General features: G+C 47.8%; 8 protein-coding genes and 1 long non-coding RNA gene across 21 annotated transcripts in view; 2 read left to right on the top strand and 7 right to left on the bottom strand.

Moving 5' to 3' along the window:
• The first annotated feature begins 3,139 nt into the window (after positions 1–3,139).
• On the top strand, positions 3,140–7,069 carry MANEAL (mannosidase endo-alpha like). The gene is made up of 4 exons (XM_031594670.2): positions 3,140–4,110; positions 4,407–4,516; positions 4,959–5,035; positions 5,482–7,069. The coding sequence occupies exons 1-4, from the start codon at positions 3,684–3,686 to the stop codon at positions 6,116–6,118; spliced, it is 1,251 nt and encodes a 416-aa protein (XP_031450530.1). The 5' UTR covers positions 3,140–3,683; the 3' UTR covers positions 6,119–7,069.
• A 444-nt stretch (positions 7,070–7,513) lies between these two features.
• YRDC (yrdC N6-threonylcarbamoyltransferase domain containing) lies at positions 7,514–10,199 on the bottom strand. 2 transcript variants are annotated; one of them, XM_031594672.2, is made up of 6 exons: positions 10,053–10,199; positions 9,690–9,885; positions 9,451–9,565; positions 9,082–9,201; positions 8,224–8,366; positions 7,514–7,854 (listed from the first exon to the last, which is right to left on the bottom strand). In XM_031594672.2, exons 1-6 carry the CDS (start codon positions 10,180–10,182, stop codon positions 7,791–7,793), a joined length of 768 nt encoding a protein of 255 aa, XP_031450532.1. In that variant the 5' UTR covers positions 10,183–10,199; the 3' UTR covers positions 7,514–7,790. The 2 variants fall into 2 exon arrangements, with proteins under 2 accessions (XP_031450532.1, XP_031450531.2); XM_031594671.2 differs by having other exon boundaries at positions 9,690–10,159.
• A 5,420-nt stretch (positions 10,200–15,619) lies between these two features.
• Positions 15,620–29,248, bottom strand: MTF1 (metal regulatory transcription factor 1). 2 transcript variants are annotated; one of them, XM_090124314.1, is made up of 11 exons: positions 29,157–29,248; positions 28,305–28,766; positions 23,820–24,058; positions 23,389–23,520; positions 22,739–22,812; positions 21,586–21,719; positions 21,262–21,339; positions 19,321–19,423; positions 18,175–18,731; positions 17,740–17,806; positions 15,620–17,364 (listed from the first exon to the last, which is right to left on the bottom strand). In XM_090124314.1, exons 2-11 carry the CDS (start codon positions 28,713–28,715, stop codon positions 16,970–16,972), a joined length of 2,190 nt encoding a protein of 729 aa, XP_089980440.1. In that variant the 5' UTR covers positions 28,716–28,766; positions 29,157–29,248; the 3' UTR covers positions 15,620–16,969. The 2 variants fall into 2 exon arrangements, with proteins under 2 accessions (XP_089980440.1, XP_031450762.2); XM_031594902.2 differs by having other exon boundaries at positions 29,090–29,209.
• Positions 29,249–30,282: 1,034 nt separating this feature from the next.
• INPP5B (inositol polyphosphate-5-phosphatase B) lies at positions 30,283–45,621 on the bottom strand. Of its 3 annotated transcripts, XM_031594904.2 has the most exons (22): positions 45,429–45,621; positions 45,234–45,313; positions 45,023–45,120; positions 44,634–44,663; positions 43,922–44,032; positions 40,085–40,178; positions 38,765–38,935; positions 38,194–38,295; positions 37,673–37,787; positions 36,935–37,051; positions 35,969–36,156; positions 35,342–35,453; positions 35,076–35,185; positions 34,754–34,889; positions 34,088–34,198; positions 33,354–33,516; positions 32,964–33,199; positions 32,409–32,522; positions 31,930–32,014; positions 31,407–31,534; positions 31,062–31,173; positions 30,283–30,729 (listed from the first exon to the last, which is right to left on the bottom strand). In XM_031594904.2, the coding sequence occupies exons 1-22, from the start codon at positions 45,483–45,485 to the stop codon at positions 30,605–30,607; spliced, it is 2,595 nt and encodes an 864-aa protein (XP_031450764.2). In that variant the 5' UTR covers positions 45,486–45,621; the 3' UTR covers positions 30,283–30,604. The 3 variants fall into 3 exon arrangements, with proteins under 3 accessions (XP_031450764.2, XP_031450765.2, XP_089980439.1); XM_031594905.2 differs by lacking the exons at positions 43,922–44,032; positions 44,634–44,663; positions 45,023–45,120; positions 45,234–45,313; positions 45,429–45,621 and adding an exon at positions 43,386–43,477; XM_090124313.1 differs by lacking the exons at positions 43,922–44,032; positions 44,634–44,663; positions 45,023–45,120; positions 45,234–45,313; positions 45,429–45,621 and adding an exon at positions 40,294–40,620.
• A 176-nt stretch (positions 45,622–45,797) lies between these two features.
• On the bottom strand, positions 45,798–51,562 carry LOC116230034 (uncharacterized). 5 transcript variants are annotated; one of them, XM_090124315.1, is made up of 10 exons: positions 51,172–51,562; positions 50,273–50,334; positions 50,080–50,139; positions 49,007–49,725; positions 48,832–48,930; positions 48,518–48,671; positions 48,296–48,372; positions 47,723–47,818; positions 47,356–47,612; positions 45,798–47,268 (listed from the first exon to the last, which is right to left on the bottom strand). In XM_090124315.1, the coding sequence occupies exons 1-10, from the start codon at positions 51,453–51,455 to the stop codon at positions 47,127–47,129; spliced, it is 1,950 nt and encodes a 649-aa protein (XP_089980441.1). In that variant the 5' UTR covers positions 51,456–51,562; the 3' UTR covers positions 45,798–47,126. The 5 variants fall into 5 exon arrangements, 4 of the variants coding, with proteins under 4 accessions (XP_089980441.1, XP_089980443.1, XP_089980444.1 ...); XM_090124317.1 differs by having other exon boundaries at positions 45,798–47,227; XM_090124316.1 differs by having other exon boundaries at positions 47,132–47,227; positions 47,310–47,612.
• A 97-nt stretch (positions 51,563–51,659) lies between these two features.
• On the bottom strand, positions 51,660–58,925 carry SF3A3 (splicing factor 3a subunit 3). The gene is made up of 17 exons (XM_031594907.2): positions 58,768–58,925; positions 58,628–58,675; positions 58,447–58,499; positions 57,909–58,014; positions 57,421–57,493; positions 56,935–57,026; positions 56,556–56,638; positions 56,067–56,205; positions 55,694–55,762; positions 55,264–55,331; positions 54,810–54,917; positions 54,455–54,524; positions 53,995–54,159; positions 53,757–53,867; positions 53,271–53,361; positions 52,622–52,677; positions 51,660–52,293 (listed from the first exon to the last, which is right to left on the bottom strand). Exons 1-17 carry the CDS (start codon positions 58,861–58,863, stop codon positions 52,216–52,218), a joined length of 1,506 nt encoding a protein of 501 aa, XP_031450767.1. The 5' UTR covers positions 58,864–58,925; the 3' UTR covers positions 51,660–52,215.
• Positions 58,926–62,044: 3,119 nt separating this feature from the next.
• On the bottom strand, positions 62,045–87,937 carry FHL3 (four and a half LIM domains 3). 5 transcript variants are annotated; one of them, XM_031594909.2, is made up of 6 exons: positions 87,794–87,937; positions 65,027–65,211; positions 64,779–64,953; positions 64,017–64,186; positions 63,549–63,735; positions 62,045–63,407 (listed from the first exon to the last, which is right to left on the bottom strand). In XM_031594909.2, exons 2-6 carry the CDS (start codon positions 65,180–65,182, stop codon positions 63,256–63,258), a joined length of 840 nt encoding a protein of 279 aa, XP_031450769.1. In that variant the 5' UTR covers positions 65,183–65,211; positions 87,794–87,937; the 3' UTR covers positions 62,045–63,255. The 5 variants fall into 5 exon arrangements, with proteins under 5 accessions (XP_031450769.1, XP_031450770.1, XP_089979911.1 ...); XM_031594910.2 differs by having other exon boundaries at positions 65,027–65,208; positions 87,794–87,934; XM_090123785.1 differs by lacking the exon at positions 87,794–87,937 and adding an exon at positions 80,276–80,295.
• A 251-nt stretch (positions 87,938–88,188) lies between these two features.
• Positions 88,189–93,474, top strand: UTP11 (UTP11 small subunit processome component). The gene is made up of 8 exons (XM_031594911.2): positions 88,189–88,472; positions 88,568–88,629; positions 89,685–89,787; positions 90,032–90,145; positions 90,600–90,693; positions 91,005–91,135; positions 92,494–92,604; positions 93,196–93,474. Exons 1-8 carry the CDS (start codon positions 88,320–88,322, stop codon positions 93,277–93,279), a joined length of 852 nt encoding a protein of 283 aa, XP_031450771.1. The 5' UTR covers positions 88,189–88,319; the 3' UTR covers positions 93,280–93,474.
• A 9,116-nt stretch (positions 93,475–102,590) lies between these two features.
• Positions 102,591–103,820, bottom strand: part of LOC149915135 (uncharacterized) — a 1,475-nt gene continuing 245 nt past the window's right edge. Inside the window, exons 2-3 of the long non-coding RNA XR_016459715.1 lie at positions 103,690–103,795; positions 102,591–102,739 (exon numbers count right to left, since the gene is read on the bottom strand). This is a non-coding gene — a long non-coding RNA (uncharacterized LOC149915135). The remainder of the gene's footprint in view (positions 102,740–103,689; positions 103,796–103,820) is intronic.

The raw sequence follows: 103,820 nt of genomic DNA, 5'->3' as shown, positions 1-103,820 counted from the left end.
TGCTCAGGGATGTACCAACACCACCAAATAAGCATCAAAACCAATGCCTTCATGCTCCCCAGGGAGCCTCAGCTCAGTGCAGAGCCATCCTGTGATGGGAATCCCCAGATCTGGGGCTCAGTATGAAGGCAGATCTGTCCTGCGTAACCTCATGCTGAGACACTGCAGCCCTCTGCACTGCCCCAGCTGCATGCATGCTCTGTGCAGCACCTCCACCTCACGCACAGCCCTGCAGAGGCAGCACCTCCCGTCCGTGGGCTCTGAGCTCTGCTGCATCTCCTGCAATTACATCGCATCATCTGATTTCATGGGAAACCGCTGAGCCATTCTCAGCCAGCAGCAGCTTCTGCTCACATCCACTCCCCTCCATCCTCCCCCTCCCCAAATCTGCCTGGGTTCGCTCCGTGCTGCTGACAGTGCCCAAATGCTGTCACAAGGGCTGGCTGCCTTAGCTGGTGCTGAGTACATCATCATGACAGCCACAATGGCCTGCGGACACCCAGAAGCCAGTAATTGATAGTGCCTGCATCTCCTGTGAAGGAGAGGGGTCACCAACCATCCCACCCTCCTGACACACAGCTCATCCTCCTGCTGCCAGCAGCACAAATAAAGCTGTCACTTGCAGGGACGCTGAGCACCAGCAGCCTGGGATGAGCCACAAACAGACTGACATCAATACGTTTCCCTTCGGCCCTCACAGAGGTCAGGAGAGAGAGACAAGGCTTTGGGTACCCCGGAGCAGACAGCAAAGCAAGGATTTCTCTAAAGTTTGCTCTGCCTCATGGCTTTTCTACAGCTCCTTAAAGACTTCCAGTTTTTTGGTCTTGGAGGAGCAAAGGCACCCAGCACACAGCCAACACACATCCTGCACCCAGGGGATGTGGCTCAGCTCTGTTGGTCTCCACAGCTCTGCTGCTCCATGCCAGCTCGGGTGCAGAGGTCAGAGCGCAGCTGCACCCGGGTTATTGATGGCATGAGATTAGCTTGTCTGAGCAGGGAAATACATCACTGAAAAAATAGGAAACATTTGGAAAGTGGATGGCGGGTGCGAGAGTGATGAATGAGCGCTGGAGGAGGCTGGCAAGGATCAATGAATAGCTGAGGAGTGAGGAATGAGATGGAGGGGGGGATAGGCTCCCTATGCAAATACAGAAAGCAGCAGAATTAGTAGGGGAGAGGGTCCTGAGCAAGCAGAACAATGAGAAGTGATCGCTTTCTCTTTTCCCTCTGCTGCAGGGATCTGATTTGGGAAGACAAGGCAGGGGAAGGGCTCAGAGGAGGGACCCCTCACGCACACGCTCAGCAGATGGCAGCCCCTCACATCCCTCTGCTCCCTGACTCCTCCAGCAGCAGCTCGGCAGACAGCAATTTCTCTGAAGCCATCATTTTGGGGTCAGCTCTGTGAGTATTACAGTCCATTAGCAGCAACAGAGACAGCTGCTCGCGAGCAATAAAGATACATAACCACAGCATTCAGACACCGGGAAAAATCATCGCAGCGTGGGCTCAGCGTGCACCAAGCAGAGCTGCTGCCTCGTGCTCCACTCAGCGCCCACTGCTCAATGCTCTGAAGCACAGAGCACGCTGCTGGGCTGCTCCAGCACTCCCTTGGTGGCCGAGCACTATCTAGTGGTCAGACAGAGCTCCAGGGAGCAGAAGGCTGCAGGCACGCTGCACAGATCCATCTACAGATGGATGGCATCGGATGAAACCAGCTGGAGAGCTGGCCAGGACAAGTATCATCACAGTACAGTAGTAACAGGTGCCGTGGTGAAATCATTTTGGGGAATTTGGGAACCAAAACCCACTGGGAGCACAGAGCTTCTGACTGTGCCATGCCAGAGCTGAGCCACACGGGGAGTGGTGGTGGGACCTTAGCACCCCCCAACTGGCACATCACACCCTCCTGCTCATTGCTTCCAAGTATTTGGACTCTAAATGGTTCCGCCCCACCTTCAGCCCCTTCATCTGCTGCTTCAGAAATTCAATGTCAGCATTTCAAAAGACATCGAATTCGCAGATGGAGAAGAATGATGGCAGATTCTCTGGTCTGCAGATTTCTATCCAGTGTCCTTGGCACCAGACACAGAAAGAAAAGGCTCTTCCTGCCTCCCTGGAGCAGCCCTCTCTGCAGCCTGACCTCTGTGATAGCCTGAAGGTGGCGATTTGGAAGAAAATGATGGCAGATACTTTGTGGGATGATGGGCTGGACAGAGCAGGTTTATACAGTCCATCCAGAAGCAGCCACACAGCCCTGCAGCTCCCAGTGTTCCAGTACACCTGGAAAAGCACAAAATCCCACGTTCTCTATGTCAGCAAATGAAAATAACAACTCTGAAAAAGCAAAAGGCTGAGAACACATTACAGCTGATGTCCTGAGCCGCACACCCTGCGCCCATGTGCGAAGTTGACATGAGAAAGGGTCCTCATCTCAAGCAGATGGCAGCACATGAGGGGCAAAGGGCAGACAGGGGCTCACAGTGTGCCTGCAGAGCCCAGGCACGTGGCAGCTGGCAAACAAACACAGAGCATCAACCCCGAGCTGAACCAGGCCTCCCAAATCACAACACAAAGGGTCCTAGAGGGATTTGAGAACTAAATGGGGGGAAACGGGTCAGGCTTTTATTCGCCTTAGAGTCTCTAAGTCATTAAAGTACACTCAGCCCATGGCTTCCAATCTCTCCCTGCAACCAGGAGGTCCCTTAAGAAAACACAGCTGCGTTTCTGTTCTAACTGAGCCAAAGCAGAGGCCAGAGAGGTGTGAGCCAGGCATCTCTCTGCCCTGCTGAGTGGTGCTCAGCATCCTGCACACCCAGCTCTGCGGTGAGTCCTCACCTCCACCTGACCCAGCCAAAACCCACATCCAGTTCTGAAGGACAAACTCCTGCTGCTCACCCACAGAGCACAGCCCAACACAGGGATGGATGGAGGTAGGAACTGCTGCCAGAAGCTTTCAGTGCCGTGGGGCGGCACGAGCTTCAGCTGAGCGAAATAATGGAAGGCCCATCCCTGCTGGGGAGCCTCAGAAGCCCATTTGTGGTTTACGGGCAATTTGTTCCCTCGACAGGTTTATCTCATTACTGGGTTTCCATTTAGCAGGAGTTTTATCGCCTGTAACATTTGTGCATAACAGATTCACCCGATTAAAATGTTATTTCCTTTAGCAGCCCGGATAGTCACATCTCAGCGTTTGCTGGGGCGCGTTCACCTTTCCTTAAGTTTAATCCTTCACCAGCCATTCGTTTCAACTGTTTCACTCGGGGAACGAGCACAGACAGAAGCCGCGTCCTCCCGCAGTGCGCTGCAGCCGCTTCCCCATCCGGGGCCGCGATCAGGGAGCTGCATCACCACCGCTCCCAGCACCGCGGCAGTTCCTGGTTTGCCCACATCTCCGATGCAGGAGCTCCCGGCTCCTCGCAGGGCAGCGCGGGGTTCCGACGGCGCGGCGCTGCTGGGAGCGGCCGAACCGGGGCTGGGGGCGAGCGGGGCGGAGGCGCTGCATTGCCAGCCGCCGCCAGCAGGGGGCACCAGAGAGAACGCAGCCATCGAACGGGGCCGGGAGGCGAGAATTAGAGCAGCGCCCGGCCGGAGCGAGGCGTCCCCCGCCAGGCCGAGCATCCTCCGCGGAGCCGGGCCTGAGCAGCCTCCTCCGAGCCGGGGATCCGGTACCGGGAGCTCAGGCGATGCGGAGACGGCGGCGGCCCGGAGGGCTGGCCCTGCTGCTGGCCGCTCTCTTCGTTTTCGGTACGGTGCTGGCGCTGCGCACGCTCCGCGCTGCCGATGCTCTCCCCGCCGGAGCGCCGGGGCTGGCAGAGCCGCCCGCTCCTCCCGGAGCCCGCGAGCCGGCAGCGGGGATCGGCCCGTCTTACGACCTGCACGCTTTTTATTACGCCTGGTACGGCAGCCCGCGCTTCGAGGGCCGCTACCTGCACTGGGATCACGCCCTGGTGCCGCATTGGGACCCCAAAGTGTCGGCCAGTTACCCCCGGGGCCGCCACCGCCCGCCCGATGACATCGGCTCCAGCTTCTACCCTGCGCTCGGCCCTTACAGCTCCCGGGACCCCGCCGTGGTGGACGAGCACATGGGCCAGCTCCGCGCCGCCGCCATCGGTAAGCAGCGGGACGCACCGCAGCCCGGATCCGTTCCCGCAGCGCCCCGGGATGCAGAGTTCGGCCCCCCGCCCCGCACCGGGCGGGCTCAGCATCCCGTACGGCTGTTGCCACTGCCCTCTGCCATCCCATAGCCAACAACACAAAGCAGTGCTTAGAGGCTCTTCCAACCAAACCTCGCACGGAGCACCTCGAGCATTACAATGCCATGAAATAGTTACCTCGCTGCCGTTGCATGGGAGGAGGAAAAGTTTAGAAACCAAACGTCTGAGCAATCCGTGGTTGTGTTCCCACAGGAGTGCTGGTTCTGTCGTGGTACCCACCCGGCCTAGCAGATGATAATGGGGAACCATCAGACAGCCTCGTGCCATTCATACTGGATGCTGCACAACGGTATGCCATAAAGGTAACGCTTTTGTCTGTTGTCAGAGGCCAATGAACTCCGTGTTCAGCTCCAACATGAAGCTGACACTATGTCTGGGCAAAGGTTCCACTCCTCTGCTTCAGTTAGTAGTAAAGTAAATGAGTGCTTCCATGTAAGAGCTCTCCTTATTTCATGGGAACAGTTTTTCAGCAGCTAAATACTAAGGGTTGTTGTTTTGGTTTTGTCCCTTAATAATTAGGATTCACAATTTACTTCCCACTAACTTTAGTGAAAAGCAGTGAAAGCTCTGACATCTCTGAGCAGGCTGCCCACACGTGTCACACAGGGGTCCCCCCAGCCCATTCACCTGCAGGGGACAGAAGGTCCTTTGCAACAGCTCTGGGACCATCTGGGAGGTCAGGGTGAAAAGGGAGCAATGGGACTGTGCTGAAAATAACCCCTTCTACCACCTCCTCTTTTGAAGGTCGCCTTCCACATCCAGCCGTACAAAGGGCGCGATGACCACACAGTGCATGAGAATATCAAATACATCATGGACAAGTAAGTCTCTCACGTAGGCAGAAATCCAGCTGTGGAGTGCTGCTTTAAGCAAAAACAGTGTGCTTTGAATTAAATGCATTAGAACAGTATCCAAAAAGCAGTGCGCAGTGAGAATTGCCTACAGCTAGCCAACAAAGCAGTGCTGAGCAGCAGGAGCTGTAATCAAATCCCACTTTCTCCAGTGCCTCTAGAGCCCAAAGCTGCTTTCTTCTGTTCAGGTTTCTAAGCCTGTCACCTCTACTCTTTCCTTTAAAAGGGAAGTAAGGTAACAAACACCACAGTTACAAAGCACTCCCAGAAAGGAGGAGATGAGGGTTCCAGAGAAAGGTTCTGAGCAGAGGCCCCTGTGGCAAACCAAGCCTCACATCACACTTGCCTTCTAACAGCAATACCTACTGAGGGCTTATCACTCCAGCCTCTGAAAAAGCTTTCTGCTCTCTCTGTAGATACGGATCTCATGCTGCTTTTTATAAGTACAAGACCAGCACTGGCAGGAGCCTCCCGCTGTTTTATATCTATGATTCCTACTTGACACCAGCTGAATCCTGGGCCAACCTTCTCACACCATCAGGCTCCCATTCTCTCCGTAACACCGCCTATGACGCTGTGTTCATAGCACTGCTGGTGGAGGAAGGGCACAAGAAGGATATCCTGTCTGCAGGATACGATGGCATGTACACATATTTTGCATCCAATGGTTTCTCTTTTGGCTCATCCCACCAGAACTGGAAAGCCATCAAAACTTTCTGCGATTCCAACAACCTGATGTTCATCCCCAGTGTTGGGCCAGGCTACATTGACACCAGCATTCGCCCCTGGAACAACCACAACACTCGGAACAGAGTCAATGGGAAGTACTATGAAACAGCTCTGCAGGCTGCTCTCATGGTCAGGCCAGAGATTGTCTCCATCACATCCTTCAACGAATGGCACGAAGGCACCCAGATTGAGAAAGCTGTTCCCAAGAAGACTCTGACACGCCTTTACCTGGACTACCTTCCTCATCAGCCCAACATGTACCTGGAGCTGACCCGCAGGTGGGCAGAACATTTCAGCAAAGAGAAAGAGCAGTGGTTGATGTGACTTCAGCATCTGCCTTACTCAAAGCCATCCCACCGACAGAGCTGCAGCACAGACAGGCAGGTCACTGAACCTGCAGCAGCCTGCAAGCACCCCAAGGACTGCAAGAGTCCCAGCTCTCAACCCACAGGAGGAAAAATGACAAGGAGTAGGAAATCTCTAAGCAGCAGCAAAGTCTAACTTCCTGCAGATGTAGCAGAGATGACCTTTTTAGCGCACTTCTGCAATGCATGGGGGTGCTGGCTTCAGGGCCAAAGATCCATTTTTTCTTATGGTGTGTATGTTCTGTGATGTTTGACATAGTTAGCTGGGTTCCAGTATGCATTTTACCTTAAGCCCTTGGTCTGCTGCCACCACAGATCCCTCACTCCACTAGCAACTTCAAAAGCATTTCCTTACCAGCTGGCTGCAAAAAAGAAATAAAAGGTCCTCTAAATTGTTTACTGTAGGTGAAACTAAACCATACAGTTTGGTTCATCCAAGCTCTTCTACACCAAAAAGTTCTGTGCTAGGTGTTGTTAATATGGCTTACTGTATCCAAATAACTCAAGATAATTACAGCCCAAATACTAGTGGCTATTTACCCGTACTGCTCTACATGCTGCCCAAGGAAATGCAACCATATCTCTACTAAAAGTTATTCAGTGGTTGTTTACTGCTCCAAGTTTTGAAAATTTAGACATGAAGTTGCTTTATTCCCTTTAGAATCAAGGGGAAAAACAAAAACAAAACAAAATAAAACAAAACAAACCACTTGCAATAAAAACACTGCTGAAAACACTATTCATTGTTTGAAAGTTCAGCTCACAGTAGCTTTCCTTCTTATAACATGATGGAAAGCACAGCAATGACAGCACAGCAGCAAGGACCTAGGCTACAGCAAGTGAGGATTTGCTCAAATGCAACAGATGTAGGCAGAGAAATAAAAGAAAGAAGCTTCTTACCTTCAGAAGGCCTCAGGAATGCAGGGATCTCCAGCAAGACACCCCCTACCTTCCCTGCCAACCCTTAAATGAGGGCCAGGAAGGGGTGCAACCTGGCTCTACTCATTCTGGTCACTCAGTGCATTGCTTGCAGCTGAGCTCCCCTGGGTTGGACCTGCCTTCCCACCAGGTGCTCCATCACTGCTTCAAGCTGTGACTCAGCATTTCCACTAGACCTCTATTTGTGGTTTAAAATATGCTGGGACCCTTCTAAACGAGCCATAAATTAGCTTATACTTGTATCAATAAAATGAGAAGCAGCAGTTCAGGATGTGAAACAGGGTTCTATTCACAATGACTCCATACACAGTCTAATTAAGTACCTGAGCTTTGTAAGTGATGCAATAAACAGACACAGGGAACGAGTTTTATGGGCAGGGAGGATCAGTGACATCATGCCATCCTGAAAACAGTCTAATACTCAAATTATTTTATTTTAGATCACATTACTAAAACAGGTATTTGGAAATTGTACAGCAGCATAAAGAGTTTAGCATAAATAGTTTCTCAGGATTCGGTAGAGGTAACACTAATTAACAGACACCCATCAACTGTTACTCTCATTACCTTTGTTTACTGACCTGACACAACTCATCAACCTCATTAAACAAGGTCATTAATACCGTCTGCTGAATGCACAGGCACATAGTGTCCAGCTTTACCAGCTCTGTAGAGCCTCAGAGTCCGAAGTCTTAAGATGATTCTGGGATCAAGCCATACTTCTGCCTCAGGATATCAACTGTAGATGTCAGTGCACTGGGGGGGGGGGGAATGAAACACAACTGTCAGAAAAAAAGTTTTTCCAACGATTAAATTGCATTTTTTTTTTTTTTTTTGTGAAAGAGCAACCAGCTAAAAAACACAGTCATTTTGAATTAAGGAGAGCATGAAGTGCAGAAACAAGGATGTTTTGTGTAGAAGCTTCTAGAAAGGAGTCTCCTGGGCTCAGCATTTGGAATGCTCCTTCAGGAGTTCTGAGTATGCTGGTAATTGAGTTAAATGACTTTAATCTGAAGGTTTAACCAGTAGCAGGAAACAAATAAAATAGGACCCACCATAACTTGAAAGCTTCATTTCATTTAAATAAAAAGCATTGCCCATGTATATATAGCAAAGAGTGCTTACCAGCCAGGACGAATGATGGTGAATTTCCCCGACACAGATAAGTCAACCACAGTTGACCCCAAACGACATTCAGGGCTCTGGACGTCCCCTATTGGGCCTCCATCAACAACTAAGGACAACTGAGGCCAAAGGTCTTGGAATTCCTGGAGAAATAAGAGATCTGGCTAACAATCCTGAAGGTGGTTTGTGACCACGTTCCAACCAATCCTGTTGAACAGTCTGTTGTCAGGAAGACGGCCTCTTTACTGTCACTCTCTTTTCTCTGTCACAAACACATCCCAGTTTGACATCTGAGAACAGATTTACCTTACATCTATAGAAAAACTACAACGCTTCTCAGCTCCAAAACTGTATGGTAGCAGCACTGTTTATTTAAGAACACATACACAAAAATTAGCAATGCTTTTGGTACAAAAAAGTGTACTTTTGGTACCATGCTCAACTATATCCCCACCAGGGTCTACAGCTTAGCAAGAAGACATCTCCATGAGCTCGTTCTCAAGCTGCAAGGAGCTGTACAGATAGCAGTATTCTCATTCCACATCCAACCCTCCTATAGCAATTTCTTCTCTTTCAGCTTTGGCACTCACTTCAAAAGGAAGTATAAGCATGTAAATATTACTTTTAAGCCCCACCTTTCACACTTTTTAAGGTGAGGATCACAGACCTTACAACCACACTTACCCCACAATACAGATCTGCAGGCTGTTTTAACAACAGACTGACATTTAAATAAACAAGGAAATAAACAAGCAGAGAAATCCTTGTTTTACTACTAACGCCGGCTTCCAATTATGAATGCCTCGGGCTCTGACAACCTGCCACAAAAATCTCACTTAGTAGCAAAAGCAGCCTTACCGAAACCGTCAGCGTGCTCGCCTGACTGCTGACGTTAGCACTTGTTAAAGCCAATGGTCCAGGGCAAGCTCGTGCCAGCTCCCTAATAAAAGGGTGGTTTGGAATGCGAACACCAACCAACTACAAGGAAGAAGAGAGCATGTTTTACATGCAGTAACCACAGACCTTTTAAATCTTGCTTTGCCTAAAGCCCTTGACCGAAAGCTGACATTTCAGAGAATTAATACACCAACACTTGCCACACAAGCAATAACAAGAAAAATAATCACTGTTAACTACGAATCGGAATTAAAGCTACTACAGCAGAAACATCACAACAGCATATCAACCATAATAAACACTAAGATGCATGCCGTGGCAAAGACCTACCGATGTAAAAGGGTTCAAGTCTTTATTTAGTTCTTCTGATCGCTTTAAGACCAGAGTCACAGGTCCCGGGAGCAAGTCCTGCAGCAGTTCATCTGGCACATTCACGTGGCAGTACCTACAGAGCAAGAGAGGGGCAGCCAGCTGCATAAGCCCTACCCCACGGGTCCCACAAGCTGGTGGGAGCACACAGAGCCCACATGCTAGGCTGCATGCGGCCACAGCCCCCCGAGGAAGCTCACCTGTAGATGTTCTCCACGTCCCCGAGGCAGATGGCCAGCGGCTTCGTCCCGTTCCGCCCCTTCAGGCTGTAGATGCTCCGCACGGCGCGGGAGTCCTGGGCCAGGCAGGCCACGCCGTACACCGTGTCCGTGGGCACGGCCACCAGCCCGCCCTCCTGCAGGGCACCGACGGCGGCTGCCACCGCCTCCCTCCAGCCTGCGGACACCGCCGGCTCAGTCCGGAGCCTCAACCGAACCCGCGCGGGGCTCTCATCGGCGGCCTCCGCGCTTCGAGCCTCCCACCCCGGGGATCTCCCGCCTCCCATCTCCCCCAGGCCCGGCCTCCCGCCGCTCATCAGCCCCCACCGCGTCCTTTCCCCACACCTCGCGGCTCCGGCCGGGCTGCGCTGCCGGGGAGAGGCAGCAAGCAGGAGCTGCGTGCGTGGCCAGGGCCCGGCGGACCCTCCGCGGCCCGAACCAACCCCGCCAGCGCCGCTCGCTGCACTCTCAGCATGTGAGAGCCACTTCCGCTTCCGGCCGCCGGAAGGAGGTGTCGCGCTGCACTTCCGGCCGCCAGAGGGAGGCGCCGCGCTGCACTTCCGGCCGCCAGAGGGAGGCGCCGCGCTGCACTTCCGGCCGCCATTGTAATAAGCTGGGGGAGGGGCAGGCGTTTCTATTGCGCTCATTCCATTCTAGGAGGAAGGTGAGAGCTCCAGGGGAATGGAGCGAATAAAAAGCCCTGTGGTGTTATATTAAAAAGCAAAAGTTGAAAAATAAACTGATTTCGAACTTAGAAAGTGCTGACGTGTGGTAGAAGGAACGATGCTGATGCTTATCTCCCAAATAGTTTGTCAGGACCCTGAGTAAAGACTATTGTAACACAGTGTTTAAATAAGCATTTAATTAGGATTCCATTAGTATTAATATTGCTTTCAATTCCAAAAAAAGTTAATTTCCACTTCTTTGTCGATATTTCAAAGTACAATATTAACTTCATACAAAATGAGCAATTAAGCAAACACCATTATTTCACATTTTACATTCTTCAAAAAATACAAATTCATATTTACTCTTTTTTGGGGGGTTTTGGAGATGCTCTTCCTTTGGAAGTACTGTACCTGTAACTAACATCTTCACATTGCTCAATGTAAGCACATTTGTTCCCGTGTTTCATAGTTAAATAAATTCCTTTAATACCATAAACACATTCTTGAAAAAACTGGGGTTTTCTTTTATTTTATCATCTCCAAGATCATTGCCCAGCTCCCCACACGTGTCAAACAAAACAAAAGCAATCACTAGACAGCCTATGTTCTCCTGGACGTCCCGGGTTGGCTGTTATGCAGATATCAATGCCGAAGCTGACGTGGGTAACTGACCAGGCCTGAGGTTCACACATCCCTGCCTGCCCTATTGATGCTAGTTGGTGTGAAACACAACCACTGCCACTCTCCACAACAAGGGTCAGACACAGCTCCGGTTCTAGAAGCAAGTGGAAGGACACAAAGCGACACAGCAAGAAATACCAGCTACTGTAACTACGGTACTGCAGAAACATACCTTTGATTTTGCTGAAAAAGATCGTATGAAAAAAATTTCTTGTAAGAAAAAGTAGAAATGGCATTTATTTGAGAAAGTGTACACTGCATAATGAACCAAATTTTGGCCAGCTTGCACACCACTAAAAGCATGGTGTGGGATTTTTAAACTAGTTCCAAGAACACACACACTTAGACTATGTACACTACTACATAAATATCCAGTTTAATTTGCATTTCTCAGTGCAGACACAGATTCCAACTCCTAGAACATGAGATATATATCAAGACAAGACGCAAAAAAGTTAAAAGTTCAGCCCTGTCCATGAGGATCAGCTACAGGTAACATTTATAAAAACTTGACATTGTTTCCAAAATACGCTAAGGAGAAAATAGTATACCAATTAAAAACTATGCAACCAGAAATTTGCAGGGTTTATTAAAGACATGCTTTTTTTTTTTTTTTTCTTCCTTTTTGCCTTACAGTCCAAATTGACTCTCACATTTCTGCCCACCTAGCTCAGATCGCTGATGCAAAGGACTCGTCACACCGATCTCATTTTTACAAAGACAGGTTTCAACATCCTCCTTTTTACAGGGAGGAAACTGAGGCCTGGAGAGCTGAGCGACGTGCCTGAGGTCGCACAGCCAGCCAGCAACACGAGGAGCATGGCACCAAGCTGCAGCACAGCCCTGGCTTCCCCTTGCTCCAGTTACCACCTGTGCTTCCAACCCCGACCCATCAGGAACAGCTTTTCATCTCTAATCAACTTCAAGGTCAATTACTGCCCAACTAATTTCCCCCCAGCAGTTCCACAACCAGCACGCCAATCATTAGTTCATTCTCAGTGTCTTAATTATAGTCGTCGTGGGAAGAGTACTGTAAACAGTTTAACAATGTTGCTGCAGTTGCAAACACGATATCTCAGATGACAGAGAAGTGCCACCTTCCGCAGTAAGGCAGATAACATGACATCAAAATGATCTGGCAAAGACAAATTTTAAAGGTGCAACATGCCTGTTTTGGAACAGCTTGTCACTTCTGTTCACACTCCTGGGACAGGAGGAGGGAGGAGAAAGGACAAAGCCAGGATCGTGGCTGGAAGAAAGTACTGATTTCCAACAGAAGTGACAAGCAGCTCACCAGAAAGCGTGAGAGAAAAGGCCTGCTAAAGCACAGTGCTCTCAGTGAAATATTTGCATAGATCGGACATTTGCTAACGATGCATAATTTCTCTTGGATATAGACAGGGTAGGGCTATATGTCACTGAGCTAGTAGTTATTATATATATTCAATTAGACAGACACAGACAGACTGACCACATGGGACAATGATCTTTAGCTACAAGTATTGCACCGAGTTAAGTGCTCATCTTTGCACACCCCTGTTAACTTTTACTCAGAGCGAAAATAAACTTTGTGAAAGTATATACAAAAGAAATTGCAGCAATTGGGTTAAAGATAAAATAACCTAAAGTGCATTTTAGATACCAGTATGAGGTTCTGCGAACTAGTCTTTCTGGACACAGTCAGCATTACAGAAGTGCCCAATTCGTACTTTGTTCTATGTAATTCAGTACCAGCATTTCAAGAGTGCTGATTTTCCATTCCTCTACCAACTAGAAGCATGAAAAGCAACTTCCACAGCCTTCAACTGCATGCCAAGTCTGCTTGCTTGGGTCACTGCTTGGCCGATGTTGGTAACCAGACCCATTCTACATATTTCAGCTTCTGCACTCATACAGAAAACGTAAGTAACCAATAAATCCCCACAAGCCACAAAACAGCAAATCCTTTAACACAGGTGGACCTAGAGCAGTTGTGCTCTCTGACTGATGATAATTCAAGGAATTCATGAAATACAGGTTTTACAGAGGGAGGACACACTGCTCTCAGAGGCTCCAGCACACTAGCAGGAAATCCTACATCTTGTCAGATCTACAGTGACAGAAGCTCCACACTTTTTAATAAAAACATTATGAAAATGCTAAAAGCTGGGGCAACAAGTGCTGCCCCTCAGGGGTCAGTACTGGGGTCGATGCTCTTAAACATCTTCATCAGTGCCACTGACAGTGGGGTGGTGTGCACTCTCAGCAGTTTGCAGATGACACCAAACTGCTGAAAAGGGCTTGGGGGTAAAGGATATGAGCCAACACTGTGCCCTCACGGCCCAGAGAGCCAGCTGTATCCTGGACTGCATTCAAAGCAACATGGGGGCAGGATCACACCTCCCTTGCCCTGCTGGCTCTGCTCTGCATTGGTGAGACCTCACCCTGAGTGCTGTGCCCAGACATGGAGCCCCCAGTACAGGAGAGACACAGACCTGTTGGAGCACATCCAGAGAAGGGCCACAAAAAAATGATCTGAAGGATGGAACACCGCCCTGCAATGACAGGCTGAGAGCTGTGGCCGTGCCTGGAGGAGAGAAGGCTCCAGGGAGACCTGATATCAGCCTTCCAATATTTAAAGGGGGGGCTATAAAAAAAGTGTTTTGTTTTTACAATAAGGGTGCTGAGGCACTGGCACAGATTGCCCAGAGAGGAGGGGGATGTCCCACCCCTGGAGACATTCAAGGTCAGGCTGGACCGGGCTCTGAGCACCTGATGGAGCTGTAGATGTCCATTCATTGCAAGGGGATTGGACTAGATGGCCTTTAAGAGGCTCTTCCAACTCAAACGATCCTATGATAAGCTCCCTGGCACCAAGGAATCACCGGGCTTTGCTGTGATTGACTGCCCTCTCATGCCAGCTGCTCACACACCTCCTCCCTTCCAAGCATGTTCACAACCACCCAGCAGCACAACGTTTGATCACACAGCACTGGGGATGATGCAAATGTGAAACATATCAGATACACAGCGTGTAGAAAACAGACCAACAGCGAAAGAACAAAAGCAAGTATTGTACAACACAACAGCTGGGATGCACAGCTCACAGCCCGTGCACTCAGAATCACACTCTTCTTCCCTTATTACAAGCTTTAATTAATTTCATCTAAATCAACACCTGTCTGACACGCATATAAAGAGGAAAACTGCAAACCCAACACACCTAAAAGTCAGTATAAACCTGGAACGCATTGCTTTTCTAAAACACCAATATGAAACAGTAGCTGTGAAGAGAAAGCAGCAGAGGGGTTAACCTCTTATCTCCACTCAGAAAGGATGTATGCAGCATCTTGCTGCTGCTAATCACCACACCTCCAAACTAACTTCTAATTTCAAAGCCTTTGGCAGATGTTTTTTCACTCATTTCTACCACAAGGGAGTTTCTGAAGATGCTACCTGGCCTAATCACAAGCATGTTTTATGTGAACTAAGTCACAAGTAGCCAGACTAGAAAGGAAAAAATGCTTCCCTGAAGGATGGAAAGGCTCAGAAAAGGTTGCTAAACCTCTCAGCTGTCACATTTCAGGGCACATCTTGTCCCCATCAGAGAAAACCCCACACCTCAAGGGGAATCTATGTGCTCCTGCATTAGCAAACTCTCACGTGCACACACACACACACAATTACATCCACCCACCCTCATGCACCAGTGCCACACTATGCCAAGGAAAGGGGCAAGGAGACTCACTCAAGGGGAAACAGTTCCACTCATGCAGACTTGAGGCTGTTTCTTCTGTGCTGAAAGCAGTTCTTGCTGCCACACAACCAGACTGCATCACAAAATGTTACTATGGGGAAAAGAAAAACAAAGGGGACCACACCACCACACTGTCCTCGAGGGATTGCCATTACAAGAACAAAACATCAGGTGCTTTGTTAATCCATGTTTCATGGATGCAAACCTTATTGCTGCAGGACCCACATCCCCATTGTAATAGACTGCATAGCCCTGCAGTGTGAGCCAGCACTCCCAGACAGGAAACATCAGTAGCGTGTTTCCAGTTCAGGTGATGCCTCCAAACTCATCACTGCAATCAGCAAGAATGTTCTGTCCTAGCAGAGTGACACAGCACTTTCCAGAGTCTCTCCTCGCTCACCTGGATGGACAACCCTTGTTTTACCCTTCTGCATTTAACAACTGGAAGCAAGTTGACACAGAGGTGAAAAGCCAGTTCCTTTCAGCCCATTTCCAGCTGTGCCATGGCAGTGCATTTGCAAGACAGTGAGATAGCTTAAGCCACCGTCTCAGCTAAAACTGACAGTGGTGTGGTAAGGCTGCACAGGGAACATCACAAGAGAGTTAAAAAGCCTTCAAAATCATCAGGTTATCTTGGGGAGATCTGGCTGCATTCATATCACTCCCCCCCACAGGTGCAGACAGCGGCTATGATCAGATAGGAGCAAAGAAGAGTGAAAGATCTCTATCCACTAGGAGTTTGCATTCCTAAATTTAGTGCACAGAGACAGTCCACTTAATTGGCTTATAGTCGTTATCTTTGTATCTCACTAATGACAACACTGTAAACTGAATAAAGACTATTTAATATTCTTTCCTTTAGCACAAAAGACTGACAGCCAAAGCCAGAAAGATGGATAAAATACTATAAAATTACATCTTTTAAAATAATGCAGCATAAATAAACCATTTAGAATGAGACTGCATTTATTGCAACATTACAGGCTTTTTGGTGGAAGGGGGGGTTTGTGTTTTATTTACCCTGAGTAGGTTAGAATATAGTTTGATATGAAAAACTACTATGTCGTGTAACATTTTTTTAGTCAAGAAATAGCCCCGTGCACAAAAAGCTGGCATTGCATTAGGTTGGAGGCAGATTCAGGCAGAAACTATATAGCTTAACAGAAAAGAGGAAGCATTTCTGGGCAGCTGAAGGAGAAACTCACTGAACCCAAACTGAACTTACATGAAATCGTTCTGAAAATTTTCCTAGAGTTCTTCTTGACAAAAGATGAGAGCAATCAGCAAAGGCACCATGCTCCTGATTAATCGATTGGAGGGCTCGTTTAAGAGGATGACTCGTTTCTGAAGAGAGCCAAATGAATCAGAAGAGCAGCAGGCACCAATCTGACAATACCTGGAACTCACTGCATCCTTCAAAGACAGGCAAACAGACTCTCGAGTCTGAGTGAGCGGGGGCTCCTATAGTGTTTCCATACATCTGCCACCACATTTTAAGTCCTAGTTAAATTAAATGATCTATAAGGAGCACAAGTACCTCATGCTCTCTTGCAATAAGCTCCCCAGACTCTTCTGTAGGCTTCAGTAATAGCCACAGTACAATGCAAACCCAGGCATCAACTCCCAGCTCAGTGACGTGACAATCGCGTTCCAATAAAATTGCAGATAAATCACCTTCTACTACAACAAAACCATTTTTTGCTACAGCAAATTCCTGTCCTGGGCTCCCCTTATAGTGCATGGTTAGTATCAGACATAAGAGACAAAAGAAAAATCATAGACCCAAGGAGTTGTAACAAAGACTCACTCGCTGCCAGTACCTTAAGCCCAAATGTAAGTGATGTGCAATTGGAGACAAACTAACCCCCCTTTTCTTTTAAAAATCTTTTTGCACACGAGTAACCTTAACTTCCGTGTTCACATATGACAAGCAAAAGTGACAGACAGTGCAGCCAAAACAGTTCATATATAACTTAGCTTTTTTTTTTTTTTGCCTTTTCTATTTTTAGATAGATTCTTAAAGATGGATGTACCTGGGACGTGACTAAGATGACATCTGTGAAGCAGAAATAAGCCACAAAACTTCCAAAGAGGAAGGAAAAAGAATCGATCCTTCAGTTTCTGCTTCTAAGAGGAAGGTTTTACCCTCCAGGTGCAAAAGAAAATCCAGAACATCTTCATTTAGAGAAGTTGCTATTCAGACCAATGTCTTCCTCACCCTGCAGTAGTGCTTCGATTGGAATTATATTAGATGGGGTCTCAGGACTTTGGAGGGACAGGAAGTCCGATACATCCATGGCACTTAATGTTTCAGTCTGTAAGTCTGAAGGGTTAACTATTTGACTGCTCTGCCCACGTGAGGGAGAAGGGGAAGAGGAAGAGGAAGGAAAGGTCTGAGGCTGCAGCTGGGGAGCTGGCTGCTCCGAAGCCTTCGGTTCAGGTGAGGAATTCTCCTTCTTAATGGTGACTTTGTCCTTGGCAGAGTCTCGGCAGGCACACTGACACTGGCAGGCTTCCTCCTGCTTTATAATAATGACAGGAACACTGAGACCAATCTGCTGAACAGGGTTTCCTGAAGGTGAAACAAAGTTAAAACACACGTAACTAAACAGCATAATCTCACCACGGGAGAAACAAATCATCGTTAGACACCTCAAAGGAGAGACTACTTATTACTTTTTCAAACATAATGAATACCCTCAGAAGAAAGTAAACAAGAAAAAAATACAGACAGGTACTCTCTGCTAACGGCCAACCTGAACAGGCTGAGCCCAGATTTTAGAAGTCTGGTCTAAATTTTTTTCACACAGAACACTATGTCACCTTTCTGACAGGCAGACTGCTTGTGGAAGCAATTAAAATCACCACACATCCTGGTTAAGCTAATACTATTATAGGCAAACAGAAAGAAAAAAAGGTTTTTTTTTTTTGAATCAAACATACTTACCTGTGTTGCCAGCTACTGGTAATGCAGTGGTAAAAAAGACCTTTTCTACTACTTTTGGAACTTGTGGCTTAAAGGAAAAAAAAAGAATAAGAAAGAGTGAGAGTCAATTCCCAACAAATTTCTGTTGTTCAAGCTCTAAATATCTGCATGCAAAAGAAGCAGATACTCCAAAGAGAATACATAGGAAAACATTAAATTAATTAATGTTTTATTTGGTCCTGGCTATTCCAAAACTAAGCATATTATTTCAGTAGTCCTGAAGATGATGAGTTGTCTCCCTCTGCACTACATGCCTGTCAACACAGCTTTTGACAACTGATTTAATGAATCGTTAAGAAGCTGTCATGCTTGCTCATACTATTTGCAGCCATTCATTCACTCTAAGAGGAACAGGGATGGTGCAAGCTGTTTCAAAACTACGCTGAGTATACTAACCATTTGTTCTTGGCTTTGTGGAGAACCAGTGGCACCATTTAATATCCATTGCAAGTTCTGCTCTCCCATGACGATGCTGGACTGCAGAATAGCGGTGCTCTGAGAAGGAGTAATTGTTATGGTTGGATTGCTAGTCAGAACAGAGTTCGCACCAACAGGCACAGTCTGAACTACAGCTGGCAGGGGCTCAGTGGCACTTGATGCTGTTGGGGCAGGTGCCCCAGCAACCACTGAAAGTCCTTGTACAATGGGCTGCGGTGGTGTCTGAGTGTGCTGCAGGAAGTCTTGGTGACTGGCTGCAAACTGTGTGCTGTGAGGAACAGGCACTTCTGGGGATTGTAAAACAGTTGCAGGATTTCCAAATGCAGCTTGCTGTGAGCTGGTTCCTATGGAGGAGGGAGCAGCAGGTGCTGCTGAGGCTTGTAGTGCTGAATGTGAAGGCTCAGAGATGCCAAGTTGCAGTACAAGTGGAAGTGACAGCGATGCTGAATCTCCTGCAGAAGGCGGAACAGCAGTGACTGAGTCTGCGTGACCATTAAAAGCTTCAATCAAGGCAGCTGTCAAAGGAAACAAAGAAAAAGTATACATACGTCAGTTCTCATCATACCTGAATAAACAACTCTCTCAATATAGTTAACAGCCAGCTAACAGGTTTTTGCTAAGTAAAGCACTGGCATTTTTCATGTCTTCAGACTAGTGTTCAAGAACATATAGTACTAAACAGTGAAATCTAAAAGCAGGTCCAAATTCAGGAAGCTAGTAACACTGAATGCTACACACAAACTGTTTGGCCCCATTAGCTCTCTCTAAAAAGCCTTTTCCATCAGCACGTTCGTGCAGCTACATCAAGAGAGAAAGTTCAAAGAAGATATTTATATGAGACATCCAAGAGCATCAGTGTTGGGACTGAACAAGGGCATGCTGTAAATACACAGCTCGTTCCCCTGCCACTGCACAAGTGTTTCGCCATCTGTGAATGTATTTCAACACCAAAGCACTGCAGTGTGGAAGCTGAAGTTGTCTGTTTGCTATTTAAACTTATGTAGGGCAGCAGACTTCAGTTTGAGTTGCTGAACCAAGCATATGCGTGCAGAGAGGGAAAGCTGTCAAAAAACTTCTTTAAAATATTGCAGATACAATTTGTACCTGTCTGCTTAGAGTCTTCCTGATTTGTGGTGTGATCTGTGCTCTGAAACATAGACTCAAAGATGCTTGCTGGTGAGATTGTGCTAAGATCTTGTCCATGTGTCTGGCAAATAAAAAGAAAAGAGGAAGACGTTATATCTTGAGTCTCCATAAATAGCACAAATCCCAGTCAGGCAACATATCAACATCAGAAACCTCTGCTCAATTAACCAGGCAACTTCAGGAAACAGAGCATATTTCGTGTCATACATTCATAAAACGTAAAATGACATTTAGTTTTTATTGTCCACAATCAAATTTACCACGATAACACGATGAGCAAATCCTTACAAAAATAAGCAAGTCCTTTTAAAGGAAAATATATTCTTCTGCATCACTACTTTGTTTAAACATTGCTTCTTGTAACACTTGGCTAGAAATACAAAAAGACACTAGTTTGGTATGTCTGCAAAACCTCTTCTGGAGCAGAAACAAAATAGCTTGCTTAGATAATTATCTGGACTATGCACTACTGACACTCACATTACCGAAGCAATAAAATATATTAAAAACCTACATGCTGCTTCCCTATTGAAGTACACAGTATGGACACGGTCTTATCACTATTTAATTTTCCTCCATGTAACATTTAACCTCCGTCACCAGTTACCAATAAGAAAAGAATATAATTACTGTAAAATCATACGGTGAGCTTTTAAAAAATGGTATGATTTAATCACTACGTATTTTAGAAGAAAGTCTCTCTCTTTCACTCGGTTATTCTGCTGCTAGACTTTGGAGTCATTTACATCAGCTCTGAGTTAAAAGAGCCAATAAAGTGCAATTACTTCCTGAACAGGCTCTTCAAGCACTTACAGCTTTATTCACTGATGTACTTGCAAAAAGATGTAATCTATTTAAAGGGCACCTGAAAGCTACTCTTTGATAACCTAATTAAGTGACTGTGCCACTTAATACAACAAATTATTCTATAGAAGTGATCCAACTAATACCTAAAACCCAAATTTAAACAGAAAAGGCTATGGAAAATATCCTAAAAGTCTAAATACATAATACTAGTTCTGCCCCAAATAAGGTTTCTCTCGGTAGCAGATTTAATGAAGACCTTACACAGCTGTACAAAACCAAAAGCTTGCCTGAATATTTGCTTCTCTGTATTCCTGTCTGGTCTCTTTGAGAGGTGAACTTGTCATGCTTAGTCTGGACACGTCCAAAACTCCCCACCCAGGCAAATGAAACATGCTGGACAACGTATCAACTGCTTACCTCCTTGATTTACTGCTCAGTCTGCTCTAATCCTACAGAGGAAAACTTATCATAGCTGCACCTCTGACTTACGCTAGGTATTAACGCAATACATCATTTGCATATACTCTTCACTTCAACCCTGTTCCTTCTAACCAATCCAATTTTGGTTTTATATTGAGAAGTTAATGCTAGAATGTTGTTGTTGGCTTTCTTTTTCTTGAGAAAAAAACAGTCCCCTAGCTATTAAAAGAAAGAACAGCACTGATCACGGGAAGGGAAATTGATATATGCTAATACAACTTCACCCAGAGTCCAAATTACATATATTGTTCCAACATCCCAAAATGGACACAATAATGTCAGATTGACAGACTGAGCAGAGTGTGTAGGAAACACACACACTTGTCAAGAGGCAGCCTCCTGCAAACTGCAACAAAGCACACCAACAAGGCAGTATTTAGTACACCTAAAGCAATTCTAATCAATTATTCTGTGGCAGAGTACATCTCTCCTAGTAGCAGAATGATAGCTTAAAGGAAAGCATGCTGCAGGCTGGACTAATTGAAACAGAAGCAACCACCAGTCATACGTATCTCATCTACTGTATTCCAGTCAACAGGTCAAGCACATTGTTAGGGGAAAAAACCACTCAACTCAAATTACAAGCGAAGCAATTCAGAGACAATAACTCACTAGATTAGAGTTCTCCCGCAGCTCTGAATCTGTTGATATGAGGCTTAAATCACTCAGACAAAGCGAGTGGCTTGTATCCTGTAAAGAAGAAAAGAAATTGAGTTAAATCTTTTTAAAAAGGGACAGGTTGCTTTCCAAAACATTAAGCAACAAAGAATTTTAAATGAGCACGAGCAAAGCAGCCTGTGGAAAACAAAAATTCCAGTCATTCATAGTCAGCCTTTGTTTTACTTCAAACATTTATTTACACAGTGCTGACTGAAACAAAGAGTTTACAGGAGACAGCATGACCATGTATAGAATTGCCTACAGACTACTACTAACCTCAGACACATTGTTATTGGGAAGTGCATTGTAGGTATGTCCTTTCTCATGGCCTTTCATGTGACTCTTGAGACTATACTGTGTACTAAAAGTCTTCTCGCAGCCATTGCTGGGACAGAAGAAGGGCTTCTCCCCTACAGGCAGCATGAAAACACACATGACAAACTTATATGAGACATATTTTTAAACAACGTAGGATAATAATAGTATTATATACATAGAAGCACGTTTTTCTCCAAAACACAACTTCAGTTAGTATAAAAGGCAAAAACTTAACATAGGTCAGGTATTTCAAAGTCTTTCTGCACTAGTGCACATACTGATAAGAGAAAGGGGTACCTTTCCCTCTATACAAATTGCTACTTACAGCCAAGCCAGCAGCAGTAGCAGCTAAGAAACAGTTCCTTAACCTGCCACCACAGTGCCCTATTCAAAAGGCTGGGTCCCATCCCACAAATGGTCTTAATGATACTCTGGAAAACAGTGAGTAATTATTACCTGGCACGTTGGAACTTGTATGAATAGATTTGAGAGTCACTATAATGCCACTTCATACACTCAACATTCTTGGAAAGAGCCTTGCAAACAAAAGCTCCCATTTTATCAAGTGAATTGATACATGAACACAGTATTTAACTCGTATGCATCATTACTGACACATTTGTGAAACATGCTGATGAAATTCAAGACCTGTGAGGCATACATGGAGGTGACTTTTCTCCATGGTTCTGTTTCTTTGTTCTCATCTGAAATACAAGCTGAATTTTTGACTGCCCACCTATGTTTGCACGTTACCAGTTTGCTCAACACAGGTTGAAAGATATATTCCTAGAGATATCTAGGAAACAAATGATTCACAGCAGATCCACTGAGTTTTATCTATTTAAATAGCTGTGTTTAGCAATCCTGAATGTATTGTGTAACTTAAAGAATAAAAGCAATTGTGCCAGGGCTGCTATGAAAGAATTTTTGTTTTTATGAATTACATGCAAGGGTAAAAAACACATGATTACCTTGCCTGATAGGTAAAACATCTAATTAAATGTCCTTGCTAGATTATTTTATATGCAAGTATAAACACATATTAGGATCCTAAGAGTTAGTACAAACTAAATAGACTCAATTAAAGCAAAACCAAATGCCCCGGACTCACCAGTATGTGTCCTAACATGTGTTTTGAGGTGATGGCTTGCAGCAAAAGCCTTTCCACAGCCGTCATGTTCACACCTGAATGAAAGATGAGGGAAGAATCAGCATCAAGATTCTTTCACAGGCGTGTTACCACTTCTTGTTATGCTCTGCAATAGTCACAGGACTCCAAAGGGCTGGCCTGATACTAATCTCTGCTAGTCATTTACATCTCCCAACTGCTGCTAAGCATGCTATGCAGGCAGGATTCTGACTGTGACTTTAAATTTCAAACACAAATTCCTCATTTGAGGGTTTGGTGAGCTGTTGTGGAATAAATACTGCATCTCAACAGAGAAGCAGCAATGCGTTTCACAAACATGTTTATCTTGGAATATGTTTCTGTCTAAAAAAGAATATTCTAACTTGATGATTCTGGTCATTTGAAGAGAGTTATTTCGTCCACTTTTACAGACATCTGAGAAAGTTCCAGAACAAACATGCTCAAATGCTAGCCTCCTTCATTTTATTTAAACAAGTTCTCATTAGCGGCAGCAATAGCTGTCTTTTGGTACAAAAATAAGTTTTCATTAATGACAGCAATAGTTCTCTTTTGGCACAGGCAATCCATTACAGAAGTTCCAGAGCAGTAAAAATTGCCATCTAGTAACTTACCGAAATGGCTTTTCTCCTGTATGTGTTCGAATGTGCTTCCTCAGGTCACTGTGTGTTGTGAAGTATTTACTGCAGCCTTCTGATTCACAGTTAAATGTTTTCCCTGTGTGAAGTCTCTGATGTGCTTTCAACCTAAAATGAGTTAAAAACAAATCCCTCGTATGGTTTGTCACACAAGCCAGCCTCTCCCCAAGGCAAGCCATCCACTTCAATGTACAAGACAGGATCAAATGCTTAATGTATGTAATTGATATCACTTCTGAAGTCCTCGTAGAATCTGAGAATTCCTCATGTCTGTGCACCATCTTCAAAACTACCATAAAATAAATAAGCTAAGTACATTATTACAACTTCTGTCATCCTGGACATCTATGCCATCTTGGTACCCATTTCCCACATTTCTCCAAGAGAAATATGCAGAGAATTCCTACCTGTACAGTGTATTGAATGCCTTTTCACAGCCCTGCACATCACATTCAAACGGCTTCTCCTTAGTGTGCACTCGAACATGGATTTTGAGGCTGTAAGAGGTAAGAAAGGCTTTGCCACAGCCTTCTTGATTGCAGACAAAAGTGTATTCCCCACGATGTGTCTTTTGGTGAGTGCGCAGGTTTCCAGCAGTGCTATAGGTTCGTGGACAGCCCTCAAAAGTGCACTGGTATCTCTTAACCTATGGGATATAAACGTTGCATAATTTAGTTTTAATCATTTCTGGAATCCAGAGACAGTATGATGGATTCTGATGTCAGAGGAAAGAAAAAATAACAAACAGTTTAATTATCAGACTATTTAATAGATCTGCTGTACCATGTGAAGAGTGGCATGCACTGGAAAGAAGGCTGACCTTACAGAATAGAAAATTGAAAATAATTGAAAAGGAAAAGGGGAAAAAAAAATAATTCCATACATATATAGCTAGAAATCAAAAGTTGGAAAGGATCCCCAAGATTACATCAAACCAACTCACTATTCCCATCCAGAGCACCTCCACTGCTTATAGCAGAGCTACTTACAGAGGAGGAAGACAAGGAAGGATGTACTTTCACAAGCTGACCCTCAAAAAAACCAGCCTGAGTGCTGAATTAACAGGCTGAAGGAATGTACAATTGTTTTAAATCTCCTATAGTGCTACTTAATTTTATCTCAAAAGCAGCCTTCGCCGTGCTGTGTTCTCCTGTGTTCACTCAAACAGCACATGCCTGAAGTATATTGAATTAAACAGGGTGCTTCATATCACAGGTGCCACAGATTTCACAGCCATCTAGATCACCAGGAAACAGTTCCATATGAATTAGATTTGACAGCCTTCCCATCTTCTGCAACAGGCAGGAAGAGACCACGTCAGGAAACTTCCAGCGTGCAAGTCATAACACTTAATTAAATCTCATTCTCTCTTGTGAAGGAAAAGGAGTAGGCCTTGATATGCTTGAGTAATCTCCCTCCAACATTAATTATCAGGCTGACGGCTTTCATTTGACTGTTTCAGCTGAGAATCCTTAACACCTAAAAGTAATTATACAGCTCAGGAGAGAACGTGATGCTTGACAGGCAAGAAGCAGAAGCATTTCAGAAGATGTTGATTTTGAAATCCTTAGAAAGGTGATGCAAAGTCACAACAGAGGAGCAAAAACCATCAGATTTAGTATTCTAACAAGTAGACAGAAAGATAATCTAGCAGGTCATGGTCAGCAATCTTCCTCTTTACCAAGGCACTCAACACCTACCTCACAGTACACAGCATTACTGCTTAGCAAACGCTTCAGACAAAAAGAAAATTTAAAACTAACTGACAAAAAAAAACACTGAGTTGTAGTTTGCTACCACAGTAGAGATAGATGAACCTATAGATAACCAGCATGTAACATCTATGGGTCTTAACAACTGCTCATCTCTTGTTGCTTTATGTATACATCCATCAGAAAACTTGAAACTCTTTAATTACCACAGCTTGGGGGCTGAAAACACAATAACATGGGATCCCCTGACCTGTGTTCATGTAAGCTAATGTAATACAGTGCCACAAGGATAATTAACGGGATCTGGAACATATATATTACACTAATAGTTACCAACAAATATATGAGCATAACAATACAGTTAAAAGATAATTGATAAATTTGGTTGTGTGTTGAGTCTACCAAAACAGAAGGAAAAGTACAGACTTGTAAAATACAGACACAAGGTCAGAAAGCACATTTTCTCAGAAGAAAATGTCCACCAGAGATCTTCAGATTCACTACAATTTATATCAGTTTGGAAGTCAATTCTTACCCTTTAGAAATTTAAGGCAGCTGGTAATCAGTTTTACATGCTGCATTATAGGGCGTTTTCCACTGTGCTTCCCGTAATAAAAGGGAGTTGACAGAGACATGAGCTACCTAGAAACTATTAGGTGAAGAGTCCTTTGTGGTTACAGTTAAGCAGAAAGTGAAAGGAAAAGAATATTTATTACACAGTAATGATTTGGTCCCAGCTGCCATATACCCATTTAAAGGAAGATGGCAATGACATGTTCAGTTGGAAGGCCTTGTAGAGCTCCTCCTTTTCTTCAAAGACTAAATTGTTATTTTGCAGATTTAGAAGGATGCTGGAGACAGAAGCAATACTGTTACAAATAAATAAAACTCCTCATACAACAGCAAAGCTCTTAATTCTCTTTTCAACTTAGGAAATTCAGCACATCACAAATATTATACACATGAAATGATGTAGATACCGACCATGAAAGACTGGCAGACAGAGCAGCAAGTACTCAGGGCCACTGTCATGTGCAAGGAACACAACAGAAACAGGGCAGCTACAGGAAAAGCCAGGGATGGTTGGGTACAACGTGTACAGGAACAAGCTGCTTTGAAGACAAAGGCTGTGGCTGTATCACATCAGATTTTTTGCAGAAGATAATATGCTCCTCACACACCAGAGGGAAGCTAGAAGTCTTCATTAAATATTTACCCCAGAAGTAAGAACTAATTGTCCAATCATCAACAACGACTCACAAAAGCTGAACCAAAGGCCACTTCAATTGCTCGGTTTGCCTTTACATTGTCTTCAGTTTAGGATTTTCCACTTAGGTTTACATTTTGTCTACCACCACTGATTAAAACTACAATGGAACTGAAATAGAAGACTGCAATTGCATTTATTCTCATGCAGACAATTACAGCGAGAGAAGTTTATGACAACACAAGGAAGTTAAAGGGACTTAAAGGAGAGTAAAACTTTCCTTCACAGATGTCTAAGGTTGACCTGAAAGTATGAGACTTTAAAACATTCATCTTCATTATTAGGACCTCCTCAGATGTTTTGGAAATGCCAAAGGATTGAACTGGTAGCACTGAGAGCTGACCCAAGCATTCAGAGATTTTAAAGTTACTTTTTCCTCCTCCAAAAACTTTCCAAGCATCTGAAATCCTTGAAAAAAAAGGAAATGAGCTGTTTGCTCTACACTCAATTCCACTGCATTCAAATTATAGGGCAATTCCTCCCCTCTCACCTTGAAAATTAAGCCAAGGGATGGGAAATAAATTCAGACAAAGAACTGAATCAGGCAGTTCCAGGTTTTACAAGCGTTTTTTTAAAAGGCAGCATAGAAAAATATATCAGTTTAACAGCATGTGTAAAGCCATCAACACCAATGTAACTAGTACACAACTGTTCTCACACACTGCAGACTGCAAGCTGATTGTTCTACTAAAAGAAAGGAAAATACTGGCATGACTGACATACCAAAATTAAACATTTTAGCAGCTAAGGGAGGATGCAGCTGCTACTAGCGTGAATAATATTTGAACAAACAGCATCCTTTGAACGGGTCCATTGCACAAACCTTGCTCCAGAAGTTTCACAACTGATTGCAAAGCTGACCTCCTACAGCCCCGTATCCTTGTTGCTGAGTGAGTGACAATCAAGGCTGCCTGCTAATTTAAATTATTCACAGCATTCAAACCGAGCTTCCTTCCTAAGCAAGGGCTCATTTCTACAGTTCTCACTCGCACTGAATATCAGTTACACGAGCAGCTGATACTACTGCCACTGATACTCGCTAAGGCACCAGTAAGAGTTTAACTCAGCAGGGCCAAGAAAGTAGGGCGAAGTTGTTAGAAATATGTCAGCATTTGAATCCACTTTGCCTTGCACCTAAGAAGTAACAAACCTACAAGCCATCACCACTTTGCATGCAGGTAGAATTCATCAGAGAAACAGAATTAGAAGCAGCCTCCATTTTAACACGTAAGCTAACTTAAGCTTTTAAGACAGCAGATGGTACTCTGAGGTTTCTCTTGCTTTCTTCTCAGTTTCCCTGGGAGTGACACAATAAAGCTAAAAAGGAATTTTAAGTTTGGCATCTTAAGCTTCATATTTTAGCTAATTCTGCGAGGGTAGATCTTAACCTGCAATTTAGATGCACTTTTCTCAGGAATGTGGTTCACCACAGAATAACAGAGCTCACGCTCTTTTTAGCTGAACTCAGAAAATAATTATCCAAACAATACAACAGCAGAACTAATACTACACCGCTGGTACTAACAGAAACCGGATTACTATAAATGTTTATCTGTTGCCATATTCTCCTCTAGCTTGCAGATGTCAAAAAGCACTTCCTGCTGCTTCACAAGAAAACAACAAGATATGAGATTAGAAACTGAAGACATTCACAGCTATACTGCTGACACACCAAAGGACCGTAGAACACAGCTATTCCTCCCTGCACAAAGCACTACTACTGCTAACAGTAACAGTGGGTTGATGGAATCACTCATAAGAACCAGCTATGTGGTGACCCTTAAGAACAGGAAAAGCTGCTGCCTGCCTCCTGGCACACACTTTTAGTCACCGTATTTTTCAAAGCATCTGAGGTCATCAGATGAATACTAAGCACGACAAGCACAAATTTAAAAATATATTTAACTACTTACTTCTTTAAGCTTGGTTTCTGGGCATTCAGACTGCAAAGTGAGTGTTGCGCCTTCAATGTTTCTTGGCATAGGAGTTGAACCAGGATTTATTGTTAGGTGAATCTGATCTGGAGAAATAATATGTTGCACATAACCCTGGGACATTCCTTCATGATCTGCTATTAAATGAAATCCTTCTTCATGACCCTCCGGTAAAAAAGGCAAGTGATCACCACATTGTCCTTCATCCTCATCATCTTCCAGCACGCTGTCTTGCTCTATGAGAACAGTTGTCCTGTCATAGACTGTCCCGGACGATGAAGAAACCAGTCCGTTTTTATCAGCAAACCTCATCATATTGTCATCTTGGGTTAATTCGTCATCGTCCACTTCATAGTAGATAACGTTGCCTTCGGGACTGTTTTCCCCCATGGCTCACCGCCGCTCACTGCGGTATCCTGAAGCGGGACCGTAACAACCCATCTGCAACAGAGGGACGGGAAGGCGGAGGCTCAGACAGGGCCGGCCCGTTCGAGCCTCATTTCAGGTGCGGGCACACCCCCGTTCTCCGCACACCTCCGTTCTCCACACAACTCCTCCCAGAGCTCAAAGACCCCCGCAACACTCCCAGGCGTCGGCACCGCGCCGCAGCCCGCACCCTACGGGCCGAAGCAGGCCTTTCCTCCCATCCCCTAGCTTAGCGATGCCTTAGTCCATCCAGCTCCGCTGCCACCCGCCGTCAGGGCCCACCCCAACCCCGCACACAAGCCCTAGGGGCCACCCCGTCTCGCTCCGACCGCGCTCACCGAGCTCCCGGTAGCGGCGGCACCTCCTTCCCCACCCCAGCGGCACCATGATTACCAGCGCACTCACTTCCGCTTCCGGCCGCGCGCGGCACGACGGGAAGGCCGCGCCCGCCGCGGGGGTTGATGGGAACGGGGTGCTACGCATGCGCAGTGGGCTGCTGCGCTGGGCCCGGCCCTAACGTGAGGGAAGCGGCGTGTGGGGCGGTGGGGGAGTGCGGACACGGAGCCCAGCTCCTCTTAAATAAATCCATAGCGTCAAACCAGTCGCACAGCAGGGAACAAATTGCAACTGCGTACCCGTCTGTGCAGTTTTCTCTCTAGACGAAGTCGGAAGTAGAGTTAAAATGAGGTTTTCCTCAGTGCTTCATTGTCCATACTGACCATCAGGATCCCCCAAGGCCACATCACAGAACCACAGAACGGCCGGGGTTGGAAGGGACCTCAAGGATGGTGAATCTCCAACCCCCTGCCACACGCAGGGCCACCAACCTCCACATTTCACACCAGCCCAGGCTGCCCAGGGCCCCATCCAACCTGGCCTTGAACACCTCCAGGGATGGACGGGGCATCCACAGCCTCTCTGGGCAGCTGTTCCAGCACCTCACCACTCTCATAGTAAAGTGGTGCTGACATCCAACCTCAATCTGCCCTTCCTCAACTTCAAACCATTTCCCCTTGTCCTGCTGTTATCTCCCCTTTCCAAGAGTTGATTCCCCTCCTGTTTGTAGGCTCCCTTTAGGTCCTGAAGGCTGCAATGAGGTCACCCCTCAGCCTTCTTTTCTCCAGGCTGAACAAGCCCAGCTCCCTCAGCCTGTCTTCGTGGTGGAGGTGCTCCAGTCCCCTGATCATCAGACACCAGATAACAAACTGCTCCACCACTGCACGCTGAGTACTGCTGCATCTTTATGAAGAGATAGGAATGTTGAGTAGCCCTGAAACACCACCCAGGCCAACCCCCATGAGGCAGAAGCCCGTGGCGTTGCTCAATGCTGGGCCATCAGCCGGGTTTAAAACTACCCATCTTCTTGTAGCCCAGGGTCTTGTCCTTGATTGCAGTGCTGCCTTGTGGTGCTGCACTCTCCCAGAGGGTTACAGAGTGCTGGGGAAGGCATGGAAATGCTCGTATCCTACAGTGGATAGGGCTGCTCCGTGCCTGTAACAGGTGTGACTTAATGCACACTTAAAACCAAGAGCCCAAAGCAGACAAGGCTGGAAAATGCACTGGGATGTTTTTATTTAAATAACGACTTAAAAATTCTGTGCTTTAATACAAGTTAAATACAAGAGTAAATATCAGCTTTTATATTTTTGCTTGTCTACGTACAGCTTATTTAGAAATTCAATATACTTTACAGCTTATTAACAGTGACACCTGATTCTAAATGCCTGAGCTGCATTTAATAGCAAAAGATTGTATAAAATACTGTGATTAAAAAAAAAACAAACTGATATACTGTACATTTTTTTCTTTACAGTAGTTTCATATCTAAAAATATGATTAGCTGCATCTGAAATTCACGATAAATTGTTCTCTTTCAGGAGGAATTGATGGATAAATTGCTGAGCTTTCCTCTTTTCTGTTATATCAGGCATAGGATGTCCAGGAGGAGGTCTAAGTAATAAGCCACCAAATATACTAGCTGCATTTTTAAAAGAGAGAGAGAAAGAAAAAAGAGAGCACCAGTCAACAGCAAGCTATTAAGGGTAATTCCACCAATCTCAATTAGTTGTAATGAGAGAGCCTGGTTTCAGCAGGAGTTAGATAAAGCTGATGACACACTGACCTCCCTGTGACACCGTAAAACTTTTTTCAGGCTACTGCAAGGATGCAAAATCCATTTTTCTGTGGATTTTAAGTAATGACATACTTCAAAACAGTAGAGACCATGACTGCAATTGCTTTGGATAAATATGTTCTGCCCTACTAACTGAAAAACCCCTCTGAACAGAATGGTTATTTTGCTTGCCTTACCTAGAATATTCACATCCAAATTGTTCTTCCCTGAATTTTTCAGTAGTTCTCGTAGAAATGCCATTAGATATTCAAACACGTTTTTATGGCACTCTGGCAGGTTAGAGATAATCTGAGTGGAGAAAAAAAAAAAAAACATATATTGAAGAAATGACAATAACTTGGAAGCTTTGTCTACTACCAACATCACACTGTCTGTATATGGGAACAGCTCTTAATAACCCAAGTTCTGGATCATTTCTTTTATGATAAGATTACATTTCTCATAGCAAAATGCTGTAATTTGTCTACAATAAACCAGTCTACCTCCTTCCAGAAATGGTCTCCCATTGAAGCTGGCATTACCTGGCTGCTCAGCAGGTAGTTGTTGGCACACTCTAAACAGCTGTTGTAGAACTTGTAGCAGATGACTGGCTCTGGCAGGCTTTCCAAGAAGAGCAGCAGTGCCTCTGCTACCGAGTGGTTGCTGCCAACTGGTCCAAAGGTGGTTAAGGAAGAAGTTAAGCACAGTGTGGTCTATTTTGGCAGTATGTGTGCTGAAACACTAATCTTCACTCCGAGGTCTCCGAGAACTACTGTTCACAGCTTTGAGTTAAATTGCTTGGCCCCACATAGCAAACTGTTTCCATTGGCAATTAGATACCGATGTAGTTAATCAACAATCATACATCAATATAACAAGGACTCAGCAGAGGCATTAGGACTGATTGCAAATAGCAGCAAAGAGAAGCACATCTCAGTTACCATGAGATGAGAGAGAGCAGTTTAAAAACCATGACGGAGCGCAGAAGACTGATGAAACCTTTCTCAGTTTTGATCTTTTGCTTGGGCACAGTGAGCCCAATCAGACATCAGTCTAAAAGGATACGGAGGGTATCATGCATTCCTTTGTCCAAACAGTCTCGGATTTGCTCAAATTCAGACCTAAGGCCTGGTTGCTGAAATAGGTCCTCCTGCAAAGGCCACCATTAATCAGTCTCAAGGAAAAACAGAAGTTATTTGGGTAAATAGAGCATTGCCATTATAAAATGTCAGGAAAAACATCCCTAGGTTGGTAGTTATCAGCACAAAGCTCACCATGAGCAGTTTTTAGGAAGGCTATGAGACCGCAGGAAAGAGCAATGCAAAAGGAGAGCTGCTGGTGTATGCCACACACAGACTGCATCACCTTCACAAAACTTTGCAACCCAGGGTAATAGGATCTCTTATCTCAAAAATATCCATTTTCACTCTTTACCATTAGCCAAACATCCACACTTAGCAATGGTTGCCTTTACTAGCATCTTCTCCAAAACTTAACCTAATGCAAACAAATTATTTTGCAGCTCCAGCACGAGCACTGCCAACCTGCTGGGAAGCATTGCGGTATAAGTGATCCACCATCATCCACAGCTCCTTGGGAATTTCCAGAGGCTTTTCAGCTTGAGTAGCATTATTGCTCATTTCCAGTGGCATCAGGGTCTGAGAGAGAGAGGTAAGGAGGAAAAAATAAACTAGGAACAAAGTGAGCTGGCCAGCTTCTTGCTCAACTCTGCAAATTGCTTCACAGAGTTTACAGCTCAGAACTAGGACTTGTTAAGCTGTGCAGCTGCACTCACCAGTTTTCACAGACTGCTGTGTCAGGCACAATCATAAGCACAGACAGAAAAGATGCTCTCAATCACACTTCACACACACCTTTTTTCAAAGCGCAGGCAGAGCAAATGGCACATTAATGACAGCAATGTACCCAAAATGGGTTGGTTCATCCACACAAAGCACTAAAACAAGGTGTGGAGAAGTATCAGCATTTTCAGACTATGGACCAGGGGAGTGAAAGAAGGCTCTGTGGCAATAAATAAGACAATCACCTAATTTTAATGGTGTCTGTGGGTTCAGAAGGGAAGCTTATCTTTAACTCACAAGATTCCGAATGGATTCTGCAGACATGTCTTGGATCGGTTCCCTCATGTGACACAGCGTGTGAATGGGAGACCCAAAGCAACTGGGCAAGTAGTTTCCTGTTACAGACAGAAAATAATCCTTCCCCCTGTCTAGATGCAAGACCAAGATGTCTTCAAGTTTTTCTTCTCCAGAGTTTAAGTGTGTAGCTGTTGATTTATTAACAAACAGTTCCAACTCAATTGTGATCTCAGAACCTGACGGAAGATAAGAAAACCATACTGAGTTTCAAAAAAGGCATTAAACCAATAATATGTAAACAAGCATAGCACTCTCAAAATAGCACAAAGAACAAAGCCAACATGTGACAATATTAGCTCATTAACATGAAATGAACAATGAAGAGCTCACCTGGCAGCAGAAAGCCCTTACTCGGATTAGCAATCAGCCACTCCTTGCAATAGGTAACCTCATCTGGTTTGCTGATAAATTCAAACTGGCAGGGCACTTGTCCATTGCGGATCGTAAACTTCTCTACCTGCAGCTGCATGTATTTGACGTCCTCAAAATGGAACTAAAAAACAAACATCAGCCAACATCATCAGCCAATCCCCCCTCGCCAAGCACCAGCAGCAATTCCTCACATTGCTGTCCCATAGTTTAATCATTAAGCAGCAAGATATCCAGATTAACCCTCTTGCTCCCACATCCCGCCTCTTCCAGGATTAAAAAGGATTACACTTATTTACACTCTGTGCAGCAGTGTGCCCTTTAAAACAAATGCTCCCCTCAAATAACCTCAGTGGAATTTGAGAACAAGGTATCTAAGCCTCTCGGTTACTTATCTTTTACAGTCCCCAACACACAAAGCAAATGCTGGTCTTGTGACCTTCTCCAAATCCCTCAGAATTTTACATTTTATGTTTCCAAGAACAAGTAACAGAAAGAGATACTTGCTGTTACTTGAAGCTACCCTTTTATTCTCCATCTCATAACATGGCTGTATGTTTCAGCTCGGTAGCCTGACTGGAACCAGACCGTATGGTCCAACATCCATCTAACATACTGCAACCATGAGAAAACACATCTAGGGTCTAGGAATGCTTGATTTGTCCAGCAACTCACAACAGATGGACAGACCCTACCTCTCTCTGGGAGAGGGTCACCGAGGGAATGTTGGCGTTTTCCATCTTATCCAGGGAGCGCACGATTTCCTCAAAGACCTTTCGGTACAGCTCCTCATTCACAACTTTCACCTGAAAAGGACACACATAGCACCAACTCATATTTACTGTGCCTCCACAGGTGAGCTATAATATATGGGCCTAAAACATGAAGTGATTCCATTTTAGCAGTACAATGCATTTGAAGAATAGAACTCCTTGGAGCACTACTGCTCTAAGATCTCCTCGGGATCCAGCAATAAAGGACCTTGCTATAACCAAGAAGAGAGGCAAGAGAATCACCCACAGTCAGGGCTTTTGCTTATTTGTTTGTTATTTACAAAGTTTGACAGCACACTCCAGTGATGTAGCATTCCTGCACTGCAAACTTCTGAAAAAATGATTAAAGAAAAAAAATATGTCTAAAAAAATACCTGCAGATACTCTTAAGTTATTCTGCCAAAGTGATGCATCACTTAACACAACCTTATCTTATCATGCTCAGTATATTACCCAGCCCATCTTGCAAGCCATCGTTCCATGTAGATGCCATAAAAGTGGAGACAATCCAGCAGGAGAGCCTCCCTCCTCCTCCCACACACAGGACAAGGTCAGCAGACTTATTTCCTTCAGCACTGACACACTTACCCCAATATCAAACACAGAGCTAACTGGCTTATGGTCGCTGATCTTCAGAGCCATATGGCTACGGTAGCTCAGCTGAGCAATGTTCTGGCCTTTCCAGAGTATCCGATCACACCAAGCTGGAACACGGCACTTCTCACTAGGACAGAGAGGTGAAAATTACAGCTTCCAGGCACAGTTCAGGTGGAATAACAATGCAAGGCAGAACACTGCTCTCCCAAGAACCAGGTGTTTTGAACAAGGCCCGTTTCTGTATTTCTTTTTCACTTTATTTTTACTGCCTTCGAGGGTAACATCAGTGTCACATACGAAGCAATCACTGTACCTCGTGTCCCACTCATCACAGCCAGCGTCGTATTTGTATGTTGGCTGGAAAGAAATCTCTCCCTCTGTATAGCCTTCAAAGACAGCTTTTGCATTCATCTGCCTCTTTAGCTACAGAAGAAAAAAAGAAGAAAAGTGGAACAAGCTCAAGCACAACCCCCATATGAGCTAAAGGAGAGATGTTCAGCATTGAGAAGCTGAGTAGTACATGAGCAATCCCTAATTAGCACCCTCAGCACCACCTGCAGGTGGTTGAGGCATCAGTACCTGGTCGTATTGGCAAAGCTCTGGAAATGCTTTCTCATCTACAAGCTGCTTCACTTTCGTCACATCCAGTTCTTCCAGCCGATAGTTGAGGTCACCCAACCACAAGATCACACTGCAAGAGAACGTAGACCAGAAGTCTGCACATGGGCCCAAAGATGCCCATGTGAGCTCTCTAATCTCCTCATGATCAGGTGGATGTTCTGTCTGTCTTGCTGCACCACAAGCAAGAGTTGGAACTTGGATGAGAAGCCACTTTTTCTGCCTTTGCTGTTTTTAATTCCCACCCTGCATGTTTGTCACCATCTTTTCATAGCTGGTGTTTAGTGAGGAATATAAAAAGCACTAAAACGCATCGAGGAGATTCATGTCTATTATTGCCCCCTTCCTGCTTCATGCAGGAACTAAAACAAGGCTTCTTAGAGCATAAGTGGGCAAGTGACTTGCCAGAACCATATAGGTGACCACTATCAAAACCAGAGTTGTAGAGAAGTGTTTCTGGCCTTTCCAGGCTAGCAATTAAAGCATTAACCACCCTCCTCACATCCCTGCCTAGAAAACAGCCCACCACATTCATAATGCTCTGTCTTGCTTCCTGCAGTGATCCCCACAATCAAATGAGAAGCATACTCGTGTTTGCTGATAGTGAGAGGTGGCAAATTTGGATTCGATTGGCAGAACTGCATCCGAGAGCAGATGTCTTTGAAGTCCTGGTTCCTCCTCTCATATTCCTCCGTGTGAGCCGCAAGGTGAGAATTCACAATGCACACACTTGTGTTATGGAATTTAAACCTTATGGCAACACCACCTTTGTTACCCTGAAAGAGAAACAGCGCTCAGAAACTTTTCTGTACACAGCAGATGAATCCAGAAATGAGTTAATAGCAGCGGACAACACAGAAGATGCTGAGGCAGACCACAAATTCCAGAAGGATGAAAACCCAATTGATAATTGCAAGTGATAAGTGCTTTGTGAATTTTAGCTCACGTGAGGATCACACAGCAACACAAGGTGGCAAGCAAACGCACAGAGCCCAGTTTGTAACTTAGGATTTAGCTGGCACTAAAGGAAGTTCAAATCAATAAGAGTGCTGGTCAGTTGCTTCATCGAGTCCTGAAACCTGTTTAGCAACAAATTAAACCTTTCAACATAGAACATAAAGATTTGAAAGTGGAGGAGGAAGTACGTGGCTCAGCTGGTCCAAAATACCTCTGCCAAGTTACAGCTGCAGAAATGACAGTGAAAGGACATAGATTTCATTCCGATGGAGCAGAACGGCAAGAGGCCACTAAGTCCCCCTCAGGAAAACTATAATCTGGATGGACAGGTTTCTTGTGTTTCCTCACATTAATTGCCTTAGGCAAAACCACAGCCATCATCAAACCTCATGGCCCCATACAGCCCAACACATGAAAAAAGCTTTCAAGGTCTGTAGGGCTTTGAGAGCAGATGGTGGTTCCCTCCAGCAACACCCTGAGCCACCAGATGCATTTCTAAAGGCAGCTGCATCTTTTAGCTGGAAGAATAACCTCTACATTTAAGGAGAGGGGCTCCCAGGGTTCTCCAAAGTCTCACGTACTGTTGTCAATTCTTACCATCCTCCCCATGATGCCAGTTCCCACAGTCCCGATTTCCACCTCAGAGATGTTCAAAGCAAGGTCTGCTTTCACATACAACAGAAGCATTATTCCCACGAGTCGCACAAGTTTCACCTGAAAAACAGATCCTGTTGCATTAAACACCAGAACAGGAGAAGGCACGTCGCCTCCCAGCCCAGAACACAGGTCAGAGTATACACAAAGGAGAGTTGCAGGCTCATCCAACAGACCACCTCGACACACGGTTACAGGCACTCCAGCAGCACAGCACAGGAGGGAGCCAGGGAGCAATGCTGCAGTAAAGGAAACAGAAGCCCAAAGCAAAGCCCGAGGCACAGGCAGCCCATAGAAGGAGCTTCCCTTAGACAACTGACGAGAGACAAAGCAGAAGTAAGGAGAAGGAGCCAAAACACAAGCAGTATTCCTTCCAAGATGCCTTGACAGCTCATTCAAGCATGCATACCAGGAGACAGACAGGGCAAACAATGAGATGCTTCCTATTCTCTACCCCCAAACCGGAGGAGCTCCACTAAGGCATGGCGCCCAGCTGTCCTGCCTGCCCTCTGCCTTGGCATTCTGCACAGTAACACTGCCTACGTCACCTTCTGACTGAGCAAAAGCCTGCAGACAATGCCCCTCTGAAAGACACAGCGATTGAAAATAGGAGAACAAGGTGAAAAGAGGCCCGACTGGAAAACGATTCCACACTCAAACCTCCCCAGAAGTCCCATTTACCTTTGCATATTTGGCATCTGGGTGAAGGCTATCAGTTACAGCTTTAAACCACTCTTCTTCCTTCGGTGTGTCATTGAAAAAGAAGGCTTCTTTACTCAGATCAAGCTCCTGGAAACTGCATTAGAGGAAGGAACCCGTGGATGCACGCACTTGTTTATAACTCTCCAGCCCTTTCCTCCAGGAAAGAACTAAAACAGTTTATGCTCTAACTTATAACTGAATTGGAATTTTCAGATATGCTCATTTCAGAGGTATGTTAAATGTAAAGCTGAGTTATATTGAATTGCATTAAAGATGATGTAAAACTGCAGTGCCGAAGAGCCCAACCACCAGAACAACAGCCCTTCCAGGCTATGCACACACACACACACACACTCTGAAGCAATGCAGCAGAGTAAGGCAATGCAAACATTCCTCAGCTGTCCTCAGGTGTCCTGGCTGAACACCTCCATGCTATGGCTTCACAAGCAAAGCAACCCAGGGCTGAGGTTTGGAGGGAAGAACAGGAGGGAGGCACTCACCCCACACAGTAAACGTCCGGAGGTACAGAGTCCCATCTCAGCCAAGGCTGGAGGCTTTCTTTGGGGGACTGACCATTCACATTGTAAGTCCCAACAAAAAACCTGCAAAAAAATCCACTTTTGCTAAATCCCAGAGCTGCAAATATCCCTATTATTAACCCAAGTAATTACTAATTATTTAGGAGTAACTTGTTTCCAGAGGGAGTTAAGACCACATGGCAAAGCTTAAATTCCTACAGTGATTTAATTACAGTAGCACCTTTACGTGCCTGTTTTACAGAAAAATACACTTTTTTTGCACACAGTGTAAAAGCACACACGGATTGAGCTGTGCAGTAGCAGTCTGAAATGACAAATTCATCACATCACCAGCACAGATGGTTCCTGACCACAGAAAAGTTTTTGCTCATCATTAGATTATTCCTCCTAAGCTCTTAGGAGCTCATTAGAACAAAAGCAATGTTAAACAGTGACCTGAAGCAGCGAGAGAGATGGCAGGGCTGCATGGAACCAACGCACCTCCAGGCACAGAAAACCTCATCCTGCTTCCAAAATAAGGAATGATCATTACCTGAAGTTCTGGATGTACGTGTAGGAATCCTCCCTTTGCACAAGCTCAGATTTGACAATAGTATCTCGTAGCCCAAACTTTGGTTCTGATAAGATTGAAGCCATGTTTGAGACCATCACGCTGGACGACCGCACCATTTCTGTTGTCACCTCTGGCTTGAGTTTGCTTTGCCTGTAAGTGAATGCAGAACTGTGAGATGAAGCACAGGATAAGCACACACCCTGAAAAACTTTGTTCTGCTGCTGAGGACGTGACCTAAATCTTCCTCTCTGTTTCACCAGCCAATGATCAGAACAAGCAGACAAGAGTGAAACGAGCACTTCTTATGACAGCTCAGACCTTCTCTAGATAAAACCAGTTTAACCAACTGAAAGAACAAATCCTTCTGGCTCATCCAGTACAGCCTGTTGGATCAGGGCTGATTTTGCCCTCCTGGATGTTGATATAAAACCATACACATTTCCTGCTCCCTGGAACAGGTGGATGCCAGTCCCATCGCCCTCTGCTCAACCCTTCAGATGACAGTAGAAGAATGAAAAACTGTTTTTGTAGCAGAAAACTCCCATTTCTGTCCAGTAAGGAGGCAGCAAGGAGTGGATGGGGGTTTTTATTTAGTATCTTGTGGCTCTGTGAGTTACTTCAAGTTCCTTCTGACACAGCTCAGGAGTTCCCACGAGGAGGTAAGTGATATAAGTTCAACAACCTGCATTGTGAGTGTCAAGGATGGCACAGAGATGGACTTTGAAGGATATGCAGCAGGGTCCACAAACTCCTGGGAACTGAAAAATGAAACTCTAACATTCTAGGAGTGTATCTATGAGATGAGGTGGCCCTAAGCCAAAGCTCTCTGAATTCAAAACAAACAACAGCAGCCGGGTCCTGTCCCACTACACAGCAAAATATGCCCAAATAGGGGGACTGGCAGGACTGGCTCCAAGAGGCAGTGCAAAAATTCCCTGGACTTCATTTTTCCTCTCTTAAATAGAATCTTAAGGTTCTCTTCTCAAAAAGCTGCTCTAGATCCTCGTTCCTGTGGTGAATGCTAGCAGATAGAAGCAGATAATGCAGCAGCCACGTATCCTGTGCTGGTGCCCTGCACAGACACTGGGACCACAGAGACCAAGTTCCCCCTCTTGCTTTCCAGCTGAAAACCAGGAAACCAGACAGAGAGCTCTCTGCAGTTTCTCCTTCTTCCTCTCAACACCAGAACACCATCAGCTTGCCCACTGCAGCTCGTTCCTGCCACGCACCATTCCACAGAAGCACCCAGAAAAGAATCACTTCGAATGTGATTCAGGCGAAGTCAGAGAGAATCCATACCTGGGAGCACTCCTGTCAGTGCTGTCCTGGCTCCAGCCTGGACTGACTGCAAGCTTCTTTCCATTCTGCTTGATGCCTTCAGAGCCAACTGCTTCTGGAAAGAGAGAAAAAAGTTTCACATGAAACACAAAGTGGACTTGAACTTAGCAAGCACAGGCAAACAGAAGGGAAACCAATGTAGCTTAGGTCTGTACAGAGAACCAAAGCACCTCGGTTATCTCGGGATCTGTCACTTATCTGATGGGCTGGCAGGGCAGGGGGATAGGCAGGAGGGGCACACAGCGTGGCACAGGGCTGCAGAGCTGCCCACCCCCCTGGGTTTTATCCCAGGCATGCAAAAAGCTGCACTGATAATAAGCTTTCCCTTTCCGCAGCAAGACAGGAAGTGCAAAGAAAGGAAGAAAAAAATAAAAAGCACACTGCTATTTAAAGGCTTTCTGCTCATCTGCAGCAGCACAGCAAAGCACTGGAGCCCCTCCTGCAAAGCAGTGCAGTACAGCCTCTGTGCAAACCCACCACAGCTGCAGCAGAAACAGTGCCTCAATGCAAATCACACTTCCTAAAAAAACAACAGGGCAGACCCTATGCAAATGCAATTAGTTTTAGGTATACAATAGTAATTACATGGCACTTTGTTAGAGCCTGCAGCGCTTGTTTCAGCTACGACATTCTGCTCCTACAAGGGGGCAGAACACAGGATTTTGCATAGCTTTTCCATATGTCCATGCACAAAAGGCAATCTCAGGGCTACGACACGTGGCACACAAATCTAAAGATGACACAGAAGACGCTCGTAAGGCTCCATTCATTCGGCTGAGCACAGTTCAGAAAAATGATTAAGTATTATTGCTGCTGTAGAGCATCCTCTGGGGCACGAGCACATCCCACAGACAGAACTCTGAGTACTCTGAGTATAAACACACTCACAAGAAGTGGTCGCATTCACAGCCTGGAAAACCTCTTCTGCCCAAAGAGCCCTCTGAGAAGAAAGGCTGTCTAAGAGGATTAATCAGTGGCTGCTTCCATGAGCACATGATTCAAACCTCATTACGGATCACACACAGTCCCACAGTGCTGAGCAGGAGCAGACTTTGATAAGAGAAAACCTCCACCAGCAGCACCACTGCAGCACAACGCTCCCTCAGAGCCCATCCAACCAAAAGTGCCCCAGTCGTGTGAGCTGGGATGTGTGTTCTCTGCAGGCATTAAGCACTTCTTCAGAGCTGCCTGAGCCTCTGCAGTGCTCCTGATAAGCACCACGCTGTGCATCTTGCCAACTTGAACTTTGGCAGTAGAGCAATTGGACTGCTGCTGCTTTTGGAGCAGGGAACAGAAGTTTGGGCTCTATTGACCTCAGAGGACAACGCTGGGCAGCATGGGAGATGTCAGTGGCTGCTGTGTGCTGTGCAGCACCGTGTGACACAAAGATCACGGCCACGTGTCACACCTTCACGTTTTAACCTCATTAACAGCAATAACTTTTATGTCGGATTCTTCTAAGGAAGAGATTAGCCCTGGAAATGGGTTGTTTCCTTCAGATAAGTTTGTATCGAACTAGATGTTGCTCAAGCCAAAGGGGTCCATCATTTGGCAACCTAAAGTGGAATATTTTAGCAATACACAACCTCGTGTAATCTTTGAATGGGGCACAGAACCAACGAGCTCTGTGCAGGGATAAGAGAGCAGCAGAACACAGACAGCCTGAACCAGGATTTGCAGTTAGAAGGGACTTCAGGGACAACAAAGACTTGCTATGAAAAGCATGCAGCAACATTCCAGCACCGTTCTGCAGCAGGAAGGTGTATCCTATCTTCACATAAGGCCAGATTCAGCTTAGCATCCAGAAGGGAGAACTACCTGTGCCATTCATTGCTTGCAGCAGTGCATCCAGCCCATCCCTCCCTGCACAGAAGCACACAGGCCAAGTCTGCACACACAGATAGGGCACTAGAGAAGGGCCTAACTCAAACTGGGAACATCGACCACAGAAGTTAAAGCCCATTAAAATCCCTTCCTGGATCCCTGATGCATTCACCAGCCTTAATCCACAGAAGAAAGAAGGAACCAGTAGTGCTCTATCTAGCAAATGGCAGCATTTGCACACTATTTAAATGTGCTTTGGTTTGCATATGGGAGTCTCTCGCTCAGTGTTCATGATCCCATAATGACAGAGTGGGAGATATTATGGAAAACGGCAGGCAAACCCTCACTCTGTATTACTTTCTGTCCCAAAAGACCCTGAGCCATGGTGCTTTCTTCTTCTAAGAGAGAATAAAAGAAAAGAGAGATCCCTGAACAACTCAGACTGAAGAAACACACAACAAAACCTTGAGAAAGCAATTTTGTCACAGCTCAGAAGCAGAGTTTGATAGGAGAGCTGCTTCCCAAAGAGCTCACAATGCAAAGGGAATTCCTGGGCTCCAGATGCAACAAAAACATCCCAGCACAGCACCGGGCTCCGGTGCCACTCAGTGCTTTTCCTCCTAAACACACACCCAGGTCCTTCCCAGTTGCTTTGAAACCCCGTGTTAAACAGCACAGCTGGACAGATGTTCCCCCATCCCCAGCTCAGTGCATTTTGAGCCACTGTCTCACATCTGAATTACAGAATTCACCTCTTCTCGGCAGAGAATAAGAGAGGAGGAATGACAGCAACAACCCAGACAAAGGCAGGTAAAGCAGAAATGGATTAACCTCTATTTTGAAGGCCACGCTGAGTGCGGCGTTGCTCAGCTTTCTCTGCGCTTTCTCACACGCTCCCTTCGCACAGCAGCAGCTCCTGGGAGCAGGAGGGGAAAAGGCGGACAGCACGGCACGGCACGGCACAACACGGGGCGGACCCACAGCCGGGCCGAGAACAGCTGAAAGGTCGCAGCCACAGCACATGAAAACCGACACCGGATTCACCATCGAGGAAAGAGCAGCCCGGAATCGAAGCCAGCACGCGGCCCTCGGGGTCCCAAAGCTGCCGAGCTCCCCCTGCACAGAAGCTCCGAGCCGCCCTGCCCAGGAGCGTGGGCTGAACCGCTGCTGCACGGAGCGAACCCTTCGTCCCTCACCGCAGCCCTCGGGGCAGCAGGAAGAGCTCCCCATGGCTGCGAGCGGACAGCGTGCCTTCCCCAAAGCACGACTATGCGCTAAGCAAGCGCCCGGACCCCTCCAGATCCTCCCTCCCTCAACCCATCAGGCTCTCATCGCTCGGACCCAACATCGGGGTGAGCACCCGAGCACGGCGGTTCCGACGGGACGGACCTCGAATCCCGGCCCTACCAGTTCCCTGCCGTCCCCCCTAAGCGCTCACCTCGGCGGGGCCGCTCGCCTGCCGACATCGCGGCACCCGGCCGCCCCCGGTCCCGCTCCGCCCCGGCCCCGCTCCGCCTCGCTCCGCCCGCCGGAGGACGGCTGTCAGTCCCACCCGCCCCACGCAGGAGCCGGGGCCGGCCCTGAGGCCCTGACCGCAGCATGAAGTCTTTGGGACAGCAGCAGCGTGCTTCCATCCCCCCCCCCCCTAAAAAAAAAACAACCCAGAGGGAGCCGTGATGGAAAGAGCACCGGGCTGCGTGCTGCCGATACCGAGGAAATCAGAGCACAGAGTGTGGGAGGAGACAGCTTTCTCCATGTGGTCTCCCAGAATACACAGAGCAAATCTCCGTTTGGCCTTCCGACTGCACAGCATGCAGGTGTGTATCACAGCACTGCCTCGAAGTGCTGCTCCCCTCTGCTGAGCCACCTGGTGCTGCAGAACGGTGACACAAAGCATCGCTGCTGTGCGTGAGGTTGAGCAGTAAGTACAAATGCAGCCTGGGCTCCTGCATCCCTACCACTGAACACACCTACCTGTGCTGCACTTGCTGACCTCCTGCAGGAACGTGCGGGTGTGTGAACCAAAAGGCAGCTGCACTGTGAGACCATCGCCTTCCGAGCGGATCCGAACGGTCACATCTGAACCTGTGACACCAAGAGGAGGAGAGGAGCTTGTATCAATGCTGCCCATTGCTCAGGAGCAGCCCCATCTCTGCTCTCTGCTGCTAAGCATGCCTCTGCGGGCTTTCACCAGCAGGTTTCCCCAGGTCTTACCATTTCACTTTCACATTTTGCATGAGGATGTAATTAAAAAAATGCAAAAATCACTCTTTGGAATATGTTTTGTTCTGCTCATCAAGTGATAGGGAATGCAATGGAAACAGGGACAGGTACCCTGGGGGAAGCATACGATGCTGCCAGGCTGCGCAGGGGTGGGGTCAGGAAGACCAAGGCTCAGCTAGAACTGGATTTGGCAATGGGCACAAAGAAGAAGATAGGTTTCTATGGGTGCAGCAACTGGGAAAGGAAAGTCCAGGAGGGTATACCATCCTTTAATGAGCAAGAAAGCCAGGCTGGTGACAACAGACCAGGAGAAGGCTGGCTGGGCTGTGGGTGTCCTCAGTTACTGCAGGGGAGTTGGACCAGATGGCCTTTAAGGGTCCCTTTCAACTCAAACCATTCTGTGATTCTATGATTCATTCAGCAGCTGCAGCAGCACAGGCATAACAGCAATATGAAAACTCACCAATGACATGAAGGTCACCATCAGGTATCACTGCAAACAGAAAAGAAAGTTCTGTTACAAAGCTGAGTCACAGGATTGTAGCGTTTGATTTAACACTTCGAGGTTGGATTACTGAGCACAGCCTTCTATCTGCTCCCTGAAGGCACAGGAGTGTGTAGTGCAGCCCTACAGGAGCTGCACCAAGGTGCTGCTCCGGATTGCAAAAGGATTGATAAAGCAGAGCCCTTCAGCTATGCCATAAGATGCATCAGCTTCACCAGAGATCACAAACTGATGAGAAAACACAATGGGCTGAGTAGATCACAGCAAGTAAACAACAAAATACAGACTCCGCACCCCTCCATCCCTTCTTTTGGAGGTGGCCACTGAGCCCCGAAGTGTGTGAATACCTTCTTCCACTGCAAACCCCTCTGCGATGGGGATAACTTTCTCCAGCCAGACGTCCTCCGCAGTGATGGCCATCCGCCGGTGGGTGTACACGTAGATCCTGCAAACACGGAGCAGAGGCTGGAGGGAATGCCTCGGTCCGGGCAGACCCCACCCCACACAAATCCCTCCCCTCCCAGGCACAAGCCCGGTTTGCCCCATCTCGGCACCCACGCGTGCTGCCCGCCGCGCTCCACCAGGCCCAGCAGCCGGCTCTCCACGCTTTGCCCCGCAGCCACGGTTCCTTGCACGGCTTGCGGTGTGGGTCAAGGAACGGCAAACAGAGTTGGAAGTCGAGGGGTCAGAAAGGGAGGAGAAAAAGAGCGAACTCGCCATCCCTTCCCTGGACGCGCACAGGGCAAAGGATATGATTCGACACGTCGCCCCATCGAGAAGAGTCTCCTGGATGGCCACCGACTGGTCCATCCTCCGTGCCCGCGGGGTGGGGGCCGGAGGTCAGCGAGGAGCTCGGGGGATCGAGATGGGGGGTCGGGACGGGGATGGGGGTCGGGACCGCGATGCGGCCGCGCTCGGTGCCGCCGTTACCGGGAGCCGCCGCCTCCCTGTCGCCCCTCTCCCCGCCCCGCTCTCCCGGCCTGCCCCAGGGCTCCGTTAACCCTTCGGCTCCGGCCGCAGGGATGGAGCTGCGCCGGTGCGGCCCCGCGAGGTTCTCCGGGCTTCGGTAGCCGCTGCTGGGGCTCCTCACCGCGGCCGGAACCGCCGCCCTCCGCCCGGACAGAGGCTCGCAAAGCGCCAGGAAGCGACCGAGCATCATTTCCCTCTCCGCTGGATGGGGACCGGGAAGGATTTTTAAACGGGATGCTGCTGGGTTAATGGGGCGGAGAGCAGGGAGGGCAGCGAGAAAGGCTGAGCAGAAGCGGAGTACGGGCGAGGGGGGGCCACGGAGCGTCCTCAGGCTGAGAGTATTGCGTGTACAGAGCCGGGCCTGCGGCAATGCAGAGCCGCTAACTTCCTATTGCTATCAGGAGGGGCTCTTTTTTGCGGCAGCACCTGGAATGTTTTGTTAAATGTCGTGACCCAGCTGACTTCCGAGCTTTAATTATGCAAATAAATGGTGCAGAGGGCGTAAGCAGGTGCTGGGAAATGTCAGCAGATGCCGACGTGCCAAACAGAGGAGTTCGGTGTGTGTCAGCTCTTTCCACTGCTGTAAAAGTAACAGCAAAAGTTGGGCAGATATGGAAAAATCAGCAGCCCATGCTTTCTGCTCCTTCTCAGCAATGGTGCTGAGCAGATGAAAGACTGCAAAGAGGAAATGAAAGGAGAACAGTGAGAAATATCTGCTACAAACTCCAGAGCACTCTTATGAGAAACGTGGTGCTGCGAGTCGGTTCTGAAACAGAAATAGCTTAGAGCTCCATCCCGTTGTTGCTTTCTGCTGATACACTGATGTGACAACATGCCTCAGCCCATGCCAAGGCTTTGGTGCAGCATCACTGCAGCGTGGAAAGGCCGGTGATGGATGCACACTGCCTGCCCTCAGCCCCACATCCACTGCATGGAGCTCCCAGCAATACATCCTTCCTGCTGCTGTCCCAGCACAGCCCTATGGCTGGGATCCCCTTCCCATCACATCCATCGAGCTGAGCTGTGCCCAAAGCAGCCTGACATCGACCCAAGAGACCGATGCTTCTTTATTATTATTATTATTCTATTATTTTCTTAAAAGAGAACAGGAAGAGGACAGAGTGTGTTTGCACAGTGGCACCACAGAGCCATTACCAGCTGCCTGTGAGGCAGGAGCAGGCTGGGAGCACTAGGGCCAGCTCCTGTTACAGACTCATGCTTGTGTCTCTGCTCTACTTTTACACATAGAGATTCATAGATATGAAACAGGATGGTCTAACATGATGCTTCCAGCTCAGCCCCATTTCCCTGCCTAAGATCTGGAGACAAAACAGTACAGCCTTCTAGGAGAGGAGGTATTATTTAGAAACAAGTGGGTGTTCAGACAGCTGTACTGCAAACACGTAACTACATTGTGTAAGCTGTGCCTTGGGTCAAAGCAGAGGTTCCTGGGTTCCAAGCTGGCTCAGCACCCTCCCACTCCTATACCTGAGGTCTCTCCTTCCAGCATCCAGCATCCCTGCAGCACAGAGGTGCAGTGCTGCAGCTCACAGCTCCTGGAGATGATGTGTAGTAGGGATCACCTGCATGGGGGGAGAAGTCACCATCTACAAACTCCAGGGATCTACAAGCATGGGGATGCAACAGAGGGTGTTTGATAGTGACCTCAGCTGAAATCAAGGAGGGGAAAGGCTGCAGGTCTGCTGTTTACCCGTGGAGGGGAGTGGAGGCCTTGCAGCTCAGGAGGAGGGCTGCCCCCCACACCAGGAGCTGCAGCAGTGGGGATGCAGCCACCTGCCCAGCATCATTCACATGAACTTTGCCATCCAGCTTCAGGCAGCTGCCCTTGATGGTGGCAGGGCAGCACTCCTGGAAGCAGGCAGCCTTCACCCCCTGGGCACAGACAGGCTTGGCAGCCTTGCAGGCTTTGCTGCATCCTGCCACGTAATTGAAGCCCGTCTTCTTCATCTGAAAGGAGGAGAGAGATTCATCTGCTGGTCCTGCTCAGCCTCTGGCATTTGCATTGAGGGGATGCACACGGACTGCAGCACATCCCACCTGTCCTGTCCCAGCCATACCTCGCAGAAATCGTGCCCAACAAAGCATCTAGTTGTGCTCTTCTTGCCTTTGAAACATCCATCCCCATGGCAGGAGAATGCTGCGCAGATTTTTCCCTGCAAGACAAGAGCAGAGGAGACCTGTGCAGGCCTGGTGCAGGCAGCAGGATGCCCAGGGCCAGATCTGGACCTCGGGCAACCCTTCCTTCCACAGTGCCCTCCCAAACCTCCACTGCATCTCAGTATTTGCCATCATCTCTCTGCAGCATTTCACACTCGGAGATATGAGACAGCTCCCATCTGCCACTGCAGGAAACCTCACTGCAACACCACCACAAGTTTCAAACCTCCTTTTCCTTCCTCTCAGTGAGCTGTGCAGAGATAAAGCTCCTTCCAGCCCATCACTTGGGTGCCCCAGCACCACCCCACCCCTTCTGTGGCTCGAGGAGACTTTGTCCCACAGCCAGCTCGGGCTGCTTGGGGCAATGCAGATGGTGTGCTTAGCACCCTTACATCTCTGTCCTTGCAAAGCTCATTAAGGATTTGTTCCCCTTTTGAGGCAGCTTTTGCACAAAGATCACATCGGGTACCTACATTTCGTGGGGGGGGCCGTGGGGTCGTGGTGGTGGTGATGGTGGTTGTGGGTGGCACGGTGGTGGAGGGAAGATCACCTGTGGGCACAGAGGAGCCCTGAGGACACAGCCCATGTGCAGCCTCCATGGGGCAGAGGAACTGCAGTGATGCAGCCAGCCCAGCATGATGGGTCTGCACACCCATTTCTCTCACATGCAGTGGGATAAACCATGGAGCAGTTACCATAGGAGCTTGCATTGAGCTGCAGGCAGAGTGAGGTGTTGCAGCACTCCATGGTGCACTGTTGTAGGATCATGCTGCCATTGGTCCTGCACAGCTCTGCACTGCACACACTGCTGCACCTGGCAGTGTAGTTCGTGCTGGAGAAACGATAAAGCTGCAACAGCAGAACCAAAGGAAAAACAAACAAACAAAAAACTAGAAGTGTGAAGAGAGGCCGTTACGGAGGAGCAAAAATAATGGACAGACTGTGAGAGAGGCAAAGGAAAATCAGGTGTTGTGCTCACAGCCCCCAGCAGCCACCATAAGCTCCGTACCTCGCAGAAGGTCTCATTGTGGCAGGTGGCCGTCGTGTTGCTGTGGACCTCATCCTGGTAACACCTCTCCCCGAAGCACTGGAAGCTCTGACAGCTGAGCTGGGGGGAGGACGTGCCGGGGGTCACAGCGCAGCAGAGCTTCTGCATGGCCAGTAGCCCCCTTCCCTCTCCTTACCAGGATTTGTTCTGTATGGTTCATGGAGGCGTTGGCAGCCACTGAAGCCTGGCTGATGGTCACCAAGGTGGTGGTGGTCATTGAGGTGTGGTTGGAGGCAGCCATGGAGGCATTGGTGGTAGCCACTGAGGTCTGCTTGGTGGCCACCAATGCCTGGTTGGAGGTGGCCACTGAGGCCTGCTTGGCGGCCACCAGTGCCTGGTTGGAGGTGGCCACTGAGGCACTGGTGGTAGCCACTGAGGTCTGCTTGGTGGCCACCAGTGCTTGGTTGGAGGTGGCCACTGAGGCACTGGTGACAGACATCAAGGTCTGCTTGGTGGCCACTGATGCTTGGTTGGAGGCAGCCACTGAGGCACTCGTTGTAGCCACTGAGGTCTGCTTGGTGGCCACCAATGCCTGGTTGAAGATGGCCACTGAGGCAGTGGTGGCAGACACTGAGGTCTTCTTGGCGGCCACCAGTGCCTGGTTGGAGGTGGCCACCGAGGCACTGGTGGTAGCCACTGAGGCCTGCTTGGCGGCCACCAGTGCCTGGTTGGAGGTGGCCACTGAGGCATTGGTTGTAGCCACTGAGGTCTGCTTGGTGGCCACCAATGCCTGGTTGGAGACGACCACTGAGCTGTTGGCAGCAGTCACCAAGGCCTGCTTTGTGGCCACAGAAGCTTTGGTGGCAGCCACCGAGGCGTGGTTGGCGGCTATGGACATGTTGACCACTTTGCGCCCTGAAAAACACAAAGTTCCCCCTTGGTGAAGGAAACAGCATCCATGTGCTTAACGAGCTCTGTGGTTCCCTATCCTGAACAAGAACAAAGACCCGTTTGCAACCAGCAGTGAGGAGCCTGCCCAGCAGGTCAGAGATAATCACTGACTATGGCAATGTTACAGCAGCTTCACCCTTCCCCTTTAAGGCACACTGCATAGGAGGTACAGCCATTTCTGGAGTCAAAACCTCAAGAAAAGTTTCTTGAGCACAGCTCTGTCTGATAGCTTACAGCCAAGAGGGGACAGTGACATTGTCCCATCACACCAAGTTGCCTTTGCCCCGTTCCCAAGAGGATCCTCTCCTGTGCACTCACCTGCTATGGCAAGAGGGCCCTGGGTGCAGAAGTGCAGAGCCAAGACACAGAGCAGCAGGCCTGAAACAGAGCAGAGAAAACTGGGACCATCAAAGGCCAAGTTCAGTTCTGGCAGCCTCCCTGGGAGAGCAAGGATCCGTGCAGGCTGTGGGGTACCAGCTCTGGGATGGACGCTGCTCAGAGCGCCCATTACCTTGAGCAGGGAGGAGCTGTTGGTGAGCTGCCATCGTCCCCACCAGCAACCTCAGCTGGGACCTGGCAAACAGATGCAATCAGAACTGGGCAATCAGAACCAGCTCATCACCCAGAAGTTATCCTTCTGGTCTGGCATCAGGGACCAAGAGCCAGGCCCTTCCACTCTCGGTTGCAGCAGCAGGCTGAGGAACCCTGAGAGCACTTCTCCCCATGGGCTCAGCCCAGCCCTGCCAAACAGGAGCCCCCTGGGAGGCCATGTGCTGCTGTTGGTGTGGAAACCCTCCATCCTCGTGTAACACAGAGCTCTGAGCAGTGCCAGATTGGCACCACACACAGCAAACTGCTGATGCTTGTAAATGAAGCAGCTGCCCAGCTCAGGATGGTGGCACACACATCCCCGTTGCATGGAATTCTGAATCCAGTTGTCTGGATTCAGAATTGCTTCCAACACTGATCCCTGCACTGCTCACATCGTGGGTGGGGAATTTCTACCTCCTCTGGTGTTTCCTGAGATACACTACTCTCCATTGAATGAAAGCAGACATTTTCCTTGCAAAATCTTTGCCAGTTTAAATAAGAAAACAGTGGAGGTAACTCCAAACAGGCTCCAAGGCTGTTTTCCAAATACTCCCCTTCTGCCTTAGGATTTAAGCTCAGATAGCATTCCTAGGGCACTCTTTCAGGATGACAGAAAACAATACAGGCTGGAGTTTCTCACCTCCCAGAGCAGGGCAGCCCCCCCACCCAGAGCAGGTTAGGACAGCCCAAACAGAGGAGAGTACAGCTCCAGCACAGCCAGGCTCACCTCCAGAACAGTCTAAGAACAAACCAGAAAACGCTCACCCTGAAACAAGTTTCTCCTCCCAAGCAGGGAAAAGAACCTGTTCACAGACTCACCCTGTGTGTCCGTGCCCTGAAAGCCCCTGCGCACCAGAGGAAGCCTGCAGCTGCTGCAAGAGATGGAGAACCTCTGAGCACCGAGCAGCTGCAGCACCTGCAGCACAGCTCACACCCTGGAGCCAGTGAGCAGCCCCACCCTGCCAACCACCAGCTGCGCAAACTGTCACCCAGGGAGAAGGGTTTGTTACCTGCAGCTCTGCTGGATTTGGAGATGCAAATGTATGTGTGCAGTGAAAACAGAGAAAGGGATTTTTAAGGCTAGAGATGTCACACCAGAACATCTATACCAAAACGAAAGCCCACTGTAGGCAGGGCTGCCACAAAGCACAAGGCCTCTGTCCAATGCCTCTTTTCTCCTCACAGGATTTTAATTCATGTGGCAGTACCACAGTCCAAGAGAACCAAAGGAAGGATTTGTGCTAGTATCTACCAAAGTCAATGCCAGTGCTGGACAAACTAACACAAACTACCCGCACGGCAGCTCATCCTAAACAAAGGTCATTTATTTGTCCCCTGAAAAAAATCCCAGTAGCCAAAGCTTCACAGGAAGCCAGACTTGAAGCCAAAGCAGCAATGCAAGCCAAATATCTGCTCTGCAAAGGAGCACAAAGAAAGACATTAAACTATTATATAGTACAAGATTGTCAGCATGCAATGTTCGTATGGGCTTTAAAGAAGGCAGTCCTCACCATAAAAACTTCCATCAGCACTGGAATAAGAGAGAAGTAATTGTCTCTAACAATTCAAACCATGTAGAAAGTTTCTGAAAAATACCATTATCAAATCTCCTCCTTCCAGCATACAAAAGGAGACGCACTTTCAGCACTTCCTAAGTTAAAATCAATTTATTTTTAAGTTGTTTTTTTTTTTAATATAAAATAACACAATCACAAGACTGCTTTTCACAAAGGGCTTACTAGAAAGTGATTCTATAAAGTATCCTATGTTCATGCAAATAGAAAAATCAATAAACTGAAGAACTGGAGCTGGTGACACTTCTCCATTTTTTTTTCTGATGTGAAATCCTTCACCTGGCAAAAGTTACAGCAGTCCCTGACGTTTCAAGTCTTCGTAGGTCTTTTTATTCACCACATTCCCACTGGAGTCCTCATATTCCTCCTAGAGTGGAATGAACAGTTTAGAGACACCTGCATGCAGCCTGACTCAGGTTGTGTTACAGCATACACAGTTTAGCTCCAGTTGCATCTGAGCACAGCCACTCTGTCAGGAGCCTCTCTACATGAAGATATGCAGAGGATCTACCAGCAAGCTCAGTAAGATCTTATCTAGACTCAGAATAATTACAGAAGGCTCTGAAGTGCACTGGAGACCTCAGCCTGTGATACAGCTTGTTAGAAACTCTCCAGCCAGAGCCACTTCATGCAAGGTAGATGAAGACTCCCAAGTACATTGGACTAGAAACATCCCAGTGCTTCTACCATCTTACCTCTGTATCAGGCTGCCACCTCTCTGAAGCCTTCTGTAGTTTCAGCTTTGCCCACACTGTAAATACAAAGGCATTCACAATATGAACACCATTTTGCTTCAAATACTGGGTTTTAAACTACTAAAATACATCAGCTTTTAAAATAAAAAAAATAAAATAAACCCCAACCACTGTCACTCCTGTGCCTTTCACTAAGTACTGCAGGCTTTCAAAATCTCCCTAGAGGCTCCACCATTTCTGAATGTTTTGCTGGCTTCCCCATGGAGATTGTGATGAGTATCAATTAAGTAACAGTTGCATGGGATCACACAGTCACACTCTGAATAAATGATGGCCTGCTACACTTGGCTGAGATTCCATACATAAAACACTGCAGACAAAATAGCTGGCAACAAACAGACACTTGGCTGGCATTCCTAGCAAACATCTACTTCTGCAGGCATTCAACAAGAAACAAAGACATCCTCCCTCTAAGAGCTGTGAGAGATGTTCAATGAAGGGTAATCCCACCAGCATCATGCTTCTTACACTCCTTCCTTAAATTAGTCACCAGTCATGGGGTAATAAAATTCTTGGCCAGAGCTAGCAAATACCAACGTTCTCGTAGCACATTCCCAGTCCTGTGCAAAGAAATGCCATCAAGACTTACGTGAGACAGCATCCTCAATCTGTGTGACATTGGCAAAATGTGCAGTGTTGGGGATGCCCAGGCATCTCATTCCATGAGCGTGACGCCACTCCTGGGAACAAGAGGCAAAAGTCACTGAGAGGGAATGCCACCTCACCCACAATGCCTATTAGAAGACCTATTATAAACTAAACAGTATAAAACAAGACACAAATCTCCCAAACATTTTTTTTCTGATGGTAACAAGACACTGACAGTACTCTGCATCAATCAGGCCTGGATATCAGTGTTCAAACAAGAGGAGACTGGACATAAATTGGCAGAACAGATCTTCATATGCTCTGGATAATTTCCAGTTTCAATAGCATGGCTTTGCAGCATCAGTGCAGACACACATTTTGTAAGTGGAAGAAATGCCACTCGGATGCTCGTGTCATTTATTCATTATTTATTACAAAGATTATCTGAATGTGGCACTGATGGTTCTTGTGACAAAACCTTACTTACTGCAAAATGGCGTTGAAAAGCTTTGGGCCCTCGGTAGGTGTAGTTACCACAAATCTCACAGTTGTAGTTGATGTTTAAACCATGTAATTTATATAACCAGTACGGGATTGGCTGAGAAAGGAATACAAAGAAAGATTAGGCCAAGTGACAAGGGAGGTTCAAACAGAAGAGAAGCGTGGAGTTAAGTGGAATCCCCCACTTGTTCAGAGCTAAATCCAGACGTAACAGACTCAGTTACCTTGCCATCCCAACCAAGAGGCAGATTTTTAGGATTATAAATGATTTCATTTTCTTCATCTTCACTCTCACTCTCACTGATCTGCTCTTCTTCCTCCTCCTCCCTCTCTTCCCCTGTCCGTGCTTGCTTACGTTGCACATTCTCATGAGTAAGGTGTCTCTGTTCCTAGAGTGTGAGAAAATAGAAGGTACTGTTCACACAACACAACAGCAACAAAATAAGATGGCAAGCCAATGGCAGCTACCACTATACTCCAAACTGAAGAAAGGATTTAATGCAAGCATTAAGGAGGAATAAGAAAGAAATAAAGGCAGGCAGGTTTCCCCACAGGAACATATAAACTTCTGGAAAGAAAACCAATTCTTCTGGACACACAGTCTATGAAGACACTGCGTAAAGACAAGAATGATCTTCTGGTCACTGCTGGACCAAAAGCTCAATGACAAAATAAAATTCTTACCCCAAGAACTTCTACATATTCATATATCTGAGCTTCCAGGAATGCAAGATCTTTATTTCTTTCAGTGTCTCTGAAAACAGATAAGGAAATTTCACTAAGTCCATTCCAGAACTGCAAGCACCAAACATATGGAACTCCTAAGGACATGTTTGACTTGTGTGCAGCAAGAAAAGAGAAACAGCCCACATAAACTAAACTGCATGCAAACTATTCAGCTCTGATATCTTACATTTGGTTCAGGACCAACATAAAAGGATTCCAACACTCTGGGAATCTAACACAACTATATAGTGGTGATGTTTATATCCCAGTGATGGGACCAGCACCGACCTGAGAATGACCTTTAAGAACTCACCTTTTGATTCCCTTTGTCTTTGGATTCTTAGCAAACAAGGAAGGATCGAGTGCTTCCAGGGACTTGCCTTTAGTACTAAAAAGTCTCTGAGCACGCTCTTCCAGAGTCCTGTAGAGAAACAGGGAGGAGATGAATTCAGATCACAGTTTTTCTATTTCCAGAATATTATTTGAATTCATGCAACAACATCATAAATTCAGCTTTTAAGAGATGAAGTGATTTTCTATGATCATTGTCTTCGTTTTTTAGACCAAATTCTTCTACAAAAGAGACTTCAGTACAGCATACTTTTCAAAACTGTAGATCACAGAATTTCCTGATTGGTTTTCAACATGTTGAACATCATTAAAGTAATTCTTGTACAGTAGAGAAACCAAACAAATATCCCATAAAGGAATGCAAGGTGGAAAGACCTCAAAAACTGAAAAAGAATTAGGAAAAGAGTGCATCTTACCCGCCACATTTCAGTCCCAGTGCCAGTAATGCTGATTTTAGTCTGTCCAGTCCTAAGGAGGCCAATTCCTATTCAATACAGCAAATCACAGTAAGATAAGCTATGAAAATATAAATAATATGGCTGTATGTCTCATTAAAAAAAAAAAAAAAAAAAGAGGAAGAAGGAATATGAACAGCACTAAAGAAATGACTGTCAAGTGTGTGCCACTCCTTGCTGAAAAAATGAGGAATGTGCCAAATCTCAATAGACCTTTCAAGTTGCAGCCCTCTAGTGGGAGAAATTAAATCATCAGCATAACCAAAGTTTCATCCAGAGCGTACAGAGCCAAAAACAAAAGCTGAAGAAGAAAGATGATGGAAAGAAACCAAATGGTTAAGCTGCCATCTGCCCAAAATTTAGAAGCAGGTGCACAGCACTGAATACCTACTTCCCAAGAGGAAAACGCTGAGAGATCCAAGTGGGCTCCAGCATGAGTGAGGGCACTGCTGGTCTCTTTCTGCCAAGAGAAGACATATGGAACATCTGTGTGATACTCTGTAACTCTTCATGCAATACAGTTATCCAACATACACAAAAGCAGTTCAATTCACACACAGAAACATTCTATCACTGAACCATGCAATGAACTAACAGAAAAGATTCAAAGCAAGCAAATGTTTAAAAAGGCTACTTTCAAATGCAAGTTCCCTTCAAACTCCACCTTTTGACAGACCTAACCTCAGCAGTGATTTAACACAAACAATTCATAAGAAATCCATCACAAACACAGAAGCATTCACTCTGAATTCACAGCTGCTCACCGGCCAGCCAGGGAATGTTCCATTTTCCCACTTTTTCTCAAACTCAGTCTGAATTTTCCCAAAGAGCTCATTCTGGTCCAGTAATGGTTTCACTCGGTCTGTGTACTCCTGTAGGTACTCAAGAAGCATTTCGAGATACCTGGCAGAGTAATTATCAGCACAGACAATTCCATATCAAAGTACTGATATAATAATATCAAAGTTATCAAGATTAGAGTAACTTTTAATACAATAAACTAAAGTACTTCCACAGAATAAGAAGCCAAATGGCTTTCCACATTTTGTTGTGCTTAATGTCAAGAAGCCCAATGGCTCTCCACATTTTCTTGTGCTTCATGTTCTCTCAGGGCTCAACAGATTTATGACTGAGTTACTACAGCTCAATTTATATCACCTATGCTTGATTGCTAACTCTGTTCCTGGACACTTGAAAAGCAAATTCCTTCTCACCAACTGTCATAAATGAAGCAGGCAGGACAAAAGGCTCACCTCTTATATTCAGCATTTTTTCTCTCCTTGGGAATGTCAAAGAGTTGGTCAAATGTAGACAGATAAGTGATGTAATCCAGTTTCTAAGAAGAAAAAAAGTTTGAGTCAGACTTTATACACATCCAGCCAAATCAACATCCAAATTCCAGTTACCAGACCAGAAGAAAAACACAAAGCTCATGACTTTATTCTGCATGGTCTGCATAGGGCTGGGGTTTACCATGTGCTTTCTAACATAGTGCAAAACAAGCACTCTGAAACAGCTATTTGGAAATGACATTTAAAGCAAACCAACAATGAACCAATGAAAGAAAGAGCCCTCAGCCTTCAGCACTGAAGTATAACACAACTGGGTGCCCACATTAATGCAACCACTTACCTCTGATGATTTCAGATTAATGTATTTGAGATAGCAATCATGCAGATCTAAGTATCGTCCGTATCCTTCTTCATCTGTGAACTCCACCAGGTCTGCAGGAAAGAGCATGCAGAGCTTTGTTACGAACTTAACATTCTCTGCTTATTATATGCATGCTTTAGAATCTGAAAATAATTAACTGCAGACTAATTTATCTTTCTTAAGCATGTTTATAATGCAAACGGGTACTCATTGACTAGATGTCTGCTAGCTTCCTTGTGTTATATCAGAACATTCCTCAAAAGAATCATCACAACCGTGGAATATTTCTGCAGCTCAGAAGAATTTAAATGAAATAAGAACATTTGTCATGGTTAATGTAGGAAAAGGGAGGTAGAACTCTGAAACATGCAAAACAGATCAGACAGGTCACTAAATCACAGCAAGCAATGTATTCTCACTTAAACTGGCTTCGAAAAAGAAACAAACAAAACCCTACAGACTTACTTTGAGCTTCTTCACTTGGGTTGTCTCTGGCCTTCAACAGTTCCTCAAACTCCACTGACATTGGAACACAAATCTTCAAGAACAGACAGAAGTTACAGAAAAAGTGATCAGTTCAGCTAATATCCAGGAGTAATACATACAGACTGCAAACAGTAAAACTGGTAACTGAACAGGTGTTCAAAGCAGTTCTTCATGATTACATTTGCACTAAGGAAAAAAAGTACAACCCAGTGACTCTGACTTTAGACAATGTTATGCAGGCAAGAATGAATACTAGCTCAGAAGCAGAATGTTCTTAAACTAATAAGTGTGTGGAGGACATGGTGAGCATCCTGCATTTTCTCTTACTCAGATACAGGCTTATATAAAGCCTTAAAGCACCACCTATTCCTGAATGCTTTGTTTTCCTGAGCGACATTTTAATACAGCAGAGATGAAGCCCAACACACCACAAATCAGTTATTCTTACGAAGCAGCTAATTACTTACCTCATTGGGATGCTTCCGGTGAAACTCTTTAATTTGTTTCAGTCTGTTGTAGAATTCTGCAAATTCATTTGGCCCTGAAATGGCACTGAGCTCTTCCTTCCGTAAGCTACAGGTTCATGAAAAGAAGACGGATTGCAAACAAAAAAGAAAGCATGCTTATGCTGATATAATCTTTTTGGAAACGTAATGCTGCATTCTGCTCCCACAAAACACCAGTGAGACTGACAGCACAGCTCCACAAAGCCCCAGTGATGTTCCACAGGCAGCCAGGCCCATGCTTTGCAGATCTGGATCACATCTCTACTGAAAATGCTACAGTCTCAGTTACAAACACTCAAGTTCCCCTCAATGATTCAATCCAAGAAAACAATGAAATGTTTGTATTGTGCACGAACGCGTTTAACGTGAAGTCTGGGTCCTCCTCCAGCAGGTTCAGGGCTGACCCCCAGCCTTGTACTGCAGTGTCTGTGCAGTGTTTACAGCAGACCCAGAGGAGCCCCAGGTCCTCTATCCGCGAGCCAGCAGGCTGCACACTCACCCATCCTTGTCGTCATACAGGTCCCTCAGGTTGCCGCTCACTTCCATGTACCTCTAAAACACAACACAAACCCCACGCTGCCACCGCGAACCTCAGCCGGGCCCGGCCCCGCAGCTCGGCAGCCTCCTGGGCCGATCCATACGGATCTTGGGACGGCAGCGGCCCTCCCCGCCCGACTCACGTCCTGCATGGCCCGCGTCCGGTGGTCGGAGTTGATCTGATCGCGGAGCTACGGGGAAAGGAACGGCGTCAGCGAGGGCCTGGGCCCGGCGCATCCCCCCACACGACCCCACCGGACCCCCCGCCATTCCCCGGGCGCACCGTGGACTTCTTGGTGAGCATCTCCTTCACCATGACGTCCATCAGCCGCTCCCGCTCCTCATGATAACGCCGCTGCTGCTCCAGGATCGTCTCCATCCTCTCGCGTCCCGCCCGGAAGTCGAAGCGCGCTACTTCCGGCGCAGTCTGTGCGCTACCGGAAGGGTCCGGTCCCGCCCTGAGCCGCGCCGGAAGGGTCCGGGCTGAACGTGGGACCGCGGTGATTCTCGCCGCTGCGAAGCGGGGGGAGGCAGAGCTATGAAGCCGCTCTGCCGACATCTTGTGCAGCCTCGAGGCGGTGTGGAGCGGTGGGAAGCCGCTCCGGTATCGGATGGTGGAAGAGGAGAGCTGAACGCCTACAAGTCCTGTCCCAAATGCTGCCAGCATGGCGGCTTTGTCCCCATGTGCATTGAAAAGGAGAGGTGCTCACAGCCTCAACAGCCTCTGGGCCTCCAGGAGATCAGCACGGGTGTCAGTGCCAACCCCTGATAGTGCACAGCTGCTCCCAGACACACCCATGTCCCCACACAAACGGGCAGCACACGGCCTCCCTCTAACCAGGGCTACCCACCCAACAGAGTCAATCAGTGCCCTTTGTCACAGGGCCCAGGCAGCGATTAGAAAAGCCACAGCTTGAGTTACCCGCCTCAGAATCGCTGTGAGCACCCTGCAGCTCTGCTCCTGCCCTCCTGGGGATGGGCGAGCACTGCAGGTGCCCCGAGGCCGGGATGAAAACCTCCAGCCTGAGGGCGGCTGTGGGCAGCGTTACACAGCTGTGAATCACAGCTCGAACAGGAACGGGCCCAGCAGAACAAAACGTGTCCAGCCTGGTGCTGCCTCCTTTCTGTCTGCCCTGGGTCACGGCCGTTGCTCCTGGGAAAAACAGCTGAGCTTTGTGGGCTTTGGGCATCAGGGCTCAAAGGATGTGGCTCTGGAGGATGTCCTCCTGAAGAGGTCACGGTTGTGGCTTTCCACTTCTTCTTGGATTTTAATTACCACCTTCAGATCTACTCGAAATGCTCAGAAGCGTGTCAGTGCTTTGCCCCCACTTTGCCAATGCAAAACTATAATTAAATTTAAACTCATAAATAAATTCTTCTTCTTTTTTTTTTTTTCTTCCCCTACGATGCATAATAAATTTATTTAACTCAAAAGCTAAAACAACAACAACAAAAAATTTGGCTTCATTATGGGAGACAAAGATGATCCTGCCGTGGGAACATTCATTGCACTGAGGGAATGATACTGGTAGGAGCATTGTATTTAATTAAGTCTTGTACCAAAGACTTCCCCTAAGTGTGTCACTTCTTCCTCACGAATACCCATCTAAAAATACAAGTGGAGATAAGATTTTGGACTTGGTGTTCTTCCCTTTCCCTTCGCATGAAACTTCATCCTCAGAAAGGAGCTGAAACCCAGTGGGGACCCCCAGCCATGTGGGCTTGGTGAACTGGGAGCCTGATGCTTCTCTTCTTCCTCCTCTGCCCATCAGCAGCGCCATGGGAGGAGGCAGGCTGTGGACTGAGCTGTGCAGGGCTGGGAAGGCAATGTGGGAGCAGCCACCGTGCTTGGTGTGGATGGAGGGACAGTTTTCCTGCCAGGAGAGGCGGGACAATGGGAATAAAGGTGGCTCTGTGAGTTCTGCTGCACCCCCACCTTCCTGGACCTTTGCTGGGGGCCTGGAAGAAGGGATAACATCGGGAGGAGCATGCAGAATGCCTGCAGGACTCAGCCACATCCCTATCCTCATGCAACAGAGGCAAAGGAGAAACTCAACTCTGATTCCCCACTACCCCAGGCAGAATGGACAGTAGTGGTTCTGGGCTTGTTACCATACACAGGGCCAAGTCTCGGCCCCAGCAGCACCTGGCCTCCAGACCCATTCCTGCAGGGCTGCAGGAGCTGCTGGGGCAGGTCCATGCTGGGTTAAGGAGCTCAGGAGAGGCTGTGCTGGAGCCGTGACCCGATGCTGCATGTACATGCATGCAGCTGGGAAATGGGTGACCGCCAGCAGGGAGCTGAAAAGTCTGCCTGGAAGGAGAGAGAGCCCTCATCCACAGGGCAGAGAGAGGTGCCCACAGCAAGCCCAAAAAGCATGTGGCAGGAGCCACCATGTCCCTCTGTGGGGTGGCTTTTCCCCAGGAGAGCTGAGCTCAGTGCCTGGTTAATGCTGGGCTCCCAGTGAGGGCCCTGCTCCCCTGGCTGCGTGCTGAGGAGTATTTCCGTGCCTGCTTCAGACCATGCTCTGGGAGCCCAGGGGAGGTTTGTGCATGACATCACCCTCCCCCTCCCGTAAATCAGGCACGGGGCTGCGCACAGCCGTGACCCATTCATGACAGGGATAAAATCCAGATGTTCCAGCACTACGTGCAGCTGGGTCATTTCCTTTTTTGGCTAAAAACGTGAGGCTCTTGAGGCTGAGCAAAAGAGGAGCCTGGGGGCCCTTTGTACAGAAACCTTTTGTGGTTAATCCCTGGAAACAGCGCTGCAGAAACAAGGGCTCGTGGTGCTGCTGCTGCAGGACAGGCTCAGCCAGAAACCTCCAGGGCCTGAGCTACTCACTCCTTGTTTGAGGCCAAACAGCAGCAAAACGAGAGCCTGGCACAGGTCACAAGCAGCAAAAGTCTTACATGAAAAAGAAAGGAAAAAAAAAAGCAACAAAACCATAGTTTTTGCAGGAGCTGATCCAGGAGTGTGCAGGAGCAGAGCCAGCATCGTGGTCCTGCTGCAGCAGCACCCGTGGGGTGCGGGGGCTGGTGAGCCTGCAGGAAGCCGTGGCAGCTGTTAGTAAATGTAAAGGAATCTGCGGAAAACAGTTTCAGATGTTAGGGGAACAACTGGCTCCCCAGCTGATAAAAGTGAGTAACAAGCACTCAGTGCTGTGGGGCAGGCTGCCAGGAGGAGCCTGCAGCCACATCCCCAGCAAAGCTCCCCACAGCCCAGAGTGTGGGGCGCAGGATGGGGAAGCTGCTGTGTGCAGTGGGGTGCGAGGCAGTACACAGAGCAGTGGCAGGGCTGTGATCAGCCACAAAGCATCGCTGCTCTGATGCTGCAGACAGACAGTGGACGTGGACAGACAGGCAGCCGCTATAGGGAGAGGGAGCTGCCATTCCTCTGTCCTCAGCCGGAGGGTCTGGTACAGCTGGTGGGTTGGGAAAGAGGAGAAAGGAGCATGGTGGGGGATCAGCCCCACTCCTATATTGGGATAGGAATGGGGCAGGATTGAGCATGGAACTGCAGTACTGCCCTGTGCCTGCTGCTTGAGAAACACACGGGAACGAGTGTCACTAAAACGGTTTATTATATAAAGCTTTAGGAAACATACAAGGGGCTGACATTCAGGACACTTCCTTCTAGAGACTGCTCCAAGCGCCTCAGAATAGCAAACACACAAACTCTGATTTGCCTGCATCAAAGCTTTCAAATGAGAGTTCAACCAAGATCTGAATACAGAGTTAATAACACTTCAACATGCATAATTTTTTCTGCTCCTACTGAATCCTGGGCAGGCGGGATAGTCCCTTCATCCCACAGCTGGTTACAGAATAACAGATAATCATGACAAAAGAATACAAAAAGAGGGAAAAAAAAAAACCAAAAAACGAATAAACATCACAAGAAGATGCCTTCAGAGAAGCAAGGGTTAAGCAGGAAAGCAGGGCTGGGGGAAGTGCCCCATGCAGGGCAGAGCAGGGGGGATGCAGACTAGGCAGAAGCACAAGCTCCCCCTGCAAAGGAGCTCTGGGGGGGCAGGGCCAGCCAAGCCACCAGGCAAGGTTGGCTCATGCCCTTGTGTGAGCTTTTAGACACCTTGTTGTTAACAGTTAAGAACAGGCAGGGGTTTGGGGCAGTGCTACAGCCCTGTGAGTGCCTGAGCTCTGTCACAGAGCCACGCTGAGAAAAGGGTGCAGCACATAGGTGGCAGAGTGGCTACAGGAATCCCATGGTGGTGACACGTGCTCCCACTCCAGCCCGGTGTCCCCAAGCCTCCCAAATAGGACAGAGAGCCCCACATGCACAGGTTGTGCAACACTGGGCTGCGAAGACATCCACTGTGAACACCGACAAGACCAGAGTGGGAGTTGCTGCCCTGCAGCATGCAGAGCAGGGAAAAAAGAAGAATGAGCACTGTGCCCAGGGAAGCGAATGCATGCTGCCAGCGTGCAGATCCAGCAGCCCTGCACTGAAGCTGCTGCTGCTGCCCTTTGCTCTGCTCATGCCCAGTCAGACAGTAAGCAAAAGGAAAGAGTAAATAATGGGGATCTTGAAGCTCCTTTTCAACTTTATTTAGCTTTGGCTCTGCACAGAGCCACAGTGTAGCATACTCTAGCCTTCAAGGAGGGGCACAGGAACCTCCTGAACACACAGTGGTTAGGGGTCAGCCCTCATCTCCTACGCTTTGTACCCTGCCCCTGCAATGCTGTCAGGGGTAACTGGCACAAAGACTCTGAAGAATAGAGAAAGCCCCTGCCCCACAGTGTCCTCCAAGGCTCATAGGTCGTTGCTGCAGTCGCGGCACAGGATCTCGTCATTGTCAGGGATAAAGCCTTTCCCGACCAGCGAGGTGTCACAGCGGGCACAGTTAAAGCAGTTATGGTGCCAGTGACGATCCTCAAAGGAGATATATTTGCCACCACCGAAGCCTGTGGGAGGGACAGAGAACAGCATTAAAACCCTCAGGGAGCAATTTGGACAAGCTGTTTGCACAGCTAGAGGTCTTGGTTCATCTCCAAGCCACAGCCTGCCAGTAGGAAGCACACTGTCTCTAGGGCCGTCCTGCTCACCTGTGATAGGCTTTGTGCAGGCACTGCACTTCTTGGCATAGAGGTTCCCAAAGCACTTGATGCAGTAGGGGTTGTCATCCTGGGAGGTGAACTGCTGGCCAGCCAGGGGGGTCATGCAGCCTGTGCAGACAAAACACTCCTTGTGCCACGGCTCGTCCCGGTAGGTCACTCCTCCCTTGGTCAGGGTCTGTGGGAAGAGAGAGCACATGTGACACAGGGGCAGTGCCACACCTGAGCAGCTATCAGCCAGGGTGCTGGCACCTGAATCATTCTCTGATGGGGTGTGGAGAGAGCTGGTACACAGTCTGCCCATCCCTAGCACTGCTAGAGCGGAGCAGCCACTGACTGCGGCAGGGCTGGGTTGTGCAGGGGCACCCTGTCCTCTCCTCTCAGCCAACAGATCCCCCTGCTTTGGAAACATGACCCCCCAGCACAGGAGGATGGCTCGGCCTGCCATGATAGACATACCTTTTTGCAGCGAGTGCAGCGAGGAGCAAACTTGCTCTCGTAACAGGGGACACAGTAATAATCCTTCTTGTCTGGGATGAAGGATCGTGACCCGATGGGCTGCTGGCAGCTGCTGCATATGAAACAGTGCTCGTGCCAGGTTTGTCCATTGTACTCCAGCTTGCGGGATCCTGCAAGAAGAGCTGTGCTCAGAGGGGTAGTGGGGAGCACATATGCTCACACAGGACATGGAGACTGTGCAGGACAATGCAGGCTCCTGCCCACCACAATAGAGTGATGTGGGTGAGTGGAACGTGTGGGAAGCTGGGGGAGAGCCCCAGGAGCAGCAGCAGCCACGAGTAGGGGCTGTAGCAACACTCCTCTGGCACCAATATGGCCACCGCAGAGCAGTCTGTTGTAACCCGTATCTGCAGAATGCCAGAATGGCCAAGCAAAGGCGCACCTTTGCCTCAGGCTATCTTCAGAGCCACTCACATGCCTTCAACCATTCCTTCCCTTTTTGTCAGCACATACCAGAAAATGCCCAGGAAACCCTTTGTTTTCTCCTCCTCAGCTCACTTCCCCACAAGAAAGGGAAACAGACACAGTCAGGGCTGTGCTGATCACAGCCTGTTGTCCCACCAGACTGTGCCCAGCCCACACCGTGCAGTGAAGGAGCAGTGGGAGGGCAGAGATTCATCTCTCACTTGCTGCCCTGGCATTGGACCTTGCAGCTTCACGCAATGGGACTGGGAGCAAACCACAGTGCCCACCCGCTCCTACCTGGCATGACTGTCTTCTCACAGGCGATGCACTTGGAGGAGAACTCATTGCAGTAGCAGTCATTGCACAGCAGCTCCTCGTCCTGGCAGGTGAAGGGTTCATCAGCCAGCGAGCGGTCACAGCGGAAGCAGCGGAAGCAGTGCTCGTGGTAGTGGCGATCTTCATAGTACAGCTCCTGGGGAGGACAGTAGAATGAGATGGGGATGGGCACCTATGGACTGCATTGCCCGGCATGTTCCCATACTCACCCTGCAGTCGTGGCCGATCAGCTCCTTGCACTCATCACATGTATTGGCAAAGTGGGCATCGTAGCAGGGGATGCAGTATGGGCCATTGTCCATCTGGATGTACTTGCGCCCATACAAGGACTCCTTGCAGTTGTCGCAGTCGAAGCACTCGGTCATGGTGCCGGTCTGAGGGCCACCTTCACCTGCTAAGAAAGCAGCAGAGTGCTCACTCAGAGTTGCTTTGCACTGCCTGGGATGTGCCTGCAGTGCCCCGTGTTCCCAGGACACAAGGACAGGACAGGGAACCGAGCTCCTGCACCTGAACACACTCCTCAAATCCGCCTGCAGACAGCTGGGATGGATCTAACCACATGAGCACGCAGACACTCAGAGAAATACAGATGCACGCACAGGGAGCTCTGCACTGTTTGGCTCCTGGGAAACAAAGGGTAAATGAGGATCTAAAAAGAAGGAATGTTTTTCCACATGGGAAGTTTTGACTTAGCACCCAGAGCAGGCCCACAAGCGTTCTGTGCGTGTGTGTACCTACTGCTATACCACAGCCAGACACCAGCAGGGAAAGCTGCCACGAGCCTCTTTCAGAGATCCCTAATCAGCCCCCCAAGGGCAGGGCCCCTGCAGATGGCCCCGGGCTGCTGCTGCCCGATCGAACTACAGCATTCAGAGCTGGAACAGCTCCAGGACTTTAAAGCAGCTGCTCAGCAGGGGAGCTGGAATCGGGCACCTCACACTGCACCGGGCTGCAGTTGTATCCCACCAAACCTCCTTGCACGTGTTGCTCCATGCATATGTTGCTCCAGCTACAAATTCTTTTCAGGGAGCAAGCAAAGGGGAGGGCATGTACTTTACAAACAAGAGCGGTGTTTAGGGTTTGCATGCAGATCTGACATCGCTCCTTGCCCCGTCTTCCTGCAGGCAGGCAGGGTGCAGAACTTGGGTACTTTCTTTGGAACATTAATTCCAGAATGAGAGTATCTTCCTGCTGTTTGGTTGAACTTGGTTATTCCTAAATATGGAATTCTCCGCTTGCAAATTCACACCCTTCTGTAATACCAGCTTGCTGTCAAGTGCAGACAAGCCCATGGAATTACATCTGAGCAGTCACGGCACAGCCACGCACTGCAGTTCCCTCCAGGATCCCACTTGCTCCAGGAGGAGCCACGCAGCTCCATCCCCAACCCAGTGCCCAGGGGGGCTGGGAGCCCCCCACTTTGTGCCTGCTGCCCCAAAGCTCCCCCCTGGGGCAGCAACAATTCACTGGTGCAAGGCAGGATCTGCTCCAGACAGCTCTGAGTCAGGCAGTGAGTTCCCCAGTGCTATTCTTGGTCAAGCTCCATGGCTCCCAGCTGTTGTGAAGCCTGGTATGTGCTGATAGCACTGCTGGGGAATAAATCCAGCGTTCCCACATGGCTACGTGACCAGCGGATGGGGAAAAAAGTCCCCATTCAGATGCTCGTTACCCAGCTGCCGCCTGCCCCAGGGGATGGCTTAATCCCCACCAGCAGCTCAGGGCCATTGCTCTGCCTCACAGCTCCCAGCTCGGCACTGGGATGGAGCTTTGTTCAAAAGAGCCAAGTGGGTTCTTGTGCCAGTGCTCCCCTTGCTGCCACAGCTCTGTCCTCAAGCATCTTCTCTTTGTGGTGCCCATGCAAGGAGGAGCTCCCACATCCCCCCTGCTACCCTGCTTACCCTCGACTGCTGCAGCTACCTGGGACCTTTCTCTCTGGTGAAGAAAGAAAATGAAATTACCACTCTTCTCCTCCCAGCCCTTCTGAACAGAAGAACTTTCCAAGGTGTGTCTGTAATAAAAGGGCCTCTAATAAGCACTCCTGCCCCAGGAACCACGATACTGCCAGGGCTCGGAGCTACTGTGTTTGCTCAATGGGCTGTGCTATCTCTGTGGTCCTAAAATATAGGGTCAGAGAACATCAGGAAACACGAGGGAAGGAAAAGAAAAGCACAATGGGAGAAGCCTTGGCTTCTGCTGGGGAGACGCACTCAGTCTGTGAGCGATGCTGGCCGCAGCCCGGAGGCTGTCCCTCCTTGTCCCCAGCCACAAAGCAAGTCACAGCATTTTGCCAAGGACAGTGAGGTGGGTAGTGCTGCAGGAGTGCATGGAACAAGGAACAAAACTCACAGAAACCCTCTGAAAATGATATTCCAAGTTCTGCTCAAAAGCAGTGCCCCAAATTGTACCGTGCCAGTACAATACCCAACCTGCTTGCAAGGGGCTTGCACTTTGCTGGTGTGCCAAAGCCCCCAAAATGAAGACTGGGAGAACTGGGTGCACTGGAAGCAAAGCGTTGCTTCCCTGGGGCAGTTCTGCTTCGAGCAGATTCTCCCCAGATGTAGTCTGCTTCCGTTGGTCCTAGCTGTGGGGTGTGGGGTCGGCAGAGCCAAGCATCACGTGGCTGGGGTTGCTGCGAGAGCACACAGGATCAGGCGCTGTGCTGCCTTTTGCAGAGAATAAAACCCAGGCCCAGGAAGTTTACTCAGAGTTATTTGACTTAGATAAGCTGCAAGGAAGTGATCTGTTTGCTCTCTTTGTTCTGGTCGTGCATACAGTGTCGTGCAGCGGTGACAAATCCTGCACAACACCACAGCAACCTCCACATCTTCACCCACGGATGTGGCACCAAGGTCACAGCCCAGAGAAAGGCGAGACAAAAGAAACACAGTGAAGGAGTAGGTCAAAAGTCCCCATTTCTTACTGTGATTGCAGTGAGGATCTGGGAAATTGTTTCAATTCGTGAAGACAAGAAGTGGAGTTTTAAAACGTATTAAAAATGTGTCCTGGCTTCAAGACCCTTTAAGTTGATGCTGAGACTTTTGGGCAGTCATCATGCGTGCTAATCAGCATGTGCTGATACTCTGCAGTCTGCACCACCCTGTAAACACCAGTTGTGATCTAGGCTGGTGTCAGCAACGCCTCCAGACAACAGCCAAGGTGTTGCCCCAACCTGATAGGATTCCAGCAGCAAAGAGTGTTCACCCACTCACCCATCTCAGGACGAAGGCTGCCAGACCTGAGGCACTCTTGCAGCTGTCCGAGGGCAGAAATAACATCAGCTCTCTGCCTGCCAGCTGCCTACCCAATCCTTCTGCTTGACAGAGTAGTGCTCATGGCAGAAAGGAAGCTCAGTTTCTCGCCTGTGCCCAAGAACAAACAGCTTTGGCAACAAGAGCTCTCCTCGCAAACAATATTTAAAGTGTTCCGGGATGCAAACCTGATCAGTCTGGAACAGAGCTCAGAATAGCTGCACGTATGGGAAAGGTCAGCAGATCGCCAAGGACGCACAGCAGAGGCTGCTTTCTAATTAGAGAGTACCAGGCACATAACACCATGCCGGTGTCATTGTGCACGGCAACACCTCAGAGGGCTTAGCAACAGCCCCAGGAGATCATTACATTCATTTTAGTGTCTTGAACTATTATGCAAAGAATAGGACCAAGGCCAGACTTTCTGCTGCATGCAATCACTTTAGAGTTTAATCACTTTTGGAGGCAATTCGGGCTACCATGAAGTCTCACACACACAGCGAACCTACAGTCCTGTGTAACTCCATATGCGTTTGTTGCTCGTTGTCAGGTCACAACCAGCTGCTCCACCAGGCAATCCAACGAGGCTATTCCCAGGGAAACACTTAATCTTCCCAGGACACAGGAATAGAGCTGCCTTTATGTGTTGGGTTCCTGCCACTCCTCGCCCTGCCTGCTGCCCTGGCGCTCGCACTTCACACCTACAGGCACGCAGTGGGCACAGTGCAGCACTGCAGGATGGGCTCCCATGTAAGGATGAAACCTCCTGGCGAGGCAGCTTTGGAAGATGGTCTTCAGCATGCTTTGAGGTCAACAGAGGAGAACGCTCTTTGTTCCCCTTGGCTTTCCAGAACCATTATAGGTGCTGGAATCCGCGTGACATTGTTTCTGCCTCTCATCCAACCCTAAAAGGGAAACCAGCTGCTCACTCAGGGGAGCAGTGCTGGCCCCTGCACGAGGCTGTGGATTGAAAGCCATCCCCTTCCCCTATACCACCTCTGGGGGCCACGTGGGGATGGCTCTTGCCCCTGTGCTCCCAAACTTGTGAGCTGCAGGCCTGGGCCAGCAGTCCAGCATCCATGCTGCTGCTGGATCTGCCTCCAGGTGAGAGCTGGGGGAGCCAAGAGGGTGCCGGGCATTTGGCCAGCTGGATCCTCCCTGCACAGGGCTCCGCCTGCTCCGAGCACCCCTGAGTCACATCCTGCTCACAGCTACACCTCCCAACTCCCTCCCAGCTCCATGGGCAGCCTGGATGAGGCAGTGGTTACCTGGAGCAACGGAGTGTGAGCACAGCCCACCTCCTGTACCACTGGGGTGCTGTCCCCTGGTTTGCAGGCATCCAAAAACCTGCAGCACCGTTGCTTCTCCAAGCACAGGGAGACTGATTGCTGTCCTGGAGCTCTGCAATGCATCCATTGAGATGGCTGCCACAGCTGTGAGGAAACACCCTGCACTGCCATGAGATCTGTGCCAGCAGAACTGAATTTTGTTCAGCACAGCAGGCAGCTTCTTGAAGCTACAAGAGAAAGAAGCAGCAGGAATAGTTAAAGCATCTGACAAGGAATAAGGGCAGCTGAGGCTGTGCATAGTTTTAATACACTCTTTGAATGGTAAATTGAGGGTTTCCTAGTGGTCAGAAAAGACCTCAGAGTGCAAAACCAGAGCCCATTGTCTCCTCCCAGCAGCTCTTATATGACCAAGGTTAGTGCAGAGACTCAACTGTCCCACGTACGGTCTGATCTTACTCAGAGAATCTCACATGCTGACAGAGAGAAAGCCCCACACTGGTGTATGCAACAAGAGGTGCCCCAACCAGCAGAAAGGAGGCATCATCATCATCAGTTTATATGTAGTGGCACAGCACGCTGTGTATGCTGTTATTTATTTTCCACAACAGCATCACACCATGGAGGAGGAGAACATACACAGCTTGAGGGAGTTCAGCCCCATCTCTACAAGGCCAGGACTCTCCTTTTATGTCTTCTTGCATCAGAATCAGCAGTGCTGATTCTGGAAGCAAAATGCACGACTTAAGTTCCCATTGAATTCTGCTAGACAAGATACACTTCAGAAGATCTGGAAAACAAATTATTTCCTAGTGGAGATTAATTTTTTGGACTACTATATGTAATGAGGTTTCCCAGGAAGGCCAACACACTTTGAGAGACTGCATGGAAAACATGCAGTCTGCACATGGAAATAGCCTCACCCTTGATGTGCTTACTGACTTTCCAGCAGACCTGGACAGGTTGGCAGCTCCATGCCCCAAAAGCTGCTATGCCCACAGGGACACGGTGGGGCTGTCAGGACGTGCAGGGTTGTGAGGCACTCCAAGACACTGTTTCAGAGCACTACTGAGTTCATAGACCCTGATCCTCTGGTAATAAATTCCTCATTCTTCCTCTGAAGATAAGGAAACGTAAAACTTTTCCAACATGAATGGAAAACCTGCTGCTGCTAAGTCGGGCTCTCACAAAGCAGTATCCCCATACAAGGTAATGGCACAAAGTTCTGAGCCAGTGTTTGTACGCACTGTGACATTTGTCCTTTACAGAAAGAACCTCTTTTTAATGAGGCCACTCTTCAAGGGAATCCAACTTTCCACACCACTGTGGAAAAGCAGGCAGGATGGCCCATCTGAGATTCAACTTGTTATTGCTTGCGGTCAGGACCTTGTTTCACATTTGTCTTTAAGCTACTTCTGTCCCTTTCCTATCTGAGCAGGTCCAATGACCTCAGCTACAGGAGGAAGCATCTCCAGAGCTGAGCATGAAGGCCAGCATTTGGAGGCAGAGAAACGCGAGATCCATTCAAGTGAGAAATTCAGGCTTCTCCTAGGTGCTCATCCTCACTGCCTCTCCCCACCTTCCAAAAGGGACAGCAGAGCTCAGGCAGACAAGGATAAAGGCAATACCCCACTCAGTTCTTGCTGCAGGCTTACTTTCTTTAGGGAAAGGGAATTCTTACTGGGTTGAAAAAAGAGGCGTAAGTCCCTCCTACGCAACCAGAAAATGAAAAACTCTGCCCAGGGAGAAAGGAAACAATTTCAGAGTTAAGACTGCAACACACTAAACAATAAGGATTATTTCAGATTCTGAACAAATCCTGCCTTGAATGGAAAGCAGAGCTGCGAGGACCCACTTGGAACAAGAGCCCCATGTCATTCTGCTGGCATGGAAACTCAACATTTGTTCAAGAGATCAGCTGTTAATCTTACTTAAAATGTACACAAAGTAAGCAAATTCTGTGCATGCAACAGGAAGTCAGAAATTGAAACCACTTGGTCTGCTTGGACCCCAGTGATTCAAACCGACCACTTAACTCGAGGAGGAAGTCCAAAAGCAGAGCAGTTAGACCCAAACACATCAGAAACTTCTCCCCAGTGAAATGAAGTCTCATTTGCCAGATGGTCAGGGAATATGGGGCTTCAAAACGTGCCAGAGCATGGCCCAAGCTCCCCACGGCAGGTACCTGACCCTGTGCCACATCGACTGAGCCAGGGGAGCCCCCACTGGCAGCAGCTTGCAACAAGCACTGCTGCTGAAGCTGGTACTGGCTCCAAGGCAGCAGCTGCAGACATGGCCAGGGTGACCATAATAGGAAGAAAGACACTGGAGCCAAGTTTCAAGGAGCGTGACTGAGCACGGGAGCTTCGGCGTGATCAGAGGAGTGGGGATTCACTGCTCGGGGCAGTGACTGTTGGATGCTTTAAAAAAGCCTGAAAAAAGGAGTAAGAATCAAAATGTGCAACTGCTTCCTGAATGCCGTTTGAAAGAAGGGTATTCTCCCACTAGATTATGGGAACAGGGATACCAAAAACATGCATGCTGAGAGCACAGTCTTAAGACTTGCCTCGCTGAAGGCACCATGTGGCTCAGCCATAGCACCGCTCCTGGAGTTGGCTTCATCATCTCCCACTGAACTCCCAGCATGGGAACATTCACAGTCCATTCCTTCTTAGGGAGTCTTGGCCTCAACAGCATCAGCAGAAGTGTTATTAGGAAACATGGGCCTGACTATTCCCATTCGGAGAGCCTGCCAGTAGCGGATCCACACATTTCTTTAGTTTCCCTTTCTTTTCCTTTTTCAACTAGAAAATTAGGCAAAAATAAGGAATATATTTATTGTGCAGGGCTGAATAAACCTTTCAGATGCACTGAGCAGACCATATGCTTACCGCTGTCCTACTGGCAACAGTTATGCAAGAACACAAACAAACCCTAAAGATAGTCATCAAAACAAATTAACAGGCAGCAGCTGGCCTCCAGGCCCCAGGTTTCATACCAGGTCCAGGCAGGAGCTAATCTGGAAAGTGCCTGTTGCTTAGAGGTGGATTAATCTATCAGTAAGCCTCCTTTGCCCTTGTCATTACAAAGTGATGGACAAGAAAAGGTGGTGGGGGATCGTAACTGGATGAGGGTTCAAGTAGAAAGTCATAAAGAGAGTATATATAAATGCACACGAAACTGCAAAGTGGTGTTTGTGGGCTTCGTGTTACCTCGCTGTTGCAGCACATGCTTTTCTTGCTCCGTCTGCTGCAGCCCCATCTCAGCCCATCAGGATCACAATGAGGCACCTGTATGGAGGCAGCGTTCTCCACCAAACAAACGTATATCAAATACACACCCATAAAAAGACCAACAAACCAACCAACCCCACATTCATGCCACAAACTCAGCAGAACTTCGCGGCAGAGTGCAGGCTGTCCTACATCTCTAAATGCAGAAACACAGTGAGATCCATGCAGCACCCTGTCTGTGACAGGAAGAAAAAGGGAGTCCCAAGGACCAAGCACGCTGGAGGATAATAATCTAGCAGAGAACATTTAGTTTTGGACTGAACTGATTGATGCCCATAAAACCCAGCTGACTTGGTCCATGGCCATGTAGATGCCTAACTGCTTATCCAACTGCACAGGACGAGGGCTCCAGCAGTAAAGTTTCAAAATCTCTTTGCCCCAAGAAATAAAGGTCAAACCCAGTACACTACAACTCAAACATGAAAGCATGACAGGAAATGACTAACTGCACACTGAGGCCAATTTACCTTCGTCTTGGATCTACCCACTACACAAAGATCTTGCAATACAAACAGACATCACAGCTTCCAAGCAGAAAAAAAGAATCAGGCTGCTCGAGGTGCTTGCTTTGGGGTCTGTGCATCTCAGTACGGACATCACTGCAAAACAAAGGCGTTCTGCTTTATTTCCCTAATGTTCTCTTACAATTCCAGCTCAGTGCTGTAGTTTTTGTTTCCCCTAGCTGTTTTCTTACATGAGGATAAAGCCGCTCTTAGTTCAGAAGCGATGAATAATTTAGATTTCTTTTTACAAAGTGTTTTGTAGTCCCTGAATAAAAGATTATGTCTCTGCTTTGCACGGGAGCTTCAAGCTTGCCTCTAAGCATGCGTCCACATTGGCAGGATGCAAGGGACAGATGCAGCCACGTGCATGCTTTGTGCACCTATGCTGAAAAGCAGTCCTGCATGGTCTGAGCCCACTCCTTATTAATCACCTTCACCTGAGAGCCTGACAGCTCTTTTGTTGATTAAGGATCCACTCAACTTTAGTTTTTGTTGTTGACATTTTTTTAATACACAAAGTAACTTTGATCTACAGGAGCAGGAAAAGACATCCAGAACAGACACATTTTATTTAACACATGCCTATTGCTTCAAGGACAAAGGGATTTTTTTTTTTTTCCCCCAAGTTTGGTCAAAATATTCTCTTTTTGAGTCAATTCCTGTCTCCGTAGTCTGAACATTCATAGTTGCCTCCTGCACATAACAGCGATGCTGAGGAAGGCGGATGGCACTGCATCTGCACACAAAACCAGCAGAGCAAAGCAAAAGCCAATGTGATCAGGGAGACGCTGCACTGCCACGCAGCTGCCTTCTTGCTGTCTGATCGTCAGCCAGGGGCCTCTTTGCCCTCACTTCTTCTGCAACAGCCTGCAGTCCTCCCTACCGCACTTCTTACAGCTGCTGTGTCCCTCGCAAGCAAAGGCAATTACAGCTTTGTAACCCACAGCATGCGAACACTTCAAAATCTGGGGAAGGACTGAATCCTGGCAGAGGCAAGTTGTCTCAGGTTACCATCCCAAGAACTGCTCGCCTGTGGTCTGAAACACAACTAAGATTCTCTGTTGCCTGGGAGATGCTGCATGTGCCAGCTGCAGCCATCCCGAAAAAGGCAGCGCTCCCAAGGACGGCAAGCCAAGCTGAGAAGGACATGGCATGGGAAGAGGGAGGCCTCCTGGAGCCACTCTCCTGCCAACGTAGACATGAAATAAGTTTCAGTCTTCTACAGCTAATGATCTCTCTGCTAAGTGATCTGGTCATCAATGGGTCTCCTTGGTAAAGCACTTCTCGCTGAGATCTTTTAAAATTAGTCTGAAGCACTGCACATTTTTCAGCTGTAGAAGTTGTGATTATTATGTGAATACACATTCTACACAAAGCTTCTTAGAAATAACCCACTGCAAACACTAAAGATGAATTTGCAGGAAGCCACATGCTTTCCAGTTTTTGCCATACACTGAGATGTGAAGACTTTGGTGGTACTTCTGAAAGCGAAAACTTGCCACGTCCAAAAGATGCAATGGAAGCAGCTATTATAAATGGTCACAAACCCAAAATCAAGTGTAAATGCCTCTGCATCACTCACACAGTAAACATGGAGTCCCCAGTGTGTGGAGGAGCCCACCCCACAGCTGTGCTGCAGCCCCATGCCCTGCTGCTGGCAGGTGCCACCACAAAGCACATGTGCTGACTGCCCAGAAACTCAACAGCTGAAAAGCGCTCCTTTGCTGAGCAAACACACACAGATAAGAAAGAGCAACACTAACCAGCCCTCTGTCCAGACCTGTGGCTCATTCACAGATCCTCATCTTCTTGCTTGAATTTACAAGGAGACCCACATAAAACAGATTTAAAAAAAAAGGGAAACATCCAAGGCTTCCACACAAAGACCAAGAAGAGCTGATGTTTCAGCCCATGATGCAGAAGATGCAAAGCAATGTCCCATTTCTTTGCTGCAGAGGAGATGCTCCAAACTCTTTCCCTGAAGGAAGCAACAGCAAGCTGCTCTCTGCCAAGAGTTGCAGAGCTCCCAGGGTTGTCTGCATGCTCCTGCACTTCAGGCTTCACTGCAGCAAGAAAACATCAGCACCCTACAACCCTCTGCTCTCCTCATGAATCAGACCAAAAACCAATCTACCCACAGACAACGTGTCCTAAGTTGGCAGAGCTGGGAACCCAAACCTCCGGGCTGTTGTTACCTTGCATGGTGGCAGTGAAGGATCTGTGCAGAGCCTGAGGATGAGCTGGGGTGGCTCCCACTGAATCACAGTGCAGCACTCACAGCAGGTGCAGAGCAAGGGACTCTCTCCTGTAAGTCAGCACCTCGCTCGCAGAACGCTCGAGTGCTCGCCCAGGAACAAAAGCAGCCACATCATAAACCAGAGGGTGACATCAGCATGGGGATTGCATTTCCTGCACGGGTTCAGATTTCATTACTTGTGACATGAAATTGGACTCTTACAATTTGAGTTACTCTATATTTTCATGAGGGGCACAGGAATCCCTGATTCCAATTTGTTGGATATAAATTGCTTCTCGACCTCCTGAAGACAGCAACGCTCACTGATTTCCACTGGAAATGGTCAGTGCAATTTGTACAGCACCATCCACTTGGGACCCAGCTGTTCAAAATCCCTGGACTGCTCTTTCCCCTTCTTATTCCAAGCTCTGCTTTGCATCTCCTTCTGAAATTAAAGCTCAGAGCTATCAAGGATCTGACAGCATGTATTTCATCACTCTTGGGTTGAGTCATTGTTTCGGAGCATGAAGCATGATGCAGTGTGTGCTTATGGTCCAACACCTCTGCCAACATGAAGTGCATTTGCAATTTTCCACATACAGCTGCTCAGGCTCTCCAAAAGCAACACATCCAAGACTCCTATACAAGCCCAACGGGCCAGAATTAATCTTCCTGTGTATTACATGATGTTTGCACAGGGTTGAGAAATACTAGAAATAAAAGTTCTCTTGGCTGAGTTACATGCAACACAGTGTACTTTCTGCTATTAATGACTTCAGTAAGTACCTCTGACACTCCACATATTCCAGAAACCTCTTATTTAGGCATCACAGCAGTTTTCTTGGTAGGAAAGCGTTCACTGAGTTAAAGGTAGCCACTGAAATGTCTTAAATTTTAATTGCTGTCTTTTCTATTTGAAGAGTTTTATGTGCTTGGAGAAGAGGCAGGTAGTAACTAACCTTCACCCAGGACACAAACTGAAGATTAGTTTGCTCGGAAGGTGGTTTAGCTCCCTGACATCCCATCACAAACACCACAAATACATACGATGACCCAGTGCAAGACCATAAACACCAGAGTGCTCAGTTTCCATGGACCTGACATCTTGTTCCTCTCACAGGATTCTTGCTTGGTCAGTTCCCCAGCAGCTGTCATCAGCAGAAGCACTACTTACCCTTACAACACCTGCAGGGCATGGAGCTGATTTATCTCCCTCCTGGGATTTGCACCTCAGAGGGTTTTGGCACAGGGCAAGCTTGGCAGAGCTAAAAAAAGGAACCAAGATCCATATTGCTGGCCAGCAACGGAACCAGAAAGCTTCCTTCTCCTCCCGAGACGCAGCAGCATGGAAAACATGATGCCCACTCATGCATGCTATAGACCTATGTCCAAACAGATCCCACAGACTGCTCTCCTTGTGAGAAGCAGGGGAGAAGGAAAGGTTGAGGTGAGCAGACTCAGCACTGTGCCTGACCCCAGGCTCCAGACCTTACACCCGAGCGACGTGGTGTCTTTGTGAGCAGCTCCCAGCACTGGAACTTTGTGCTTTCAAAGCAAGAAGCCAGAGGATAGCACCGCAGCAACGTGGCACATGGAGCTACACCCCAGTTGTGTAGGTCTTAACAGCCATTAGAACCATTTCTTCCTTAACTGAGGGCAGTGGAATTCCGAGGTAAGGTCAAAAGCCCAACAAAAGCAGCTCTGGGCAGTGCCTGGGAGCTCCACTCTGACAATAGTGCTCCGAGGCAGCTTGGGGTCTCCTCCTCCCGTTGTTTTTTCACCACCCTTGTATCCTAAGCACTACGAAGGAATCCTGCCATCAGCTGTGGACCTCAAAGAGGAATTTCTGTCCTTTCAGACAGACATTTACATTGTTATTTCCTTTCTTTTGGTTCATTAGAAGAGCTTAAAAAAAGAAAAACAAAACAAAAAAACGGATATTTCTCCCCTGTAGTGCTGAGCTATTGATACACACTGTTTTGGTAGGAAATGGCATGATCTACATCCACCATCCAAACAGCAAGAGAAATTACCTAACCTCAAACATACTCACACAAGGGAAATCCTGTGGGCTTGGATCATTCGAGAAATAAGCTTGCTTTACAACTACAGGAACAACACATGTCCAGAACGGCCTCTGTGCTGCTAAGATACAGTTTGAAAAGTCAACTGCCAGTTGTTTCTGCTATTTGCACTTTATATTTAAAAATCTCCCAAAGACTTCAGGAGCCAGAGCTCAGCCTGGAAAGGATTTTTATGGTTGCACTACAAGCCCACGGAAAGCAGGGATCTCAAATAGAAAGAGGCCATTACAGCAGACATCGCTCCCTGGCCCTGCCTGAAGCAGCTGGGATGATCTCTCCAGGTAACCAAATTACTGCTACTAAAACCCATGCTGATATTGAAAGAAATTTGGAGAAGATGCCAAGTCGTCACTCTTCTTCCCATGTAACAAGATAAGAACCACATTAATTTAAGAGTTTCTAAGTAAGCACTTGAAATTCGAGTAAACAGATTTTAAATATCAAGACCCTATTTACATTCCAGTGTAATAATTAAATATTTAATATCTTGTGGTTCCAGCATTCTAGGTTTTTCTAAGCACCAAAATATTTTGTCATGTAAAAAACATCTGCAGCAGCTGGAAGACATCAATTTGGCCTACAAAAGATTTGTTAGTTTAAATACACATAAATAAAACGTTCATTTTATTTCCAAAAAGCTAACACTGCTTGGTTTAGTTTTATTAGGGTGCTTAGTGAATAATGCTTAATACTGGCAGGGTGTATCAGAATCTACAGTGGCACAAACACACATAGCTATCTGTTAACTAAAACAAGTCTTGTATTTAGTTAGAGCTGGTCTGTATTGACTCACCCGAATCATGCAGAGCAATAGGAAAACCAGCTTGTTAATAGTTGAATCCCTAGTTGTATTCTTTCTCCTAGGTTCCCAAGTTCCCAGCACTGAAATCTATCTAAAAAAAAACACTGACAAGATGAAACTTCTCTTCTGAGCTGGGATTCAGATATCCATGGTACAGAACACCAGTGTCTATGCATGCCTTTTCTCCCCAAGAAGCTCCTGCCTAATCTTAGTGCAGCGTTTTAAAAATAAATCAAGTAAACAAGGGGCACTGCTGAGATCATAAAAGGAAGTTGAATTTGGCTTCGTACGCACAGGGATCACCTTTCTGGGCAACAGTTTGCAAAGGGTTATTTATTAGCTGCTCATTTTACTTCTGCTGGAAGATGCTGAGGCTTTACTGAAGTTTCTGCAGAGCACACAGCAGCATTCAGTGTTTGCTCAGCTAATAGTTAAATCACTGCAGCTCTCTGATGACTTGAAGATTATGGGTGTAGGAAAAGGGAATGCTCAGCAAGGGGAACTTTCAGCAGCCACCACCAAACTGTGGTTAAAACAGACACCAATGACTCCATTCAGCTCCCAAACCTCAGACAGTTTCCATTTTCTCAATAACAAAGCATTTTTGTGGGGTGAGGTAACAGGCCTCCATCTGCCAGGTCTAACTCTGCTATGATTCCTTCCGAGCGTGGCTGAGTGAGGCCCTGGGGCCAGCAAGCACAAGGCTGGCGTCCCAGACATCCAGGGACAAAGGGACAGACGTCGAGAAGAAGCCTCCTGGGACTGTCCCTCTGGTTCTGCTGGGAGACGGTGGCAAAAAAAGCCTCAGATGGGCTCCAAGCAGAGCACAGCTGGAGGGCTCCAGGGGCTGAGGAAGGAGCAAGACTTTTCAGTGAGGCTGGACTGGAGCAGAAGACGGATGGATGCTGGGGGTTCAGTGGTCAGCCATCCATCACACGCAGTCAGACACACAGAGCACCGGGGTTTGGAAGCAATGTGGGTCTTTGAGCACACATTACGAGACACAGCACAAACAGAAACGTAGCCTCCCCACAATAAAATGCTTCAGGGATCACCATGCAGGCAGGGCTGTTCCTTCCCCACCAAACTGCTGAGCTGAGCCTCAGAGCAGAGGGCAGGAAGGATTTTGGTTCTGCTCTTGCTTTGTTTCTGCATTTGGCAGCTTGTATATATCCCAGCATCTCAGTTCCAGAAGCACCAAGCACCATTTGTTTCACATCAGCTCAGCTCCTCTTATGAGCAGACCCTTCATGCAGTCCCATGAAGCCTCCCATCAGGAACTCCGTGCCCAATTCTTTCCCATCTTTTGAAGCTTGGCCATCCACCCTGCCTAAGGATGGAGAACACGCAGCAGAAGGCTCCCTTGTGCAAAGGTAAAACCCTCAGAACAGCAAGGCAATGAGCGCAGCTGAGCTCGGAGGGAGAGGTGGCTCCACAGCATGCAACATCAGGAAAGGAGTTTTATGGAATCTTCTGATCTTCTGCTATGTTTCTTTCCCCCCCCCGTCCCCGTCCCTGCATATAGAAGTCTTTGAAAACCAATGCAGGAAATTGTGCCAGACACGGCAGCAGCTGGTGAGAATGGACGAGCAGCAACTTGGGCAGGTCAGGACATCCTGAACACAGCTTAGCTCCAACTTGTGTAAATAGCACTGCCAAGGGCTCTTATTCATCCCGCTCAGATCCCTCATTCTGCCTGTGCGACAGATGGCAGCTGAGCACAAGTTTTAAGAATGTCAATTCAGAGGGATTAGGAAATATTTACAGAAAATCCATCCTGATTGCATTATTTTAGTCTGGTACGTCAGGTTTTATATTTACAAGGACAACAACAAAGATTCCCAAGTTGAAACTGCCCCAAAGCCATTTTGCGCAAATTTAATTGAAATACACAACCTCCAGATCTATGACATTACTGCAATACAAAGCAAGAATCAAGGAGGACAGAAATAACCAACAAACCTGTAAGAACCCATGGAGCAGCTCCAACTTTTCTCTCAACTCACCTGCAACCCAAATTGAGCAACGTGCCAATTAGAGAAACTTCACTCCCAGAAATGCCAATTTGCTAAACCTTAACCCTTATTTCTGCAGGTCAGACAGCCTCCATTTCATGCACTGGTGCAAACCGAGGAGAAGCTTCTTAATGTCAGGAGATACAGAAAATATTTCCACAGCTCTGTTGCTACTTTTCCTGACTGGTCTTGCCTCCTATATGTCCAAGTCTTCCCACCATCTAAAGCAAAGGCAATTCTTCAAAGTTGGTTTGGTGAGGGCCTTTGCATTGCTGCGGCTGTTTGTCCTGAAGTTTTGAAAATGTTAACAGTGATCTCATTGCTGCCTGGTTTAATACCAGGTACCCAGATGGATACCTGGAAAGCTCGGCCTTTCCCAGCCATGACAAGACATCTCCCAAGTCTTCCTCTGAAGAATGCTGCTGTCACATCTCAAAAATCCACACTGCTAATGCTAGCCCGAGTGCAAGGTCAGCCAAAGAGGACTTCCATCAGAGACGGGCTCTGCTGGAGAAGGCTCCCTGGAGATGGTAAGAATAGCACACTTGATCCCAGATGGCAACAATATGCGGTGCACATTTCCAGCAAATGCAGGGATGGGGCAGAGGACTGCGCAAACTGACCGAAGGCCACCCTGCTTTCTGCCATCTGCTCGCTGGATGCAGGATCCTCAGCTGAGGCCTTTGGGAAAGGTCAGCAGAGGCTTAAAGGCTCTCAAGATATTGCTTTTGTTCTCACTGTAAGCTTCCCAATTCCTTTGTTAAAAGATACAGATCTCTCTGTAAGGCACTTATTTGGAGCCAAGAGTTTAGATATTATTGCAAAACATATGCTTAAAAGAGACTGGAAATGATGTTGGCAGTGTTACAGAGGGGAGCGAAGCACAGCTTTGGGTCAAAACAAAAAAAAAATAAATCTAAGCTAGTAAGCAATTCCCATGTGATGGCTTAGAAGAGCCAGCAAAAGCTTCTTCTAGAAAGAAAACAATACTGTGAGAACGAAGCTAACAAGAGCTGGCTCTTGGAAAAATAAAAAGGCCAGTAATAAGCCAGAGTATTGCCAACAGCACATATCCAAGAGAATCTTTCTGGGAAACCAGCTCAAGTCATTGCACTGGAGAGCCCTGAGGGACTAGGGACCTCGAGGCTAAATGCTGGCAAATTGCTTCATCAGTTAAGGTTGGTTCCAGTGTTTTCTACTGCGTAAGAATAATTTGTTTTAGCCTACAGGTCTCTACAGAGCAACGGGTGAATTCAGGCTGCTTCCTCTGGGAAGGGAAATGAGGTGCTTGGCAAAGCCCTGCTCACATGGGACATTTTTAGGAGGTTTCCCACCATCCCTTCAGCCCACCCTGTCAGCTTTGCTCTGCATTACCCCTCATGCCCCTTTGGGCCACTTACCTGCTGGGAAACCCCCAGCTGCTTCTGCCAGTTCTCCACCAGCAAGAGTTGCCACAAGAATAGGATTGCTGTGCCTCCATAAAAGTATCTTCTGGAGACTCATTCACCCCAAATGGATGAAGTCAGAGCAATTATTCTGATGCAGCTTGTTTTCCAGAGGAATGAAGAGGAGACCGTGCTCTATCTCTGAGAGAGATTAGCTAATCCATCAGGAAAGAGACATACTGATGCAGAGAGATAAGGGAAAGGCTTTTGTCTGAGGTCTTCTCTTTCATTTCCAGTCCACTTACTCATAGTCACAGGAGTATGCAGAGAGTACAGAGACAACAAACGGGATCTCTAAATGTCTTCTGGACCAGCAGAGAAAAATCCTGTGCTGGCAGGGGATGGCAAGACACTACTTATCTTCCTCCTCTTCCAACCCTTTCTCTGATTCATGTTGCCACCTTCCTTCCAATTGACCTAAATAACATGTTCAGGCAGCGCTGGAAGTATTTCCGCCTCATACTTCAATAGCAGCAAGATCTCCACATCTGGAAAGGGTATTGCTCAGGAAAGTCACACCACAGGTGGCTTAAGAGTGCCTTTCCCAAGAAAGGAAGAGAATCATCCTGTCTTGTCTCATTGCACCAGTAAGGTTTCCTGACTGCAGGAGAACAAAAGTTGCCCAGCAGCACAGAAAACAATTGTGCTGCTTGTGCCCAAACCCCAGCTAATCTGAACAATGTGGGCAGAGTATTCAATTACCTCATTTCCAGGTGTGCTGTCAGCCTGAGCCACGATTGGCTTAGGATGAAAGAGGAAAAAGCTGCTCCTAGATCTGGACTTGTCTGCATCATTTATGGTAATTATTGCCCAGCAGCCTGTAATCTTTTCATGTCATATCGCACTCTCAGCCCTTGGTCTCTCTCTACAAACTTTTGATCCCAGAAGAGACTGAAGATCAGAGTGCAGGACCCCGTAGAGCAGCAGGCACGCTGGGCCCCAGTCACAGAAAAGAAAGCAAAGCAAGCTACACTACAAGGACTTGGGCAGTTCAGTCAGCTTCAGATACAAAGCGATTACATGTGCTAACAACATCCAAGCACTTGAAGCAGATGCGTGTCCAAACACTTATTCTACCTGTCCAGCTATTAATTTCAACTCTTGTAAAAGAACATAGCATTCCATGGGAATCATAGGAATACAGGGAGAATCCAACCCCTATCACTACCTGGTTGTTTCATGCTGAGTTTTTTTTAACCCTCTCCAAAACTCTTTCTTTCTTTACCACGAGTTCAAGTATTCGTGATAGCACTGTAGATATCCAATCTCTTTGCAGCACCCCAGACTTCTGATCAACATGTTATCTTGCAGCAGTGGCCTTCACAGGCTGTGCACTGAGTAAATGAAAAAGTTAAAAATCCATTGACAATGTACTTCTTGTCAACAAGGAAATGTATTGTTGGAGAATACAGGAAAGGGCTCCAGAGCTGCCACACAGATCCTGGGAGATCAATTTCTTCTTCAGAGTTCTCCTATACAGGAGAAAGGAGGTATACTTGATCCGCACCACCTCATTTTCAGGTAAATTGAGCTTCAAACAGTAAAGGAGAGAAAACAAGCAAGCAAAACCCACACATCTTTGTGCTGCAGCATGACTGGTTAGTCCATAACAGCTATCTACTATCTCTACATTTTTTATTAGCTCATGTTTACTTTGGCTGCACATCCAAGCAGTCATTTAACCAGGGTGAGAGAGGAAAATCTTGGACTCTTAACAATGGCCAAGCAGTTTAATCTGCCACTGGGGATGATGACTTGCCTCCTATTGGTGTTTAGTACTGGCAGGGTCAAGCGTAACATGTGGTGAAGGAAGCACTAGGGAAGCAAATCTGCAGCCATTCCATCAACACTGAGCATTTCCTTGAGCTATTCAGAGGTCCCTTTCCTCCTTGTGAGCAGAGAATGGCTCCAGCTGTCCAGTCACCTGCACTGGCTTCTCTGCTCACAGGATTTATGAGCTTAGGGGCTGCTAACAGCTCAGGTTGGATGCAGCACATTCCTCTGGCACAGAGCTTAGATGCTCAGAACCCAGCTAGAAGGCAGTTAAGATTATGTCCTTGGATGATGCTGGAAGCTGATTTATGCTCCTGAACTTGAGTGGCACTAAGCAGGCTGGGCATAAACATCACCCAGCTTTTGTCCAGCAATGACCCTAATCAGAAGTGGCTGATTTAAAGATTGTTTTTTTATTAGAAAATTTCAAAATACTTTATATAAAATAAGTGTCAAACTTGCAAGCCTATTGCCATATGCAGTGATACATTCAGAGGCAAAAGAGAAAGTCAAAGAGATGCTGCGCTAAGAGCAAGAACATGAATTTAGGATTTTTATTGCATTGCTACTTAGACTCCATGCTAAGCTATTTCCAAATAACTCTCTCAAGAATTTTAAGACTATTACCTTACTCCTAATGTCCTTGTCCTGTTTCATCCCAAAGTAATACTACCCCATCAGCGTGTTCCTATTGACTAAGGGCAGAATCATTTGTGAAAACTGTCCTCCGTTTAGCAAACACCAACAGACACCAAGTGACTCACACAGCAGAAGCAATTCTGCAAGGATGAAATACAGGAAGGTGGAAGCCATGTGGCATTCTTCAGTTTCCCTTTTTTTGCAATCAGACCCTTGATATTTTCTTCGACAGGAAAACTGACACTCCCCCTTCCCTGTAAACTGCTGACAATTGTATTTTACACCTGGCAAAGCCAGAGCAAAACGGAAAGAAGAAACAAAGAACAAGGACTTTTCTCAGCAACTACATCTCCCTAGAATGGAATATTTTTCTTTCTGACTGCTGCTGAATACACGTTACTTATTAATGGATAAAGTCCAGTAACGACCCATTAGTCATTACAATAAGTGTCACCTCTTCTCTACTGAGCACCCACAGCACAGAGTGCAGTACTGAGTCACCAAACCCAGCATCCCCACCAGAACCCTCAAATCTGTGCAGCCGAATCCCTTCACTTGCCAAACTCTCAGCCCTTGCCCCTGAACATCCTAGGTTTCAGAAGCAAGCCTAAGCTCTCAGTAGTAACCTGAAGATTAAATAATACCGGTAAAGTTTTTCTGCCCTCTGACAAATGGTCTTTTCTTTGCTGCAGCTGGTAGCTATTGTTAGAGGTGCTCTTTCTGTTCTCATCCATTTACAATTGTTCTAATGGCACCAGACAAAATGTTGCTCTCTCTCAATTTTTCCAGTCAGGGTCTCAAAATTGCAGCTGTATCAGCAGAAACAGTCAAAATCCTATAAGGAATGAGGAGCCGTGAGCTGCACTCCAGAGTGGAAAGCTGAGCAGAAGTGGCAGTGCCAGAGCAAGCTGGTGCTCTGCAGTGGGCACAGGCAATGAGTGTCAACCAGGGATACCAAGCAGCAGAGGAGAAATGACTTCCTTATATGAGCAATTACCAGAAATTATGAAGCTGTTTGTCCAGTAAAAAAAGCTTGGCTTCCATTCAGACCAAGCAGCCAGTCAGTCCCAAGTTTTCTGTAAATATATATATTTGTCTATGGAAACTCTCTGACATGAAAGGTGAGGCAGAGGAAAAAAGGTTTATACTCGTGTCTCTCCTGAGGCTACTGATGCAATTAGGGTTCTTCAAGCATGACCTCATGCAAGCTAAGCACAGTGAAAATCCCGCAGACACGAGCAAGAACCCCAGCAGGCCACTGTGAAAACCTTGCGTGTCACTGCTGTGATTACCATAAAAGTCCCTTTCCTGGGAGAGGGGGAGCAGGAATCATTTGAGCACTAAGAATAACCAATTTGTTCCATTTTCCTGTTAGTACTGCAGAAAACAGCAGGTCATGTAACAGCATCAGCCAGGCTACAACTGGGAACACAGCAGAAAGCATCTTGCCTCATAGCACAAGCAATAGAGCGAGTCCTGGCTGTGAACTATACCAAGTGCTTCCAAAAGTGGTGCACTGGGAATTCCAGTAACCTGCCCACCGAGAAGTTCTTCCCGAGTCTGACATTTAAAGGTTCATTGCGGTCTCGAAGCTGGGGAGAGAATCAACTCTTTGAAAGGGTAGATAACTGCAGGACGAGGGGAAATGGTTTTAAGTTGAGGGAGGGGAGATTTAGGTTGGACATCAGGGGGAAATTCTTTACAGAGAGAGTAGTGAGGTACTAGAACAGGCTGCCCAGAGAGGTTGTGGATGCCTCGTCCCTGGAAGTGTTCAAGGCCAGACTGGATGGGGCCCTGGGCAGCCTGGTCTAGCATTAAAGGTTGGTGGCCCTGTGTGTGGCAGGGGATTGGAGATTCATGATCCTTGAGGTCCATTCCAACCCTGGCCATTCTGTGATTCTGTGAAGCTGCCAAGTCCAAAACGTGTACAATCACTGAGCTTCTAACCCTCAGAAACCTACTGTCCAGTGACCACTGTTTACAGCCAGACAAAGCTCATTCTCTATAGGAAAAAAACACGTGTGAGGAGGGCAACTGCCTTCCTTCCCCATGGGGACCTTGGAGCCTCCAGCTGAAGCAGTGTCCTCAGTCAGCGTGGCTGCTTCAGAGCCTGTTCTCAAACCAACTGCAGTGTAAACAGGAAGCTGAGCTGACAGCAGACGTGCTACAGATGGCTGCAAATCCTTCACAGGGAACGGCAGTGACCTCCCACTCTCCTACAGACCCAGCAACCAGTCTGGCCCTCAGCACCCAAGCTCTGCAGATGCTATTCTGAAGGCAGGGGAGATGCGCAGGTTTTCCACCAAGAGACATCCAACGTGGAGCAACAGTGGTACCCCAGCAGCTGGGACTGTGGAACTGTTCCCAGGGCATCCCACTGAGGAACTGGAGGTATTTCCAAGCACCGCCCTGCCTTCAGCTGCGGCAGGGCTGTGTCACCAGCCTTAAGAGTATACAAAATTACAGTCCTAGCTGGTAAGAATGAAACCAGAGCTCTGAACTCTGAGCTATTAAAACTTCTAAGGAAGAAGAGAGCAAGAGAAGGAGGAAACCATGTGGTTTCCATCCCAGGAAAAGAATGGCACAAAAATAAGATGGGAGAAAAGTTAGACTTCCCTTTCTCTACCATCCTGCTGATGGCGCATCAGGAATTTAAACCACATTTCGACAAAGTAAATTAGGGAAATAAATTAGGCAGTTTTCAACGCCTTTGTGAACACCAGGAAAACATGATTTGTTTCAAAGGCAGGTTTTTAAAAACTGGATGCTCCCGAGGAAATACACAAGAAAAGGCTTCTCAAAAGCAAACAGAAGAGGAATATTTGGCATCACGTACTTATAGCAGCTGGAAGAACAGTAGGTTTCTAGAGCCACCTGGAACAGGGTATGAAGGTGTTCTGATTTATGATTTTCAAAACAGGGAAACAACGAATGTATGAAACTCCAATTAAGCAGAGAGACACCAGCACCAAAGCCTGCACTATGAAGATGAGAAACCACCACCAGGTGCCATCACCTTCAACTAACACGCTCCATCCAGGATGACTGTAAGCTAAACCAATATTCCCATGAATTCTCATAACAGAGACAAATTCATTAACATAACCGCAAGTACAAGATACATACAAAGCTGGAAACCAAACCAGAAGACCTTACCTGTAAGGAAACATAAGGAGCCGAAACCAAACCGTGCTCAGTAAAACGAAGGCGTTTTGCAACGACACGGAGCCGTCTCACAAAGCAGCGAGGTGCCAGCTGTGACCGCTGGAGGTTTTGTTTAACAGAAGAAAGCGGAGGAGCTTTACCCCAAACCAGCCCCGGGACTCCCTGCACACAGAACATTCCTCTATACCGAATGTGAGCATTGGCTTTTGCTTTGCTTCAGAGTTTATAAGCCGGGTAAAGTTTCAGCGCTTTCTTAATGAAACGCAGCTTAAGCACCGCATCTTTACAGCCTGGCAAAGGGAAGCGGCGCAAAGACTTCATTGGTGCTTTCAGAGAACAAAACCCACCGAGTTGATCCGAAGGGGCTCCTTCTGGGGCGACGCAAACCCCGCACAGATGCTCACCACCCCTCACCGCCGTACCGGGAGCCGAAAGCCCGAAGCGGGCTGCTCCCCCCCCGGGTTCCCACCTCCCCTCCCAGCCCTACCTGCTCGCCGTCCCGCTGTTCGCCCCGTCGCCGGGCTGCGCTGGGCACGGCTCTGCTCTGCTCAACAGCGCTGAACGCGGCCCCGCCCGACCCGGGGCGGAGCGCAGCCGAGGGGCGGTGGGTTGGGCCGGGCCGGGGGCGGTGAGGAGGGGGAAGCAGGGCGGTCCGTGCGCCGTGAAGAGGTGGAGGAGCCCCGTGTGCCGCCTGGAGCTCCGGTTCCCCACGGGCACGGCGCTGCGGGGCCTTCATGGCGCACAACGGGAGCGGGAACGGCCTCTGCCCGGTGATGGGACGGAGAACTACGGGCCGGGCCGCGGCTTAGCGTAAGGGGAAACGACCGAGCCTCGGGACGAGGTTGGGTTCAGCCCCGGTGCGGGCGGCGGAGGAGGCACGGAGAGAGCAAACCGCTCGAGCCGAGGGCGGCAGCAGAGCGCGGGATGAGCGCCGCTGTCGCCATGGAGACGGCGTGATGACGTTGCGTCAGCGTGATGACGCCGCGGCGACGTGACCACGCTGCGTCGACGTGATGACGTCACGCACTCAGGCCCCGCCCCTCGGCGCGGTGAGATCGTCGCTCCGCACGCGGCTGTGCTGTGCCGTATCGCGCCCTGTCGCGATGTCGGCCGCCTTCAGGAAAGCTGCCAAATCGAGGCAGCGGCAGCACCGCGAGCGGGCACAGGTGGGTGAGCGGCATCGGGGATTCCCGGACGGATCGCGGGACCTCGGTGCGATTTCGGTCCTTTGCTTCACCTTCTTCCCTGCCTGTCCCCGCAGCCCGCCTGCAGGAAGAAGCTGGGGCTGCTGGAGAAGAAGCAGGACTACCGGCTGCGGGCACAGTGAGTCGGGGAGCGGGGGGTGCGAGCTGAACGGCTTTATCTCTGTGCTGGAGCTGTTGGAGGGGGTCCAGAGGATGATCAGAGCTCTGGAGTATTTCCATTGTAAGGACAGGGGGCTGGAGCACCTCCACCACGAGGACAGGCTGAGGGAGCTGGGCTTGTTCAGCCTGGAGAAAAGAAGGCTGAGGGGTGAGCTCATTGCAGCCTTTCAGTACCTAAAGGGGGCCTACAGACAGGAGGGGAACCAACTCTTGGAAAGGGGAGATAACAGCAGGACAAGGGGAAATGGTTTGAAGTTGAGGGAGGGGAGATTGAGGTTGGATGTCAGGGGGAAGTTCTTTACAGAGAGAGTGGTGAGGTGCTGGAACAGCTGCCCAGAGAGGCTGTGGATGCCCCATCCATCCCTGGAGGTGTTCAAGACCAGGTTGGTTGGGGCCCTGGGCAGCCTGGGCTGGTGTGAAATGTGGAGGTTGGTGGCCCTGCATGTGGCAGGAGGTTGGAGATTTGTGATCCTTGAGGTCCCTTCCAACCCCAGCCATTCTGTGACAGCTGAGGGAGCTGGGCTTGTTCAGCCTGGAGAAGAGAAGGCTGTGGGGAGGCCTCATCGCAGCCTCACAGTATTTAAAAGAGAATGATAAAAAAGAAGGGAATCAGCTTTTAACTCAGATAGGTAGCAATAGGACAAGGAGTGGTTTTAAGCTTGTGGATGGAAGGTTTATATTGGATGCAGGGGGAAGTTCTTTACAGAGAGAGTGGTGAGGAGCTGGAACAGGAAGCCTAGAGAGTCTATGGATGCTCCATCCCTGGGGGTATTCAAGACCAGACTGGATGGAGCCCTGGGCAGCCTGCTCTAGTACCAGATCTGAAGGTTGGTGGACCTGACTATGGCAGGGGGTTGGAACTTGGTGATCCTTGGGGTCCTTTCCAGCCATTCTATGATCCCTCGGATTTGGACCAAACTGAGCAGCCCAACACACGGCAGCTCTGCATCACTGTGCCTCCTGTCAGGGAATGTGGGCTCAGGGGAACTCTGTGCTGCTCTGCCTTCCTCCCAGGGACTATCACAAGAAGCAAAATGCCCTCCGAGCGCTTCAGAAGAAAGCTCTGGATAAGAATCCTGATGAGTTCTACTTCAAAATGATCCGTACGCAGCTGAAGGTGAGAAAGCAGATTGCCTTAAAGTAAGATGACACTGCTGCACCAAGTCACACTTTTTTTAAAGTTAGTTCATGTTTTTAATTTAAGAATTAGTAAATAAACCAACAGAGTGGGCTTGGTGCCCATTGCAGTCTTTGAAGAAAATGAGATGTAACAGACGAAAAGGTTCTGCCTTATTTAATTTAAATCAGAGCCCATAGTACTCTGTACCAAGAACTGCATCTACACACTGCACTCTTTTTAGGATGGAGTTCATGTAATTCAGCAGCCAAAGGATGAAGTGACCCCTGAACAAATGAAACTGATGAAGACACAGGATCTTAAGTATGTGGAAATGAAAAGAGTGGCAGAAGCCAAGGTAATACACTTCATTTTCTCAGAGTTTGCCTAGAATTGTTCTGTTTACTTTTTTTTTTTTTTAAAGAGTGGTGGTGTATATTGTGCCTACATTTAGTGAAATCTGGTCTGTGTAATACTGAAAACTAAAGATGGAAACATCAGTAGAATTCTGTATATGGAACTACAGAAAGCTGCTAAAGCTGTACATTATCAGAAAGCACAGCAAACCTTTGTGTACATTTCAGATGTTAAACACATACATGTCAACAGTATTATTGGTACTGAAATGGGTAACCATGACTTGAAAAGGACTTGAAGATAGGACACAAACCAGATGCATTTTTTTAATATTAAAAAGAAAGGAGTTCAGGTATTCATAAGCTCGAGGAACAAACAGGAATTCCTTTCAAAGAGGCATCAGTCCTCCTTGTTAGAGATCTTTGGCAAAACTGCTTACCTGTTGTTTCCTGCAGAAAATCGAAAGGCTGAAGTCAGAGCTCCATCTGCTGGATGTTGAGGGGAAGCAGCCGAACAAGCACATGTTCTTTTTTGATACTAAGAAAGAAGGTAAGATGTAAATCTCTGGCAAAGCCTATTTTTTCCCCCCCAGTTTGTTTCAGGTGGTGTAAAAATCTATAAGGCAGTATTGTGCTTGCTTTATGCAGCTATTATAAAAAGATGATTTTATTTCAGGAGCTCTGGAAATCTGTTTTGATTACTAGAGAATACCTCTGTTCTCCAGGAGCTGTTTAGCTGGGTCTCTCTCTGCTGCTGGCTGTACATAAGCTACATGTTTGGAAGGTTTGCTGAATGTTGGTCCAAGAAGTCTGCGTGAGTTTATTCCTAAAATCTTTTTAATTCTTTTTATAAATTTATAGTTCAAGAGTTTGATATTGCAACTCATCTGAATACTGTTCCAGAGCTGGTAGACAGAGTCTACAACCGACCAACCATTGAAACACTGCAGAAAGAGACAGTGAAAGGAGCTACTGATCCTGCTCATTTAAAGGTAGTTTTTTTTCTTAATGCTTTACTTTTTTAATAGATATAATAAGCAGTGAGAAGCTTTCATTGAACCACCGTATAAGTGAACAAAGTTGTTCTGTTATCTTGGAATTTTTCTTTGTGATGCAAGACTGTAGTGGATGTCATTTAGTCATCACTTACCTGGAGACTGCAGTCAAATCTTCTGGACCAAAGTGGAGAACTTGTTTGGTTGTGTCCCAGTCCACTGGGGATTATAAACCAAGAGCTGTGAAGTTTGGGCCAGAAAGAAGTGATACATACCTGATGAGGATGCTTCCTTGACTCCTGTAAAAAAAAAAAAATATCTGCATCCCTGAACCTGAAGCAGATGTTTCTATTAAAGTCATTTGTAAAATTTATTTGGCTGTACTGTATTACCAACAGTAACAGTACTTTAGCAGAAGTAATAAGTCCTCAGGATGAATTACTTGCACAATCAACTTTTATTCTGATGTTTTAATATGACAGCACTCTGCCCTAGAAGTAGCTAAACTTGGCTTTAACAGTGGAAACACCCCTTAATTAGTTTAGATATTGGGCAGTTCTATAAGCTGAAGCCAGTATGTGTAAGGTAAAAATAAACTTGTCTTAAACTGCCGTGTGGTAAATTTGTAACCTGTTGTTTTCTGAGCCAGATGTCAGATAACAAACACCCTCTGGTGTCTTCCATCTTGCCAGCTTTCTTGGTTTGGCTTGTCAGTAAAGCAGTTGAACAAGTTTTCTCTCTAAATGTCTGAGTCACATTATAAGCATGTTTGGATCTGTTCTCCTTAATTTAATTACTTCAATCACACCTGCTGTAACACCTTTTTATGCTGGGAAAACCATCAGCTCCTGGTGGGTAAACATGACCAAACAAGTTGCATTTTGGGAGGCCTCTCTGCAGTTTTTGTGCACTTCAGGAATTGATCTCTCACTTATCCAGAGTGAAAAAAGACATCTGTGAGTTTTCCTTATGGAGTTAAATGTTACTTTGCACTCAACATTGAAATTAAGAAGAGATGTAAAACTGAAACTCTGACTGCTTACCAAATGATGTTCCACAGCATCTCAGCTAGAAAACGTGTGGTGCTTTTTATTTGCTTCTTTTTTTTCCTATGGTTAAGATTTAGGAGATTAAAACAAGTATGAAGAATAAAGACCTAACTGGAAAACTAGTCTGAAAAAATCAAGATATTAAACAGTTCTCTGGAATCCAACCACGATACTGAAGCAGCATTCTTTAAAATGATTGAAATGTAAAAAATGTTTGTGAGGTCCAAGTGCCTCAGAATAGGTCAGCTGTGAACTGTAGTGTCTTGTTCCTCGTTCTTAGAAATGCTTCTTGTTTTTTCCTTCCAGAAATTAGACCAACAAAGGAAGAATCAGTATGACCTCCTGAAGCAGCGCATTGAGCGAGAAAAGAGCATGTTTGTTATTGCACAGAAAATCCAGACACGTAAAGATCTTTTGGTGAGAGCTTTAACTCTGTTTCTCTGGAGCTGTTTTGTTCAGGTTGCTGGGTCTTGTTGTCTCTGTATGAGTTTCTTCACTCTTGTTTTACCCTGACTTATTTTTAGCAGTTACCTGGAAATGTAATTATCTTTAATATGGAGAAAGCAAGGAGAGGATTCTGAGAAGCATTCAGACTGTGACATGACTAGATGTCTGCTAATCCAACTTTGTCACGTCAACAACAACAAAGGCTCAACTCTTGAGCACGCAGTCATCTTTAAAATGTCATCACCTCCCAAATACTAAAAAGTAGCAGAGGGAAGGAAGCAGTTCTCTTGCTTCCAAGTTCTTAACCCAGTGACCAAAAAGAACTCTCTCCACTGATGTTTGCACTCACTGGTGCTTTTGAACAAAACAGACTTTCTGCCTGACAAACTAAGGACAGAAAGAACAGATGGAAGTGTAATTCCAATCTAAGCAGTGGAAAGTGACCATTTTTCACTAATGCTTTGTCACCTCCAGACAGGGAGTTCATAATGCAAGGTTAAAAAAAAAAAAACACATGACAGCAGATAAAATAGTTACTCTGTTTTTTTCCCCCTTTTCCAGGACAAAACTCATAAAGTAAAGGTGAAGAAGGAGACAACAAATGGCCCAGCTATTTACAAATTCAAGTTTCAGCGGAAGCGTTGATCGTTCCATTGAATAACCACTGCTACAGTCCTTGTTTGGGAAGAGTATTTTCCTTATGGTGAAGGATCCATTTGCTTTTCATCACAGCCTAACACTCGGTTAAAACAAATTACCACGGGTCTGCTGTAGCCATAAATATATTTTATCTAATTAATTGATTAATAAATCAAAGAGTTTGTTCTCTTGGTATTTACAGTGGGAAGCCACAAGAGGTGCCTGTCTGTCCTAGTAATACACACCATAAACCATCCTTGTGAAATCAAGGTCAGAATAAAGAGACTGGGAGATGCACGCAGAGTAACAAATGCTGGAACAGTTTCTGTTTAAGATTTTGGACCACTGCAGTGCCTAAACCATCAGACTTCAGAGCAGTTCTTTTTAGCTAAGTTTTCAAACAGGTTCAAGTTGAATCCTGATCTTCCTAATGACTATTTTTGCCCTGCATCTTTCTTATTTTCCTCTTCTGCTTTATCTATCTGCACTTTGAAATTTGAGAGGTGAAAGACATCAGCTAACAACAGCACCTGAATTCTGCAATGCAGCCTTAGCAAGGACTCTTCTGGAATGGCACTGGAAGCAGAGGAATGCTTCACTCCATAGAACAGAGAAATGCTGTTTCTGTAGCTGAGAAGAGCTACAGAATGTGCCTACATATGTAGGTGTAGCTGTGCTTCTTTTACCCTGTGCCTTACAACAGAGCAGTGCCCACGTAACCGAACTGCCAGTGCAACTAACAAGTGTGAACAGAGAGGCAATACTGAGATTCACAAACAAGGACAGGCGATCCAAAAGGCAAATGTAGGACAAAAGTTTGTGCTGTTTATGTTATGCTGGTTGCAGCGTTGGTAGTTGGGAGGGGGTTTCAACTGAGAACAATGAAGACATATCACTGAGTGCCCTGGAGCAGTTCAGGCAAGTAGGAGAGCCTGGGCGTAAACATTCCTTTTCTTATCTCTTTGCTTGGAATACAGCTGCCAATAGTAAGCATATGCCTATGCCAAGGTAGTTAAAAAAAAAAAGATGATGCTCTTCCCAAGCCCATCCCATTCAGTTTTCTCATATAGGCTCAAACATAACTTTTTTTAGGTGCTGAAGTGCAGCTTTGGTTGTTATTTCTGCCATTGCAAAAGTTCCAAATCTAGCAAGAGCTCTGCAATATTGTTTTTCCTCTGGGAAGCATGAAGGGAGGGGCTGTGCTTTGCCCTTAAAAGCAACGAAGACTTTTCCAGTGCAACAAGAAGTTTTGCTAATTCGCTATTGATGGCGTAATGAAAATCTCCCATCCAAAAACCAGGGGGAAAAAATAAAATACGGGGAAAACTCTCCTCTCCTCTCCGATAGGAAACGAGGTCGGGGCCGGCAGAGGGCAGCAGCAGCGCACGGCCCTTCTCTATTGCTACAAAGGTTTCTTGGCTTCAAGGCTGCAGTAGGGGCAGGCTTTGCTTCTTTGGCAGAGATTTTTACTAAACCTGAGGATTTGAGCAGTGTAATTTCTGAACTTTGAAAGTTTAGGTTAGCAGTACTCAGAGACATGTAAGAAAAGGGATGAAAAGCACGGTAGAAAGAAGCAAGCTGTAAGTGTCAGCTATATATTCTGGGACTTTATAATTGTGTTGGAGAAGCACATCGAGGTCCCAGCACACTGACCGGACTGAGATTTGTAAGAATAAATATTTTATCTCCATTGAGAGTTGCTGAAGAGGATGGGGAAGGCAGGAAAGAGGTGCTGCCTGGCAGGAACTGAAAGCAGCAACCTGAACAAGAGCCTACAAGTTGGTGCTCTGAGTGCCTCTGAGCCCTTTGGTAGATTGAGTGCTGCAATGGGCACAAGTGATCAATCCCTGGAAGACAGCCATTGCTCCCCAGCAAAGGGGTGAGATATTATGGGATGTAGTGGGTAGCTGTAAGGCTTTGTACTGTCACTGCTGCTCGCTATGGAAGATCCTAAGGTGGGTGCCATAGCCACAGCTCTCCTCCCAAGCACACAAGTGTTATGAGCTTTTGATGGAGACAACAGCTCTGTGCTCTCTGTACAGGGCATGCAGTGCAAAAGCTGTACTTATTCTCAGCTGCTTTCTGCTGGGACACCAGGGAAGTCTCACCAAAGGGAAACAGGTCATCCAGATTTAAGCAAGATGAATTCCCACTGGGATGGATGAAAGAGCTGCTCAGATACAGAAGGGCAGCAGGGAGCCTTGCAGATGGGACTGAGGACCTGCTCCTTCAGCCAAGAAAGATAAAGGCAGTACAAATTTCTTGGGAAGCCTTGCATGTATGTGCTGATGGCAGAGAGAAGAGCTGTCACCAATAAAAGTGCACACAAGCTGCCCAGAAACAAATCTGGGCTGGAAATCAAGTTTTCTAGGAGGTTCTGGAAAAGCCTCTTGATAAAAGAGATTGAAGCAAAAACATCCTTTGTGATGAGGGTTGCAGGACAGCTGTGCATGCCAGCAGACAGCTCCATCCCTGCAAGGAACCAAACCCCTCCCTGCAGCTCATCCCCCAAACCTCGCCCTTGTTGATGCCTCAAGCCCTCACCCCAAGCAGTGAAATCCTTCTGCAAGAGCCTGGGGAGAGCCAACCCCAGACATGAACCCACTGCCCACCCAACCACAGTGGGAGATCTGAAGGGCCCCACTGATGGGATCCCCATAGGACCAGGACTGCCTGCAGCAATTTTCTGCCTGCAATAATTACAGTATCAAAAGGCTGAACCAACAGGTTCTTTAGCAAGGAGATTCCCTGCAGCTTGCAAGATACAGATATCAAAATACCCCACAGATTCAGCTCGGGTTTCAGGTGACTCAGAGTAATATTGTGCCATTTAATAATTTCATGTAATTCCTTGTTCAAGCTGAAGAACTCAATTGGTAATGGCTGTCTATAAAAGTTAATAGCAGGCTACATTAAAACACTTGTAGGATTATCTCTAGGCAACTGTAACGGTTTGTTAGCAGCAGGAGGGCCACTACCAACCCTTCAGCTTTGAGAACTGCTTCCTTCAGACCTCATTTTTGGGTTCCAAACTGGCCTGGAGGGCAGCACAGTGGGACACCTTGCCCCGCTCAGAACCAGAAGCCAGCATGCCTGAGGGCTTTTAATGAGTCTGTAGCAGTCACAGTGGTCAGATCCTGGTGCTTCCATCTTCTGTGTGCTATCAGCAAGGAGATCCCACCCCAGCACCCACCAGTCAGTGCAGCATCACCTACCTCAGTGCCCAGGTACTGGGAGGCTCTTCTCCAGGTGCTGATGTCCCAGTGCTCCCCATGGCAGAGATATGGGGGCACAGCCAACCCCAAAGCCCATTGTCCTCATGTGGGGTTCAGCCAAGATGAGCAGCCCAAGGGCACTGAGGAGAGAAGGGTGGCAGAGCTCCTCACTGCTCAGCACAGCGGGGAGTTGAAAGAGCAGGATGTAAATCAGGAGGCACTAATTGCTGCTCTGCACAGCTGGCCTCCAGCTCTACTCCACAGGCTCCCAGCCCACCAGGACATGACTGCTCCTCCCCCCAAGTCTGAGCATTGCCCCAACACCTGCATACATTCCCCCCTCCCCCCTCTCCCTCCAGACATCACTCCTGCCCAATTCAATTCAAATTCAATTACAGAGGGTTTTGGCCAAATAAATACCTCTGTTGGGAGATGAGCATCATCAGAGCAGGCCAAGTTGAAAACAGCAAATATTTGCTGGATTTCTATCCCAGCAGCTTTTGGTGCCTCGAGAGCAGGAAGGTGAGCTCTGAGGAAGGAGCCCATTATTTGGTGAAAGCATATTCCCAGACATCCCTGGCTTGGCATACCAAAGACTGAAACAGTAAGTTAGTGCATATAGATCATCATTTACTGAAGCACAAGCCCTGATGCACCTTTCTAGGGAAGCTCTAATTTATTATGCATTGTCATTAGCTGCAGCAGGGCCTTCATTAGAGCTAGAGTTAAGGTCTGTTTTGGCTGCCTCATCAGCATCAGTGAACTGCGTCCCTGCGAGGTTTGATACAATTTAATTAACCTAATTAAAAGCTCTGATTGCAGAGATGATTGGGGTAGAGCCAGCAGCAACTGCATATTTATAACGAGCTGGAAGGTGTGGGACTGGAGCCAAATGATATGCATCTCTAATGAGCTGGTGCTATTGAAGTGTGGATTTGGAACACTAACATTTATTTTTGGCAACAATGGCCAGTTTATCTTCGTGATAGAAGTGATCACAGCTTGATCTCATGTAGCAGGGAGCTCAGCACTGCTCTCCCTGGGCCTCTGCAGCTGAGAAGGGGAGAGATCCCACTGCCCCCCGGTGCACTGCAGGCTGCCCCTTGGTGTGCACACAATCCTGAGCATGGTCTGGCACCCCTGGTAAGCCAGGTGGGAGAGCCTGAGCTCCAGATATCAAGCTGTCTGCTGTAGCACCCATGGCAGGGGCTCACAGGTTTCTGCAGCTCTGGCTGATAGGGCTGGCAAATACCAACACCTGGCTTTGCTCTACCCAGGGCCACGGGGAGGGATGTGAACATCTTTTTTTCTCCTGTTTTAAGGACAGAGATGGGAATTCCTGCATCTCTGAGCTGTCTCGCTGCCTTGGTGCACCTCTGTGTGTCCTGGTGGGGGTCACCCTATGGGTGGCACCCACTGTGATTGTGGGCATTGCTACTGAGCTGGCCAGCAGCCTGCTCTGCAAGGGGGGGCTGATCCTATATTCCCAGCCTGCTTGTCTCTGCCATGGGGTCAAAGCATGAGGGAGGTGGGTGACGGCTGCAGGACATTCCTCCACTCGGAAAACTTGATCCGCATTAATTGTGCTGAAAGGAGCCCTTCTGATAACGAGTACGGAATGGAAGCGTAGATAATACTCATCTCTGAGTGCCATTAATCTTTAAAACTGGAACAATAAGTGAAAACACTGCGGGGCATATGAAGCAAGGTGTGATTCACATCTGCTCCTCCGCGGCCGCCGCCTGATTTATTGGCGCGAGGCGACTTTTCCTGCGCAGTTTCAACAGAGCCTCATTACATAACACTGCACAATGTTTGCTCACCTCCATCAATCACAGCTTCTCTTCTGACCCCCTCTTCCCACCCAGTGCAGGAGCACCCAGGAGTCCCTGAGCATGGAGCTCAGCCCTCCCCAGTGCATCTCACACTGCTGAAGCCTTCTCTCAATGATAGGATGAGTTTCCTGCCCCCGGTCGTGCCACATCCATCTTCCTGTTTGATGCCTTTCATTCTCAAGCAGCTCTCTCTGGGATTCGCTTTCTTTTATTGAAATGGTGGGTTTGCTGCAGTGACCTTTCTGCTGGCTCCGAGGGGTGGTGGGCAGCAGCAGTCCCAGGAAGGCGCTGACCTGTGGCTTTGAACGAGTTCAAAGCATTGCTTCCCTCTGCCTTTTGGCCATAGCCCTCAATAGAGCCCTCAGACAGATTTTCTCCCCCCATGCCTGAAAAGACATCACCAGAGACATTTCCCCTTGCAGCCTCTTTAATATTTACGCTGACTTTGTCAGTGGATAATATATTCCACTTTCTTTAGCCCTCTGAAAGCTGGCATTCCTCCTTGCAGTGCAGTTGGAGTTAGTGTTGTGCACAGGGCTGGACCCATCCGGGGGATGCAGGTGGTCCTGGACCACAGCTGCTGCCTGCATCCCATCTCATGAAACTGTCCTGGGACAGCTCTGACATGGTCCTGCCCAGTCCTCATCCTCTCTGCAGAGATGCTCCCTGAAACTGTGCTCTGAGTTTCGCCACTCTGAGCTGCAGTGATGGCAGAGAAGTGCAGAGGGAATGATGCCATTGATAAAATCATGACACAGAAGGACCTCTCCAGTCTTTGCCATTTTCACTTGGCATAAACATCCTTCCTGGCCTGGTGAAAACCCAAACTCCAGCCAGGAGCATCAGATATGGGCTGCAGGGTGCCACGCGTGTCCTATGCCTGGCTCCATGTAGCATGGAAAGCCTGCAGACAAGGTGCAACATCTTGCCCCAAGAAATGCCACCAGGCCAAGTGCTCACTGGGACAAAAACCCACCCTCACCTCCAGAGAGGACAGAACAGAGCCCCAAAGCAGCAGCTGTGGTTACAGCTGTGATTGCAGGCATAGGGCAGAGCTCTTTGCTTCCTTACAGAGGTGCTGTGGGAGAGGACAGGTCCAGGCCAGGTGTTCTCACTGGGGACGTGGATCTGGCCTGAGGTGGCCCTTAGGTGCCCAGTGTGTGACGGACACGATGAAGCACACAGCTGCACGGGGGTCACATTTTTTCAGCCCCGTGTTGCCCCAGCAAACAAATGTCCCAGGATGCAGACAATAATGTTTTTATGAGCCTCTAAATTCTAGCCTCAAATGCTCTTTGTAGTGGACTAATAGCCAACACGTGGCCCTTCGTCTCATGCTGAACTTTTGTGGTCCTGCAGGGGAAGAAAAGGCCCTGGTGAGCATTTACACTGAGCACTTTGTTCTCACAGATTTGTAGAGCAGAGAGAATAATGTATTGAGACTCTCAGCCCGTGCCAGTTTGGCTTCATTTGTCCTTCTGAACTTGCCCTGAGAGATAATGTTTCCTTCTAATCTGCTGCCGTCCACCTACAGCAGGGATCCAGTGAATAATTCTTCCAAACAAGCCTTTATTCTTAAGGCTCTATCTGGCCCTAACCCTTTCTCCCCCTTACAGAGTAATTGTTGTGTTCATTACATGATAATGGCCCGAGCTGTATTCCAGCCCACACTTGCCATGGCCACACAAACAAGGTTCAGGCTGCGCTGCTCTCAGGATAATGCTGCTCATTTGGCATTATTTGAAGGAATGTGCCAGGCATCCAGCAGCAGGCATGCTGCCTTGTCCTGCGTCAGCGCCGCCGTCAGATGCAGCGCATTGCGCTCCCGCGAGAACCCAACACATCCTCCAAGAGCTGGGGCTTTATTTTCCTGCACGTGATAATAAATAGCTGTTGTACCCCTATGGGAAGGAGGCACAAGGAAGAGGAAACACGACTCAGAAGTCTCTGGTTAATGGAACAAATCTTTTCTGCTCAGGTACTTACGTCGCCTTTTCACAATGATATTTTAATAAGCCTACGGAAGCTTCACAAATTGCCCTTTCCATCTGCCACTGGTGCCTCTCTGAGCACATGTGAGTGTCAGGAGCACAGGGATGGATGCTAGCTCTGTGCAGCTCTCAGTGCTTGCCAAGGGGGGGATCCTGTCCAGGCAATCCAAGACAAAAACCCCTGGGCTGCAGCTTCATGCACACACATACATCAGAACACGCAGGTATGTGATATTTGCAGTCATGCTCAAGATTCCCTTCATTACAAAGCAATGGTGAAAAAAGCCCAGAAAGGCACTGGCAGAAGCTGGATGTCCTCAGCCCATCCTGCAAACCCCCTCCTCCCAAAAAACAGCCACTGCCCCATCCCCAGGCTGAGATCCTGCCACCGCCCCGCGTGGGACAGCTTGTTCCCAGGGTGCTCCAAAAACCTGAGCGGAATCAGCAGTGTCCTTTGTGCATCTCTGGGCTGGGCTGCTGCCAAATTCCTCTGCACCCACTGCTCCATTCCATGCGTCAATCATTTCTTGGCAACACGAGAAGAGTCGGGAGGCAACTTCAGACAGTTCGGTTGCTTTCATTTAAAGGTGAAAAATACACACAGTGCATAAGCAGGGGCTGCTCTGCCTGCACAGCAAGCAAGGCTGCTGAACCTTCCTGTTACAAAAGGAAAAGCAGCAGCAGGAGGCAGAGCTGGGTGTTTTGGGAGCCTGCAGCATCCCAGTGCTGACTGGCAGTGCTGGCAGTGGGGCCCTTGGGAACAGAACAGGAAAGTCCGGGTGACTCAGAACTCCCTGGCATGGGCACAGTGGTTCCAGGTGAGCACAGCCAGGGATGTGCTCCTGGGCAGGGACCTGGAGCAGTGGATTAAGGCTGGGAGCACCCGTGGGGATCTAAGGAGGTGTGAGGCACGGCAACCAGCAACAGGTGCATAGGGGGTGAGAGCAGAAGCTGCAGATATTGCTGCTCCAAAAAGGCAAGAGGAATGGACATGAGAATGGAGGAACTTTAATGGCCCAGCTACGCCTGCAGCCCTGCATGGCCAGTGCCCAGACCCCAGCACTGCAGGTGGGCTCAGCAAGTGAACAGCCCTGGGACATCGCACTCTGCCCTGGGGTCAGGAACACCAGTTGGGGTCAGCAAACTGCCCCACGGCTTTCCCAGGGCTGAATGCTCCCCGTGGCTCTCTGCCTTATTCCTTCCCTTTGCTTCTTCCTCTTGCACAATCACTTTGATCTGCACTGCGGGGGATCACTGTGAAAAATTCACGTTCCATGGACGCTGAACAGCAGCACTCCTGCAGCCTCCAGGGACCATCCTGTGTGAGACAGAAGCACAACTCCTCGCACGTTGCTTCAGGATGGGCTGGGAGTGGTTCCTGCGTGGTGCAGCTGATGGGGAAGCTGTGACCGTGTCCTACCCATCCCAGAGCACCAGGCGGGCGCAGACTGGGAACCATCCCCTCTCTGTGCCGCCAGGCATTGGGAGGGAAGGGAAGGGATGCAGCCCGAGGCCGGCACAGCAGGAAGTCAGGCTTGCTGAGCTGGGTGTGGAGCATGTGGGGATGCTTGTCTGGGCTCCCGGAGCATTTTCCAAACACTTTAATTACAGTGATTTATAAGGCAAAAGTGTGGGGGCGAGAGCTTGGGAAAGGCATTAGGAGGTTTGTTCCGAGGCTCTAATCAGGGGAAGGTGATGTGGGGCGGTGGGGGGAGGCTGCAGAACCTCTCTGGATGCCAGAGGTGTGCTCACAGCATCCCTGAGACCTCAGTGCAGGATGTGCCCTGGTGGGGACCAGCAGCAGGAGCACCACCAGCACCCAGTGCCCATCCCCTGCACTGCAGAAGCCCCTTCTCTTGAGCCTCCATCACATTACACACACACACTTCCACCTGCACACACAAACACCCCATTCCTGCAGCTTTCTGACCTCAGAACCAACAGCTCCCAGAGCTACACAGAGTGCTGAGGGGCAGCAGCTCTTATTTTAAACCTCCATCCCCCCAGCCTGGTTCGCTCCGAGGAGACTGTCACTCCTCCAGCACCCCGATTACACTGGAAGAAGCAAGAGAAACATCAGGCTGCTGTCCTGGCTGGTGGCACAGCACATAGCCCAGCCCCAGGCAAACCATGGGGACGCAGAGCACTGGGCTGGCGGCTCTGACCCCAAGCTGCCACCGGACACGGCCCCAGCGGGGTGGCCAGAGCCCATGTCACCCCTGCTGCATTCCTGCTCCTTGGCCTGCTTTGTGATAAATAACCTTTTCCTGTCCTTTTTGACACTGATGTTTATTGATGGTTGAGATCCCTCGTAGCACCGCACATCCCGCGGCCGTGGAGCCGGCTCTGCTCAGCCAGGCTGCCCGCAGCCCCTCTAACACGTTGTGCCCAGATGTGTCGGGGTGGCCGTTGGCAGCATCTCCCACTGAAACACACCACAAGGGACAGGGTAAAAAAGAGAGTCCTTTAAATAAACCCATCCCTGCTTCCCAAAGCAGAGCTGTCTCTGCAGGCATTGCTGAGCATCCTCAGCTGGGCAGAGCACTGCTGCTGTTGGGCAACATCCCGATGGCAAAGGGTCCATCCTCAGCCCCAAAGCAGGCTTGCAAATGTCCTCGGGATGCCCCGTGGTCACAGCAGACAGTAGCTGCAGGCCAGGGCTCTCCCAGCTGGAGCACATCTGCACCAAACCCACACTGCGTTGGGTGCACACCGCCCTGCCCCACCCGGGCAGGATTTGCTGATTAAGGGATAAGTAATCACTCTCCAACCCAAAGCTCACGTTATCACTTAATTGAATGCAATTGATTGAGAAGCTAAAAGCAGCCCTGGCTTAGAGTGTTGCAGATGGTGCTTGGGAGTAGGGCAGCACGCTGAACCCTTAAAAGCATTGGCATCAAGGGCAGACGCGGACTTGCTCTCCTAAACTGTCTCACATGTCATTATTATGAACGGGAACCAGCAGCAGCAGGGCAGCTCCAGGGGAACATTACTTATCGTGCCTGAAGCCTGCACAAACAACCTCTTATTCTTGCCCCTTCTGCCCCCGGTGGGCGGGGTGTGCTCCCACGGAGAGTTCAAGGGAAGGAAGTGTGCATCTGCAGGGCGATGTGGGGGCAGCCGGCTCAGAAGTGCTCTGAGCTCGAGCCCAGAGCACGGGCATGGAGCCCGGGAGCCCTGCTGCCCCAGCACCAGGGAGATGTGGGATCAACCCCCATCACAGCCGGCCCCAGCGAGGGAAAGAACAGATGCTGGGCTCCTCAAAGCACGGGGATGCAGGACTAGGGCATTTCTGCACTGCAAGCAGTGTCTCTGCTTGTGCAAATGAACGTGCATGCACTGAGCCCGGTGGCAGAACAGCACAGGACATCTCACCTGATTTTGTTTTCACCACTGCTGCCCAGGCGTGCTCAGCTTTTGCTCACCTTGAGCTCATCTCTCCCCTTCGGTTGTGTTTTTCATGCAGTCGGTGCTAGCAGCTCTGCAGAAGGAGGTGCATACTTTAT

The sequence above is a fragment of the Phasianus colchicus genome, chromosome 24, assembly GCF_987193195.1.
Source record: "Phasianus colchicus chromosome 24, bPhaCol1.hap1.1, whole genome shotgun sequence".
In the NCBI taxonomy this organism is placed as follows: domain Eukaryota; kingdom Metazoa; phylum Chordata; class Aves; order Galliformes; family Phasianidae; genus Phasianus; species Phasianus colchicus.
This window is presented reverse-complemented; position numbering and strand designations above follow the sequence as displayed.

Coding starts and splice junctions, on each gene's coding strand:
- MANEAL (XM_031594670.2), top strand. CDS start 3,684: ATGCGGAGACGGCGGCGGCCCGGAGGGCTGGCCCTGCTGCTGGCCGCT. Junction 4,517..4,958: donor CACAACGGTATGCCATAAAG/GTAACGCTTTTG, acceptor CCTCTTTTGAAG/GTCGCCTTCCACATCCAGCC. Junction 5,036..5,481: donor ATCAAATACATCATGGACAA/GTAAGTCTCTCA, acceptor CTCTCTCTGTAG/ATACGGATCTCATGCTGCTT.
- YRDC (XM_031594671.2), bottom strand. CDS start 10,024: ATGAGCGGCGGGAGGCCGGGCCTGGGGGAGATGGGAGGCGGGAGATCC. Junction 9,566..9,689: donor GACGTGGAGAACATCTACAG/GTGAGCTTCCTC, acceptor CTTGCTCTGTAG/GTACTGCCACGTGAATGTGC. Junction 9,202..9,450: donor ACTTGAACCCTTTTACATCG/GTAGGTCTTTGC, acceptor TCTTCCTTGTAG/TTGGTTGGTGTTCGCATTCC.
- MTF1 (XM_090124314.1), bottom strand. CDS start 28,715: ATGGGGGAAAACAGTCCCGAAGGCAACGTTATCTACTATGAAGTGGAC. Junction 23,521..23,819: donor GCATTCAATACACTGTACAG/GTAGGAATTCTC, acceptor AACTCATTTTAG/GTTGAAAGCACATCAGAGAC. Junction 17,807..18,174: donor CACAAAGCCAAGAACAAATG/GTTAGTATACTC, acceptor TTTTCCTTTAAG/CCACAAGTTCCAAAAGTAGT.
- INPP5B (XM_031594904.2), bottom strand. CDS start 45,485: ATGGACCAGTCGGTGGCCATCCAGGAGACTCTTCTCGATGGGGCGACG. Junction 34,199..34,753: donor GCTCTGTGTTTGATATTGGG/GTAAGTGTGTCA, acceptor TGTCCTTTTCAG/GTGAAAGTTGTGAATGAGGA. Junction 32,015..32,408: donor ACCGCAATGCTTCCCAGCAG/GTTGGCAGTGCT, acceptor TGGCCTTTGCAG/GAGGACCTATTTCAGCAACC.
- LOC116230034 (XM_090124315.1), bottom strand. CDS start 51,455: ATGTTCTGGTGTGACATCTCTAGCCTTAAAAATCCCTTTCTCTGTTTT. Junction 48,931..49,006: donor ACCATACAGAACAAATCCTG/GTAAGGAGAGGG, acceptor TCCTCCCCCCAG/CTCAGCTGTCAGAGCTTCCA. Junction 47,613..47,722: donor TTGGGCACGATTTCTGCGAG/GTATGGCTGGGA, acceptor TCCTCCTTTCAG/ATGAAGAAGACGGGCTTCAA.
- SF3A3 (XM_031594907.2), bottom strand. CDS start 58,863: ATGGAGACGATCCTGGAGCAGCAGCGGCGTTATCATGAGGAGCGGGAG. Junction 58,676..58,767: donor TGCTCACCAAGAAGTCCACG/GTGCGCCCGGGG, acceptor CTTTCCCCGTAG/CTCCGCGATCAGATCAACTC. Junction 53,362..53,756: donor CTTTTCAACGCCATTTTGCA/GTAAGTAAGGTT, acceptor TCTTGTTCCCAG/GAGTGGCGTCACGCTCATGG.
- FHL3 (XM_031594908.2), bottom strand. Junction 64,954..65,026: donor TGATCGGCCACGACTGCAGG/GTGAGTATGGGA, acceptor TGTCCTCCCCAG/GAGCTGTACTATGAAGATCG. Junction 64,187..64,778: donor TGAGAAGACAGTCATGCCAG/GTAGGAGCGGGT, acceptor CTCTTCTTGCAG/GATCCCGCAAGCTGGAGTAC.
- UTP11 (XM_031594911.2), top strand. CDS start 88,320: ATGACGTCACGCACTCAGGCCCCGCCCCTCGGCGCGGTGAGATCGTCG. Junction 88,473..88,567: donor AGCACCGCGAGCGGGCACAG/GTGGGTGAGCGG, acceptor CTGTCCCCGCAG/CCCGCCTGCAGGAAGAAGCT. Junction 90,694..91,004: donor TTTTGATACTAAGAAAGAAG/GTAAGATGTAAA, acceptor ATAAATTTATAG/TTCAAGAGTTTGATATTGCA.